Source organism: Agelaius tricolor, unplaced genomic scaffold (assembly GCF_023055355.1).
Source record: "Agelaius tricolor isolate 1412-34295 unplaced genomic scaffold, bAgeTri1.0.p SCAF_17, whole genome shotgun sequence".
Taxonomy (NCBI): domain Eukaryota; kingdom Metazoa; phylum Chordata; class Aves; order Passeriformes; family Icteridae; genus Agelaius; species Agelaius tricolor.
Window position 1 is genome coordinate 18,698,008 of NW_027269277.1, and position 137,095 is coordinate 18,835,102.

Here is a 137,095-nt window from a genome sequence, read left to right on the forward strand (position 1 = left end):
AACGTGGGCTGGAGTGCAGATAGGACAGCCAGGCCCTGTTTGCAGAGCTGGGATGTGAAGGTCAGGGCTGCTGAGGAGGCTCCTGTGCTCTCTGAGATGACCCTGAGGAACCCCAGGATGATCCCTGCCAGCACCACCCCTGGAATTTCCTTCCATTCCCTCTTGTCCCATGGCAGGGGGGTCTGGATGGGCTTTAAGGTCCCTTTCCACCCCCCCATTCTGGGATTCTGTGACACAAAACCCCTGTGGTTTCCACTCCCCTGTGCATCCATCTCTGCTCTCTCATCCCAAGCCTAAAGATCCTCAGCTCTCATTCCCAGTGTCCCTCATTCTGTCCTGCTGTCCCCATTCCTGCCAAGGCCAACCTGGATATCCCAAATTCATCAACACTTCCACGATACAGCAACTTCCTAACAATTTATTCACCAGTGAGTTGAGATAAAAATGGGACAATAAGTTACTCAAAAATGCATTTGCAGTGTGAACCTTGGAAAAACCAGGAATAAATTAACAATGTGTGCTCAGAGCAGAACGTGAGCTGGGAGGAGTAAAGTGGGTTAAACCAAGCAGGGAGGAAATGCTCTTGTTCTGCAATAAAACATTCCAGCAGGGAGGTGCTCAGCTGTTCTGAGCAACCCCTGAGGAGGGAAGGCACCAGAAATGGGCTGCACAAGGAGAGAAAACAGAGATGGAATTGCTGCTCGTTAATTTAGAATTCTCCACCAAGCCAGGCAGGGTCCTGCAGGGAAGAGTCCTCCAGCAGGAGAGGAGGTGACAGGAAGGGCTGCACCTCCCTCCTGGGATGGCTGACCCTGGCAATATCCCAAAATTCACCTGAGCACGTTCAGAGGGGCTCTGTGATCTGAACAGTGAGTGTGAGGTACAGAAATGTTGTTTTGGAGTGGAGCTGGGTGGGTTTTCACACTCCTGCTGTCAGGGAGAGGCAGCTGGTGTGCTAAAACAAGGGATGGACTTTGGAACCTGCAGGGTTAGGGACTGGAGGCAGGCAGTGACACAAATGTCAGCTTTCCTGGCAGCAGTGACACAAATGTCAGCTTTGCTGGCAGCAGTGACACAAATGTCAGCTTTCCTGGCTGCTCACTCCTCCCACTGCTCCCCACGCTGTTTTCTGGAGCAAAGTGTAAACATTTCATGGGAGGTGTTTGGTGGCTCTGCTGGCACTGATTCTGTGGGTTCTCCATCTGATGCTCTCCCTAAATACAAATCTGGGGGCTCCAGTTGCCAGCTCTGAGTTCGGTGTGGGGTGAGGGCCAGACTGGTGGAGCTGGGCAGCAGAACTGAACTGGGTGAACTGGGCTCTGCCCCCCGTGTTTGGGCCAGGGCAGAGCCCAGCTCCCACCCTGAGAGCCCTGTGGGGCTGAATAAAGGCAAAACACCAAATTTGGGTTCATCATTAGAGTGGGCATGTTGGGCTGCAGGGAGCAGGGCTGGTGAATAGGAACTTGTGGGGTTTCATTATTGACTTTGAAACAAAGAGGTTTTAATCCATCTCCTTAGTTAAGGAAATAGTTATCTTGGAGTCCTTCTGCTCTGTTTATCCTGAGTGTAAATGAAAAGTGATTCTTTGCTCTAAATCTCCTAATCTTGACACAAAAGCAAGAGCAAGAGGTTTAACCCCCTAAGGAAGGCAGGAGGTGTAACACTGCAGCAAGGCCTGGAAATCAATGATTAATGCTTCAGGGTTTTAATTAATCTCCCATTTAATAATAGGGGATCAGTGGTCAAGGAGCTTCTCCAGGGCCACTCCTGGCAGTGGGACACAGGCTGAGCAGGAGAGGGAAGGAGGAATGTTCTACCAGAACCCAGCAGGGGTTATGTGCCCAAATCCCAGGCTGGAGCTGGGCCCAAGGCCCCTCAGCCTCCTCCCATCCCCACCTCACGCCCTGGGGAGGGTTTCCCAGGACCAGGGGACATTTCCATCTCCTGTGAGTCAGCAGGTGCTCTAGGAACAGCCAGGGATGCTTTTCTTAGTCACAAGGGGTGGCTTAAGGAGACTGCTCCTGTTCCTTTGTTCCATCCACTCTGTTCTTCCCAAAACACCATTTCCTCTGAGCTGCTCTGAAATTTCAATTGATTTCAATTGATTTCAATTGACCAAGAGCTCCAGGAGTTACAGAGTCAGGGAATGGTTTGTTGGTTTCTTTTTAGGAAGGGACCTTAAAGCTCTTCCAGTTCCACCTCTGTAGTGATAATCTCAGGATTACAAAATTCACAGACTGGTTTGGGCTGGGAAGGACCTCAAAGCCCACCCAGTGCCACCCCTGCCATGGCAGGGACACCTCCCAACCTGGGACATTCCAGGGATTTGGGAAATTCCCACCTCTCTGGGCAGCCCTAAGGAGGCAGAACTGGAAACACAAACCCTGGGTGTTCCTGAGGGACTGATGGGAATCCTGCATTCCTGATCCCCATGGGGAATCTCCATGTCCCTCCTGTTGGGAGGGAGATGCAGGGCTTGCAGCAGGATTTCTGTGGTTTGTGCTCATTCCCAGTTTGCCCTGCACAGCAGTCCCTGTCACCCTCAGAACCACAGCAAGCACGAGGAGTTTCTGTGGGATTTTCAGGGTCCCTCAACAAAGGAAGGAAATGATGAATCTGACTCCATGTTCTTAGAAGGCTAATTTATTATTTTATGTTACTATATTATAGTCAAGAATTTTATGCTTAAGAATAGAGAAAGGATACTTACAAAAGGCTTAACAAGATATTAACAAAAACCCGTGACTCTCTCCAGAACCTCGACACAGCTGGGCTGTGATTGGTCATTAAGTCAAAACAATTCACATGAAACCAATCAAACAACGACCAGTTAGTAAACAATGTCCAAACACATTCCAAAGCAGCAAAACACAGGAGCAGCAATCAGATAATTCTTGTTTTCATTTCTCTCTGAGGCTGCTCAGCTTCCCAGGAGAAGAATCCTGGCAAAGGGATTTTTCAGAAAACGTGATGGTGACAAGTTTCTGCTCCTCTCTGCTTTGTTTTTGCTGAGTTTTGTTCCTCCTGGCAGCTGTTTGGTAACTCTTGTGTTGCTGTGTGGGGATCAAGCTTTAGTGCTGAGGTTTTTTCATTCCCAAGCGCTTGCTGGGAATAAAAATACCCTTTCTATCTGCTGGGTGTGCACGTGCCTTGGGCTGTGCATTCTCAGTTCTGGGGGGGAAATGTCACTTCCCACCCGGTGTCACTTGTTAGGAGTCAGTTGGTGGCTTGTGGCTCTCAGTTGTTCCCTCTCCCAGGGCCCACCCAGTGCTGTCCCCAGCACTCCCAGCCCCTTTCCCAGTTCTCCTGCCCCTCTTCCCCAGCCTGGAGCATTCCCTGGGGTTGTTGTGACCCAGCACCATCTCACTCCAAGGTGGGATTTCAAATTCTTTTTATTTTGCCATCCAAACCTTTATGCAGCTGCCCCTGGGCTGCAAAAATCAGGTTTTTTACTGGTGTAGCTCCTCAGGAGATCTCTGATAACTCTGTTACCCAGGAACAGGGAAAGCTGTGTGCTGGCCAAGCCCCTGTGTCAGCAAATCCCAGGTTTGTGGTGTTTGCTTCCCCCCAGCACAGTTTGATTGGATTTGTGCAAAACAACTTTCCTTCCCTTGGAGCTCTGTGCCAGCAAGGGAGGCTGAAATCCTGCCTCAGCAAACGGGGCAGGGCTGACCTCAGGAGTGTCCCCTCCTGAACAAAACCTGGAAAATGAGTTTTACTTGAGAATTCTGCTGACTTTAATATCACTGAGCTGCACAGCTCTGCCAAAAGTGGGATTGGTGCCAGCAAAAGGAGCCCTTGGACAGCTGGGAACTGGGCTGAGATTGCCACAAAAGGACTGCTGGCACCTCCATGGAATTGTGTGGCTGCTCCTGATCACTGTTAATGTGTAGATATTCCATTATTATTAATTATTAGTTCTACTGATAATAATAATTAAAATACATATTAATATGCTAAGACTGGGATAAATCCTTTCCAAAGGCTTTCTCAGGGTGTACCCAGAGAAGGCAAATCTCCTTTTCCAGAGTATTTTTGGGATGAGAAGCCACACTGAGGAATTTCACCCCAATGCAGATCCAGCACTTTGCAGGGAAATCTGCAAACAAAAGTTAATGATTCAAAAAAATATTCCTGTCAAAATGCCACTTCTCAGAGGCTGTGCCAACCTTCTGCTGGAGTGGGTGGAGATTCATTAGGAGCGAAGGAGAGGGTTAGGATTTATCAGGAGCTGAGGAAGGCTCCATCCTGACAGAGCAGCACATGCACAGTTCATGGCCAGCATCTGCTGAGCAATAAATCAGCTCCAAATTCACCTCCAGGGCCCCAAACCAGCCCTGCTGAGCAGCTCAGGTGCTGCTTGTACTTCCCAGTGCAGGAGGAAGAAGCCTTGGAGCAGTTTAAAGCTCTGCTTCCTCCTGCCCCTCTCCAAATTAACTGCTTGGACACTAATTGGCATCTCCTCAGTGCCTGGAGCTGCTTCCAAACAAATGAACTCTGAAACAAGGCAGGTGCAGCTCAGGGAGAGCTGGCTGCTGGAGACAGAGCTGGGAAAACTGAGGTGCAAACAGCTCCTAATAACTCTGAAAGAGAGAACTGAACTGTGGAGAGAGCAGCCCTGCCATATCCTGGTTATTTAAGGAGAGGGAGGTGCAGCTGTTTGGATTTCACAGAGGAAAAGAGTGGGAAAGCCTGGAAGTGGTGTGGGAAGTTTAAAGAAGTTCCAGCCCAAAGCTGAGACAGACCCAGGTGGATTTGTCCCTCCTGGGGCTCACCAGGACACAGCAAAACTCATTCCTGCTGTTCCCTCCCCAGCAGGTGATGCCTTGGGAGCTCCTGGAGCAGAGGCTGGACAGAGTTAAAGGAATAAAGCAGGGATTTATTAAAAGGCCTTCACAGGATTCACCTTGGGCAGCACAAGAGCCCAGCCAGGGCTACACCCAAGCTGGATGAGGATCACAAGTTCTCACTCTAAGTTTTATCAGTTTTGGTCCATTTCCATGTTGGGGTTAATTGTCCAATTCCAGCTCCAGGTGATGCAGTCCCATCCTCCCAGTCTGCTCTCCTCAATTCTCTGTTGTTTGCACTTTCTGGGCCTGAAGCTGCAGTGGTGTCCTTGGTTCTGGGGCTGGAAAAGGATTGTTCTGTGTGACTGAGCTGTGAGGAGAGCTGCTAACACTTTATACTGAAATAGAGATTTTTGGAGTTCACTTGAGTTAGCCATATGAATTAAGCATTTAAAGTTTAGCCTGTAGAATTATGTGTTGAATTTTAACAACATGAAATTCAGAGTTATACACCAATGGAGGACAGGACCTGGAAAATATGAAAACTAAAACTGAAGGTGTCACAGGGAGCTGGGATTTGGCTGAGCCTGGGCAGAGCTGCTCCCCTGGGCCAAAGGAGATCCCAGGCCGTGCCTCCTGTCCTGCACACCCTGTCACACACGTCCCTTTGTCCCTGTGCTCCCTTCCCCTTGCCCTGGAAGCCATCTCAGCAGCTGCAGCGCTTTCTCCTTCCCCTCCTGGCCCTGCTCCCCGTCTCTGCTCCCTCTAGTGTTCCCAGGCAGCTGCTGCCTCTCCTCATCGCTGCTGAATTTTGCATTTCTCTCCCTGCATTTAACACGAGCTGGGAACACCATCAGCTTTCTGTCCCCCTTGGGAGAGGAACCAGGGCAGGGTCTGCAACCTCCACCTCCCCTCCCTGTGCCAGCACCTGAGCCAGCTCTGAATCCATCTGACTTCCAGTTTTGATGATTTCCAAGTCCTTCACTTATTCTCAGTTCAGTTTGGGGAATTCTTTTCCAACCATTGAAGTTCCTTTCTAATTCAGGGAGCTGGAGGTTTAATGGGATGTGACACCTGGGATTAGAGCCACCAGATTTTGGTGCCATTCTAACAGCATCCATCACACCTGAACGCCCTGCTTGAATTCACTTTAGACTCAATCTAAGTTTAATTAAATCTACAAAAGCTTTTGGAGCTGAGACATGTTGCCTGAAAATCAGAAAATGCAAAAGGGGGCTGGAGATCCACGTTGGAATCATGGAATTGCTGCTGCAGAGGGAAGGTGGAACGAAAAACACCTCACATAGGGATTGTTTCCAGAGTTCTGACTGAAATGTAACTGTTTAAAGAGCTCTGAATTGTGTGTTATTTAAGATAAATATTCCATTTGCATGAGAATATCTGAAAAAGGGCTTTGGGATCATCAAGTCCAGTGATTCACCAGCACCACCAGCCAGGTGTCTCAGGTTGCAAGATGTTATTGGCGTGTGTGTTCAATTCCCATCTGTCAGAGCTGGGGCAGTTCTCTGCTGTTCTTGGGGCAGTTTTTTCTTGATCTCTCCCCCAGCCACTCCTCCCTCCAGGAGATCTCTGCTGTCCATGGCCACTGAGTGTCCCTGCAGGGCTGATCCAATCCCAGCATCCCATGGGGAGATGCTGCATTGCCCAGGGCAGGAGCCAAGCATTCCTACCTGGATCCAATCTGAGCTTTGGGACAGCCCAGCAGCCTTTGCCCAGTGCATTGCCAGAGGAGCAGCTTCTGCTGCCCTGCATGGCCAGAGGGAGCCCAGGCCCATCTGCAGCAGCCCTGGAGCTGCAGAGGAAAACTCCCCCCTTGTGCAGGATCCCTGCTCCAGCAGAGCCACAGCTGGCACTGCAGGAGGGCTGAGCCCCCATGGGATGGGGCTGTGCCACCCCCTGGCACACAGGGGACAGGGCACGGGCTGACTCTGGCAGTGGTTTGTTTTGTACTGTTGCATTTGTATTTTTAATTTCCCTACTAAAGAACTGTTATTCCTGCTCCCATATCTTTGCCTGAGAGCCCCTTTCAAAATTAGAATAATTCAGAGGAGGGGGGTTGCATTTTCCATTTCAAAGGAAGTTCTGCCTTCCTCAGCATCTTTTCAAACCAGGACAATGAACACCACCAACCCCTGTCCTCCAGTGCCACATCCACATTTCTGAACCCTCCTGAGGCTCCAGCCCTGCCTGGGGTTGGTCACCCAGGGACAGGATCCCGGTGCTTTTGCAGGAGGAGGGAAGTGGCAGAGCTTCCCTCGCCCAGGAATGTGTTCCACAGGCTGGGGAGTGGGTGAGTGACAGCTGAAGGCTGAGCTCTGCCGAGCAGCACAGCTAATTAGCACCTAATCTAATTAGCACCTCCTCAGCTCACCCCTCCACCCAGCCCTTCCTGAACGCTGCCTCTTGGGGTTTTTGGCAACCAGCCTTGGGCTGCAGCACAGCTTTGTCCTCCCCAGGACCCGACAGGATGGAAAAGGAGGATCCTGTGGGGTTTGGGTCTCCAGCACATCCCTGCTGCCCTGCCCTGCCCTCACCTGGTGTCCCCAGGCACAGGGAAATGGAGCAGCTCATGGCATCCCCAGCTAATCCTCACGAATTCTCTCCAGGAACGCTGGGATTGCTGCTCCCAGCTCGTTCCTTGGTGGCAGAAACTTCGTCCCACGCAGGGAAAAGGTGGAAACCCAAGGCTTTTCCTAAATCCCAGAATATTCCCCCAGCTGGCAGCCAGGAGCTGAGGACACGGCCCTTCCCCTCCTGGCTCCTGGGCAGCTCTGAGGTGCAGCTTGGGGATTTTTAGTGCCTGGGGCTCCTGCAGGAACCCAGGAAAGGGTTTGTGCTCTGTTATCCATGCAGGAAAAAGCAGAAATTCCATGAAGCCCTTGGAGACTGCACTGCAGGAGCATCCTGGGGATCCACGGGGGGATTGTTTCCAATTCATTCTGTCAGAAACACTGCAGCCCACCTGCCAGGGACCCACCCAAACCTTCCACAAACAAACCTGGAGACAGCCCAAGGCCTCCCTGTGCCCTGGTGTGTCACTCCCTGCGTGTGCCCCTCTCTGCTTCCCCTCCTGTGGGCCAGAATTGGTTCCAGAATGATGAACCTGCAGGGAAATGCTCCCACCTGGCAAAGCCAGGCTGTTCCCACACCATCCTTCTCTTTATTCCAGGAGGAATCTCAACATTTTGGTTTTCTGCTCCAGTCAGGGCCAGAGGAAAGTTTGGGCAGAAAATAAAAAAATCTGAAGTTGAATCAGATCTTAAGCCTGGATTTAAAACAGATGACATGAAAAGAACCAAAAAAAATCCAGTAAAGAATAAAAAATCCCTAATTCTCTTCCTGATCTCCCTCTGCTGCCTCCCTGTCCTCCCATCCACTCTTCCCATCACCTTCCCTTGCTCTGCTCCAATTATAGATCCCTCCAGGCAGGGACCTGCCAGTGTTTCTGTCAGGGAAGTGCCAAGTCCATCCTCGATGCTTTACAAATAATCACAGGCAACACATTTTTTGTGAAATATTGAAGCTCTTCCTGTTAAAAAAAATGAAATCTCTCTGCCATATCAGACAGGATGAAATGTCAGTGTGCCATCCTTCCTAAATTAACATCCTTCCCTCTGTCACTCCTGCTGTGGCACATGGGAGCCCAGGATCCATCTCTTCCTTCCCACAGAGAAGAATTTGGTTTTAGCTCTGAGACACAAACTTGTATAAAATGGAATGTCTGAGGTGGGTAAGGAAAATCATCTCAAATCTTCTTTAGCTGCCTTTGTTTGCTGCCCTTTAACCCTTCATTCCCTGAAATCCCTTAAAACACCTGGAGGATGAGGCACCCTGTTAAAGGCTGCAGAATTCTCCCTGCTCTCCCCCACCTTTTCCAGGACCTGAGCATGTCAGGAGCCCTGCAGCCCATTCCAGTGCTTGACAGCCCTTTCCATAAAGGAATTATTCCCAACATCCAGCCTGAGCCTCCCCTGGCACAGCGTGAGGACCAGAGAAATCCACTGATGGGCAGGGTGCCATGGGATTGGGAACTGGGCAAGTTTCAGTGCCCAGGAGGGTTCTGCCCCCTGGGATGGGGTGGGATTGGCAATATCTGGGGGCAGAGATTGGCAGGGGCTCCTGAGGTGCCCCAGCTTTCAGGTCTCACTCCAAGAACACTCTGAGTTTATTTCCAGGCTGGAAATTGTGCCAGGATTTGCGTGGCCAACGTGGATCTCGAGGATTTGAGGTGACAGCTGGGAAAGAAATCTGCTGCTGAAACTGCACTGGAGCTCTTTCCCTGTCTCTGTCATCTCTCTCAGTTCATTAAGGGCCCAGCCTTCTCCTGGGCTGGAATTGAATGATTTGCTTTCACCTCCAATCTGCCTGAGGTGGAGTGAGCTCCACTGGAGCTGGCAAACACAAACAAATCCCATCTCCACAGGGCTTAAGGGTTAATTGTGTTTCTCTCAACCTCTTCTGAGCAGAAAGTTGGGATTTGCCCCCTCTGCCTGATCCCTCTTGCTCCTTTCTTGAATTGTTTTGGGGAGCAGAAGGTTCAGGGCTGTGCCCCCAAAGCAGCTCAGGCTGTGTGAACACAGCAACTTTCTGCAAGTGAAATCTGCTTCTATTTCTGTGTTTGAAAAGGAGCTGAAATGCCAGTGGTGATGTAATGTTCATTTACATTTAGAGCCTGTTTCTATTTATTTTTGCTCCTATTAACTGCATCTTGATTCCAACCGTTGGGTTTTGGTTTTTTTAATCCACTGAGGCTCTCTTTGCCATGAACAGCTCATTTTTTACCTAAAGCCTGCCAGGTTTGGTGCCTTATTCAGCCCATAAATGAAGAAGAATGACAGGTAGAAGGGGAAATGGATGTTTCCTCCCCAAGGGAAGGCTCCTAAATTTGATAGGAGCTATCTCTCCAGGAATTGCTGCCTCTGATTGCCACTGGAATGGCTCTGGAAGGAGCTTGGAGGGGATCATTCACCTCAGCTCTGTCCTGGATATGCAGGGCTGGGAGATGCTCTGGGGCTGAGAGATTTCCTGTGCCACCTTCCATAAACACAAAGAGATGGATTCAAAATGCTGCAGAGCTCTCATGTGCAGCCTGTGGCTCCAGTCAAGGGGTTCCTCAGCCCCAGAGCAGGAGAAAAAGGCAGAAAATCCTGGAATCACAGGATTCTTAATGCTGGAAAAGGCATTAGGCTATATCAGACAGGATGAAATGTCAGTGTGCCATCCTTCCTAAATTAGCAGGAGAAAAAGGCAGAAAATCCTGGAATCACAGGGTGTGACTGTGGTCACAAGGGTTTTCAGGATGAAGAAGAGATGAGAATGTTGACTCCATGATCAGAAGCCTTGATTTATTATTTTATGATATATGTTACATTAAGACTATACTAAAAAGCAATAGAAAGGAAAAGGTTTCTTCAGAAGCTAGCTAAGGTAAGAATAGAAAAGAATGAATAACAAAGATCTGTGTCTCAGACAGAGAGCAAGAGCCAGCTCTGCCATGAGTGGTCAGGAAATCCCAATATCCACAGGAGACCAATCACAGGTCTACCTGTTGCATTCCACAGCAGCAGATAACCATTGGTTACTTTTGGTTGCTGAAACTGCAGCTTCTCACAAGGAAAAATCCTAAGAAAGGATTTTTCATGAAAGATGTCTGCGACAACAGGGTTCTTAATGCTGGAAAAGGCCTTTAAGATCATCAGCCACCACCATGGTGACACAGTCCATGTCCTCAGGTGCCATGTGTTCATCCCTTCGACTGAGAGCTGGAATATTGCAGGTTTATTTTCCTCCTCTTATTGCTCTCATCTCCTTTAGTTCTTTTTTGGGCTCACTTTTGTTGATTCAACCTTCTGGGGTGCCTTTAATTTCTGTTGTTCAAAGGTTTCAGGGAGCACTGCCTTCCTTAGTGTTTAATTTGTTTTCTAAAGGGATAAATGCTCCAGGGTGGCTTTTTTAGACTGGGCAGAATTGGAGCTGGCACTGGCAGCAAGAATTAAAGCACAAGAGTTTAGCTCTGCCTTCAGAGTGAGCAGGAACTGAAGGATATTGAAGGATTTCATTGTTTCTATGGCTATAAAATCCTTGGAAAATATAACCCAGCAGCTCTCTGTGCTCTTGCTCAGCAGAACTCCACAGAAATGCCCTCAAACCCTTTATTTACAGGGTTATTGGACAAGGAGAATGCAAAATTAAAGAGAGGCTCAGGATCCATCCTGGAGCTGCTGTGCCCCCAGAAAATCCTGTATTTCACAGCTCACCAGCCTAAAAATGCCCCAGTAAACCCAGCCAGGGGAGAGCTCTGACTCATTTTCCCCTCAGGTGGAAGTTTGAGGTTGTCCAGGTAAGCCCAGCTCATCTGAAGCTGAGAAAATGTGCAGAGAAACGTCCTGAAATCAGTTCTGTCCTCAAGGCTGGGCCTAACTCTGCTGCCAGGGGTAGCTGGGCTTGGTTTTTCCTGAAGGACAGAGCTCAGGTCCTTGACTGAAGATCAGGAGATAGGCCAGGCTTAAATCTGTGTGGGAAGGCAGAGCTGGAGCTGCCAGGTGCTGCTGGCAGGGCTGTTCAGTTCCAGCTGTACTCAGAGTGAAAAATGAGTGGGAAATGCAGATTAACACAGGCAGGGCTGGGAGGAGAAGCTGATTTATCTCCCCCTGGTTGAGAACTGATTTATTTCCCTCTATTTCAGAACTGATTTATTCCCCCCTGAGGTTTGAGTGGATCAGGTGAGCTTGGAACCAGCTCCAGGTAGCAGAGGGAAGTGAGGGAGCAGGAATGGCCCTGAGCAGGTCCAGCTGTGCTGGGCCAGGTCCTCTGTGGGTCCAGGAACCTCTGGCTCTGTTCCTACAGGGTTGGAGCTCCTTTTTCATCCCACCCTGCACTGGCATTCATTTATTCCCTATTTTATAAATGTAACAATCTCTCTTTATCCCCACAGTGGGAGGGAACAGAAGGAATTCAGTGCTGGAACCATCTCAGAATATCTTTACCACATTCTCCTCTTTTGTCAATCGTTCTTTTTCCCCAGTTTCTCATTTTATAGGTTTGAAACTGAAGCTATTTAGAGCCTCCTTTTCCCTGGCTTCTCTCTAAATATATCTTAGAGCTGCCTGAAGGGTTAAGGAGACACACAGACATCCCCTTATGGGGAAAATGGGGAAACACAGCCCAGCCTCCTGCTTTTCTCTCTCCTCACAGCCACAGCCACACACATTTGGATTTTGTCGTTATTGTCTGTCATATATTCTGTCATTGTGGGCAAACAGAATGAAAACAGGCAAAAGAGAGCAAATCAGTATGTTCCAAACCCACTTTTTAAAAATTAGGTTACTTAATATGGCCATGGGAGCTGGCAGTTGTAGGAGAGGAAGGTTTTCATATTATAAATGTGTAAAAAACTGGGAATCTGCTTCCCTTCACACTTCCAGCAGTTCCCTTGGACAATGAAACCTGCAGTTGTATTTATTGCATCCCTCATTTCCTCATTTGTGTCTCATCCAGGCATGAATTTCATCAACAATTGGAGGTTTGCTTTCCTGGCCAACACAGCTAGGGGACTGTAAATAACTATAACTATAACTATAACTATAACTGTAACTATAACTATAACTATAACTATAACTATAACTATAACTATAACTATAACTAACCATGAAATAGAAATAGAAATAATAGAAATAATTGCTCCCAGTCTTTGGGTGTTACACAAGGGACTCTCCACTCTGGGATGCACAAGAACTGCTGGATCTGGGGTTTCTGGGGGGGTTCCAGCAGGGTCATTCAGGTGAGTGAACTCCAGAGCAAAACTGTTCCCACCCCAGTGTTGCCCTCACTCCAGAGCGTGGAAAGGGCAGAACTGAAGGAATCTCTGCTGGATGTTGATTCCCACTGAACCTTCAGAGTTCTCCCCTGTGGGTAAAAAATGACAGAACCGTGGAATTCCAGCCTGGGTGGGGTTGGAAGGAGCTTGAAGCTCTCCCTGTCCCTCCATCAGCATCCCAGGCTGCTCCAAACCCCAGAGTTCCAGGAGAAGGCAGAGGTTTGGTGAATCCATCTGGGAGCAGAGTGAGGGAACAGATTCAGCTTCCAGAGCCTGAAGGGGCTCCAGGAGAGCTGGAGATGGGCTGGATGAGGCATTCACATTCTCTGAACTTGATCCCTTTGCCCAGGGAAGCTGAAAGGCAGCGAGAGGCCTCAGAGAAAAAGGAAAACAATTCCTATCTCATTTGCTTCTCCTGTGTTGTGCTCCTTTGGAATGTGTTTGGAGATTGTTTACCCACAGGGGATTGTTTCATTGGATTCTGCTGGGAGTTGTTTTGACTCTTTGGCCAACCAGGGCCAAGCTGTGTCAGGACCCTGGAAAGAGTCAGGAGTTTTCATTATTATCTTTTTAGCATTGTGTAAGTATCCTTTCTGTATTCTTTAGTATAGTATAGTATTCTTTAATATAATATAGTATAATAAAGTAATAAATTAGCCTTTTGATAAGATGGAGTCAGATGCATCATTCCTGCCTTTGTTGGTGGCCCTGCATTTATTTACAATAGACTGGGGACAAGGGATGGAGGGCCAGGAGCCAGGGAATGGCTCCCACTGCCAGAGGGCAGGGATGGATGGGATATTGGGAATGAGGAATTGTTCCCTGGCAGGGTGGGGAGGGGCTGGGCTGGAATTCCCAGAGCAGCTGGGGCTGCCCCTGGCAGTGCCCAAGGCCAGGCTGGACAGGGCTTGGAGCAGCCTGGGACAGTGGAAGGTGTCCCTGGAAGGTTCTGGAAAGGACACAGGTGGTTTCTCTTGTTCTGGACTTGAGGTGTTTTGTGAACCAGCAAGGTAGCATTGGACAAATCCCATGGAGCTCAGAATTAAGAGAATTAATAAGAGAATTCTCTTAATAAGAGAATTCTGTAAATGGGAATTCTCTGTCCTGTAAAACACAGCGATTGCAGGGCAGTCAGTCCTGCTCAGGAGCCAGAACTGGGCCCAAAGAGCCTGGCAGGAGCTGCTGGAGCCCTTCCCTCAGCAGGGTGGAGCTGTCAGGCTCTGCTCAGGGGGGCTGCACTGAGCCCCACAGAACATTCCCTGCACCCTGTGATTCATTCCTCCAGCAAGACCCACTGAATTCCAGAACAATTCACTAAGAAGGAGCTAAATTGCTTGGCAGGATAATGGGGGCAAGAGAACCTGGCAGGAGGGCGAACCTGGCAGGTTTCTTTGACCAGAAGAGCCCCAAATATAACAAGAGCCCCAAATATAACAAGTGAACCAAAATTCCCTCAAGAACCATGAATAATGAACTGAATCCCTCACTCCAGGCTCATCTGCTCAGGACCTGCTGCTGGTGTGTGTTTGAAAGCCCAGCTCCATCCTCCCAACACCAGAATGGTTTTAGAGCCCCGAGCCACGAGCTGCTGAAGAACACAGAAATAATGTTGTTATTGGAGTAGTGCTGATTCCATCCCTGCTGAATCTGGGGGAAAAAAAGGATTGTTAAAGGATGGGGTTGTTCCTTAGGGGGAGAGTGTTTGTGTGGGTTTATTGCTGCTGGGTTTTAAATGTTACAGATGATGTTGGTAAACTCATAATAAGTGGAAAGTGGTTTTACTTCTGGTTTTACTTCTTCCCCTGCAGCTTTTGCAATTATTAAAATCCAGAGGTTACGATGGAATTTGTTAAAATCTCTTCTGAGGGATGCAGAAGGAATTATTCCAAGTGACTCAGACCTGCTGAGACTGGAGGAGCTTTTCAGAAAGGTTTGGGAGTGTCTGAGCAAATCCAGGAAGGCCCTGCTTAAATAATGAGCTGCTAATTGCAAATTTAGGCATCAGGACCAGGAGTTTTGGCCATTTTCTGCAAACTGCCTCCCCTCATTCATTCCTGTCTCCCATGGGAGGTGGTTTATCCAAAGGATGGATCAACAAACCCTTGGCTGTTGGGAACCTGAAATCAGAGTAACCAATTTGCCAAGCCAAAAGGTGGTGCTGGGCTGAGGAGGTGAAAATCCATGGGTGTGGAAAGGTTGAAGATCAGTGGGAAGGAGCTCTGGAATTTGGGAATAACAGGAGTCTCCTTTAGCATCATCACACATTTCTGGGAAACCCAGCCCTCCCTGTCCACCCCTAAAAACAAACCAGTGCCTTCCAAACAAATGTTCCTTCAGCTGGTTTGGGAGAGGGTTTCAGGATGGTGAGGAAACATTATGGGATGTTATAGTGAAAGCAGGGCAACGGCCACAAAGGCAGGAAATGTCAGGGAGAACTCCGTAATATCAGCAGGCTAATTAATTACTTTATTATACTCTATTACTCTATATTATATTACACTATGTTACATTACACCTAATCTGAATCTGCACAAGCACCCAACTCAACTCAGCTGGCCAGAATCTCCTGACTGTCTGCTGACCCACAGTCTGCACACACTGGGCCCTGACAGGCCAAGGAAACAAAACCCCATCACTGGGGCTAAACAATCTCCATATTGCATTCTACTTTGGCACAACACAGGAGCAGCCAATGAGATAGGAATTGCTTTGATCATTCTTTTCTCTGCTTCTCTCAGGTTCAGGGAATGTGAATCCCACAGAGAGGGGCTTTGGCAGGGGCCTGGTGTGACAGGCCAGCTGTGGATGTGGCTCTAAGGAAACAGCCACATTCTTGTCCTACATTATACTATATTATTCTATACTATATTACCCTACATCTCAACTGAAACTGCACAAGCACTCAACTGCCCAGAATCTCCTGACTGTCTGCTGACCCACACTCTGCACACTGGCCCTGACAGGCCCTGCCAGGCCAAGGAAACAAAACCCTATCACTGGGGGTAAACAATCTCCATATTGCATTCTGCTTTGGTACAACACACAAGCAGCCTATGAGATAGGAATTGTTCTAATCATTCTTTTCTCTGCTTCTCTCAGGTTCAGAGAATGAATCCCACAGGATGTCTCTCTCTAATTCCTGCTCCCTGCAGGCTCTGGATACGTGTGAGCACAAGGACTCCAAAATTCACTTCTCAGCTTCTCTTTGGGCAGCTCCCATGGCCCCTTGGGCCTGGACTGACGTGCAGAGATCAGGGGGAGCACTGGGCCCTCCCCACACCCCCTGTCCCTGCAGGAGCCAGCTCCTGGCCAACCCTTCACCTCCAGGGAATTTGGGGTTTGTAGTGAACCCCCGGTTCATGATTCCATCTCACCCAGGCTGGTTAAGGCACAAATGCCCTAAATGTGATTTTAATCCTGATTTATGCAACTCATCCCATTCAGATTTGGGGGTTTGGGTGGTTTTGAGGGAGGGGAAGCACCAGAGGGGGTTTTACCTTGGCCAAAGCTGTTCTCACACCCTGGGAAGGCAATCTGGACATTCCCAGGGCACAGCTGCTGACCTAACTCAGGGTCAGGGGGTATTTTACAGGATATTTTACAGGAGATTTTACTCCCTGTTCCTGGCAGATTTTCCCATGGGACAGCTCCAGAACGTGGATGAGTGAGAAGCTGCATTTTCCAGTAAAATTTTAGGGATTGGTCTGAGAGTTTTGCTCCTCAGCAAAGAGGGTGGAATTTGAACCCTGGATAATCAATCTGTGGTTTTTAGAGATAAATGCGAATCAAATGAAGAGATTTGACCTAAAGGGTGTTGGGGAACTCCCTATCCAATAATCAAAGCTTAAATGTGGAATTTACTGCTTCCAAAAAATTTTGAATTGTGCATTAAACAGCAAGTGGTGTGCTAAAATATTTTCTTAAGGAAAGAGAAAAATAAATAGAAAAAGGAAAAAGAGACGGGAGAAAGGGAAAGAAAATGGAAAAGAGAAAGGGAAAGAGTTGGAAAAGAGAAAGGGAAAGAGATGGGAAAGAGAAAGGGAAAGAGATGGGAAAGAGAAAGAGAATGAGATAAAAAGAGAAAGGGAAAGAAAGTGGAAAAGAGAAAGGGAAAGAAAGTGGAAAAGAGAAAGGGAAAGAGATGGGAAAGAGAAAGGGAAAGAAAGTGGAAAAGAGAAAGGGAAAGAGATGGGAAAGAGAAAGAGAATGAGATAAAAAGAGAAAGGGAAAGGAAATGGAAAAGAGAAAGGGAAAGAGATGGAAAAGAGAAAGGGAAACAAAAAGGAAAAAAGAAAGGGAAAGCAAATGGAAAGAGAAAGGGAAAGAAAGTGGAAAAGAGAAAGGGAAAGAAAGTGGAAAAGAGAAAGGGAAAGAGATGGGAAAGAGAAAGAGAAAGAAAATGGAAAAGAGAAAGAGAAAGAAAATGGAAAAGAGAAAGGGAAAGAAAGTGGAAAAGAGAAAGGGAAAGAGATGGGAAAGAGAAAGGGAAAGAGATGGGAAAATAAAATGTAAAAATAAAATTAAAAACAAAAAGAAATGTAAAAACAGAAAAAGAATGTGACAAAGAGAAAGCAGAATAAAAACAAAGAAAAGAAAGAAAATAGAGAAAAAAGAAAAGATGAAAAGAAAAGGAAAAAGTAGTTGGTAAAAACTGATGCTTAAATTTTACAGAATCTCACAGATTATGTTTGCTCTAGAGATGGAACCAAGGATAACAAATGGTGCCAGGTGACATGAGGGGAACAGGATTTTCTGAGGGATCCCTGCTAAGTGGATAAAATAATGGAGCAGAAAGGCAGTTTAGGGGACCCAGAACCTCCTCCAGAAGGAGGGAAAATCCTGGCTCAAGTCCAGCCATGAGATGTTGTGGGGTGTTCCTGCCTCAGCTCCATCTCTCTGCTCTGCTCGGGGCGGTGGGATGGGACAGAGCACCTGGGGACTCGCTGAAAAGGGATTTTTTCACTATAAACCACAAAATGCCTCTTGTGGTGAGGTGCTGGGACGCTTCGGAGCCCAGCTGAGGTCAGCAGCACAGGGCAGCTCCTGCACAGCCTCTTCCTTCTGCTGCTGCCTGCGCTCATCCCTGCCCTGGAAATCCCTTCCTGGAGCAGCGACTCCTCCCAGGCCCAACCCCGGTGCTCTCCCGGAGACAGGAACAGAAATTGTCCAGCTTTGGGTTACTGCAGTGACAGAAATGTCCCTGTCACCGGTGGGGCCACACCCAGCAGCACACGGACACCTGGCTGCCACCCAGCCAATTCCTGCTCTGCCAGGAGGGATGGAGGGATGGAGGGATGGATGGAGGGATGGATGAGGGATGGATCCAAATGCTGATCCCTGCACTGAGAGCAGGAGGGCAGGGAGGCTCTGCAGAGGGATCAGGACAGGCTGGATCCATGGGGTGACAGCAGAACTGTGAGGGTCAACAAGGCCCAGTGCCCGGTCCTGCCCCTGGGTCCCCATGGAATGTTCCAGGCTGGGGGAAGTGGGGCTGGAAAACTGAGAAAGTCCATGGGGGTGCTGGGGACAGTGGCTGGACAGGAGCCCAGGTGTGCCCAGGTGGGCAAAGCCAAGGGCACCTTGTGCCAGCCATGGTGTGACAGCAGGAGCAGGGCAGTGCTCATCCCCTGAGCTGGCACTGCTGGGGCACCTCCAGTGCTGGGGACAGTTCTGGGATAACCCTGGCAAAACCTGGAGGGGCTGGAGCATGTCCAGGGAAGGGAACAGAGCTGGGAAGGGGCTGGAGCCCCAGGAGAGGCTGAGGGAGCTGGGAAGGGGCTGAGGCTGGAGAGGAGCTGGGAAGGGGCTGAGGCTGGAGAGGAGCTGGGAAGGGGCTCAGCCTGGAGCAAAGGAGGCTCAGGGGGCCCTTGTGGCTCTGCACAGCTCCTGCCAGGAGGGCACAGCCGGGGGGGTCGGGCTGTGCTCCAGGGAACAGGGACAGGAGGAGAGGGAACGGCCTCAGGCTGGGCTAGGGCAGGTCAGGGTAGAAATCAGCAGAATTTCCCCATGGGAGGGGCGGTCAGGGATTGGAACTGCCCGGTGCGGTTTGAGTCCCCATCGCTGGAGGTGGCCAAGGAACACTGTGCGCTGGTGACCAGGTGGGGACGGGCCACAGGCCGGTTTTGCTAACCCCGGTTTTGCTAACCCCGGTTTTGCTAAGCCCGGATTCGATAACCCCGGAGCGCTTTTCCAGCCCCAGCGATCCTTCAGGGACAGGAGCGCCCCGGAGGCTCCCGGCGCCTGAGGGGCCCCGACCGCGGCCGCCAGGGGGCGCCAGGAGCAGCGCGCCTCACGCACGCGCAGCGCCCGCTCCCGTGTCCGCCGCCCCGGCCGGGCCGCCTCAGACACCGCGCGGGCGGCGGAGGGGCCGCACTGCCCGACCAGGGACACCGGGAGCACCGGGGGCACCGGGAGCACTGAGGGCACCACGGGCACCGGGAGCGGCGGGGGGACGGAGCAACCCGGAAGCGCCGCTTCAGCCGTGCCAGTGCGCAGGCGCGGGAATAGAAGCGACCAATCGCAGCCGGCGGCGCAGCGGTGACGTCACAGGGGCTGTGAGGGGGAGCCCTGCTCCGGGAAGCGGCGGCGAACGAACCGCGAGCGGCTCCGGGGACGGTTCTGGGCTCCGGGGACGGTTCTGGCCTCCGGGGGCGGTCCGGCGGCTCCGGGCTCGGCCCCGGCCCCGGCCCCGGCCCCGGCCTCCGGAGCAGTTCTGGGCTCCGCGAGCATTTTGGCTCCGGAAGCGATTCTGGGCTCCGGGACCTGGACCAGGGCGTCCCAGGGGTCACACGGTGGCTTTAGGAGGGTCAGAGGAAAGAGTCGCCACTTGTGGGTGACAAATCTCGGTTGAGAGACACGCCGTGGAAGAGGCTGGCGCTGTGCTGGTGCTGGTGCTGGGGGAGTTTTCCAGGCTGGGTTTGGTTGAGGCAGCTGCAGTCCTGTTCGTGTCCCAGAGCTGCAGGCAGCAGGAGAAGGGCAGAAACCCGGTCACAAATGCTCTCCAAAGGAAGAATTGGAGGTGGTCAAGGAGCTGCTCCAGGCTGTGGTTAATCCATGATGAGCTTCCCCAAACCCTGTTCTGCTGCTGATGTCTGCTAAAGAAGGCAGGAGCCTCCCCTGAAATGGAAAATGTAACCTCCCCCCCCTCCAAATTGCTATAAATTTTAAATTAAGGGGCTCTCGGGCAAAAAATAAGGGAGCAGGAATAACAGTTCTTTACTAGGGAAGAAAATAAAAAGATAAAATAAATGCAGTAAACTAAACTAAACCAACACTGACAGAGTCAGAACACAACCTGACACCCTGTGGGTCAGGGTGCTGGCAGCAGTGCCATTGGAATTGTGGCTCAGGCCTCCTGCAGTGTCAGGGCTGGTTCTGCTGGAGCAGGGATCCTGGAGAAAGGTGCAGTCTCTTCCTCTGAAGATCCAGGGCAAGAGGCAGCTGCTGTTCCTCTGGGGAATCCAGTGCAGAAGCTGTGCTGGTGTTCCAGAATCTCCAGATTTTATTTGGGTAGGAATGCTTGGCTCCTCCTCTGGGCTCACATCTCCCAGTGGGATGCTGTAGTTCTTATCAGCCATGCAGAGACATTCAATGGCTGTTATCAGCAGGTGTCCCCCAGAGGGAGGAGTGGGTGTGGAAGAGAGAAGGTCTTGGGTCTCTGCTGCTCACAGTGACCCCGAGATGTGTTAAAAAGTCTCTTTTCCCAGCCCAGCACTCAAAGGAGGAGTCAGGGCTCTTCATTTTTCGGTCTCAAGGTTGTTTATTGTTCCTTATCTATAAAATTCTTTCTCCTGTCCTGCCGAGGTCCGCTCAGCAGGACAGTTCCAGGCACTCTGCCCACCCTTGGAGCGGTGTTGTTATCTTTTATACTAAAAATTATGTGTACAATGTTTACAGTTACTTTCCAATACCTATCACCTGTGTTAGACAGTGAGCTTCTACTCTAAACCAATCTGTGAGTGCCAACATCACAGCAGGAGATGGAGGCCAAGAAGAAGAAGGAGAAAGGCTGGACAGGCCCAGATTCCTCCATCTTGCCCCCCGAACCCCATTCTAAAAACCCCAAAAATCTATTTTTTCACCCCATGATAAATTCACTCTCATTCTACCTAAACTTTCGTGGCTTATAATTCTTCATACAAGGTTGGTAATTGTTTTTTCCAAGGGCTAAATCAAAGGCACAGGGGTCTGGGGCTCTGTGCCAAGGTCTCTGAGCCCCCTGGGCAGGGGCTGGAGCCCTCCAGTGCAGCCAGAAGAATTTCCTGGGTTCCAACAATAAGGAAAACTGCCCACTGAACAGAAGACAACTGCCATACAGATGGCAAATAGAATAAAATCTGCTTGGCAATCCAGGACACAAGGCACCCACCTCTGATCATCCCTGCTCCCCTCCTTTCCCCTGCACACTCAGAGTTCCTGCCAGGGCAGACAGGGGCAGCTGGAAGGGGAGCAGCAGAGCAGCTGTGACAGCCACCACCGTGTGCCCAGGGAGTGCCACCCTGGGGCAGTGCGAGCTGTCCCTGCCCATGGCAGGGGCAGAGCTGGATGAGCTTCAAGGTGCTTCCAGCCCAAACCAGTCTGGTAATTAATGACTTTGTGCTAATTACCCACAGCAGCACTGACACAAAGCCTTCACACCCTCAGCCCACCTCACGTCCTTCAGAGGATTTTGCTGATTTTTGGGGCGTTGGAAGGACTGAGTGCTGCACACAGGGCACTGCTGCCCTGCATTTAAATAACATTTATTGATCCCCTGCAGTCAGGGTGGGCCAGGGAGACAAAGGAAGGCCTGGCTGGTGACTTCTCCTGGTTCAGAATTGCCCAGAGCTCTAAAGGTGCCTCATTTCCCTGGGCATGGACAGGTGGGAGCACTTTGTGCCTGTGTGAAACACCTTCCTGCTCATTTTGTGGCTCTCTGTTCCCTAAAAGCGATGGAAATGTTCATTGTGTGAAGAAAACCCTTCAGTGAAGGCAGGGAGAGCCTTGGAACATTTGCTGAGCCCTGAGTACAGCTTTGATCAGAGCAGTGAACCCCAGGCTGCTTTTTGTGCACATTTTACACAAAATGTTTCAGTCTTTGGGTTTTGGCAGCTCACTTTGGGGTTTTTCTCCTTGACAGTAAGGATTCTGTGGGGTCACTGGTTTGTTTCAGAGCACTCCTGAATTAAACAATACCTGCTGGTGAAGCTATTTTTGTCTTGTGGGCTGAATTTATAAATTGGGATATTTTTGGGAGTGAGCACAACTTCCTGCCTGCTTTCCTGAGCTGCTGCTAAAGATGAAGGGCATGCTGGTGCCTTGATCTTTATAGCTCCGTGCCAACAGCCCTAAATCCCAAATCCAGGGCAGTCTGTCAAGGAAGGAGCTGAGCTCCACCTCCTTCAGCTCTTTGTGGTCTGCCACAGTCACAAAAGCAGGAGTTTGAAGCGCTCAGTGCTTGTGCAGGGGGTGCACTTGGTTCCTGGAGTGAGGGGTTATCTCTGCACAGCCCCTGAGCTGCACTTTTTACAGCTTTTGGGTTCTTCAGTGAAAACCTGGCCAATAAAACTTCAAAAATTAACAAGTTGAGTGTAGAGGATCTGTGAGCAGAAGGCTCGTGCTGAACAAGGACAGCTCAGAGCAGCTGCTGGCAGCAAGTGAATGTTGTCATTGTGCAGCTCAGTTAGAAACTGAGTTCCAAAATTGGAGACAAGTTGTTCTCCTGCAAGAACATCAGGGAATTAGACAGATTTTATCTGAATATTCTGACTTTGGACCGTTTTCTTCAAAAATCTGCTTTAAAAATAGAGGAGAGGTCCAGAAGGAAGGGGGGTGGGAGAGAAAAAAACCCATTTTACTCTCTTCCCCCTTCACAGCTAATCAAACTTGGAGTTTTTTTCTGTTTAATTGGGATATCTGAGAGTTCAGCAAGAGGAGCAAAGAGGTAAAATGGCTCCAAATTCTGTGGACCTTGGCACAGTTTTAGGGGACACAAAGTTACCGTCACAGCTTCTCCTGGGATCTGTTTTGCATGAGTATAACACGAACACACCCAGAGTCAGACAAAACAGCAATTTGGGCTTCAGGGCCTGACAAGAATATTTGAAATGTAAATAGAAAACACTTGTTAAAGTCCAGTGCAAGAAGGAAGGGGGATAGGTGTTCTCCTGACATATTTCCTGGTTTTTAAAGGAGAAATCCAAACCCATTTTTACGTCCATGTTTGCTTTGAAAGCTTTAAGGAATGGGGGGAAAAAAGCTTCAAAACCTGGAATCCTGTGGGACCAGCACTGCCTTTCCCACCCATTGAACAGTCCAAGGTTTGCCAGGCTGGAATTTCCTTGGAGCTGCCTGAAGCTGCCAGGTGCCAAGGGAGGGAGAGGGGGACAAGGCTCTGAGGGGGGACACACGAGGAAGTGATGGCTCTGAGGGGATGGCACTGAGGGGACACAGGGTGATGGCACTGAGGGGACACACGGGGTGATGGCACTGAGGGGACACAGGGTGATGGCACTGAGGGGACACACGGGGTGATGGCACTGAGGGGACACAGGGTGATGGCTCTCAGGGGACACACAGGGTGATGGCACTGAGGGGACACACGGGGTGATGGCACTGAGGGGACACAGGGTGATGGCTCTCAGGGGACACACAGGGTGATGGCACTGAGGGGACACACGGGGTGATGGCACTGAGGGGACACAGGGTGATGGCTCTCAGGGGACACACAGGGTGATGGCACTGAGGGGACACACGGGGTGATGGCACTGAGGGGACACAGGGTGATGGCACTGAGGGGACACACGGGGTGATGGCACTGAGGGGACACAGGGTGATGGCACTGAGGGGGATGACAAGGCTCAGAGGGGACACGCAGGGTGATGAGGCTGGAAGGGGATACCCGAGGTGATTGATGGCTCTGGGAGGGGACACTGTGAAAAACACCAATCACTTGTTTATAAAATTTAAAAAGTTTAATAGTAATAAAATGATTATAAAAATAGCAATGTAATTAGAGTAATAATAATTTGGACAATTAGGATTTAGGACAATATGAGACAATAAAAACAAGGAGTTATAGACAGTCCGAGTACCTTCTCTGGGCAAAATAAGCCCGAAAAAGGACCCACTGTTAACAGAGGATTAACCCTTAAAAGCAATAGCCTGTTGCATATTCATACACCTCATACATGATGCATCAATTCCATTCAAACACAGGATTCTGTCTGGGCAGTGTCAGCTTCTTCCTCTGAATCCTGATGGTGTCTCCAGGGCTGAGCAAGGCAGGAAGAAGTTCGTTTCTTCTGATAATGGAGCAATAAATTGTCTTTCTCTGATAGATTTAGGTGTTTTGTGGCTGCTATCTCGGTCCGAGTGCTCTCTTAAAAAAAAGTATCCTACGTACCATAGTTTCTATTTTAACATTATGTTATAACCTAAAACTATATTTAACACACTATTTAGGAAAATTAACACAGCATAACTTTCTAACATAACACATATAATATTATTTTTTATTATTTGCAAAAAGCCAGTCATAAAATACGCATTTTTCACAGACACCCAAGGTGATGGCTCTCAGGGGACACCCGAGGTGACTGATGGCTCTGTGGAGGGGACACCCAAGGTGATGGCCCCGGATCCGTGGCAGCAGCAGCAGCTCCCAGGATCTCTGGAATCCAGGAAACCCCAGCACATCTCTGAGTCCACAGGTCTGGGGGAGCTGCCAGGAGTACCTTCAGCAATAAATGAGCCCCCACATGTATAAATCTGTACATCATATGTGGATTTCTAAATATGTATCTTCAGCACAATCCTATTTGCCTTGAGGAAGTTAGGGTGGTTTAAAACACACCGTGGGACACAAGCAGTAATTTTCTTGCTTGCGAAAAAAAGAGAGGAAAAGCCAATTAACAGCACGTTAATTAGCTGGGGCCTCTGTGCTCCAATGCACTTAAAGGTTTAAATAGGTGTGAGGCTGGGTTTGCAGTGGCAAAGCGCTTCCTACGGCTTCAGGGGGCTCCTAGTGCCGAGAAATTTTACCGCAGAGGTGCAAAAATCAAGTGTCGAAGGAGTTTTGAGGGAGAACGTGCGGAAAAATAGGAAAGGAGAGCGGAGTGTTTCCCGATCTGGCAGGAAAAAAAATCGATGCTTCCCATACCGGGAGTCGAACCCGGGCCGCCTGGGTGAAAACCAGGAATCCTAACCGCTAGACCATATGGGAGGCGCTGAAAAGCAGTTCATCCGAGCACGGCAAAGAGCTACTGCCGCCCCGCTCACCACCAGAGCGGTTCCGCCGGATCCTGTTCTGCCGTTCCATGGGAGACACCGGGAGTCACCGGGAATGGCCGGGACTCATCAGAAGCCCCCAATAAACGCCCCCACCTTGCCAGAGAGACGCTGCCCTCACCCAACATGGCGGCCGGGGCTTCGGTCGCCCCGCGCCCGCGTCACGTGACAACGGGGGCGCGCGCGTGCGCGGGGCGGGAGGGGTGCGCGCTCACGTGACCGGCGGCGGCCGCCGAGCGCTGGGTCCCGTGAGCGGGGGGGGGGGCGGGACGGGGGCGCCGCCACAGCCCCGGGTAACCCCGGGCACCGCACCGGGCACCGCCACAGCGCCGGGCTCCGCACCGGGCACCGGGCACCGCCCCGGGCACCGTCTCCGGCCCGCCGAGCACCGCACCGGGCACCGCACCGGGCGCCGCCACCGCCCCGGGCACCGCCTGCGGCCCGCCGGGCACCGCACCGGGCACCGGCCCGAGCCCCGCACCGCCTCCGGCCCGCACCGCCCGACCTGCTGGGGCTCACACCGGCAGCGTCCCCCGAGCCGCCGCAGGTGCCGGGGGTCCCACCGGCATCGTCCCCCAAGCCGGCCCCGAGCCGCCCATCGCCGCCGGAGGTACCGAGGCGCGGCCCAGTACTGCGGGGAATCCCCGGGGAATCGCGGGGATGGGGCTGCGGGGAATCCCGGGGGAACGGAAGGACGTGCCGGGAGAAGGGGCTGCGGGCATCCTGAGGCAAGGAAGGGGCTGCGGAGGCACTGCCGGCCCGGCCGCAGCCACCCCAGCCGGGCCGGGTGGTTTCGGGAGCGCCGGAGGTTTCCCGGCAGCAGCGGGAGTTCCCCATGGGCCGGAGCAGGGGGAGGGGAGCTGGGACTGTGTCAGCGCTTCCCCAGTACCGGGGGTGGGATCGGCCCTGGGATTGGCATTGGCATTGGTATCAGCATTGGGATCGGCATTGGGATTGGGATCGGCATTGGGATCGGCATTGGGACTGGGATCGGCCCTGGGGTTGGCATCAGCATTGGGATTGGCATTAGGATCGGCCCTGGGATTGGCATCAGCATTGGGATTGGCATTGGCATTGGGATTGGGATTGGTGAGTGGAGCCTGTGCGTGTGGGAAGCAGCGATCCAAAGTGGGCTTCTCTCTGCAGGTGTGTGATGCCAAGCACAGCCATGAAGAAAAAGGTAAGGACGGACAGGGTGTTTCCCTTCCCCATCCCCATCCATGAGTGCCGCTTGTTGGATCCATCCCTCGGCTGGGGCTCTGGTGCCTCTCAGTCAGTGCTGCATCTTCTGCTGGAGGTGCCAGGCATTATTAAACCCGGCTTCAATCCTGGCCTGGATGGGCTGGGTTAAACCCAGCTTCAATCCTGGCCTGGATGGGCTGGGTTAAACCTGGCTTTAATCCTGGCCTGGATGGGCTGGGCTAAACCCGGCTTCAATCCTGGCCTGGATGGGCTGGGTTAAACCTGGCTTTAATCCTGGCCTGGATGGGCTGGGTTCCTGCAGAGCCTTCCCCAGCAATTGCTGTTCCCCGGGCGCTGCTGGGGCTGTTGCAAAACCCTCTGCAAAACCCTGTTCTCAGGGAGGAAGATCTGCTCCTGTCCCTCCCCGGTCCCTGGGCCACCCTCCCGAGGTGTCCCAGGAGCCCCAATGCCCTCAGGGCTCCAGGAGGATGAAATTTAACACGTGGGGAAGGAGCAGCAGCTCTGGGCATGGCAGGGGTGGGTGTATCCCAGCAGGAGCACGTCCAGAGCTCTTAAAGGAATATCTGGCTGCTTCTCCATGGTGAGGTAGGGTTAGGTTCCCTGCCTGGCTCTCCGTGCTGCTGTCTGACCCCTTTGCAAGGCCTCTGCAGCCTAAACTTTGGGAATTGAGGCTGGTTTGGGCCGTGCCTCAGACTGGGATCGAGTTTCTGCCTGGGATTTTGTGCTGGTGCTGTGAAATAAGAGCTTGGCTGTTCTCTGGGATCAGCTCAGGGGACAGGACAGGACAGGGCAGCATCCTGGGGGCCCTCCCCAGCCCTCCTGGGTGTGGAAGAGCCAGGAGCACTCCTTGTTGCCTACCCCTGGAGCCTGTGGGCAGCGTCCCTGTGGCCAGGGTGCTCCCAGCCCAGAGCTGCTGCAGGGATGAGCTGAGCACATGGCCCTGGGGAATTGTGCCTGCCTTTTGTGCCCAGCTCCTGCCCTGCTGCCCAGGGTGGGGGTGGGAGCTGGGCAGCACTCACTGGGCTGCTCTCCTGAAATCCCTCCTGGATGGCAGACTGGCAGGGCTGCTGCCAGGAGCTGCATTTGGCTTTGTGACTGGAACTTGTTTAACAGCTGGGTTTTGTGAGCAGCGCTGTGTTGGCTGCCACTGATGGGTTTGTTTTGTTTAATTTTTATTTTTAGATCACAATGTAAAGCCTTGCCTGGTGTGACTGTCTCCCCTCATCCCCACCCCCAGCAGCATTCCCTGCTTTTTGGCTGCCTCTCCTTTCCCCTGAGCTCTGCAGGGAAGGGACATCATGGAGCCAAGAGTCTCCTCTGGAGGGGCATCACTGGAGCCATAAAGGGTCTCCCCTGCTCTGGGAATGCTGACCTGGGCTGTCTCATCTGCTTTTCCCCTTTTTTTGGTCTTCTGGCACCTGAAACTGGGAATTTCCCTGGTATTTAGGGAAAAGAAAACTAGTCATGTTGTGGGAAGAGCAGTATTAGAAGGTCTTTAAGGTCCCTCCCACCCTCTCTGGTTGGGACAGAGTGTTTGGGGTGGAAAACCAGGAGCTGATTGGTTGTTTTTGGTCTGGAGGGGTCGAGACAAAGCTGTTCCTCATCTTTTAAAGTCCTTTGGTGCCCCCAAAGCCTCAGGTGGGAGGGGCTGGGAATGGGGAGGCAGCTCCTGCTTTTCCCAGGTCCTGTCCATGTTTTTGGAGAAAAGTGTTCAATCTGACCATGGCCTGGGAACCAAGGCCAGCAGGGAGGTGGGATGGCCATGGCTCAGTGACACCCAGGACTGCTTGGGGTGTCTGTCCTGCTCCCCACGTGCTCCTCTCTGCCTCTGTCCTGGTGCATTCCCAGCTGGACTGTGCCAGTGCTGTGTTCAGTGCCTTTGGCACTGAGATGTCAGCTCGAGGGAGCTGGGGGGGGACTCAGTGCTCTGTGGGAGCTCATTTTTCCTTCTTTCCCTGTGTGCAGGTGCTGCTGATGGGTAAAAGTGGGTCTGGCAAGACCAGCATGAGATCCATTATCTTTGCCAACTACATCGCCCGGGACACGCGGCGCCTGGGGGCCACGAGTAAGGACCTGCCCCGTTCCCACAGCCGGGGCTCCAGCCCTCAGCAGAGGGGTGGGGCCGTTCCCTGCAGCCATCCCTGGGTCCCCTGGGTGTGTCCCTGCAGCTGCCACACCCTGCTGGGAGCTTCGGGATCAGCCAGGGACAGGCAGGAAGTGGAGGGAAGGGAAAGGCAGCGCTGGGATCGGCTTTGCTGCTCTGTTGTTCAACTTTTATCCTTAACTCCCTTTTTTGGGGGTCACAAAGCAGCCTTTGCTGCTTTATTATTTAACTTTTATCCTTAACTCTTTATTTTTGGGATCAGGAAGCAGCCTTTGCTGCTTTATTCTTAAACTTTTATCCTTAACTCCCTTTTTTTGGGATCAGGAAGCAGCCTGTGGTGCAGCTACACCTGTCAGAGCCTCCTGTGTGTTGGTGGAATGTTCCTGCTCCTGCAGGGATCTCCAGCACAGGGATCCTGCATTGCCCCCGTGGTTTTGGCAGGATGATGCACTGGGTTTAATGAATGCCTTTCCTTCCCTTTCCAAAGCCTTTGTTGGGAAAGAGCAAGAAGTGATTCCTCTGGGAGAGGTGGATGAGTTGTTGGGATCTGGTGCTTCTCACTGGGAAGGGCCAGTGTGGATTTAAGGTCAGGGATTGGTGTGCATTTCCTCCTTGCCATGGATTTGGCCTCTTCCTGAAGTTTACATTCCCTGTGTTCCTGGTTTATTTTGTCAGGGATGGCTTAGAGCCCTGCAGTCATTCCTACAATATCCCAGGGATCAGGGAGTGTGTGAGTGAAGGGGAACACTTACTGCACTTCTCAGGAGAGCAGTGGGCAGGGAGCCTGAGTTCCTCTGGGAAATGGGGTTTTGGTGGGATTTTACAAACTGGGGCTGCTTTCTGAGGAATGCCCATCCCTGGAAGTGTCCAGAGCCAGGCTGGATGGGGCTTGGAGCAGCCTGGGATAGTGGAAGGTGGCAGGGGCTGGAATGAGGCCTTTAATCCCTTCCAGCCCAAACCATTCCATGATTTGGTGCTGATTTCCATGATTTTTGGCTGCCCAAGCTCTGCCCTGGCTGTGGTGCAGTCAGTGAGCTCCTGCTGTCTCTTTGCAGTTGATGTGGAGCATTCCCACGTCAGATTCCTGGGAAACCTGGTGTTGAACCTGTGGGACTGTGGAGGGTAGGTATTGATTATTCCTGCCCAGCCTTTGGGGGAGGCTCTGGGGAATCAGGGATGGAGCAGGGGGGATTTTTCTCTCCCTGGGATGAGGTGGTGCCAAGGGAATGCTCCTTCTGCTGTCCTGAGGTGCTGGAATTGCTCACTCCAGCTCCATCCAGGTGGGATTTGTGCAGAGAGGCCATGCTGGAGGTTGATCCTGTGGCTCCTGGAAGCAGCTTTTTTCAAGGAATGTGTCCCCTCCTCAGTTCCATGGCCTCTGGACCATCTCAGTCATGTTCAGCCAGAGTTAAAGGAGATTTAAATCCTGGGATTTAAGGCTGAACTGATGCTTTGGGTCACGTTTCACCTATTCCTGCTGCTGTGGGCTTTCACAAACAGCTCCTTAAAGCCAACCTGAGGCCAGAAGCAGCAGCACATGAGGGAAGCTTTGGTTTCCTGTGGGACTGGGGGGGCTGATGCTCTCCAGGAGCATCCAGCTTTCCTTGGGCATGCCCAGGGCACGCAGCCCCAGCCTGGCCTCCCAAGTGGGGGCTGCAGCTCCAAATCCCAGCCCTGCCCTCCTGGCAGGAGGAGCTTCCCACAAACCCAGCGTGCCAGGCAGGAGCTGCCCTAAAGGGAGTGTCCTGCTCTGCCCCTCAGCCAGGACACCTTCATGGAGAACTACTTCACCAGCCAGAGGGACAACATCTTCCGCAACGTGGAGGTGCTGATCTACGTGTTCGACGTGGAGAGCAGGGAGCTGGAGAAGGACATGCACTACTACCAGTCCTGCCTGGAGGCCATCCTGCAGAACTCTCCTGATGCCAAGATCTTCTGCCTGGTGCACAAGATGGACTTGGTGCAGGAGGACCAGCGGGATCTGGTGAGGAGCTGGCATTGCCATGGAAATGCATCCCCTGTGCCCTGTGGGTCACACCTCAAAGGCAGCCCCGAGGGGCTGTTCCTCGAAGGCTTTCTCAGATGTCCTCAGAGCTTTTCCTGCCTTCTTTTAAAGTGTGTCATGCTAGAATCCAGTGGAGAACAGCAGTGCTGGTTTTTAGGGACAAGAAAAGCCTTTCCTGCCTGGTTCCAGAGCTCCCAGCACACCTTGGCTCCTTCCAACCCAAACGATTTTGGGATTCTGCAGCAAGACATCCCTGGCCCTGCTGCTCCCTGGGAGGGTTCCTGGCCACTCTCCCCTGCAGTGTCCCAGAGATCCATGTGAAACTCATCCCATAAATCCATACAGCAGCCACAGCACAGGCAGGAACATTTCACTCAACCCCTCAACTCTCTTTGCTCCCCAGATTTTTAAGGAGCGTGAGGAAGACTTGAAGCGCCTTTCCCGGCCCTTGGAATGTGTTTGTTTCAGAACTTCCATCTGGGATGAGACACTTTACAAGGTTGGTGCAGCTTCCTCTCCACATCTGCCTTCCCACTGGGAGCAGAGCAGGAGGAGGATCCCTGGAGCTGCTGTTGGTGTGTTCAGCTCTGCAGCTGCTGCTTCTGCGGGGTGGCAGTGAAACCCAAATTAATCCTGGGTTTATTAATTAATTTTAAAAAGTCAGGAGCATGTGGTAAATATTGGGAACTTGGCAGACAGGGATCCCAAATATCCCCCTGGCTCTGGGAAGGGTGAGTTTGCCACTGCCCCACACCTGGGTCAGCAGCTGGGCAGGGATGGGAGGCTGAGCTTGGAAAAACCGAGTGTGGATGAGCAAAGATGTTGATCCCAGCATCCCCAGCCCCTCCTGGGCTTGTTCCTGGCCTGTTGGGATAAGGTGGAACTTTGGGTCAGGGATGAGCTGCCAAGTGTCCATCTGTGTGCTGACCTTGCTCAGGATTAAAGATCTCTGTGAATTCGAGTGGGACAAGGAGACAGAAGCATTCCCAGCTTAAAGCAGGGATGATTTAAGTCTGTTCAGCAGCACTGTAGTCTCTCTGCCTGCTGGAGAAGAGCTGGAGCCAGGGAAGGGTCTCCTCAGGTCTGGGCTCCCTCTGGGACCTGGGCATGGAGGGTGGAGAAGCTTCTCAGCCTTGCCCAAGCTGTCAGCACCCAGAAGTGCCCAAAATCCCTCTGGGAGCACATTTCTCATGAGAGGCTGAGGAGAGGAGCTGGTGGGACCTTTGTGTGTCTCCCTGTCCAGGCCTGGTCCAGCATTGTCTATCAGCTGATCCCCAACGTGCAGCAGCTGGAGATGAACCTGAGGAACTTTGCTCAGATCATCGAGGCAGACGAGGTGCTGCTGTTTGAGAGAGCCACGTTCCTGGTGAGTTCCTGGCAAGGGTTCCCTGGGTGGAGCCTCCCTTTCCCTCCCTCTGCTCTGGAGCCAGGCTGGGAGAGCTGGGGGTGCTCACCTGGACAGGAGAAGCTCCAGGGAGAGCTCAGAGCCCCTGCCAGGGCCTGAAGGGGCTCCTGAGAGGGACTGGGGACAAGGGATGGAGGGACAGGACCCAGGGAATGGCTCCCACTGCCAGAGGGCAGGGATGGATGGGATATTGGGAATTGGGAATTGTTCCCTGGCAGGGTGGGCAGGCCCTGGCACAGGTGCCCAGAGCAGCTGGGGCTGCCCCTGGATCCCTGGCAGTGCCCAAGGCCAGGCTGGACATTGGGGCTGGAGCAGCCTGGGACAGTGGGAGGTGTCAGGTTGGAACTGGATGAGCTTTGAGGTCCTTCCAAGCCAAGCCATTGTGGGATTCCATGGAAGCTGGGAGGTGCCAGCCCCAGTGCAGAGTGCCCTGATCCAGGCCTTGGCATTCTGACAGCAGCTGCTGGGATCCTGTGGGACCATCCCAGAATTCCCCCCTGCAGCAGCTGAGCTGAGCTTTGGTTGGGGTTTCCTCTTGCAGGCTCTGGGAGTGTTTCATGTCCCCATTGTGGTGGGACTGCTCTGAGAATCCCCCTCTGCACAGGGCAGGAACCTTTTGTAGCTTCACAACCAAACCTTTTCACTTCCTCCTGCTGGGGCATTTGAGCTGGACCTGATTTCTTTTGGGTTTTGATGTTCTGCAAATCCAGAGCATGGATGGGGGGTCAGCCATGGGATTGTGATGCTTTTCCAGGTCCTTGTGCTCCAATCCCACTGCAAAGCTGCTGGATAAAACCACTCTTGTCCATATTCTGATTGCTGGGCTGGGCTCTTCACACTTTACACCAAACTCTTGCTGAGCTGAAGGAAATACTTGAATTATTTGGAGTGTTTTCCTTGCTGGTGATTTGGAAATGATGGAGGGAATTTGGGAAAGGAGCCATGACTTTTTTTTTCCTCCTTAAACTATCAGAAACAAACACTTGCCATGCCTGGCAAGTTCTGCTTTTTGACCTTTTGGAGATAATGAATAGTTCCACCTTGGGGTGTGTGACAGTGTGATTGTTACAAGGACATTTTAAACTGAAAGAAATTATCTTTGCTTCAAAAATTGTGTGCTTAATTTAAGTGCAATGGTGACTTGTTAAAAAACTCCTTCCTTTTTTTATATACTTAAACGCTCTCAGGACTCTCTTCTCTTGAAGGGAAATCTTCCTGTGAAAATCTCTTTGGGAAATCTTATTCTGAAATTGTGTTTAAATTGTAGTGGAAAAACCTTATCTGGGAAGTTTAGGAAGGAAATTGAACACTGGCAACTGCAAGTCTTGAATGTGGCTAAAACTGTGCTTATGGGAATAATTGGGCAAGTTTAATTGGGTTTAAGGTGGTTAAGGGAAAAAAAGAGGGAAAAAACCCTAAAAAAACCCCTGTTAAATGTGACTCCCTGAATAGAGCAGTTCCAGATCCCTGTGCAAGGGCTCCTGACACGTCCAGTGAGAGCTGATTTTGGGATTGTGAAGAGTTCAAAGCAGCTGGCCTAAGGTTTTGAAGAGATTGCTGTCAGGTTTGCTGTGGGGATGGAGCTGTGTGGGCAGGAAATGCAGCTCTCACTCCATGTGGCTGAGGAATAAAGGCCTGGGGCCACCAGCTCGGAGGGAATGTTTATGGAGATGTTTTCAAGGGCTCCTAAAGCCCTTCAGACCCTCTGGGTGTTGGCACCCAGGCACTGAGGGCTGCTCCCTCTGCTCTGACTGGAGTCAGAGAGGGAATGGAGAAGGGATTCCCAAGGAAGCAGCTGCCTTTGAGCTGCTTTTCTTGGGGAGGAGCAGCTTGATTTGGCTTTGGGATCACTGCCTGTGCAGGATGGGAGGGAAAATCCATCACAGCACTCAGCCCATTCCTGAGGGGATGGACACATTTTTTACTCTGTTTCCACCTGTTCTTGGATCAAGATGTAAATTGCTGCTGAGGTGAAGCCCTCAGGGGACAGTGGTGTCACCTGCAGGTCTGTGCCATCCGTGGTGTGCTGATCCTGTCACTGAGTTTCTCCACAAAAACCCCACAAGAATTTCTGCAGAACTGCCAGGATCAGTCAGCCAGAGGCAAAGGGGATCCTCCCTGCTCCCCAGGCATTCCCAGAGCTGCTGTGGGAGGGCTGGGCTGGGATCCCTGACTGCCTGTGCCCTCTCCAGGTGATCTCCCACTACCAGTGCAAGGAGCAGCGGGACGTGCACAGGTTTGAGAAGATCAGCAACATCATCAAACAGTTCAAGCTGAGCTGCAGGTGAGCTGCTCCCATCAGCACTGGGCACATCAGGGCTATTCCAGCTCTTTGCAGAGAATCCCAGTTTGACTCCTCAGCAGCTGGAATATTGCTGGGACACAAATCATTTAAATGTTCATTTAACATCCTCCTTGGCTCATGGTGGAAGAGCTTTGGAGCTGTTTTGTTCCAGACCTCCTTCTCCTGGATCAAGGCAGGGGAATTCCAGGGCTGAAGTGATCAGAAGTGTTTCTCTTGGAAACTGGGAATGGAGAGCTCTGCTCCAGCCCAGGCCCACAGGCTGCTTGGGGAGGATGGGGCTGCAGGCACTGTTTATCCCTGTTTGCAGTGGAAAAGTGGGAAGCTTGGCTTTGCACAGCCCTCAGGCTCCACTGCCAGGTTAATTCTGAGGGTGTGTGGAGCTGGATAGAATGGAGAAGCTTCTGGGGGGGTTTACAGGTGTTCAGATGTCTCCAGATATTCCCATTTTATGCTTATTTGTGCTGCTCATCCAGAGTGTCCAGCTGGGAATGGCTGAGCACTGGTATCCATGGGGAGCAGGCCTGGTCAGAGGGGTTGTGTCTGGAATTTCCTTCATTCAATGCACAAGCAGCTGATATTGTTCTCATTTGGCCCCAAACTGAGGAATTTGCCTTTAAAACCAAGCCCAGCCAAAGCCCTGCTGTAGCCACACCTTGCCAAGTGGGAATTCCAGCTCCTCCTTGTTCCCAACAGCTCAGATCAGGGATTTTGGCCATGTGGGCACAAAAGCTCTTCATTCACTCTTTTTTCCCCTTTATTTCCCTGTTTTTCAGTAAGCTGGCAGCTTCTTTCCAGAGCATGGAGGTCAGGAACTCCAACTTTGCTGCTTTCATTGACATCTTCACATCCAACACCTACGTGATGGTGGTCATGTCAGATCCCTCCATACGTAAGTCAGAGCCAAGAGAAACCTGCTTGGGGCAAAAAAAAAACAGAAAAAAACCTAAAAAAAGCTGGAATTAGTCCTGCTTAAACCGTGTTTCTCTTGAAAAATGAGTTTTTAATTACAGAATTGATTAAGAGAGAGGGATGAGTGTGAGCAGCACCCTGCAGAGGTGGTGGTGGCACAGCTGAGCTGCTGCTGCTGCTGTCACAGGGAGCCACCAAACCAGACCTGGCTGAGCAGGTCGTGCCTAAAGCCTATTTTGGGCATTGGGAGCTGGCAGCCCTGGTGATTTTTGGGGAGGAAGCAGAGCTGGCTCATGTTTGGGTGTTGCTGGGCTGTCTTGGGTGGACAGGCTCTAATTTTAGCAGCCTCTATTTATCCCAAGGAGGAGCTGCAGCAGTGCCAGCCCACAGCCCCTGGGAGCAGATCCCTGTTTACACAGCTCTTGGAATTCCTGCTGGGAGCTCAGGGGCTCCAGGGACACTGCCCAGCACACCCCAGGCCTGCTGCTGTGCTTTCCCTGCCCTCCTTCCTTGGGGAATTAGGGACACTCTGGGATCCCTGGGCATTGCTGGGCTGGGGAGCAGCTCTGGGATGAGCAGCTCTCCCTGGGAGAAGCTTTTCCTCATGTTCTTCTGGGATCAGCCAACAGCCCTGACCATCCCACATTAAATTTGCCCAGACCATCCCACACTAAACTTTGCCCAGACCTTCCCACATTAAATCTTGCTCAGACCATTCCATGCTGAATTTTGCCCAGACCTTCCCAGGCTTACTTTTTACCCATCCCACATGAAATTTTGCCCAGACCGTCCCATATTAAATTTTGCTCAGATCATTCCATGCTGAATTTTGCCCAGACCTTCCCATGCCTAATTTTTACCCATCCCACATGAAATTTTGCCCAGACCTTCCCATGCTTGATTTTTACCCATCCCACATGAAATTTTGCCCAGATCTTCCCCTATTAAATTTTGCTCAGACCATTCCATGCTGAATTTTGCCCAGACCTTCCCATGCTTACTTTTTACCCATCCCACACAAAATTTTGCCCAGACCTTCCTACATTAAATCTTACCCAGGCCATCCCAGATCAAATTTTGCCCAGATGTTCCCCCATTGAATTCTACCCAGACCATCCCACCTTAAACCTTGCCCACACCATCTCACATTAAATTTTTCCCTGCCCAAAATCCCGCTGTGGATTTTGCCTGGCTTGGGAGCAGCAGGATTCACCAGCGCCTGCAGACAGAGCTGTTGGAGCCAGGCAGCCCTGAGGCCGTGGTGACTCTCACCCTTTTTAACTTCTTTTTATCTCCCCTGTCCCTTTTCCGTCACAGCTTCCGCGGCCACGCTGATCAACATCCGGAACGCCAGGAAACACTTTGAGAAGCTGGAGAGGGTGGATGGACCAAAGCACAGCCTGCTCATGCGCTGATCCCAGGCACCGGGGCTTTGGGGGGAGAAAAAACACACCGGGACTACTTCTTTTTAGGAGAATCTAACACTGTCCATGTCTTTGTTGGGCTTTGAAATGAGTGTGCTGCTTGTTTTTTCTCCTCATCACGTTGGACACTAGAGCTGGAGGCTGCCGGATCCGCCGCGGACCTTCCCGGATTCCCTGGCACGGGAGGGTGGGGAAGGAGGCAGGAGGGTGATGTGCCCGCAGGGGGTGTGGCAGAGCCCTCCTGGAGGCGCTGCTGCCGGCTGATGGGATATTTACTGTTTCCTTGGATGGTTGCTAGAAAAAGTTTATAAATTTCTCCTCATCTTTGGTCATGGAAATAAATTTTTGCTACCAGGGATTTCAGATCTGAGAGTTTTACAAAGTGGGTTTGCTTTCTCCCGAATCCCGAGGCAGCTTTGGGAAGCAGGAGCTGTAGGGGCTGGGTGGCTCCTTTTGTGGTTTTGGGGGGATTTGGCCGAAAGCCAGTCCAGAGTTTCACTGGGAATCGCTTGGCAGCATCTCCCTCCCTTTATTCTCTCTTGCTGCATCAAATTACTGTGTGAAAAAGGGTGTGGTGCCTTCGTGCCTGGCTCTTCCCTGTATCCCTGCCCACACACCCGCTGGGAGGGGACAAACCCACCGGGGCGAGTCCGGGAGGGGGAACGAGGAGATAAAAGGGCCGGAGACCCCGAGGCCAGGAGGGGGAACGAGGAGATAAAAGGGCCGGAGAACCTGAGTCCAGGAGTGGGAATGAGGAGATAAAAGGGCCGGAGAACCTGAGTCCAGGAGGGGGAACGAGGAGATAAAAGGGCCGGAGAACCTGGGGGCTCCGCACAAGAGCTCCCAGCCCCGCTCCATCCTCCTGGAATTCCACAGCCGCGTCTCGCACCGCCCACCCGGCAGCTGCCGTGCTTCGGGCTGGGGGAGTTCCATGGGAATCGTCCCCGTGGGGAGGAGCTGCTCCAAGGGAGCCCCTGCAGAGCTGGGAATGGCCAGACAGTGGCTGAGGTTGTGTTTGCCGGGGTGCAGGTGTGGAATACCTGGAGTGGGAATCGTGGAACAGCGCTGACACAGCCGCTGTTCCCCCTTGGAGCTGCCCCGTGCCTGGGATCAGCCCCTGCTGGGAATGTCACAGCTTCCCACACTCCGTACCCTGGCCCGGAGCAAGAGGATGATGCTGGGTTGGACCTCTGGGATATCTCATCCCACTGGGAAGGGCTTCAGGAGCTTTGGGCACCTGCTGGGAGCGGTGGGAATGCTGCTCATTGCCATGGTGACAGGAGGTGCCGCTGGGTTTCCTTAGGGAATAAACCCCAGCAGCACATGGAAGTGGGATGATGCCAAAGGGGATGTGGAGTGGGGGGCAGGTGACACAGGGACAAATGGCCAGAGCTGTCAGGAGTCAAATCCTGGCCGGGCTGGTGCTCCTGGGACAGTGCCCCAGTGGGGTTGGAGTGAAGTTCTGCTGTTCTCCCATTCCAAATCCCTTTTCCTGAAGTGCACAGATATGGGGGCTCTGTTGGAATCAGCGTGGTCCTTTTGCTGTGGCCAAGGTGCCACTGTGCTCATCGAGTGACAGCCTGTGACAAACACAGGTGGCTGTGTCACAGCACCTGCCCTGCCTGCTCCCATGGCACCGAGGTGTGTCCTTTGTCCCTTCCCAAAGCAGATCCCAGCCTTTTTGGGAGCCTGGGGTTGGTGGCTGCTCTGGCCCCTTCCATTCTGAGCAGGGAGATTTGGGAGATCAGGCTCGTCACCCTCGTCCCACTTTCTCTGGCAGCTCCTGCCCTCAGCAAAAAATATTGATGCCTGCTCCAGATGTTTCTCACACAAACATCCCAAACCTGGATGAGGTGGCTGTGATCCAGCCTTTTCCTTCAGCACTTGACCTTGTAATGAGGAGAAACTTGATGCCAATGTCACTGAGATCCTGAATAAATCCCCCCTTGGCCCAGTTCCTTTCCCTGGGAGCTGCTGTGGGGCCCAGGGTGAGTTCCCTGGGACAGGTTCTGCTCCCTGGGGCTGCCTTGGAGCTACTTCCAGATTTTTTGACCATTTATTTCTTGCCTTGGAGCATGGATGGCTCCAGTGGGGTCTGCCCAGGCTGTTTCCCCCAGGATGAGCTGTGTAGGGTCAACAATTCCTGAGGGTCTTCCTGGGGATGCTTCGACTTGTTTTTCCTCCTTAGTGGCACAGAATTGTCCCCAGGAGGTGCTGGGGGGGAGGACATGGGGCTGTGGTGGCCACACGCTGCTCTCCAGCTGGAACCAGCTCCTCCAACCCATCCAGGGGGTCACAGAGTCTCCAAAGTCACCCTGGACTGTCACTGCTGAGCTGGGCCTTGTGGGCACCTCGTGAGGAGCCTCTGCACCATTCCCTGCCCCTCCTGCCCAAAGCATCCCTGGGGAGCAGGAGAGGGAGCCTTGGGTGGAACCCCTGCACTGCTCCCCCCTTTCTTCTGTGTTTTTGGGAGGTCACCTGTGCCTGCTGCTGGTCCTTCAGCTCAGTGACATCGGGGTGGGGGTGCTTTGGGTGCAGGGTCCCCAAAAGCTCCCCAGGGGAGGTTGGCTGAGGGAGGGTCCCTGCCTGAGCCTGTCCCGGGGCCTCCCTGGTGTTTCCTGAGGAGGGAGAGGGGTTTTTGCCAAAATGAAGTCGGTTTGGTGCTGTTTGTGTATGGTGGGGTGGCTTGGCAGAAGTGGGGGTCACGGGGGTCCCTCCACACCCCTGGATGAGCTCTGTGTGCACCAAGGTCACCGCCTTGGTGGCCATGACCTGCTCCTGGAGTCACCCCTGGCAGGGACATGGTGAGCAGGGGACACCTGGCTGAGTCCCCATCTGCAGGATTTCCCATCCCTGGGGATGATCTGGGTCAGGGCTGGGGGTGGGGGTCCTGCATTTGGGGGGACATGGGGTGATTAACCCAGCCTGGCAAATGCAGAGCAGGCTGGGGACACCCCGAGGCTGGGGACACCCCGAGGCTAGGGACACCCTGTGGTTGGGGACACAGTGCTGAGAGCAGCCAGGTCCCTTGGGATGAGGGCTGGAAAACCGTTGGGGTTCAGGGAGCATGGGGGTGGATTCCCACTGGCACTTCCACCCCAGGGCCCCCAGGAAGGGGCCAGGGGACCCCCAGACCCCTCCGCGGCTGCAGCCCCGGGAGGGGCTCCCCCAGCTCTGGCAGGACCCTGTCACCCTGGGAGACCCCCCCGGGGCGCTGAGGGGGTGCCCCACATACCTGGGGGTTCACCTGTGCGGGACAGGGGCAGTGCAGGCAGCGCCCCCAGGGCACCCCTGGGTGTTCGGGTTTGGGGGTGCTCCAGCGCCTGTGGGTGGAGGTGCAGGAGAACCCCAAACCCCCAATGGGGGGGGGGGGTCCCTGCTCCCCCTCATCAGTGCCACGAGCTCCCCCGGGCTGAGCCCTCCAGCACCGCCCCCCCCGGGTTTTGGGGTGCACTCCGTGTGGGGGGGTGGGAACAAGTTGGGGTCCACCCCCCCTCCCCCAAATCCTGCGCGTTCCCATGGCAACGCCGGATGCGAGGGGAGCCGCCCATTGGCTGCCGATGATGTAATCTCAAGGGCGGGGCACCCCCACCCCAAAAAAAAGAGGGTGGGGGAGGGGAGCTCCGCCCCACGCGGCCCCTCCCCGCCCGTGGGGGCCCCACCCCGCCCCACCCGGCACCGCCCCGGGGGCAGCGGCGGCGGCGGCGGCCGGGGATGCGCTCGGAGGAGGCGCGGGGGACGGTGCGTGGGGCCGGGGGCGCGGGGGGCGCGCGTGGGGCCTGAGGGGGCTGGGGGGGGGGGGAATGGGAGCGCGGGGTCGGGCGGGGGGAACGGGGAGGGAGGGGACGGGAGGGAGGGAGGGAGGGATGGAGGGGGACGGCCCCGCCCCCCGCGCCCCCTCAGGCCTCCCCTCCCCCCTCGCCCCTCACGAGGGGGTCGCGCGTGGGGTGTCCCTTCCCCCCCCCCGTGCGCCGCGCGCGCTTCCGGGCAGGGCGCCCCCCCGCGGCCGGGAGGTCACAGCGGCCCCGCCCTGCCCTCCCCTCCCACGCCCTTTGCTCTTAAAGGGACAGGCCCCGCTTGGGCTCCAGCCCCCCGTGCCCCTCGCCCTCCCCCCCCCCACACGGGGGTCCCCGCTCTGTGTTCCCTCCGTGCCCCCCCCGCCCCCGCCGTGTCCCCAGCGGCCGCCGGCGGAGGGTGGAGCGCGGAGGAAATTCCACGGGGGGGTGTGGCGGCGGCGGCGGGGTGTGACCCCCCCACGCCCACGGGTGGGGGACACGCAGCGGGGGGAGGGGGTGGGGACACGGAGGGGACAAAGCGGTGGGGGGGGGGCCCGTGGAAGGCGTTTTCCCACGCTCACCCCCCCGCCCAAGGTCACCCGAAATGCCTCCTTAAGCTGTTTAGGCATAAAAACGGGGGGCACTAATTATTGCCGGGGTATGAGGGACATAAAGCGTTGGGAGGGGTGCACAGCGCCCCCCGATATGTGGGTTTGAGGGGGGGGGCCCGAGCCCCCACCCCGCACCCCTGGCTGGCTTTGGGGTGCACCGGGCTGAGGACGGAGGAATTCAGCTCACCCATAAAGGGGGGGAGGGTCAGCAGTGCAGGAATTTGGGGTGCAATGAGCCCCCCCCTGCCCACTCAGCTGCCCCATCCTGCACCCCCTACCCCCGCGGTGCTTTGGGGTACAAGGGACTCCCAAATTTGGGTAAGGGAGGGTCCCCCAGGGGAGGACAGGGTCCCTTTTGCAGTCCCCCTCAATGAACCTGTTTGTGGGGACCCTCCTGGTGTGAGGGGCTAGTCCTGGGGGGCTCTGGGGGGACACTGAGGTCCCCAGGTGCGGGGGGCAGTTGTGTGTTTGTCTGGGGGTGTCCCCTGGTGTGTTTTTGGGGGTGTCTGGCTGGAGAGGGTGCTATGGGGACCTGGGGATTTGGAGGGGGTCCCTGACTGAGCATGGGGCGTTTGACGGGTGTCTCTCCTTGTTGGGGGGTGTTTTGGGGGTCCCTGGGTTTGAGGGGGGGGTCTATGGAGGTCCCTCCCTGAGAGTGGAGGTTTTTGGGGGCGCTGGTAGTTTGTGAGCGTGTGAGGAGGATGCTTTGGGGGTCCTTGGCTGCTTATGGGGGTGTTTGGTGGGGGTCCCTGGCTGAGTGTGTTGGGGGGTCCCGCCAATATGTGGGTACTGGGGGGGGTCTGTGTCTCTGTTTGGGGTTGTTTGGGGCTGTTTGGGGGGGGGCTCTGTGTGTTGGGGGTCCCCAGGTGACGAGGCGGGTTCTGGGGACGGGGGGGGTCTCTCTGGCTCTTTTTGGAGTGTGTTTGGGGGGCTCCCGGTTGTACCTGGGGGTGATTCGTGGGGGGCTCTGTTCGGGGGTTCCGTGCCTCTGTGCGTCTCTTGGGGGGGGTCCCTGGCTGGGTGCGGGGGTTCGCGGGGGATCCCTGCCCTGAGCGTGGAGGCGCTTTGGGGGAACCCGGTTCTATGGGCACGGTGAATTCGGGGTTCCGTGTGTGAGCGGGGGCTCCATGCCCGTGCCTTGGACTCGGTGCCGGCGCTGAGGACCCTGTAGCGGTGCCGGTGGGGTTCGGCGCCGGTGCTCGGGCTCGGTGCCGGTATCGGGAGTGTTCGGTGCCGGTGCTCGGGCTCGGTGCCGGTATCGGGAGTGTTCGGTGCTCGGGCTCGGTGCCGGTATCGGGAGTGTTCGGTGCCGGTGCTCGGGCTCGGTGCCGGTGCCGGGGGTGCGCTGTAGCCGCCGCCCCCCCCGGGCGGGGCCGGGCCGTGTGCGCGGGGCGCGGCGCTGGGTGTGGCGGGGCGGGGCCGCCGCGCGAGGCCGGTGCGTGGGGGCTCCGCGGGCGGGGACGGTCCCTGCGTGGGCAGGTACGTGCGGGGGGCCCGGGGCAGCGCCGGGGGGTGCCGGGGCAGCGCGGGGGGTGACGAGGAGCTCGTTCGGCCGGGGGTTCCCCCGTACCGCTTGTCCCCACGCGTGCCCCGGGACCCAGCGCGGGGTGCGGTGGGGCCGGGGGTCCCGCTCGTTCCTCGGTCGTGTCGCGGTCCCGCGGGGGCGCAGCGCCGGCCGTGCCGCGGGTGGGGCCGTGCCCGGTGCCTCCCGCGGGGGCCGGGCCGGGCCCTTTAAGAAGCTCCACCCGCGGCGGAGCCCAGGTGGAGCCGCGGGGCCGTTCGCACCTCGGCCGGCGAGGCCCGGGAGATGGTGCTGCGGGCGGCGGGGGGGAGCTGCGGGCGCGGCGGACACGCGTGGGAGCCCCGCGGGTCAGTGCGTGAGTGACCCCGGGCGGGGGCGCGCGGGCCGGGGGGGCGCGGTCCCTTTAAGGCGCGGGGGGAAGGAGCGGGGCGGGGCCGCCACCGCCCCGCGCGCGGGCCACGCCCCCGCCCCGCCCCGCCCGCGGGGGGCGGGGCCGGCCCGGCACAAAGGCGCGGGCGGGGGGGCGGGGCCTGCGGTTCCCGCCCTCGGCGCGCGCGGCCGCCGCCGTGAGGGGCCGGGCGGGTCCGTGAGGGACGGGCGGGCCCGGCCCCGCCATGCCCGGCGACCCCCGGGTGGCCCCACGCCCCGCCGGAGCCGCCCCGAGGCGCCGCCCCGGTCGGTTGGTTGGTGAGAGCCCGTTAAAAAAAACCCTTCGCCCCCGCCCCGTGCCTCAGTTTCCCCGGCTCCTCACGGGCTGCGGGTCTCTTGCAGGGCCAGGGGAAGGCGACGCCCGCCATGAGCTCGTCGGCGCTGCTGGCTGAGGGCCCCCTCGACCCCCCGGTGCTGCTGGCCGACATCAAGACGGAGCCCCCCGAGGAGCTGCTGGCCAGCGACTGCAGCCAGCCCCAGGCCGAGCCCGTCGATCTCTCCCTCAATAAATCCAAGGTGGCTCCGGCCTCGGCCCCGCCGCCACCGCCCTCCACCTCGGTCCAGTCTTCCCCCATGCTGGTGGCTCCCCCGCTTCCCGCTCCCAGCACCGTGTCCATCCCGCCCTCCGGTCTCAGCTCCACCTCGGCCATCCCGGCTGTCCTCTCACCCGGCTCCATCCTGGCCTCCACGCAGGGCAGCGGCGGGCAGCAGATCCTCCACGTCATCCACACCATCCCCTCTGTCAACCTGCCCAGCAAGATGGGAAACCTGCAGACCATCCCCGTGGTGGTGCAGTCCCTCCCCGTCGTCTACACCACCGTGCCCACGGACGGCGTCACCGCCATTACCGTGCCCCTCATCGGGGGGGACGGCAAGAACGCTGGGTCTGGTAAGGGCACCTGGGGAGAATGCTGGAATCTGGGGGGTGGAGGGTGTCTGTCCTGCCTCGTGGAGGGGCAGCCTCGCGGGGAATCTCATTTTTCACTGTGGAGTGTCCCTGCCACTGCCGTGTGCCACTCTCATACAAAGCCTCTCAGCCCCCAGCCTGTGCCCCCCAGGGGACATGGGGAGGGCAGGGACGCACAGGGCATGGCACTGCCTGTTCTCCACCCATCCTGCCGCTGGCAGCCTGCCCTGCCCTTCCCACTGGCTGCCTGCTGCCAGCAGCTCTGGTTTCAGCTCAGCTGCTCTCTGTGCCCCCCACAATCCCCTTTCCCAGGACATTCCCAGCTTCCCACCTTAACCAGGGTGGGGGACCTGGATCTGCCCTGCTCTGGGCAGGAGCAGGCAGCCAAAAGTGGTGCCCCCAAGTTGTTTCCTCCCTTTGGCGGTTCTCCATCTACCCAGTTGGATTTGATTCTCTGTAGGGACAGGCTGTGCCAGGAGCACTGCAGGAGCAGGGGGAAGGCTGCACCCTGATGTGGGCTGGGTGCTTTGGGGACGTCTCTGTTCTGTCCTCACCCCTTGCCTCTTTGTGCCCTAAAGCTTTTCTTTCCCGGACCCCTCCAGTGAAAATGGACCCTGGCTCCGTGTACCCCATGGACATGAACAGCGACAGCGAGGACAGCGCCTCCGAGAGCGGCCCAGCGCCTTTCCAGGACCTACCGAGAGAGTGAGTGTCCTCCTGCCTGTGCCTCCCCACCCTTGATGGCCCTGAGCCCCCCTGAGCCCCCCGTGGGCCGTGGGGCCATGGCTCCAGCTCTCCCTGCTCCCGGCAGGCCGGCGGCGCGGGGGCCCAGGGCCGATTCCCCGGACCTGAAGAAGCGGCGCATCCACCAGTGCGACTTCGAGGGCTGCAATAAGGTCTACACCAAAAGCTCCCACCTCAAAGCCCACCGGAGGATACACACAGGTAGAGAGAGCTGGGATTGGTGACCCTGGATTCCCCATGGGATGGTGCTGTGGCCCTTTGGGAGTGCTGGGTGGGGGTGCTGAGGGCTTCCCCGTTGGGAATTTCTGTGAGGGCTCTGGGGGCCCGTTGTTGTGGCAGCGCTGACCCCTCGGTGCTCCCCCGCGCAGGCGAGAAGCCCTACAAATGCACGTGGGAAGGCTGCACCTGGAAATTCGCCCGCTCGGACGAGCTCACCCGGCACTTCCGCAAGCACACGGGCATCAAACCCTTCCGCTGCTCGGACTGCGACCGCAGCTTCTCCCGCTCCGACCACCTGGCCCTGCACCGCCGGCGGCACGTCATGATGTGAGCGGTGCCCGCCGCGCTGGGGGCCGGCAGCGCCTCCCTCCCTCCATCCATCCACACCCCGCGGCTCCTGCGGGGCGGGGCGGGGACTGCGGAGCGCCGGGGCCGAGCCGTGCCCGCTGCAGGAGCCCCGCCGGCACGGCATGGGACGGCAAACAATGGATTCTGGACTGCTGCCCCTTCTCTCTTGTCCCCAGCTGTTTTTATTCCTGCGTTTGTCCTCGCCTGGAGGCTCCTTGACTCCTCACCTGGAATTCACCCAGCAGCTGCCTCTGGCTCTTCAGCCTCCTGCCCGTTGTTGTCCCCCGTGTGCTCCCTGCCCCTCCCTGCGCCTGGGAGCCGTGGCAAGGACAGGGGCAAGGGGTGATGGGCCCCGTGGAGGAGCTGATGGCCATTCCTGCTCCATCCCCAGACTGTCCCAGCAGGAGAAGGGACATCACCTCTCTGTGTGTCCCTCAGCACGTGCTGGGCTTCATGGGAAGTGCTGGGTGTGCAGAGAGCCAGGAGGAAAAGAGGAATCAAGAAAGGGGGAAACAACCCAACAGTGACCCACAAACAAGACTATCACCACCACACAAAGGGAAACTTTGTGGAACATGGAACTTTTCTTTTATGGAATTCTACGAGGGGGTGGGAGAGGGTGGGGGGGACGAGGGCCAGCAGCTCTCGGGTTTTTTGGAAGACTCTGGGCCACTTGAAGTGTTTCTAAGTTAAACCAGCGGCTGTGGCCACACGCTTTGCTTTTTAATAATGGTTTTTGAGGAGTGTTTCTTCACCCCCCCCCTCCAGCCAACCCCCCTGGTTGCTGGGAGGGTGTCAGGATTTGGGGTTGGATGCTGAGAGCTGTTGGGTGGTGGGAAGGGTGATGGGGACCATGACACCTCCCATGCTCAGGGCAGTCCCTGTGGGGAGTTCCCAGACTCCCTCTGAGCTGGTGCTTTTGCTCTGGCTGTGTGGGGATGGGGGAACTGGTGTAAGGAAAGGCTGGGGGGGCACTTCAGGGACCTGTGGCCCCTGAAAACAACTCACAGCTGCTTGGGAAAGTGCATTTCCTCAGCTTCCCACCCACCAGCCAGGGTGTGCCATGGGCAGAGCTTGTCCCTGCCCTGAGGTGGTCCCTGACCCCACAGCCTGAGGGAGAGTCTGGCTGGGCACTGGGCAAGTGCTGGGGCTGCCCCTGGCACAGCCACCCCACCCTGCAGGCCTGGGCAGGAAAGCTGCCAGGTGGGGAATGCCTGTTCAAACCTATTAATGGCAAGAGGCACTGTAGGAATAGCATGGATTGGCCTGGTCGGGGTGAGGATGTCACCTCCCACAGGGGACAGGGACAAGGCAGAGCTGTTCAAGGCATTCTGTGTCCAGAGGATGGACCAAGGGAGTCCCAGTGCCCTGAACTGGATGAGCAGGACTGCAGGAATGATCTTGAATGAACTTGTGCAGGATCTCCTGCTCCAGCTGGATCCCTCCAAATCCCTTTGGGACCTGGTGGGATTCATCTGAGAATCCTCCAAGAGTTGCTGATTCCATCACAAGGCCTCTCTTGATGATTTTGAATGGTCTTGGGACTCCAGCAGGTCCCAGCTGGCTGGAAACTGGGACTGTTGTCCTGATTTTCCAGAAGGGCAAGAAGGAGGACCCTGGAACCCACAGGCCTGTCAGTCTCACTTCAGTGCCCAGTAAAATCATGGAAAAGATGATTCTGGGAGGTATGGGAAGACAACAGTCATTGGTCACAGCTCCATAAGGGGAAAGTCCTGCTTGTCCAGCCTGATTTCCTTCCACAACAGGGTATCCCACCTGGCTGGTCAAGGACAGCCAAGAGATGGAATCTTTTTGGACTCCAGCAAAGCTTTTGATCCTGTTTCTCCCAGGGTCCTTCTGGACAAAATGTCAGGGCTGCAGCTGGATGCACACATGGGATGGGCAGCAACTGGCTCCAGGCTTGGGCACCGAGGATGACAGAGTGGGGTGACAGCAGCCTGGCACCTGTCATTACTGCAGTGCCACAGGGCTCCAGCCTCATCCCAGTTCTCTTCATCATCCTGAAATGATGAAAGATTGAAAATCTGGGTTTTCATCATTCATCCTGATGAAAACCCACATATAGGACTCTAAGGAATACTAAGGAAAAAATCTCTAAATTCTTCAATTGAAGCTTTTTGGGGATTTTGCATGAAAAATGTCCCATTCCAGGGAAGAAAATTACAAAGAAATGATAAAAAATACTCCTTACAGAAATGAAAAAATCCTACTTTTAGAGGATTTGGGAATTCTGTCACCTTTTGAAGAGCCTCGTGGCGCCACCTTGGGCTCGGTCGAGGCTGGAGCTTCTTAAAGGGCCCGGCCCGGCCCCACCCACAGCACGGCCAGCGGGACCGGGGGACAACTGGGGGACAAGTGGGACCCCCAACCCCTCCCGGGACACGCGTGGGGCTCCCGGCATGAGGTGCCACGGGGACCCCTGCCCAAACCGGCTCCTCGTCAGCCCCGGGACCCCCGGGTTCCCCTGCACGCACCTGTGGGCACCTCGGGGGTGTCACTGGGGGCGCCCCCAGCCAGAGCCTGGGCGTCCCTTGAGGGCACAGGGTGCTGGCAGTGTGTGTCAGGGCTGGGGGCTTCCTCTGGGGGCACGGGGGGGCTCTCGGGAGGTGCCCTTTGGGGGACAGGGCACTCTTTAGGGGGACAGGGCACTCTTTAGGGGGACAGGTGCCCTTTAGGGGGACAGGTGCCCTTTAGGGGGACAGGGCGCTCTTTGGGGGACAGGGCACTCTTTAGGGGGACAGGGCGCCCTTTGGGGGACAGGGCGCTCTTTAGGGGGACAGGTGCCCTTTAGGGGGACAGGGCGCCCTTTGGGGGACAGGGCGCTCTTTAGGGGGACAGGACGCTCTTTGGGGGTGCTGTCACCCTGTGTTAAGGTGCAGGGTGGCACTTTGGGGCACTTAGGCTCTGTGCTCGCCCTTTTTGGGGTGCTGGTAGGCAAAGCCATGCTCGGAGGACCCTCCTGTCCTTCATTGCCCAGGTTGGTCATGGGGTGCCCCCCCTCCTGAGCATCCCCAGGGCCCCGCAGTCCGTGTGTGGGGCTGGGACCCCGGCAGTGCCTGGGGCTGCTGGGGCGGTCCCGGTGGGCGCTGCTCGCACCCCAAACCCGGCCGGGCGCGTTGCTGGGACCCGGTGGCAGCGCTCGGGCACCCGGTGGCGCCAGCGGCCCGCGCTGAGCCACGGCCGGGGAGGAGCCGAGGGATTCCCGTTCTGTGGGAGCTTCCCCGAGCGCCCGGGGGCCGCCGTGGCACCGCTGATCCCCCGGTGCTCCCCCGGCACGGCTGAGGAGCCCCAAAAATGCCCGTGGGAAGGCTGCACCTCGGAGTTCTGCAAGCATGGGGGCATCAAAGCCTTCCGCTGCTCGGGCTGCAGCTCCTCAGCTCCGAGTGCCTTGGCAGGGACTGCTGGCACAGGGGAATGGGGGGACAGCCCCCCGGTGTTGGGAGGAGCTGCAGAGGTGTGGGGTCACACAGGGTCCTGTGCCAAACGCCCGGGACAGAGAGACAGCAGTGCATGGGCATCACCCTGCGGCTGGAGCAGATGCTGGAGCAGGTCCTGCCACACAGGAGCAGGTGCCACCCCCTCCCCAGGGGCTGGCCCCGCCATCCCGGTGCTCCAGGCTGGGCTTCCCCCCAGCTGCCTCTCCTGGGTGAGGCCCTGGAGGCTTTTAATTGCTCTGAGCAGCCCCACTTGAGATCCTCACCCACATCCCTGGGCCCATTTCAGCTCAGCATGGGGCCTCCAGCTGCTCCCTGTGCTGTCCTGGAGTTGTCTGAGCCCTTCCACAGCCACAAGCACTTTCCCCCCTGGCTCTCACCTTGACCTGTCCCATCCCTGTCACCTGGGCCTGTCCTGCAGTATGTGCCAAGGGCAGGGTGACCCCCAGGGAGGGCTGTGCCACCCCCGTTCTGGGCACAGGTGGTCCCTGAGCCTCAGCAAAGTCCCTCTGGCAGTGGCTTTGCTGTGGCATGAGGGGCACATCCAGCTCCATGTGCCCTGGGAATTCTTCAGTGCTTGGTGGGAGCCCAGAAAACCCTCCCGGTTGTTTTCCAGGCTTGGCAAAGGTCCAAGGCTGGGGTTTGGGGGGGAAAAAGGCAGATATCATCTTCTTTGCACCCTGAATTTTTGTCCTGGAAACCCAGCTCAGCCTCAGGCCCTTCTGCTTCCTCACCTTCCTCCTCCTCTCCCAGGAACACCTGCTCCATCTCACTGCCTCCCAGTGCTCCCCCACTGCCTGGCTGGGGGTACTGGGGTCTCCCCATCTCCTCTGGGCTCTTTCCCCATTCCCTGCCTGCACTTTTCCATGGCTGGCAGAAGAATTTAGCAATCCCCAAGGAGCAGTGACTGGGAGGGGTTCTGCAGCCCTCTGGGGGGTCCTGCGGGCCAGTGTCCCCCCGTGTCCCGGGGGACAATGGGGTGGCGGTGCCCTGGCTCTGGGATCTCCGCGGTCCCTGCGGACGGCTCCTTGTCCCTGTCCCTGTCCCTGTCGGGGGTGCCGGGGCCTCTCCGCCCGCCCGCCCGGCCGGCACTGCTCAGACTGGTTTAGCAAGTGGATGGGACGGGGCGGCCGCTTTTCCTTTGAAGGGCTCCCGGGAAGCATTTGATGGCTGGAAACCTCCCGAGGAGGAGAAAGGAAAAGACAAAAATAGGTGGTTTTGGGTTTCGGTGGGGGAGCGGGGGAGGCGCGGGGCTGCTCGGGCAGCTCTGCAGAGCTTTGTGTGCCGGCCGTGGGGACAGGCGAGCAGGGCCTGGCCACGGGGAGCCCGCGGCGGCCTCGGCCCAGGGAGGCACAGCCAGAGCGGGCTGGGCTTGGCCACCACGGCCCCGAGACAGGTGGGTGCTCCGGGGAGCCCGGGGGGTTCGGGGGACAGCAGGGAGGGAAGAGCTGCTGCAGGAGGGAAAATGGGCCAGGGACCCCCAGGCAGGGCCGGGCCCCTTCCCCTCCTGGCTGGGACCCGAGTGGGGCTCTCGGGGGTCCCTTGGGGAGCCAGCCCAGTGCTGAGGTGTGAGGAGGAGCCTGAGTGGGGCTCTGAGGTGTCCCTTGGGGAGCCAGCCCAGTGCTGAGGTGTGAGGGTGGGACCTGAGTGGGGCTCTCGGGGGTCCCTTGGGGAGCCAGCCCAGTCTGTGGTGTGAGGGTGGGACCTGAGTGGGGCTTTCGGGTGTCCCTTGGGGAGCCAGCCCAGTGCTGAGGTGTGAGGGGGAGCCTGAGTGGGGCTCTCAGGGGTCCCTTGGGGAGCCAGCCCAGTCTGTGGTGTGAGGGTGGGACCTGAGTGGGGCTCTGAGGTGTCCCTTGGGGAGCCAGCCCAGTCTGTGGTGTGAGGGTGGGACCTGAGTGGGGCTCTCGGGGGTCCCTTGGGGAGCCAGCCCAGTGCTGAGGTGTGAGGGTGGGACCTGAGTGGGGCTTTCGGGTGTCCCTTGGGGAGCCAGCCCAGTGCTGAGGTGTGAGGGGGGGACCTGAGTGGGGCTCTCGGGGGTCCCTTGGGGAGCCAGCCCAGTGCTGAGGTGTGAGGGGGGGACCTGAGTGGGGCTCTGGGGGGTCCCTTGGGGAGCCAGCCCAGTGCTGAGGTGTCAGGGTGGCTGTGGGGATGCTGGGGACAGGCTGGGGCTGCCTCTGCCTGTGCCTGGGATCATTTGAAGAGTGGGAGCCGAGGTTTGCTTCCCAGCCTGATCCAGGTTTCCTCAAAATTCAGTGCCTTTCTTGCCTTTTAGCTCAAGTCTCTGTAATCCGGGGCTTCACCTGCCTCCTGCTCCCTTGTGAGAGGGAGGAGGGCCTGGCTGTCCTTCCTCACCATTCCCATGGACCCGGAGTGCCGGGATCCGGGATCCGGGGCTGGCTCCCCAGATCTCCCCAGCAGCCTCAGCCCCTGGGTTGGGACCCCCTCTCAGCTCCATCCCTCCCTGCACAGGATCTCCCTTCCCAAAGCCCCTCCAGCCTCTCGGTGTCGGCTTTTCAGAAGGGAATTCTGTGTGCGATGAGGGAGGGAAACGCGAGGAAGGTCGGGAGGGAGCGCGTTGGTGGCCGGGTCACGGGAGCCGCCCTTATCTCTGCGCCATCGCGGGTGGCACGTGGGGACACAACGGGACCGGCGGCGCCCCCGGGCAAAGGGCCGGGGGCAGAGAGGGACCCAAGGCCGCTCTCCCGGGGCAGATAAGGGCACTGCCTGCCTTTGGCCCATCCCTGCCAGGAGGGGCAGCTCCCTCCACCTTTGGAAATCGTGGATTGCTCCCTGCTGGGCAGGAGCAGCCGGCAGTGAGCCCTGCTCCTGGGATTCACCCGGCTACGCGTGGGATGGAGAGAAAGGGAGCACTTTTGGTTTTATAATGGAATCATGGAATGGTTTAGGCTGACAGGACCTTAAAGCTCATCCCATCCCACCCCTGCCATGGCAGGCACACCTTCCACCGTCCCACTTAAGCTTCTTCGACCAATTTTCAAGCCCATCCTTCCTGGGAATCCCACTAATTCTTATCTCAATAACATTCCCAGCTCTCTTACTACCCTCCCTAGACAATCGATGAATTACCGATTCTCAACCCTCCAGCTATGATTTATCAACCTAGTCACAAAACAACTAATAATACCCTTAGATTAAAAAGGACACAAATGAGCCCTAATTTTAACATCCCCTCATAATCTTCCTGCTCCAAACCTCAATGTCCAGCCAGGCCTTGGGCACTGCCAGGGATCCAGGGGCAGCCCCAGCTGCTCTGGGCACCCTCACCACCCTCACTACAAACTTCCTCCTGTCCCCGTGTGGTCCTGCAGGGCTGGTGACACATCCCCCTGTCCCTGGCATCCCCTGGGAGCCCTGGTGAGAGTGCCAGCAGCAGCACAGCTTCCCTGGAAAACAAAACCCTGCAAGGCCGGAGCTGTTCCTGTGTTTGCTCTCCCAACGGCTCACAAGCTCTGCTCTCCAGGATGCTCAGCCCCCCAGCTGATGGTTTTGGTCCCTGGAGTGGGGTGGCAGCTGTGACACCAAACCTCTGCTGTGGCTCCTGCTCTGAGTGGTCACAGGTCCCATGTGAAGGCCCTGGAGTGGCAGGAATGCCATGAACAGGCACTGCCCTGCCCTGGCAGCACTGCAGCTGCTCTCCCTTTGCCCAGGGGGGTAGAGCAGCCTCGGTCCCCACACTTCCTTCCCCTGCTCCTGGGCTCCCCTGGAGCTGCTGGGATGTCCCCAAGGTGGTGACAGCAGCATCCCTGCCTGTGTGGGATCCTGCCTGGGACACACAGGGAAGTGAGGAATCTGGGGCTGTTTTGGGATGGATGAACACAGAGAGGGGGAGGATGCAGGCTCTTCTTTGGGGAGGGGTTGGGGACACTCGGGGCTGGATTATCTGGAGCAGAATGGCTTTTTTTTTGTTTTTTGCTTTTTTTTTCCCCCAGTTCTTTGCCAGAAAGGTAATTTTTATTCCCTTTATCTCTGGATCTTTACACTCCTTCCTTTCCAGAAGTGAAACCCAAACACAGTTGCCTGGTGTCTCCATAGAACCCTGTGCCCTCCTACCTGTCTGTGTTTTCCAACTGTTGCTTTTCTTTTCCTTCAGGGTTTGTCCCTTTTATTTTTGATCCTTCCTTTTTATTTTTTATTCTTCACTTTTTCTCCCCGGGAATCAGAAGTGTGAGCAAACAGGAATTTCCTCTCAAAAGTAGTTTTGATACAAAATTAACCCGTTCATGCAAAAATGGCATTTTCTTATTGAAAAGTGCCCATGTGTGTAAAAAGCTGGAATATCCCCCTTGTTTCAGTGCAGGGGGGTTAGTCTGGGGACAGTGGCCCAGCTGGGGGATGTTCCAGGCCTCAGGGTTGGGACTGACCCCTCCATCCTGGTGGTGCTGGAGCTGGCCAGGCCCTGTGGCTGATGAGGCTCCTGGAAGGACTCAGGGATTGGGATTGAATCCCAGAGTGCTGGAATTTCCTGGGCTCTGTGTGGGAGCAGGGCTGGTGCCAGAGTTTGGGGTTGGGATTGGGGATTGAATCCTGGGGTATGGGATCATCCTGAGCTCCATGTGGAGCATGGCTGGTGACAGAGCTCCTGGGCACCCACTTGGGGTTGGGATTGGGGTTAAATCCTGGGGTTTCCTGAGCACTCTGTTGGAGCATGGCTGGTGATGCAGCTTGGGTTTGTGTTGTAGTGTGTTTTTTATTTGGCATGTTTACTGCGACAGGTTTGGGATTGGGGATCAAATCCTGGACTGCTGGAACTTCCTGGGCTTTCTGTGGGAGCAGGGCTTGGGGCTGGGATTGGGGATCAAATCCTGGGGTGTGGGATCGTCCTGAGCTCTGTGTGGGAGCATGGCTGGTGACAGAGCTCCTGGCCATCCGCTTGGGGTTGGGATTGAATCCTGGGGTGTGGGATTGTCCTGAGCTCCGTGTGGGAGCACGGCTGGTCACAGAGCTTGAGATTTGAGTCCTGGAGTGCTGGAGCTTCCCAGGCACGTTGTGGTCACAGCTGGTGACCGAGCTCCTGGCTGCCTGCTTGGGGTTGGGGTTGGGATTGAATCCTGGGGTGTGGGATCTTCCTGAGCTCCCTGCCAGAGCATGGCTGGTGACAGAGCTTGGGGTTGAGATTTGAGTCCTGGGGTGCTGGAGTTTCCCAAGCACGTTGTGGGGTCACGGCTGGTGACCGAGCTCCTGGCTGCCTGCTCAGGGTTGGCATTGGGATTGAATCCCGGGCTGTGGGATCTTCCTGAGCTCTCTGCTGGCGGCAGAGCTCGCGGGCTGTGTTTGGGGTGCTGCAGCTGCCCGGGCCCGCTGCCGGGGCTCCTCTCGCCCTTTTATGAGCGCTGTCCCGGCGGGGCCGGCGCCGGGAGCCTGATTGGCTCCGCATCACCGCCCGCTCCCGGGGCCGCTTCCTCCTCCCGCGGCCAGGTAGAGCCTTCCCGCGGCCAGGTACAGCCTTCCCGGCCTCCCACCCGCGCAGCTCGCTCCGCCTCGCCTCAGGGGTTTTTTTCCCTTCCCCTCCCTTGTTTCTCCCCCTTTTTTCCCCCTTTTCCCCGTTTCCCGGGCCCTGTCCCGTGCGGGGCGCGGGGGGATGAGCAGCGGGCTGGTGGACGCGGCGGTGTTGGCACCGCTCAAACCCGTCAGCATGTCCGGGGAGCCCAGCGAGGACACCCCGGTCTTCGAGGACATCAAAGGCCCCTCGCGGCCCCTGGAGAACCCTCCCGAGCTGGCGCAGGTAAGCGCTGGGAGGGAAGGGGCCGCTCCCGCCCGCTCAGGTGCCTCCGGGTTTGGGCTGAATTCTGCTTTGTTTCTCCCGTCGTGGCTGCGACACCTCCGTGGCTCTGTGGGCTCCCGCTTCCCCCTGCGCTGGCTTTTCTCCTGGGCGTGTTGGGTTTTGTTCGGGAATTTTGGTTTGGGTTTTCTGCCTTCCGTCTGCCTTCAAAACTCCTCGGCAAAGTCCGTGTGGGCTTTGCTCCCGCTCCAGGGTTCAGTCCCTGTCCCCTGGGCTTGGCAGGCCAGGGGTGTCCAGGGTCTCTCCCACCGGGAAGGGTTTTGGGATCGGGATTGCTGTGCCTGCGCGTGCCAGACGGGACACGGGACCTTATTTTCCATTTTATTTGATTTTCTGTACTTTTCCACCACCGCCGTGGGGAAGGAATGCTCCTCGAGATTCCCTGGCAGCATTCCCCCCAGATAAAGGCCGGGATAAGGCTTTGGGATGTTCCCGCAGGCCCACCCCTCTCCTGGGCCCTGCTGCCCACCCCATGTGGGGGACCAGGCTCCGTGTGCCACCCCCAGAGCCTCTGGCCGCTCTTCCTGCTGCAGGGAGGGTGAGGCAGGCCGGGCCCCACCCTGGAGCTGAGGTTTCCCCTTTTCCCGCTCCGTGGGGCGCGGGGTGCCCAGGTAATGATTAACCCCAACCCCACAGCCCCAGCGCCATTTTGAGCGGGGCGGGAGCGCTCCAGGCCCGGCTCCAGGGCCACACAGGGACCCCCACCCGGCCTCTGCTCCTCCAGAGACCCCTGGGAGGCCACCCCAGCCTGGGTGGCACCAGCCAGGCTCAGGCCCACGTCCCCAGTGCCCCTGCTCTGGTCCCCACGTCACCGGAGTGCCCAGGGCCATTTTGGGGCTGTGTCCCGCAGAGGGAGGTGAAGGCCGTGGCTCCATCCCTGGATTTCCTGGAGCTCCGGGATCCACAGGGGCTGTCAGTGGTGCTCGTGGCTGTGGGGTCAAACAGGGAGCCATTCCTCCCTCCCCTGTGGGGTTTGGGGATCACCTGGAGCAGAGCTGGGTGGTGGCTCTTGGAAAGCTGGGATTGTCCCCAGGGCCTGTCCCAGGGGGAAAAGCAGTCAGCTCCCTCCAAACCCCCTCAAAAAGGGTTGGGCAAGGTGAGCTTGGCTTCTTGCCTTATTCTGTCTGGGTGGGATGAGGCAGTGGCCATGGCTGGCCACCTCCTGTCCCCCTCATGGGGACACCCATGGTTGGGGACACCTTCACCCCACCCCATCCCTGCTGCCCTTCCAGGGGAAAGGTAGTTTCTCTTCCCAGTTTGGTCCCACTTTCCTCTGGGGCGGTGGCAGCTGAGCTGTGGCCTTGGAGGTGTCACCCTTTGCCACTGACCCTCCTGTGTCCCTCCTGGGCAGTGGGATCCTGGCACAGCAGCTGTGGAGCTGAGCAGGTCCCATGGATCCCATGGCTCCCCAAACCCACGCCGGGAGCAGGGCTGTGCTGGGACACCCCAAGAGCCCCGGGCTGGAGCCCACAGCCCCTGGGCAGGAGTTTCCATGGCCTGGTCCCTTTTTCCCAGCGGGTTCCAGGGGCTGTGGGAGCCCTGCCTGGAGGCTGGAGGAGCTGCAGGGCTGGGGAGCCTTTGCTCCAGAGGGTTTTTATCAGCTTGACAAGGCAGGTGCCAAAGGCTGTGACCTGTCAGGCTCCAGCTCGGGGCAGTTCCCGTGCTCTGGGTGCCTGAGCTTGGGAAGAGGCAGGAGCAAATCATCCCTGTGATTTCACTGCCATATATCCCCTTCAAATTGCTTTTCAGGTGGGAGCTCTTTGCTGTCAAAAATTTTATTGGATTCGGCTCAGGTGGAGACAGATCCTTTGTGGAATTTCCAATCAAATTTTCCCTTTCCTTGGCTTTTCCAACAACAAAAACAAAAAACAAAAAACAAAACAAAACAAAAAAAAAACAAACAAAAAAACCCCAAAAAACAACCCAACCAACCAAACAACAGCAAAAAAACCCAAACAAACAAGAAAAAAAACCCAAAAAAACAAACAAACAAAAAAAAAAAAACAACAGAGAAAGGAGGGAAAAGGGCTTGTGAGAGGAAAGGACTTTTCATTCCTGATTTGAGTCAGATCAGCCAGAAAAAGCATTTTCCTCTTTAAATCTCCAGTGGCTGATGCTGGAGGGAATAATAATAATAGTAAATAATAATAATCAAAAGTAATGCAGTTATTAATAAAAATAATAATAGTAGTAGCAGTAAAGCAAAAGTAATGTCCAGGGAACATTTCAGGAGAGGAGGAGCTGATCCCTTTGTGTGGCTGTCGGGTTCCCTGGATGAGTGAGGGGCCTGAGGGATTTATTCTTGCTCCCACGTGGCTGCCACAGCATTCCTGGGCCCCTGGGGCTGGAGAAGCATCCCAGGATCACCCGGGCCTGGAGGGCAGGGCAGGAATTGGCTCCTCCCGGCTCCCCTGTGGCTGTGGGGAGGTGGCTCTGCCACCCTCTGTCCTCGAGGGTTTGGGAAGGCAATCCCTGTGTCCCTGACTCCAGCTGGGAATTCTGGTGTTGGAGGCTGTTGAGAGAGGCAGGAGCTGCTGGGAAGAGACAGAAGGACAAACCCCCGACCCTGTCCCTTGGTTTAACCCCTTCTTGCCTGTGCCAGGCCCCAGGGCAGTTGTGGTGGGGCTGGTGAGCTCCCGGTGGGGCTGAGGCTGTGGTGGGAAACAAGGAAGATGCTGATGAGTGTGGAAAGGGATTTTCCTTGGCTGCAGGCTGGGGAGCAGCAGCAAAGGGCTCCCTTTGTGTCTCCTGATCCCAGTTCCTGCCCCACAGGCACTTCCCCACCCTGTCCTTGGCTCTCTCTGGGCTAGGGGGGGCTTAGGAGGAACAAAACATCTCCAGCATCTGGGGGGTGCTTGGACACATGAGATGGGATGAGGAAAGTGCTGTTCCCAGAGCTTTTCCTGGCACTTCACCTCCTCAGTGCTGGGAATGGCACTGCCAGACCCTTCCAGCAGCGTGGAAGAGCTGTGGAACAGGGTGCAGGTGCTGTGCTGTTCCTCTGACTTATCTTGGCAGGGATTTTGCTCTTGGATCACAGGAGGAGCTGGATCCAGCATTTTTAGGAATGCTCCAGCTTTCAGGAGCTGTTTCAATCCTGCCCCTGTGCCATGTCCTGCACCTCCTTTGGTGCATCCTTGTCATGAATGTGGCTGTGGTGGCTTGAGAGTGGCTATCCCTTGGAGCAGGGATGGCTTTCCCTCCTTCTTGGTGCTCCAGTGCCTTGGAACCAGGGTGATGGGTCCTGGTCAGGGCCAGGAGAGTCCTGCCTTCCATAAATAAAGCTCCTTTACTTTTTAGGAGAGATGTTGGAGTGCCCAGCACAGCTCCCAGGGCATGATTCATTTCCTTGGAATCTCAGGAGCTGCAGGCAGGGAATAAATTTGGCTTTTCTGCAGGGAAAGGGGAGATGGCTGCTTTGGAATTTTGCTGTGGGCCTGGAATGAGATGCTTGGGGGGAATTCCCTCCCTTGGGGATCCTCCTGGCTTTGGATAAGGGTTCAGAAATTCCATGCAAAATCCATTTCCAAAGGGTGCTGGCTCCAGGGAGTGCAGGAATGGGGTGGGAGAGATGGGAAGTTAAATCTTGCCAAGGAGGAACGGGAACACCTGATCCCTCCGGCACGAGGATGGGTTTGGGAGCTGGTGGAGCCTTGCATGAGGGATCTCCAGAGGGAGGGATCCTTCCCTCTGTTTTGCTTTGGGATCAGCTGATCCCAATGCTTTTGGGACCAGCCCGTGGATTTACAAGTCTGATGGGCTTTGTGCCTGGCAGGTGTCTGCAGGGCCACGGGGAGCTGGGATAGATTCCCAGAAATGATCCATTTATCCCTCTGATTTTGCTGGAAGACCCTCAGGAGAATCCCCAGCCCAGGGGTGTGCCAGGGGTTGGTCCCACAGCAGAGCAGCTCCAGAGCCTGCAGGAAGCTCTGGGTAGAACCAGTGAGGCCAAACCCAGCACATGCCAGGGCTTCATCCACAATATTTGTTATTTGGGTTTTCTGGAGGCCCCAAATGCTGCTGAGCTCCCTGGGTGGGGGCAGGAGGGAGTGAGGAGCAGGATGGAAGGAGCAGGAGGATGGAAGGAGGGGGATGGAAGGAGGGGGAGGATGGAAGGAGGAGGATGGAGGATGGAAGGAGGGGGAGGATGGAAAGAGCAGGATGGAAGGAGCAGGATGGAAGGAGGGGCAGGATGGAAGGAGGAGGATGGAAGGAGGAGGAAGGAGGATGGAAGGAGGAGCAGGATGGAAGGAGGAGGATGGAGGATGGAAGGAGCAGGATGGAAGGAGGGGCAGGATGGAAGGGGCAGGAGGATGGAAGGAGCAGGATGGAAGAAGCAGCAGGATGGAAGGAGGAGGAAGGAGGATGGAAGGAGGAGCAGGATGGAAGGAGCAGGATGGAAGGAGCAGGATGGAAGGAGGGGCAGGATGGAAGGAGGGGCAGGATGGAAGGAGCAGCTCCATGGAGCAGCTCAGCCGAACTCTGAGCCGCGGAGCTGCGGCTCTGTCCCGGTGGGACAAAGGCTGATTGTTCTGCTCGGGAAGGAGGGAGCGAGGGAAGGGGACAAGGATTCCAGGTGTGCCATGCTCGTCCTCCTCCCTGGGACCTGCCATCCGCTTGGATTAGCTGGGAAAGCGCCTGGGAGTTGGTGTTCTTTTCCTTTTTGGAACGCTGGGAAAGGAGGGAACGAGCGGGGCGCTCCGGATTTCCCTCTACGGCTCCTCCTGAGCGCTGTGCGGGAGGCAAATCCCGTCACCTGAACTCGCTGCCCGGCTTTGGGGAATGCATTTCTGGCCCGTGCATCACCGCCCGGGAGTTTTCCCCCTCTCAAACCTGTTCGGTCACCTCCCGGCGCTGTTTTGTTCTCCTTCCCTGCTCCAGTGAGTTCTTTTATCCAACCCATCCACTGCAAATAATCGCACTTACGAGCGTCTTGTGAGCTCGATTACAGTGTTTGCTTTCCTCGTGCTCCATTGGCGAATTCCCGCAGTCACAGGGGCCGGCCGGGCTCCGGGGATTGGAGAACTCGTGTTTACAATTCAGATGTTCTCAGAACTTGAGCTAGCATGAAAACCCTCCAAAAAAACCCCCATGGGCTGTTTACCACATCAAAGAGCTTCAGCCCCGTTCAAGCTCGGCTTGAAACTCAAACAAAGAATCTTTCATTGAGTTCAGAAATGCTGCGAGAATTCTTGGAAAATTATTGTTTTTTCAGCGTGATGGGGAGGGACCTTAAGTTCCCACCCAGAGCAGGATTTGTGAGTATTAAAACATTTCAGGACCTCGCTCCTTGTAGGATTTTCAGTGCAAGCAGGAGAAGGGAATGACAAGGAATTCATTGCAGTGTAGCTGCTCTGAAAACACAGGTTTATCCCAAAAAGCAGGGCATTATCCATCCCTTATCAGATCCCTCACACCTGAGGTGATTTATCTCATGGATCTGAACCCATCGTGGAGAGGCCAGAGGATGTGGATGTTCTCCAGCCCATCCAACCATGGGGTCTTTTGTTGTGTATTTATTTACCCCAAATATTTTAATGTTGTCTCTACAAAATTGTAATTTTGCTGCTCCTCAGGGACATTTCAGGGAGCTCAGCCCAGGAATGGCTGAATATATTAAAATTCATATATAAATATTAATATATTCCTCACAATGAACAGGTTTGATGTTCTCTTAGCTGTGGAAAAGCCCCAAATTTGTTGGGAAAATCAGGGCATCTCCCCAGGTGCTCATCCAAAACATTTCTGCATGTTTTGTTCTGGGCAGCTTCCAATATTTGGGGGTTTTGTGGTTCTGTGGTGTGGGAGGAGCTCAACTCCATTAATTTGGGGTTTGCCATCCCCTTGGGGATGCCAGGAGTGTCCCAGTCCTTGTGTTTCCCAGGGCTGGCAGTGCCCAGGCTCCCAAATGCTCCCACTGGGGTTTCTCCAGGGCTCAGAGCTTCCCCTGGGAGCTGTTGCTGGCCTGTGCCATAATCAGCTTCCCTTAATTAACAGCAACTGGGGATTCCTTTATACAGGGAAAGTGTGGAAAGGGAGGGTTTGGGTGGAGGGCCCTGGGTCTGGAGGAAACCCCAGATTTCTGCTCCCAGCACCACACCAGAAGCACAGAGCAGGGGGTGGAATGAGGTGATGGTTGAGGTCCCTTCCAACCAAAACCATTCCATGATTCCATGAAATACTCAGCACAGGGCACGTGGCAGGAGTGGGCCTGCTCCAGTGTCCCCCTCAGTCCCAGTTTTGGCAGATCTCCTTGGCCTGGGGATGTTCAGGCTTGGAACAAGGATTGGCCTAACCCAAGGCAGCCTCAGGCTCTGTTTTGTTTTCCCAACTGCTCTGGGAGGAAGCTGGGGCTGCAGGGATGGGGGGATTTGCTGTCTGCACGTGAAACCTGACCTTGCCCAGGGTCTGCCCGGTGGTTTGCCTGGAAAGAAGGGGATTTGTGGCCTCTTTGATGGGATCTGGGTGCCAGGAGGGCTCCACAAGCCCCGGCAAGCAGCCAGTGACTCATTCCATTGTCAGCCCCTGGGAGCTGCCTTGGACAGGAGAGTGAGCTGCCACAGGGGCTGGGGGAGGCAGAGTCAATCCCACCAGCTGGGGATGAGCCCTGGGAGCTCCAAACCTCTCCCACAACACCTTCAGGACCTGGGGCAGGGATGTGGAACTGGGGGAACTGGAAGGTCAAAGATAACCCCTGTGTCCTGTTGGCAGGAACAGATGGATAAATCTGTCCAGGTAATCCTGGGGATTGTGGCCTCCAGGAGTCAGGGAGAGGCAGTTTTGGGCTGGAGCTGAGTCCAGAAGGAGCAGTGGAGCTGCAGGGGGCCCCTGCTCCTGGCTAATTCCAAATCCAGAGCTGATTTGTGCCCGTGTAACCCAGGGTTCCTTGAGTGTTTTGGCTGAGGCTGGAGCAGCTCCAAGCCTCTCGATCTTCCAGGAGTTGAAATAACATGAAAACATTTTTCCCAAAAAACCCTCCAAGGGGCTGTAGCAGCTCACACCAGGGATCAGCCCAGAGTGACCTCCAGGAGCTTTGATGGAAAACCTCCATTGCCTTCAGGGGCTTCACCTCAGCCTTTGCTGAGCAGGAGCAGCTCAGAAATCATGGAATTGGAATATCCTGAAAGCTGGGGAGGTGCAGCTCCCTTAAACCCTCATGTCCTCCCTTCCCACACTTTGAGAGTTGTCCTCACACCATGTACGGAGAGGGGAGAGGCCATCCCTGATTGCCACCTCCCTTCCAGCTCCATCCAGGGCTGAGGTGGCTCTTGGTGGTCCTGCAGAAGTGGGATCTACCCCAAAAATGTGGATCACCAAAATCACCATGGGAGCCCCCCACCCTCACATCTGGAGATGCTCCTGTGTCATTCCCTTCCCGCTCTGTCTCCAAGGGTTTGGTATTTTTCACTCCATTTATGGCTCTGTTTTTGGGAAGGTTTCTGCTTGCTGCTGGAGCCTGGCTGTTCCCAGCTGCTCCTCTGGCAGCCCCTTGACCTTGGAGTTGGATGAGGCTGGTTTCCCTGACTCCCTTGGCCTTTGGGATTGTGGCATGATCCCGCTGATAAATTCCTGAGCTGGATTGCCTTTGAGGGAGCCTTTATCAGCTGCTGGAGGGAAGGAACTGCAAACACAGCCAGCAGGTCTGGGAGTGGGACTGCCTGGATGGAGATTCCCAGCTCCCCTGGTTCCTGGGAACTCATCATCTGCTCAGGGAGTTCCAACACAAGGGCAGGAAAGAGCACCGGGATAACCCTCCCCATCTCCTGGGCCAGCCATGGGCACAAACCCGGAGAATGAATGAAATTCCATGAATGATTTGGGAGCAGCACCTCATCCTGGAGTGCTGTGAACACCCAGCTTGGGGCAGGATGGGGTCTGACATCCTTTGTCTGGCAGGGAACTGGGGCAGGAAAAGGGGAAATGCCTGGGGTGGATGATGTCAACCTTGGTCACCTTGGAGGTGTTTTCCAAGCCAAATAATCCACGAATGCCTCGAGGGCAACCCCTCACCCTGGAGTGCTCAGAGCCCATCCAGGGCCTCCCTGGGCCCAGCACATTCCCACGGATTCCATCTGGGACAGGCTTTGTTGTTTACAGCAGCAAACGTTGGGCACTTGAAAGGAAGAGTCCCGGGGCTTTCTTTGCTAATCCCGTTTTACAGAGAGTTCCAGGAGACGTGAGGAACAAACAGAAAATAACGTCGATGCAGGTCGGTATCAAACCCAAATGATCAGAGGATCAAATATTTACCCAGGTCAATATTTAACCAGGAGACAATAAATGCTGATATTGAACCAAATCTGGATATAAATACAGGCTATTTATAAAGTGAGCCTGCAAAGGGGCACTGCCAGGGCCGTGCCAGGGGGGTTGATTGATGATTATCCTGCCCATTGTTTGCTGATTCCCTTGGAGGCTGGAGTTTCGTGCAGGTGCACGGAGGGAAGGAGCCAGGGCTGGGTGGTGGCACGGCCGTTGTGCCACACCTGTGCCCAGGTCCCTCATCCTGGGACAGCCCCCCCTTCCTGCTGGAGCCACCTCCTGCTGCTGCCCCATTCCTTGAACCCCCAGGTCAGAGAATCATCCAGACAGGGACTGGTTTGTGCTGGGGGGACATTGGAGATCACCCAGCCTGACACCTTCCATTGTCCCAATGCTCCAAGTCCCAGTGTCCAGCCTGGCCTTGGGCACTGCCAGGGATCCAGGGGCAGCCCCAGCTGCTCTGGGCACCTCTGCCAGGGCCTGCCCACCCTCACAGGGAACAGTTTTTTCCCCAGTACCTAATGTAAACCTACTCCCTTTCAGTTTAAAGCCAAGTTTGGGTAGGAAGGGATTTTAAGATTCCTTGGGCAGGGACACCTCCCACCATCCCAAGCTGCTCCAAGCTCCAACCAACCTTGGGCACTGCCAGGGATCCAGGGGCAGCCACAGCTGCTCTGGGCACCCTGTGCCAGGGCCTGCCCACCCTGCCAGGGAACAATTCCCAATTCCCAATATCCCATCCATCCCTGCCCTTTGGCACTGGGAGCCATTCCCTGTGTCCTGTCCCTCCATCCCTTGTCCCCAGTCCCTCTGCAGCTCTCCTGGAGCCCCTTCAGGCCCTGGCAGGGGCTCTGAGCTCTCCCTGGAGCTTCCCCTGTCCAGGTGAGCACCCCCAGCTCTCCCAGCCTGGCTCCAGCCCTGGAGCAGCTCCGTGGCCTCCTCTGGATTTCATCCAGCAGTTCCACATCCCTCTGATGCTGGGCCTCAGGGCTGGATGCTCTTGCCTGCCCAGCATGGACACAGGTGACATTTTTCTTACCCCCTGTCCCCAGAGCTCTTTGCAGCCCCCCACGCTGGGGTGTTGGCTGTGAGCAGGAGCCTGGATCCAGCTGAGAGGGAATCTCCCACCTGGGAGAAGGGCTGGGAGCTCTGCCCAGGCAGGAATGGGCACAGGGCTGGTGAAACACCCCCAGGTCCCCCCCGTGCCACCCTCAGAGCTCTGGTGCCTGTTTAGCAAACACTGATTTCCCTCCTGGTCCCCTGGCGCTCCCGGGAGGTGACAACACCTGATGTTCCTCTGGGGCCGTTTGTCATTTATCACCTGCAGATTAGGAGGTGTTTAATCAGGGGACAGCCAGTCCCACCCCAGCCCCAGCCCAGCTCTCCGTGCTCGTGGTTAATCCGGGTTTATCTGGGGCCTGCCAAGAAATGTTTGTGTTGGACTCTGCTTGAATCGATCTCTGTGCTGATAACAGCTCCCCCAGGCTGGGACATCTGATCCAGGCATAAATCCCAGGCTCCTGCAGGATTTATGGGAACTGCCAGGGCTGGAGGGGCTCATGTCCACCCCTATGAACCACTGGAAAATCCTGCTCCTCCAAAATCCCCTCTGGAGAGGTGGGATGCCATTGCTCTCTTCAGTGAGCCACTGGTTTTACTGGGCCTGGGGGATTCACACCCTCCAGCTCTCCCAGGGGCTGCTCCTGAGGTTATCCCATCCTCCCCAGGGAATTTTGGTCACCAGGTTTGGGTGTGCTGTCCAGAGACACAAACTGGTGTCCTGTGGCCTTTCTGGAGTGGACAAAGTGCTGCTTTGTGCCTTCTCCTTGTTTTTAATTTGGTTTTCTTTCTCTGCCAAGTTGAGGAGATGATTCTCCAGGGTTAAACTTGGGTGACTTTTGGGGGAAAATCCCCCCAGAATTCAGTGCTTTGGCCATGAGAGGAGTTTCTTGTTGGCTTTCCCTTCCTGGACAGCTGCAAATCAAAGAGGGTGGGTTTGGGTGGGATTTTGGGAAGGAATTCCTGGCTGGGAGGGTGGGCAGGCCCTGGCACAGGCTCCCAGATCCCTGGCAGTGTCCAAGGCCAGGCTGGACAGGGCTTGGAGCAGCCAGGGACAGAGGAATGGGATGAGCTTTGAGGTCCCTCCCAGCTCAAGCCATGGTGGCACTCTGAAGGATCCCAGTCCCTCTGGCCTCCCAGCAGGTCTGTTGGTGTTTCCCCTTTCCCTGAGCTGCTGATCCCTGACTCGTGGTGGCTGCTGGAGCTGTGGCCATGCAGTCAGGGTTGTCTGGTGCCTCCTGCCCCCATCCTGGTCCCCAGGGATGGCCTGGCCATGACTGTGAGGGAAACTGGACCCGTGACCCCACTGAAAACCTGCTGGCTCTTCATCTGCAAGGCTCTGAGGCCTTTCCCCATGAGTCCACATCACTGTTGGGATGAGCTGAGCACCCTGTGTGTGGGATAAATTCAGTCCTGCCCAAAAAGAGCCAGGAAATGGCTCCTTCCTGCAGGGGGGCTGGGCTGAGCATCCCAGGTCACTGCTGTCCCATGGGAGGGGACAGGCAGGGGGGTCCAGCTCTGAGATCTGAAACTCTCCTGGCAGTGAGCAGGAGAATGGTGTGAGAGGGAGGCAACAGGAGCCTGGCAAATACTGGTTTGGGATCTGGAGGAATCCCAGATCTCTTCCCCTCTTCTTGGTGCTGGAGGGCTGTGGCCTGTTTGGGACACTGACCTTGGAGAAAGGATCTGGGTCTGAGGGATCTGGGAAGAGCCCTCAGCCCTCTGTGGGAATCTGGGAGAGGCAGAGGCAGGAGGAGGGAGAGGTGCAGGACATTTGTGAGCTCACTGTCATCTGTGTGGGGGTGATAAAGGGATTTAAGGTTCCGTGCCTCAGTCTCCTTGGGGAGCTCAGTACTTCCCATTTGTCTCTTCTTCCCAAAGAGGTTTCCCTGTTCCTCCTTGGACAGGCTCCAACCATGGTGGGCAACCACCAGCTGCTTCCATGGTGTGGGGTGGGAGGAGGCACCCCTGGCATGGGGGACACCTGGAGACCTGGGGGGCTCTGGGGGTGCTGCTTTCCTTGGCCAGGGGAATTTGGGGGGTCTTTGGGGTGGCCAAGGCAAGGAGGACACCCCACTAACCCAGCCCTGCCTCCCACAGCTGCACCCCATGAGGATGGACCAGCGGATGCCACCGCTCATCCTGGAGGTGAGCACCTTCCCTCATTCCTTCCCCTGCATCCTCCTGCTCCTGCTGGGAAGAGGAAACACAGGAGCCCCCAAGAGACTGAGCTGGGACATTCCCTACTCCCCATTCCCACTCCCTCCTTCCATCCCCACTTCCAGCTGGGGCACATCCCTTCCTCTCTGCCAGTCCCCTGTGTGTGTCACTGTCACCTTCATGGCCTGTGTGTCCCCATGGGCTGTGGGACCCAGGAGTGACAACCAGGAGCACCTGAGTGCTTGAGTGGCAGTTGGTCACCTCAGTTGTGCTGGTCTGAGCTGAGGACTTTGTAGGATCATGGAATTGTTTAATTTGGAGAAGCCCTCTCAGACCATCGGGTCCAACCATTCCCCAGCACTGACCCGTGTCCCCAAGTGTCACATCCACATGGCTGTTAAATCCCTCCAGCAATGGGGACTCCAGACAGGGCTGGACAACCCTTTTTGGGGAAGATTTTCCCAATATCCCCTGACCTCCCCTGGCCCAGCCTGAGGCCGTTCCCTCTGCTCCTGTCCCTGTTCCCTGGAGCACAGCCCGACCCCCCCGGCTGTGCCCTGCTGGCAGGAGCTGTGCAGAGCCACAAGGGCCCCCTGAGCCTCCTTTGCTCCAGGCTCAGCCCCATCCCAGCTCCTCTCCAGACTCAGCCCCTTCCCAGCTCCTCTCCAGGCTGAGCCCCTTCCCAGCTCCTCTCCAGCCTCAGCCCCTGCCCAGCTCCCTCAGCCTCTCCTGGGGCTCCAGCCCCTTCCCAGCTCCTCTCCAGCCTCAGCCCCTTCCCAGCTCCTCTCCAGCCTCAGCCCCTTCCCAGCTCCTCTCCAGACTCAGCCCCTTCCCAGCTCTTCTCCAGGCTCAGCCCCTTCCCAGCTCCCTCAGCCCCTGCCCTGGGCTGGGCCCTGCCTGGGAAGTGCTTTGGGGTGGGAGGTGCCAGCACCCGGCCGGGCAGAGTTTTCCAGGTGATTCCACAAACAAAAGGTTCCCGTGTGTCCCTGTGGGAGGGACGCTGGTGCTGGGGGTTCCTGCAGAGCTGTGGCACGGTGGGGCATTCCATGGGGTGGGATTGTTGTTGTCCAGGTCCTGCACACTCACAGAGAGCAGTGGGACAGGGATGGTGTCCCCCTGCCTGGTGACAGCCACTGCTGTCCCTTACCACCCCTTTCTCCAGGAGCCTGGAGGGGAATTGCTGCAGTTTTTTAAATGGAAAGATCAGGAAATGACAGTGCTCTGCAGGGAGGGGTGGTTCTGGAGGAAGGGAGGTTGGGTGACACCAAACAAGAGCCCTCCATGGAAATTTGAGCCCTTGATGCCTTGTGCAGACTCACCTAGAGCAGAGGCTGGACAGAGTTACAGAATAAAGCAGAGATTTATTAAAAGACCTCAATGGATCCACCTTGGGCAGCACAAGAGCCCAGCCAGGACCACACCCAAAATGGTCACAAAATGGTCATGGGCTCTCTCACTTTGATGAGTTCTGCTCCATTTGCATCTTGCAGTTCATTGTCCCATTCCAGCTTTAGCCCCTGCAGTCCCATCCTTGTTTTTCTCTCTCCAGCCCACGGTGTTTGTGCTCTTGGGCTGAGATTTGGATCATTTGTCCTTGGTCCCCAGCTGGAGCAGGATTGGTTTGTCTCCCTGTTCTGTGCACAGAGCTCAGCATCCCCTCATATGAAGTCCAGACCCACACACTAAAGCAGCACAGAATCTGAAAAATAGAAAAGCAAAAACCTGAGGCATCACCCTCCATGGAAATTCGGGTCCTCCATGGAATCCTTTAGTTTGGAAAGACCTTTTGAGCTCCACACTTTTCCCCATTTCTCTCCCGCCTGGTCCCCTGCGGCAGAAGGACCTTCCCTTGGGAACTGGAGGTGAGAAAGTGAAATGCCAGAGATAAGGGAAGTGTGAAGGAAATGGCAGCCAGCACTCACCCCGCCCTGCTCCTGCCAAGTGGGGCCGTTCATGGCTCAGGAATGTGTGGCATCCCGAGCTGCCCGGGGCGAGCTGATTCCCAAGGGAACATGGCCCGTGCCAGCCCGGGTGCCAGGAGTGCCCAGGGCTGGGCTCCAAGGCTGTGCCGTGGTTCTCCCGTGGTTCTCCCGAGGGAGGAACCAGCCCAGCCCCAGCAGGGAGGGGTTGGGGCTCTCCATGGGGATGGAGTGGAGCTGCAGCTCTCCCAGCCCCTTCCCTGCTGATGCCTCGGGGTAAAGAGGGAGGGCAGGCACCAGGGTCAGGGTCCAGGGAATGGCTAGAGCTGTGCCAGGTGGATATCAGGGAAAGGTTCCTTATCCAGAGGGTGCTGGACACTGACCAGGCTGCCCAGGGAATGGAGCTCCGGGAATGTTTAGTCAATCAGGTTGTTGGGGTGCCCTGTGCAGGACCAGGGGCTGGACTGGATGATCCTTGTGGATCCCTTCAATCCTTGGCATATCCCATGAGTCCACAAGCAGCTTTAGGCTTTGCCTGAGCCAGGGTTTCTTCTCCAGAGGGGCTTTGGAACTTCCTTTAACCAGGACAGGAGTTTGCAGCACCTCCATGTTTGACAAGGACAGCCATGTCATGGTTGACGCCCTTAGAGGTGTTTTCCACACGTGACAATTCCCTGGTTCTGCAGGATTCCCAGCAGGCTGTGTACACACAGCACCCTGGCCCTGCCCTGCCCGGCCTCCCCGAGCTCCTTCCCGAGTGCCCAGGGTGGATTGGTGGCTGTCCCCTGCCTGGGTGACAGCCAGCTCAGCCATGTGTTGCCAGCAGGGCTCCCAGAGGTGCAAAGGCTCTGAGTGAGCTGCAAGCTCTGTGATCCTTTCCCTGGAAAGGGCCAGGAAATCTCTTGGCTCCCACCCAGCTTTGTTAAGAGCCCTGAGGTGGCAGCAGGGCTGACTTTGGCCCATGGCACCATGGTGACACAGTTCAGGGCTGGAAGTGGCTCAGGGCGTGGGCTGAGCTCAGCTCCTGCTCCTGGAGTGCGCTCTGGGCTCTGCCAGGGAAACCTGGTCCTTTTCCAGCTGCTCTCCATGGGAATGAAGGCTGTGACACTTGGGGAACCACGCAGTGAAGGGCTGGAGCTCTGCACGAGAGCTTTAGTGCTGGGATCTGCAGCCACAGCGAACAGAACCTGAGTCACCCAGTGCCAGAGGATGGATTTCCTCGAGGATTGCTCCATCAGGGTGCTGGATGGTTGGGCCTGGATCCAGTGGGATGCCCCAGCAGGCAGGAACCACGAGGGGAAGGAGCCCAGAGGTTCTGGTAGCTTGGAGGAGCCAGGCTTGTAAAAACAGCTCTGTAAAACCAGAACTAACCCAAAGGTTAGGCCGGGGCTGAGTCACTGCCTAGGTGAGGCACGAAGGCAGGAACTGTTCCCTTTTCAGGCTCAGAACACGCTGAATTAGTGGCAACATCACAAAGAATTCTAGGCCCTAATTATTCCCAATTAATTAAAGATATTGTCCTAGAGTTCCTCAGTTCATTAAAGAGACTGCCCCAAAATAAAGCACTCCTCAGGCTGCTGAGTTTAAAGGAGACCAGAGCCAGCATGTCCTGGGCAGGCTGCAGATCCAATGTGCCTGAGGTGTGATCCTGGCTGGATTCATCCCATTCCTAGCGCTCACTCCTGCTGCTTGCGTGGCCAAAGCTTTGTACCCAAAGCTTGCTTCCCTTTATCAGGTTTGATTTCTGTCCTACCTGCATCCTCTCCTGGCTGCCCGGTGTTATCAGGGCGATAGGGAGGGGGGAAGTGGGGCAGAGGACGCTGATTCAGCCCTGGGGAGTCTGGCTGAGTCAGACCCGGAGCTAAATCACCTCAGCTCAGGTTCCTGGGCCGTCACCGCTGCTCCCTCCATTTCCTGCTGGAGGGACGTTGGTCTCCCCCCGCTGGCAGTCAGGGTCAGCGTTCCCAGCCTGTGTCCGTGTTTTTGCCGCAGGCACGCTCGGAGATGGACAAGTACCTGTCCAGCGAGGTGCCGCCCGTGCCCATGCTCCCGGACAAGAAGTACCGCCGGGAGAGCGCCTCGGTGGTGGACGAGTTCTTCTCCACAGAGAAACCCAGCTCGGCACCCTACAGTGTGAACATCAACGTCATCCTGCCCGACACCACCCACCTGCGCACGGGGCTCTACCGGCCCCCCAAGCCCGTGGCCCCCTTCCCGCAGATCAAATCCGAGCCCGGCACCGCCTTCTCCCAGCCCTGCTCGTCCTCCTCCGGCCCCACGCAGACCCTGCCCGACTTCACCAGCGTGTTCAGCATGCCCCAGTCGGTGGCGGTCAACAACATCTTCATCAAGCAGGAGATGCCCGCGGAGATCCCGCTGTCCGCCCACCCGCAGCAATCCCAGCTCTTCCAGCTGCCCCTGGGCGCCGCCAGCGCTGACGTTCCCACCCTGGCATCCTCCTCCAGCAGCACCACGGCCATCAGCTGCCTCAGCGGGGTCACCATGTCCACGGGCTCGGTGGCCAGCGTGGCACACAGGCCCGTGCAGCCGGCGGGGCCTCTCAAGCAGTACCCACACGTGGCCCAGGGACAGGGCAGCTTTGGGAACATCTCTGGGCAGTTCTACCCCGCCCCGGGGGTGACTCTGCCCCCCTCGCCCCCCAACTCACAGCCCGGCAGCCCCGAGAACCAGCCCGAGCTCATCAACACCATCTCTCCCCCGCCCTCCTATGAGGCCACCTTTGGACTGAAGCTGGTGCAGTCGGCCCCGATGCCCCCAGGGCCCAACGGCATCGGGGGCCTCTCCCAGGGCCACGTGGTGATGCAGCCCCCCAAGTACAACCGGCGCAACAACCCTGAGCTGGAGAAGAGGAGGATCCACCACTGTGACTACCCAGGTGTGCTCACGGGGCCTCTGGGGGCTCTTGGCACCCCAAGGGTGGGTGGGAGCCTCCAGGGAGGATAACCTGAGATCTTTTTGGGGTGAAGCTGTGGATGCAGCCCCAGGGAAGTGGGAGGGAGTAGAAGAGGTAGATCCCACCAGCACAGTGTGCTTCCTGTTGTGTCCCATTCCCTCTCCCTATACACTCAGGCAAATGCGACTCAGCAAAGCTCCTAAGGCAGGGATGCTCCTGGGAATCTGCTCCTGGGAATCTGCAGTTGGGAATCTGCAGTTGGGAATCTGTTCCTGGGAATCTGTACGTGGGAATCTGTACGTGGGAATCTGCTCCTGGGAATCTGTACTTGGGAATCTGTACTTGGGAATCTGTACTTGGGAATCTGCTCCTGGGAATCTGCTCCTGGGAATCTGCACTTGGGAATCTGTTCCTGGGAATCTGCTCCTGGGAATCTGCTCCTGAGCTGTTGCTTCGCTCTGGTCCTTCCCAACCCCAAGCAGCCACTGAAGCCACTCTGCCATTCCCATTCCCCCTTCCTTTCCCTCTCTCTCACATTGGGTGGGAAACCAGCAAGGAATTCCCACCAGGAGCCCTGCTGGACTCTCTGAGAGTTCTGATCTTCTAAAGAGGCAATGAACTGAACATCCCTGTGCCATCCTTCCATGGCTCCACGTGCTGCAGCAGGAGCTGCGCAAGGGCATTCATGGAGTGCTTTGGGTTGGAAGGGATGTTTAAAGGCCATGTCATCCCACCTCCTGCCATGGACAGGGACACCTTCCTGTCCCAGCTTGCTCCAAGCTCTCAATCTGGGATCAGCCCAGAGCAGCTGTGGCTGTCCCTGGATCCCTGGAAGTTGCCAGGCTGGACAGGGCTTGGAGCAGCCTGGGACAGTGGGAGGTGTCCCTGCCCATGGCAGGGGGTGGAACTTGGATGAGCTTTGCTTCCAATCCAAACCAGTCTGGGATTCCATGGCACACACCAGGGAAGCAAATCCCATTGAGAGATGGCAGTGAGAGCCACTCCGGGGCCAGGACACACCTCCCACTTCCTGGGCTGATCCCCAGGGCTGAGCAGCTGTGGATTAGCAAACAGCTTTCCCGTGGGGGTGTGTGAATGAGCAAAGTCACTTCCTAACTGCCTCAGGGAGATTTACTGACCCTTTTCCTGGCATGGGAGTGGCTGAGGCCATCCCAGAGGCTCTGCCTGCTCCAGATCCCATCTCCAGCCATGATGCCAGGAGCTGCCTAAGAACAGGAGAGGTTGAGAGAGATCTTTCTGTGCTTACACCTTCCCACTCCCTGGCACCCTGTGGATCAGGGGCTTTCTGAGCCACAGGCTGCCAGTGGTTGATGGTTTGTGCTGAATTTTTTATCTTCTGCTGGTATCAGACACACTCCTCGTGTCTGACTGCTCAGAGGCTCATCCTGCAGGATTTGCACCAAGGCAAAGCTGCTTTTAGCAGGATTTTGGTCTGTGGCGCAAAAAAAAAAAACCAACCCAAAAAAAACCACCCCAATCTATGCTGAATAAATCCTGGGTCTGTACATGCAGAGATGGAGCAGGGGTCCATGTGATCCCTCCCTTGAAGGTTCAGATGGAAGTGACTCCAGTCAGGAATAATGGTGAGGGATTCTCACCAACCTGGCCTCTGTGAGGAAGTGAGGGGGGCTTGGAGACTTCACACCTGGAACCAGATGAACATGGGAGAGCTGTTGGTAAAGCCCCCATCCAGAACCTTCCAGGGCCTGAAGGGGCTCCAGGAGAGCTGCAGAGGGACTGGGGACAAGGCATGGAGGGACAGGACCCAGGGAATGGCTCCCACTGCCAGAGGGCAGGGATGGATGGGATATTGGGAATTGGGAATTGTTCCCTGGCAGGGTGGGCAGGCCCTGGCACAGGTGCCCAGAGCAGCTGGGGCTGCCGCTGGATCCCTGGCAGTGCCCAAGGCCAGGCTGGACATTGGGGCTGGAGCAGCCTGGGACAGTGGGAGGTGTCCCTGCCATGGAATGGGAAGAGCTTTGAGCTCCCTCCCAACCCAAACCATTCCTTCATTCCATGATCTCTCTCCCAAATGTGAGGAGCTGCCAAAGCTTCAGAGCCCCAGAAGCAAAACTGAACAGGGTCACCACCCCTTGTCCCTCCTGCCAAGGAGGAGAAAAGCAGCTCCTGCCCCACCTGAGCAGGACAGGACCAAGGGCTGATCCTGAGCAGGAGGCTCCTCTGGGCTGGCTGGAAACACTGGGATGAAAAATATCCCTGTGCTGCTTGTGCAGGTCATAAAAATGCAAATTCATATTTGAATGTCCTCATCAAAACACAAAGCAGCAGGGCCAGAAAGGGCAGCAGAGGCTTCCTTAAGCTTTATCCAATTTAAACTTCAGAGGAGTCAAACTGACTCCTTTTGAGTTACCTGCTGTTGGAACTGTTCCCCAGTCGTGGTGTTTCTGTTAAACACTGTCTTGATGAAACCTGTTCATGCTGGTCTTGTGAAAACACTTCCCCCTGGCTCTGCTCTGGGACCTGGAAGCCAAGTTGTGACTGTCCCTGGCTGTTTCTTTCCTGGAACATTGGTACCACGTCTGCTGGGCCAGGACTGTTACGAAACCCGGCCTTGCAAAGTCCTGTCAGCTCTGAGAGGAGCCCAGAGAGACAGGGCAGCACAGAGCCAGGAGCGTGGGGGAATCAGGGCTTTTCATCCTGGTGCTGGAAGGGGGGCTTGAACCTCTGTGCTTGACTGTGCCCCCCTAATTCCCAGCACAATTCCCATGGGTGGCAGGAGGAGGTGGTAAAGCCTCTCTGCCTAAGAGCAAACGCTCCTTAGTGCTGAGCCCAAGCCAGGCTTATTTGCATGGCCCAGCTCTATCCCTCCCCTCAAATATCAGAGTTTGTTTGAGTAAGGGCCCCTTTCTCACAGGGAAATTGTGCTTTTTTCTGTCCTTGCAGGTTGCTCAAAGGTTTACACCAAGAGCTCCCACCTGAAGGCACATCAGAGGACTCACACAGGTAAGAGCAGCTCCAGGAATGATGCCAGCCTCAGGTACCAAAACCCCCAAAAAGGGAAAGGTTAGAGTGGACATCAGGAAGGAATTCCTGGCTGGAAGGGTGGTGAGCCCTGGCACAGGGTGCCCAGAGCAGCTGGGGCTGCCCCTGGATCCCTGGCAGTGCCCAAGGCCAGGCTGGACATTGGGGCTTGGAGCAGCCTGGGACAGTGGAAGTTACCATGGTACAAGATGGGCTTTAAGGTCCCTCCCAACCTGATCTGTTCCTTGAATCCTTGATTTTTTGTCACTCTGAGCTCTTCCCTTGATTCCCAAATCCTGCCTGGGGCTGATCCTGCTGATCCTACAGGAAGGCTGCATAAGGCCTGTGCTGCACATTTAGGATCTCTGAGGAGACCAGGGCATCTCTTCTGTGTCAAACCCCCACCCCAGGGCTCCCAGGGAGAGGGAGGAACCCCTCGTGTCTCCCTGAGTTCCACTGCCTCTGAACCCACCCAGGGAAGGGCTCCCAGTCCGTGAGGGGATGGGCTGAGGGTGCCACAGGGAGCCCAGCTGGGAGCAGCTCCCAGCACAGCTCCCCTGGGCTGATCCAGCTCCGTGACACTCTGCATTCAAGCCCTGGCGCCCTCATTAAGGCATTTATTATACCTGAAACATTATCAGATCCCCAGGTAGTCCAGGAACCATCAGTGCCCTCATAAATCTCTTTTATAGGAGGGCTGATCTTTACTGAGAGCAATTAAGCCAGGCCCAGAGTTCACTTCTGTTTTTTATGAACAACGACCAAAGCCCGTTCTGTGGCTGGGAATTGCTCCTTGCTCTTGGCTCTGTTCCTTCCCCCCCTTATCAGCCCTTCAAACAAAGAATTTCATCTTGTGCCTGAGCCACGGTGGTTCTTTGGCAGGGGCTGGGCACGAGGGGCTGAAAACAGCACGGAAGGGCTGGAAAAAAAGGAACAGGAAGGATGTTGTCCCAGAGCTGGGTGCTGATAGGGGTTTATCACAGTCTGGAATCAGGCCTTTAAAATGAAATGCAATGAAATTAAATTAAATATCTCTTGTCCCTTCTGTTGGGAGCTCTGTGCCCAGGACAGGATCCATGAGTTGGGTGCCTCCTTACCTATCACATATAAAGATGTACCCAGAAAAACCTGGGTGGGTTTGAAATCCAGGAAAACTCAGTGGTTTTCCAGGTTTCCCAGTAATCAGGCAGGAAATCCAAGTGGCTTTGCCTTCTTTCCTTCCCCTGCTGTTAGAGGGAAGGGTGGAGAGGTGAGGGAGGGTGTGAGCTGAGGAGTCAGGACCACTGACCACTGGTGGCGTGGGATGAGCAAAAAGCAGGGAATCCAATCCAGAACCATCCTACAGTCCTGGCCCAGCATCTCTGCATCCAATGTTTTTAAGCCTTGTGTTTTGCTTTGGAGGCCTTATCCTTGCTGAGGTCCTCACCAGAGCTGCAAGAGCAAGGCTCACCCCAAATCCTGCCTCAGCTCCACCACCCAAAGGGTTAAAAATGTCCCTTCTCCCATTCCCTGCCTGACAAGTGCCTGCTCTGGGACCTCTTTCCTTGTGGTTTCGTTGCCATGGCCAGGCTGTTTTCCTCTGCTGGAGCTACCATTCATTTCCTGGGTGCCATTGTGAGGTTAAACATAAACCCCCGGGGCGGGAATGCCACCTCGGATCCTTTGTTTGAGCCCGCCCTGCCGTGCTGTCCCGGGAGAGGCAGCCAGCTCCAGGGACAATGGGATACCCGGGACAATGGGAAACCTTGGGATTCCGTCCTGGACATCCACCTGGCATTGTTTGAAAGCAAAGGGCTTGACCCAGCCCGGCGACCTGCAGGGGACAAGGTCTGGGCTGCAAGGGGCAAATCCTGCCTTTGGGAAAATTCTGCTTTGGGGAAAATCCTGCCTTTGGGAAAATTCTGCTATTTTGGGGCAAATCCTGCCTTTGGAAAATCCTGCTTTGGGGAAAATCCCACTTTTGGGGAAGATCCTGCCTTGGGGAAAATCCTGCCTTTGGGAAAATTTGCTATTTTGGGGAAAATCCTGCCTTTGGGAAAATCCTGCTTTGGGGCAAATCCTAACTTTGGGAAAATCTTGCCTTTGGGGAAATCCTACTTTTGGGAAAATCCTACTTTGGGGAAAATCCTGCTTTTGGGTAAATCTTACCTTGAGGCAAATTCTGCCTTTGGGGAAATCGTACCTTTGGAAAAATCCTGCATTGGAGCAAATCCTAACTTTGGAGAAATCCTGCCTTTGGGAAAATCCTGCTTTGGGGAAAATCCTACCTTTGGGCAAATCCAAACTTTGGGAAAATCCTGCCTTTGGGAAAATCCTCTCTTGGGGCAAATCCTGCTTTTGGGCAAATCCTGCCTTTGGGAAAATCTTACCTTTGTCTTGGCATGTCCTGAGTCCCATAAAACCCCCACCAACTCCTTGTAAATCCTCTGCAAGTGCTGTGTTCACATGAGCCATAAAAATCCCTCTCCCTTTCCCATGGAGCAGCATCCAGGGGTTTTTGGAGGAGCAAGATGTGTTCATGCTGCTCTACCTCCTCCAGGTCCATGTATCCATGGTTTTGTGTTTTATCCACTGCAGGCAAGGCATTGGAGACCTTGCTGTAGTTGATTTCACTTCCCTGGCCAAACGTGGCATTCCCAGCCCTGGAATTGTTCAAGGCCAGGTTGGATAGGACTTGGATCTAGTGGAAGGTGGAATGTGGTCTAGTAGAACCTGGTCTGGGGAAGATGGGCTTTAAGGTCCCTTCCAAGAAAAGGCATTCCAGGATTCCCTGGCTCTGTGGGAAGAAGGGCTTCCTGGGAGCATGGAGAGGAAGGAATCCCTAGAAGTCACTGTAGGAATCCCTGGAAGTTGGTGGAACCTGGTCTGGGCAGGGTGGAACATGAAGGGCTTTACGTCCTCTCCAAGCTGAGCTGTTCCAGGATTCCCTGGTTCCATGGAGCAGGCTGTGGGAGGAAGGGCTCCCTGGAAGGCTGGGGAGGAAGGAATCCCTGGAAGCACGGCAGGGCAGGGCACACATGCCCGTGCACGCGTGCTGCGTGCGGACGTGCGCTCCCGCCGCCGCTGCGCCCAGCACTTGGCCCCGGGAAGGGTAAATATTTGAGGTCGGGAATGTCAGCACATTCCCTGAACTCTGCCTGCCTGTTCAGGCTGTTAAGAGCAGCACTAATATTTGAGAGCACCACGCCCTGCGTGGGGACATGGCTGCAGCCAGGGCTCAGCCCCGTGGCCCGGCTGGAAGCGGCCGCGGCTTTTCCGGCGCAGTTCCCAGCTGGCTGGGAAGGTTCGTGCTTGAGTAGATTTCGGTTGGGAATGGGTGTGTTTGGGAGGGAGGAGGAGAGGGCACGGGGATGACATCACCTGAATGTGCTGAGGGAAACACAATGGGTTGTGTACAGAGCTGCTGGCAGAAGAATTAGGAGGTGTGGAGCATTAGGTAATGGAATCCTGGAATGGTTCGGCTTTGGGAAGGGTCTTTAAAGGCTGTCTGATCCTTTAGGGACATTTTCTACTAAACCAGGTTCCTCCAAACCCCATCCAACCTGGCCTTGAGCACTTCCAGGGATTGGGCAGCCATCAACATTGGATGGCGGTTTCAAAAAAATTTAGATTTTTCAGATTGAAATTTAGATTTAGAGCCCTGTCTTCCTCCTGGTGCCTCCCACCACTCACAGCTCCCTTAGGAATTTCTGGCTTTTTATTTAAAAAAAACCAACCTAATTCACAAGTTGTCTTTTTTGCCAGAAATGCTCCAAAATCCAGCAGGAACTTGAAGAGCACCAGAAGGCAAAGTGGGAGGGGGTGCAGAGGGGCAGGACCTGGCTGGTGCAGCTCAGTCCCTCGGTGGCGCTGGGCTGCGTGCAGCCCTGGCAGTGCCAAGGAAATTGGGTGTCTCCCAGAGGCTTGGGGGCGTTTTTGGGAGGCTGGGCAGGGGGTGGAGAGGGACAAGCCCTGTGTGGTGCAGCTCAACCCGTGCTCCCTCAGCAGCCCTGGGCTGTGCACGCTGGGGAGCCCTGGCAGTGCCACTGACAGGGGGATCTCCAGAGGCCAGGGCGGGTTTTGGGGGGCTGGGCACATGTGTGACCTGTGGCTGTCCCCGGGCAGGTGAGAAGCCCTACAAGTGCACGTGGGAGGGCTGTGACTGGCGCTTCGCCCGCTCGGACGAGCTCACCCGGCACTACCGCAAGCACACGGGGGCCAAGCCCTTCAAGTGCCTGGCGTGCGGCCGCTGCTTCTCCCGCTCCGACCACCTGGCCCTGCACATGAAGAGGCACCAGAATTAGGAGCTGCCTCCCTTCCCACTTCTCTGAGAGCAGCTCAAACTCTTCCCTTCTCCCAGGGAAGGACGTGTACATAGGAACGGCCCCGCGCCGCCATCGCCCAGGCGGCAGGAGAGCCCTGCCAGCCTGGCCCCGATGCTGTCTGGTCTTACCAGAGACTGGAACCCCTCAGCTCACCTCAAACCCGCCCTGACTGCAGACTGAGCTCCTGATGAGGCTCCTGGTGGCACTGGGGTGCAGGAGCATGGATGCCCAAGGGCGTTCTTCTGGCAATCCTGCTATCTATTCATCACTCAGGAGTGATTTCTTGTCTCAAGACCCTTTGGGATGGGTTTTACCCCTTTGGTGAGGCCCAGGAGGATGTGACAGCTTGGCTGTGACAGCTCTCACTTGGACTCTCTAGGACAGCCCCATGGCATAGCCATGGATGTGACACTGTGTGACCATGGACGAGGCACCTTGTCCCATGGTGTGACCATGGGTGTGGCCCTGTCCCCCATGGTGTGACCATGGATATGACACTGTCCCATGGCCTGGCTGTGGATGTGACCCTGTCCCCCATGGTGTGACCATGGATGTGGCACCAGTGCCATGCCAGAACAGGAGCCGTGCCCAGGACTGTTGGCTGTGACAATCCCAGTCTCTGTGGGAGCACAGAAGAACAGACCTGTGACAAACTCACCCTTCAAACAAGGGGCAGCACAAAAGCAGGTGACAAAGTGTCACCTATGTCCCACTGAGCCCATTCCTGGCAGCCAGCTTGGGACTGTGAGCACCTGCCCTGCCTGGCCAGGATTTTATGGCTGTGTCCTTAGCATTTCTGCTTCCAAGAGGAATTTAAACTTCGGGTGTCTCTGGGAGGACCAGCGTAGGTTTGAAGCCACCCGGGGGACAGCAGAAGAGCCACTGTTGAGGTCTGGTGTCCCAGAATCCACCAGTGCTGCCCTTCTCCAAAATTTCACAAGGACTTGGTGGCTGCTGGTCCCACCAGGCCTGTGCTGTTGCCATTCCAGCAGATGGGAAAAAAAACCAGGGAAAAAAGCATCTTGGAAACAAATTCCAATAAATCCTGCTGTTCAGAGTGGAATCACATGACTACCTCACAGGTTCACCTCCTCTGGCTCCCTAAGCTCCTTCTCCCATCCCATGGGATGAACATCCCTGTTCTCCAAAGCCTTCTAGGGGTTAAATTTGGGCACAACAAGAGCCAGTTCCAAGACCAGCTGTGAGCTTTGTAAATGAACCAAATAATGGGTTTGCTGTGTCCAGCAGAACATTGATTTGTTCCCCACCCTCCTCCTCCTCTCTTGTTTCTCCATGGATAAATTCGGATGACTCATGGATTGATGTGTGGGATGAGGGGCCAGGCTGGACCATGGCATGGTCAGCTGGAATTTGGAGGCCACTCCTCTCTGCTGCTGCCAGAGCCACTGCTGGGTTCCTGCTTGGCCTTTTCCTTGGATAAACAGGAGCAATCCCATGGGTCTGTTTGACAGCAGAGGAGGGCAGGAAGGATTTGGGGTCTGTGGTGTGTGTTGGCTTTGGGATGGATGCTGCTCCAGCTCTGTGGTGACTCCTCCCTGTGGCTCCTCAGCCAGGGAGGGTGGGAATGCAGGGGGGAAAGGCCATGGAATTGCTGCATGGCTTTCCCAACAGTGGGAACAGTTTTCCAGCCCTCAGCAGCAACCTCCACGCTCCAAGATGGCTTTTTGGGGCATCTCTTGTGGTTGGACCTCCCCAGTGCAGGAGCCAAACCCCAGGGCACAGGGTCCCCACGTGTGTCACCATCAGCCCCACCCGTGGCCCTCTCAGAGGGGTCTCTTCACCCCCTCTGCCTTTGGCCAAGGAAATCTCCTCTTCCCATCCCTAAGTCCCCTCCTTCCCCACCCTGTGATGCTGATGGAGCCCAAAACCAGTTTGCTAAAACCCAGTACAAAGCCAAACCCACCAACAGGCAGCTTGAAATCCGAGGGGAGTTGGACATAATTTTCCTGCTAATCTTGGGAATCTTTTCCCCTACAGCCTGTGCTTGTCCTCCCCTGGACTCTGTGTGTGTAAATATATAAATATATAAATATTATTTTTTTTCTATCTGATAAGGGGCAGAAGTGTTTTTGCACCCAGGCACTGCTCTGTATGCAAACTCCTCACATGCAAATCCTTCTCTATGCAACAATTTTTTGTTTTTAAAAATGAGAACCATGACAAATCCTCAGCTCTTGTTCCTTTATTTTTCTATGGACAGAGTGGACAGCTCTGGGTTTGTATTAATGCCAAGGGCAGCTGTTTTTGAGGAGAAAGCTGGGGAAAGGGAGTGGTGGAGCCACGTGGCTGGGGCCACGTGACACTCGTGACAAATGAAGGTCCCTCCATCCCCAGTCCCATGGGACATTTTGGAAATGTCCACCACTTTGCAAGGAGTGGAGCAAATGCTGGAATGTGGGTGCCTCATCTCTGTTTGATAACGGGGAGAAAATTGCTGTAAATAGGCCAAAAATGCTGTGTGACTTCATGGGTTCTCCCAGGTGATCCTTTATTATCCAAGATGAACACAATGGGGAAGAAATTGGGACCTGGAAAATGTGGGGGGGAAGATTTCTTTTCCTGGGATGCTGTGTTGGTTACAGAACCCCTCTTCCCCACCAAACTCCTCCAGGAATGTTGATCCATCTCCTATTTTGTAATAAAATTGTATCACCTGCAGACCTGGTCTGGCTTCTGGTCCTTCCTGCTCCAGGAGCTTTTCTTGCCTTCATCCCTGGCCTTTCCAGGCATAAGGAAAGGGGGAATAATGTTTTTTTATTGGGGAAATGGGTGTCCAGGCAGGGAAGGGTCCATGGACGGTGTGAGTCTGGAGCTGTACCTGTCCCAGTGCCATGCGAAGGGACAGGGGGGCACAACCCTTGTTTTTGATTCCCTCACCTTTATGTGCTCCCATTCTTTATCCTGAGAAGGGAAATGGGGCATCCACAGATCCTGGAAGGAGCTGGAGCAGAGCCAGGAGGGGGAGAGGGACAAGCCAGGGACAAAAAGCACCTGAACATTCCATGACCCCCTCCTGTCCTTGGGGACACTGCTGTGCCCCGGGCTATTCCTGGAGAAGTCACAGGACAGCGAATATCAGAGATGTCAGGGAGGTTTAGAGGGTGGCTGATTGCTTGAGAGCCTGAAGTGTCCTCCCAAACCCCAGAGAGGGCCCCATGCAGAGGTGTCACACCTGGCTGGGGTCCCTCTGGGCCAGCTCCTCCCTGGAACCTCCTGTTTGAGCAGTGCCAAACCTGGGACAGGGCTCAGATGGAAGTTCAGGCTCACCCCTCAGGGGGTCCCAGCAGAGCAGGATCCCAAAAGCCCTGCTCCCTTTCCCACCCCATGGCTGTCCCTCCCTGCAGCGTCCCCCTGTCACCGTCCCCTTCCCGGCCTTGTTTGTGTGATGGTGAAGCAAGGGCTGTAAAGGCTGGGCTGTGCACAGACTGTTCCTGCCGGGCTGTTAAAGCTCCAGGAATGCCAAGATCCCGCTGGTCAAGGACAGGAAGGGGAGCAGGAGGGAGAGGGAGGGGTAAAATCCTGGGGGAAGCCTGGAGGAGGCCACACGGTGTCACAAGGCACGGCCAGGAGGGGACAGCACCAACGGGAGACTCCTCCCGGCTTTCTTCTTGGAATGCAGAAGGAATCTATGCTGATGGCACCACACCGTGCCCAGGACCTGGAAAACACAAGGAAGGAGGGTGGGGATGGGAAAGCCCCTGGGGGAGGCTCTGCCCTTCCTCTGCTCCCCGGGTGATCCCAGAGGGAGAAGCTGGAAGGTCCCAGGGACAGCCAAGGTCCTGCTCAGTGCCACCCTGTGCCCAAGGTCTGCTGGGACGTGGGGGGACAAAACCCAGCCCAGCGTCCCTGGGGATCTGGAAGGGCCCTGGAGATGCCCCTCCAGCCTGGCAGTGACTTTGAGGGTGGCTTTAATTTTGAACTTTGCTGTCCCGACATCTCCCCCGGCAGATGTGGGCTGTTCTGTTTGATGTGCCTGGGCTGTAAAGTTATTTATTGACTCGGGAAAACACAATTACAGCGGGAAGGAGCGGCCGGGCGGGTTCTCGGCAGAGGATGGTGGCATCGGGACACGCGTGTGGCTGCGGCAAAGCCACCCCGGGCTGCCACCTGCGGGACAAATCCTGGCTCCCAACATCCGCCGGGAAGCCCCGGGAGAGCTCCAGCAGGGTGGATTTTGGGGAAGGTGGCACAGAATGTTCCGTGACAGCGGCCACGAGCGCTGCCCTTCAAACCCTGCCCTTATCTCCCGTATCCCGAGGACCATCAACCCTCGAGCCTCCCGCTGCAGCCGAGCCATTAAAGTTAACGATTACCCAAAGCGAGTGTTTATTTGGGATAATCCAGGCCCGGGGGAAAGTGAGGGACGGGGGCAGGAGGGCTCTCGGCTCTTTTCTGCGAGATAGGGCCCGTCCTGCGGCACTCAAGTGGTGCTTGAACAAGATGAATGCTCAAATAACACACGGCAAACAGCGCGGCCCGGAGAGCTCCGGGACACTCGGCATTCCCATTCCATGGGGACAGTCAGCATTCCCATTCCATGGGAACACCCGGCATTCCTGTTCCTTGGCGACAGTCAGCATTCCCATTCCTTAGGGAGTCAGCATTCCCATTCCATGGGGACACCCAGCATTTCCAGCCCATGGGGACACTCAGCATTCCCATTCCACAGGGACACTTGGCATTCCCATTTTTTGGGGACACTCAGCATTCCCATTCCATGGGGACACCCGGCATTCCCATTCCATGGGGACAGTCAGCATTCCCATTCCATGGGAACACCCGGCATTCCTGTTCCTTGGCGACAGTCGGCATTCCCATTCCTTAGGGAGTCAGCATTCCCATTCCATGGGGACACTTGGCATTCCAATTCCATGGGGACACCCAGCATTTCCAGCCCATGGGGACACTCAGCATTCCCATTCCACGGGGACACTCGGCATTCCTAATTTTTGGGGACACTCAGCATTCCCATTCCATGGGGACATTGAGCATTCCCATTCCTTGGGGACACTAAGCATTCCCATCCCAAGGGCAGACTCCCCCTCTCAATGGGATTTTCGGTGCCCCCAGCCCATGGAGGGCTTTGTCTCCTGCCAATGTTCAAGCTTTCCCTGGTTTTGTTGTTTTTTTTTTTTTTTTTTTTTTTGTCACCTTTGGGGAGAAATCCTCCTTTTCCTGATGATTTTTCCACTCTGTATCTCCAACCCTGCTGTATCCCCACCCTGTCCTGTTCCTGCTCCACCTGCAGAGACAGCAGTGGGAGCCAGCACAGGGAATCTCCACATCCAGCCCCATCCCTGGCTCCTGGAGGGGCCTCACCCACCTGCAGCTCCAGAGCAGAGGGATCCCAAATCCTCCAGACTGTCCCAGAGTAAAACTCCTTTTTCCCACTCCTAGAGTTTCTTTCCTCTCCCTGGAGGTGGGGGAGGGCAGGGACACCCCAAAGCTTTTCAGCACCGGGATCTGACCCCAACTGTGCCCCCAGCACTGGGACAAACCCTTCTCCCTCCCGGTGGTGCCTGGTCCCTTCTGGGCTTGGAGCCTTCCCGGCAGGAATTGTGCCCGGGGCCGTTCCCAGGGCTGTTCCCGGAGCCCCTGGATCGCGTGCCAGGGCTCACCTGAGCCCTCTAATCCCCTAATCCGTCACCAAGGAGACCCAGCCTTACCTGGCCCGTGCGAGCAGAGGGGCCCCGCGGAGGGAGAGCTGAATCCCTCCCGTGCCAAGTCCCTTTTGGCTCATCCCAGGTCCCTTTTTGGATCATCCCAAGTCCCTTTTGGCTCATCCCAGGTCCCTTTTTGGATCATCCCAAGTCCCTTTTGGCTCATCCCAGTGCTCCAGGGCTGCGGGGTGGAGCAGGGAACTCCCTCCTTGCCACATTCCCACCCCAGTCCCCCCAGCTCAGGCATCGGGGACCCCTGGGATTTATCCATCCCTGCCTCCTGGGATTTATCCATCCCTAATTTATCCATCCCAGCCTCCCTGGGATTTATCCATCCCTGCCTCCTGGGATTTATCCATCCCTAATTTATCCATCCCAGCCTCCCTGGGATTTATCCATCCCTGCCTCCCCACCCCCCCAAGGAGGGGGATGTCCCCATGGCCCGTTTGGAGACAATGGGGACCCCAAACTGCTGCTGGGGGGACACCGGGGTGTGGCTGCTCTGCCCCGAGCCCACCATGGATGGGCTGGAGACACACAGGGATGGGCACAAGCAAACTGGGTAAAACTTCCATGAAAAATTCCTTTTCTGGCAGCAGGGAGAGCATGAGGGCTCTAAGGCAGATGGAGAATTGTCCCAGTGAGGCTCCAATCTGTCCCAGCCCCACAAAGATGGGGAAAATCCTGAGCTGGAGGGATCAGGAGGCACAGGACATGGGGTGGGGAATGCTGGCGTTCCTACAAACACCTGGAGGGGCACGTGGAGACCTGGATGGTGGCCGAGGGTCCCTGCGGGGCCAGCAGGGGACAATCCAACCACTCGTGTCACCCTGGTCACCCTCTGAGCACACCGTCAGTGGGAAGGTGAGGAGAGCAAAGGGTTTCTGGGAGAAAGGCTGAATTCCTGCCGGGAGCATCCTTGCTGCTCCCTGGAGGATCTCCTGGAGCAGAGCTCAGGGCTGCGGGGCGCTCCAGCCCTGCCCGAGCACCCTCGGGGGTGTCCATGGAGGCTCCCATCGCCTCCCAGTGCCCTCCAGTTCGGCTGTGACCTCACGGCTCGGGGGGTGAATGGGATTTTTCCAGCGGCGCCGCCGATCCGTGTCCGAGCCGGTCCCTCCCGGAGCCCCCGGGAATCGTCCTGCCCGCCCCGAGCGCGGCTGGGGACACCGGGAATGCGGGGACATCGCGCTCCAGGGACATCCCTGCTGCGGGGACATCCCTGGTCTAGGGACATCCCCGCTCCGGGAACACCCCCGCTTCAGGACAGCCCCCACCCCAGGGACATCCCCGCTCCGTGGGCATCTCTGTCCAGGGACATCCTCGGTCAAGGGACATCCCTGCTCCAGGACCATCCCTGAACCAGGACCATCCCCGCTCCAGGACCATCCCCGATCCAGAACCATCCCTGCTCCAGGACCATCCCTGCTCCAGGACCATCCCTGCTCCAGGACCATCCCCGATCCAGGACCATCCCCGATCCAGAACCATCCCTGCTCCAGGACCATCCCTGCTCCAGGACCATCCCTGCTCCAGGACCATCCCTGCTCCAGGACCATCCCCGATCCAGGACCATCCCTGCTCCAGGACCATCCCTGAACCAGGACCATCCCTGCTCCAGGACCATCCCCGATCCAGAACCATCCCTGCTCCAGGACCATCCCTGCTCCAGGACCATCCCCGATCCAGAACCATCCCTGCTCCAGGACCATCCCTGCTCCAGGACCATCCCCGCTCCAGGACCATCCCCGAACCAGGACCATCCCTGCTCCAGGACCATCCCCGATCCAGAACCATCCCTGCTCCAGGACCATCCCTGCTACAGGATCATCCCCGATCCAGGACCATCCCTGGTCCAGGACCGTCCCTGATCCAGGACCGTCCCCGAACCAGGACCATCCCCGATCCAGGACCATCCCTGATCCAGGACCATCCCCGATCCAGGGCTATGATCTCCGGGAGCACGCCTTGTTCCTGGGGGATGTCACCTCCTTCACCCAGGACAGAGGCTCTGAGCAGCCCAGTCTAGTGGGAGGTGTCCTTCCCCATGGCCTTTTTGAGGTGGCTTCCAACCCCCCAAAATCTGGAATTCTACAAACTATTTCCTCCTAAAAGCGATTCCGTGACTCTCTGACGGCTCAGGAGGAGCCAAAGCATCCGAGGGGGGACAATTCCTCCTTCCCAAAGCTCCACCCAGGGCAGGGGTGAGCCAGACCCTCCCCCGGATCCTTTGCTGTCCTAGAACTCCTCTGGCTCCATCCCATCCCTCCCAGCTCCATCCTGTGACCGTGTTCACAGGGGTCTGAGGATGAGGGAAGAGACGAGGATCTGACTCCATGTTTCAGAAGGCTGATTTATTATTTTATGATCTATTTTATATTAAAACTATACTAAAAGAATAGAAGAAAGGATTTCATCAGAAGGCTAGCTAAGAATAGAATAGGGAAGAATTATAACAAAGGCTTGTGACTAAGTGAGACAGTCTGGACAGCTGACTGTGATTGGCCATTAATTAGAAACAACCACATGAGCCCAATCCCAGATGCCCCTGTTGCATTCCACAGCAGCAGATAACCATTGGTTACATTTTGTTCCTGAGGCCTCTCAGCTTCTCAGGAGAAAAAATCCTAAGGAAAGGATTTTTCAGAAAAGATGTCTGTGACACCATCCCGTGTCTCTCCCAGCCCCGCCCCATCCCATCCCATCCCATCCCATCCCATCCCATCCCATCCCGCCTCTCCCGTGCATCTCTTGGGGCAGCAGAGCCCACGCTCGGCCGGAGCCCCGTCCTGCCCAGGCTGAGCTTTACCCGCCCAGGCTCAGCTGGATGCTGGCCTCTCCACGCCGTTATCAGGTGTTTATCAGCCCCAGAGCCCGGGAGATGTCCCCGTTTCCCCGCAGTGCCGAACATCCCGGGACTGCCGTGCCAGGACCGCGTGTGGCCGCTGTGGCTCCTTCTGGTGCTCGTGGCTCCGGGATTTTTGGGCGAGAAGGATTTGTGTCCTCGCTCGGCGCTGGGAGGAGCCTTGCCCTGGGCTGGCCCTGCTGTGATTGCCCCGATCCATCCGGAGCAGGGACGGGATTCCTCGGGAATGCTGCCCTCGGCTGCAGCATTCACCGGCACCGACCCCGGGCATGATCCATAATCCGAGCTGGGGCAGCTCTCAGACCTTTCACCGCTCGCTGGAAGGGGAATGGAGCCCGATTTTCCTTGGAGAAGAGCTCCGGGGTGGGAAGGGGGGGTTTGTCACCCCTCTGTGCCAGCACCACCATCCCACAACCCCAAATTCAGAGCAGGGGTGTGGAATGGGATGATCCTTAATCCCTCCCATCCCAGACCAATCTCTGACCTTCCCAGTTTTTAAGGAAGGAGGAAATTCTGGAGACAGGTTCACAGGTGCCCCGTTGTTCCCACCCCAAGGACACAAACTCTGCTCCCACCAACCCATTTTTTAATCCTTGGATGAATAATAAAAAACCCCAATCCCTGGAGTGCAGGGGATGAGCTCCAACAAATTCCCAGTGGCAGGAACTCTCCCCTGCTGGTTTTCACTAACACTGAAATATTAAAGCAATCTGGTTTTTATTTGGGAATTTTTATTGGATTTGTCAGGCTCGAGAAGCCACAGCGACAAACAAACCTGACAGAATCCTATTAGCCCCATTAATCACCATTAAGTGCTAATATCTGTGTTCTCCCTCCTTGCTGCTATTAATTAGCACAACCAGAGAGGGGCAGAGCTCCAGCCCCGGCCCTGGAGGAGCTCTCAGCATTCCTGGGAAGGGGCTGGGACTGCTCCAAGCTCCTCCTGACTGTCAGAAAATCTTCCACCAGCACCAACCTAAAACATTCTCCACTCTGGATATCCCTCCCCAGATTCCAGAGGCAGCACCCCCTGGTGCCTCCCCTTTCCTGCTCCAGGGGCAGCTCCAGCAGCTGGAATAGAGGCTGCCTCTTCCCAGGATTTGCTCTGCTGCCTGCAAACCCTCTGCAGCCCCCCAGGGTGTTTTGGGGCTGGGTTTTTTTGGGGTGTAGGACTGCAATTCCCAGCCTCCCCAGCCCAGGAAGATTTTCTTACAGTGTAGGGACAGAGCTGTCCTGTTCCCAGGATCCTGGGAACTTTATCAGCATGGATGTGGCACTTGGGGACATGGTGGCCTTGGCAGAGCTGGAGGAGAGGCTGGACTTGATGATCCCAGAGGCCTTTTCCAGCTTCAGTGCTGCCATGGTTTTATGAGGCCCCTTAGAAGCTCTGAGCAGCTCCAGCTTTTCCCTGGAGAGGTTGGCACTGGGGAGAGGAGGCCCTGGAGGCTGCAGGGTGAGAGATCAAAGCCTTCCCAACCCTTCATCCCTGCAGGAGGGGGAGCAGGGAGGGCACAGGGAGCAGCAGCAGCAGCTGTGGTGACCTTTGCATCCCGGGCAGGGAAATGCCAGCCCCAACAGGAGGGATGGCATCCCAGCCTTCCCTGTCCCTACCCCACTGCAGGAATTGCATCCCAGCCTTCCCTGTCCCTACCCCACTGCAGGAATTGCATCCCAACCTTCCTGTGCCAGTCCCAACAGGAGGGATGGCATCCCAACTTTCCCTCTGCCAGCCCCACAGGAGGGTTTCCATCCCCATTTTCCCTGTCCCTACCCCACAGCAGGGTTTCCATCCCAACCTTGCCTGGCTCCTGCTTCTCCCCCAGCCTTGACCTGATCCCACTCTTGGCTTGGTTTTGATTTATCTTTGTATTTGTGCAGAGGGAGAGAGCAATAAATAAATAAATAAATAAATAAACACATCAATCAATCAATAAATCACCTCCCACCTCCAGCATCCCAGCTCCTGCCAGCTCCACAGGGGGATGGAAATCAGCTCCATCCTTCCTGTTCCTCCTGCTTCTCCCTCTCCAGGCCATCCATCACTCCCTGCCCCTGGGAACAGGAGCTGTGGGGGCAGAGCCAGCCCCTCCTTCCTCTTGTCCTGCTGATCCCAGACACCCCTGGGCTGGCTGGGTGGGAGCTCTGCTCCCTGGAGATGGGGAGAGATCGGGATCCACACCCCTGGCAGTGCCCAAGGCTGGCTTGGATGGGGCTTGGAGCAGCCTGGGACAGTGGGAGGTGTCCCTGCCATGGCAGGGGGTGGGACTGGAGGAGCTTTAAGGTCCCTTCAAACCTAAACCAGTCTGGAATAAAGCATAAAAATTTTATGGAGCTGCTGGAATAAATCCAGGTGAGGACACAGAGCTGCTCCAGGGCTGGAGCTGGGCTGGGAGGGCTCACCTGGACAGGAGAAGCTCCAGGGAGAGCTCAGAGCCCCTGCCAGTGCCAGAGGGCAGGGATGGATGGGATATTGGGAATTGGGAATTGTTCCCTGGCAGGGTGGGCAGGCCCTGGCACAGGTGCCCAGAGCAGCTGGGGCTGCCCCTGGATCCCTGGCAGTGCCCAAGGCCAGGTTGGACACTGGGGCTGGAGCAGCCTGGGACAGTGGGAGGTGTCCCTGCCATGGCAGGGCTGGAATGGGATGAATTTCCTTCCCTTCCCACCCAAACCATTCCAGGATCCGGCCCCAGAGGCTCCTGGCACCGCCCCAGCCCTGGTGCAGCTCCCCAGAGCAGCTGGAACCTCCCCTCTCCCGACAGCGAGTCCCAGCCCTGCCACTCCCCGGGATTCATCACCCAGAGCCTGCAGAGTGCGCAGGAAACGCGGGGGAAAGCGGAAAATCCCGTCCGTGCTGGCTGGAGGGAAGGGAGGGAGCAGGGAGGGAGCAGGGAAGGAGCAGGGAGGGAGCAGAGGCTCCGCAGCCCGCGGGGGTCTCTGTGCCCCTCTGCGCTGCAGCTCCGCGCGCATCCCGCCAGACACCGCCCCGAGCAGCCCAATTAACCAGCGCTAATTAACTGCCAGGAGGAGGCAGCACTCGGCCCCAGCGGGGGAAGGTTTCTGTGTGACCAGAGCAGGGTTTGGGTCCGGGACGGAGCTGCCTGAGGCTGTTTGTGCGGTCCGGGATGCTGCTGGTGGCGTTAATTAACAAATGATTGGATTGAGCGGCAGGCAGGGCTCATGCTCAGGGGGGATGGGCACGGCAGCATTCCAGGGGCTGGGAGGGGACAGGGCTGGCACCCACTGGGGTGGCTCTGCCATCCCCTGCCCTGTCCCCGTGTCCGGGACATCGGATGGGGCCGGGGAGCGGGGAGGAGCCAGCCGGGGATGATGGGGATGGAGCCGGTGGGAGAGGTGACAGCGCCCTGCAAGGGGTGGGGACCATGTCAGTGCCTTCCCAAACCGGTGGGAGCAGTGACAATGCCATCCCAAACGGGTGGGGGGTGACAGTGCCATTCCAAATCTAGTAGGAGTGGTGACAGTGCCTTCCCAAACCGGTGGGAATGATGGCAGTGCCATCCCAAACCGGTGGGAATGATGGTAGTGCCATCCAAACCGGTGGGAATGATGGCAGTGCCATCCCAGAATCACAGAATGATGAGGTCGGCAGAGACCTCTGAGATCATCGAGTCCAACCTGTGCCCTAAGCCCTCACCCAGACTGCAGCACCCAGTGCCATGTCCAGTCTTTTTCTAAACACACCCAGAGATGGTGATTCTGCCACCTCCCTGGGAAGAGCATTCCAGTGCTTTATTATTCTTTCAGTGAAATTTTTTTCCTAATATCCAACCTATCCCTTCCCTGAGGTAGCTGGAGACTGTGTGCTCTGGTTCTGTCAGTGCTGCCCGGTGGGAGAGACCAACCCCAGCTGTCTGCAGCCTCCCTTCAGGAAGGTGTAGAGAGCAATGAGGGCACCTCTGAGCCTCCTCTTCTCCAGGCTAAACAGCCCCAGTTCCTTCAAACATTCCTCACAGGGTTTGTGTTCCCAGCCCCTCTCCAGCCTTGCTGCCTCCTCTGGACGTACTCAAGCATCTCCACATCCTTCCCAAACTGAGGGGCCGGAACTGGACACAGCACTCAAGATGCTGTGTGATCCCAAGCCAGTGGGACAGGGGACAGTGCCTTCCCAAGGGGTGGCAGAGGTGCCAGTGCCTTCCCAAGCCGGTGTGATGGTGCCAGTGCCATCCCAAGGTGGGGGCTGCCCTGGCAGCGCCTCCCAGCTGTGCTGAGGGAGCAGAGGGAGCTGCCTGAGGAGGGGCAGCCCCATCCATCCATAGAGCAGCCCCATCATCCATAGGGCAGCCTCATCCATAGGATAGCTCCATCCATCCATAGGGCAGCCCCTCCATCCATAGGGCAGCCCCATCCATCCATAGGATAGCTCCATCCATCCATAGAGCAGCCCCATCCATAGGGCAGCCTCTCCATCCATAGGGCAGCCCCTCCATCCATAGGGCAGCCCCTCCATCCATAGGGCAGCCCCATCCATAGGGCAGCCCCATCCATCCATAGGGCAGCCCCATCCATAGGGCAGCCCCATCCATAGGGCAGCCCCATCCATCCATAGGATAGCTCCATCCATCCATAGAGCAGCCCCATCCATAGGGCAGCCCCATCCATAGGGCAGCCCATCCATCCATAGAGCAGCCCCATCCATCCATAGGGCAGCCCCATCCATCCATAGGGCAGCCCCATCCATAGAGCAGCCCCATCCATCCATAGAGCAGCCCCATCCATAGAGCAGCCCCATCCATGCATCAGGGACTGTGGATCCCTCCCAGCTCCAGCCCTGCTCTGCCCCTGCCCCTCTGCCCCCCCCGCTCTGGCCCCTCCCAGCCCTGCTGATCCCAGTCCCGATCCCGACGCTGCCGTTCTCCTTTGGGAAGTGCCCCTCTGTCACTGTGATATTTTATGAAAATCCTTTCGCTAGGATTTTTCTCCTGAGGAGCTGAATGCCTCAGAAAAGAAATGTAAACAATAATTATGTGATGGCTGTGGGATGTGGTCTGGAGGTTGCTCACCAACAGGTGCCTCTTTGATTGGTTCCATGTGAATTATTTTACTTGATGACCAATCATGGTCCAGCTGTGTTGAGGCTGTGAGCAGTTGCAAGATTTTATTATTTGTTCCTTTCTTTGCTAGCCTTCTGATGTCTCCTTTCTATTTCTTTAGTGTAGTTTTAGTATATAATTTTCAATATAATATAATGTAAATATTATATGATATATGATATATGATATGATATATGATATGATATGATATATATCAGCCTTCTGAAATATGGAATCAAGATTCTCATCTCTCACCTCATCCTGGAGACCCTCAAACAGCACCACACCCTGGCTGTGCCTTCACCCCGTGGATGGCTCCCGAGGGGAATCTGGGAATTCCCAACCAGCTCTGCTGGGAGCAGCACTGATTTGAGCAGGGTATGGGAGATAGGATGATGAATTAGAGGAATATTGGCTGTGGGAAAGGTGATCCCAGGATAAATGAGGCAATATTTGCTGAGGGAAAGGCTTGGAATGTGCCCAAAGCTGTCAGAAATCCAGGAGAGCTGTGGGCACAGCCTGGGGTTAATTGGTGTTTCCTGGAGCTGTTAAATCCACAAAAATCCCTGTTGGGTGCTGGGCTGTGATTGGAGCTGCCCATTTTTAGGGGCCAGGGATGTGTCAGGTGTTTGGGGACTGATAAATCCCAGAGTTTTCCCTCTGGTTTAAAGGAACCGTGCCCAGATTCCCCCCAGGCTGGAGCCATCCACGACTGTGGGTGTGGAAGGGAAGGTCCCTGCCCATGGGGGCTTTAGGGGCTCTCCCAGCCCTCATTTTCTGGGATCCTGGGATCACCAAGGACTGGGGCTGTCCCAGGCTGAAGGGACAGGGCAGCCTGAGCCATTTCCTGCAGAAGCTCAGCCTCATCCTTCAACAAACCCACCCCAGTTTTCCATCCTCCAAGAAGATCCTCAGAGCCAGACAGAGGGAAAAAAGTCTGCCAACGTTTCCACAGCAGATATTGGGATTTTGGGACTTTTTGCACCTCCAGAACAGGGAGGTTTTACTGTTTTGTGGGATGTCTGGGCACAGTGATTGCTCCCCACACACAAATCCATCATTTTGGGGCTCCCTTGGAGCACAGTCCCCTCCCAGGGAAAGAGAGGAGCAGCAGACAGGAGAACATTGGGAAGGGTAAAATGAAGCTCTGGCAGTCAGGGACGCTCCTGATCCAGCTGCAGATGCATTTTGGATGAGCTGCTGGTTTATGGATGGGCTGGGGGGTGCTGGAGTCCTGGAGTGTGAGGAGGAGCAGCTCCAGGATGGATTTGAACGTGGATCCCACAGTGTCCAATGGAGCAAATGATTGAATCCATCCCATCAATCTTTCAGTGCCACCAGAGGAGCATTCCTGCCTGGAAAATCAGAGTCTGCTCCCTCCCAGAGCAGCAGGGAACACATCATCCTGTGGAATCCAGAGATGGCTCCTGCCTGGAGACAGCCAGAGCACGAGGAGCCTCTTTGCTGCCCAGCTGTGGGAGTTTCTCCTGGAATTTGGGATGTGCAGGAGGCCACACCTCCCAAAAATTGGGCTCCACCCCGCAGGAGCAGCCGAGCTCGTTCCATGCTCACTCCCAGGCTGTGCAGGGAGCTGGGTCTGGGAAAATGGAGACAAATCCCAGTCTGGAAGGAGATGGAGAAGAGCAGAATGTCCCTGATCCCACCTGGAATCAGCAGGGCTGGCTCTGAGCAGGGAGATGGAAATCCCTGCCCTTGAACTCCTTTGTTCACTGACACTCGTCACGGCCCCAGAAAGAAATGTTCCTGTTCTATGATCCCAAAGAAGGTCAGGAATTGTTCCCAGCCCGGGATAATGCATTCCCTGGGCAGGCAGAGGCATCCATCAAGGCAGGAGTGTTATCCAGGCTTTGCTCTCCTTGGGAAGCTCCTCTCCACCCAGAACTGCTCCTTCTGCAAAACCTTCCCAGGAGTGATGGCTCAACACCCAAAAAAGGGAGGGAAAATGATTGATCAGGATCTGTTAATTTGGGAACAGCAATCACAGGGGCTGGACAAGAGTAGCAGGATTCCATGGGAACACACTCTGTCCTCCTGAGGAACATGGAGCTGCTCTCAGCCAGTTCCAGAGGCACTGGGAAATCCCTCCCTGCCCACACACAAACGATTCCGGGTGCCTGACCCCTTCTTCCACCAGGATAAAGTGTAAGAGGTGCTGGGAAGGCCCAGGGACCTTGGAGCATCTTCTGGGGTGGATGGAACTGAGCAGAGTCCACAGGGATCCCGAGGTCTGAGCTGGACACATCCCCCAGGGAACCCCTCCAGGGAGCCCTGTCCTGCTGCCAGCACTCTCTGGGCCCTCACAGAATTCACAGAACCACCAGGTTGGAAGAGACCTTCAAGATCATGGAGTCCAGCCCAGCCCCAAGAGCTCAGCCAAACCCTGGCACCCAGTGCCACATCCAGGCTTTGTTAAACACACCCAGGCATGGGCACTCCAGCACCTCCCTGGGCAGCCATTCCAGAACTTTCTCACCCTTTCTGTAAAAAACTTTTTCCTGACATCCAACCTGTATTTCCCTTGGTGCAGCTTGAGGCTGTGTGCTCTGGGTGTGTCAGTGCTGCTGGAGAAAGAGCCCAGCCCCAGCTGAGCACAGGCACCTTTCAGGAGCTGTGAGAGTGATGGGGGCAGCCCTGAGTATTGGAATAGATCCCAGTATTTCCGGATGGAACGTGCCTGGGCTCATCCGGCCCTTGCTGCTTGACCAAAGGTGGCAGCTGTGGTGTTTCACCTCAGAGACACCTTTGGCTGGCTGGATGCTGAAGCTGGCACCTGGAACAGGTCCAGGCATGCAGGAACTCAGTTTTACCTCTGGTGGAAAGGCTTTAGGTGAGGAGAAGGAAAAGGAGACGGATTCTACCAGAGGGTTTAATCCAGAGCTTTATTCCAGGGTCACAGATCTCTGACTCCTGTAACAGTTACAAGAATCCCGACCGCATGGTCCTGTGTCTTTTCAAGCCTGGGGAGAGGGGAAGGGGCAGGTGTGCCACCAACCAGGTGGGAGGGGAAAGGCTCAGGGGACAATGACACCTGGACTGGCCAATGACCCCAGGGCTGAGGGGCATCTCTTGAACTTCACCAACCAGACGAGGGCCTTGCTGGAATGTTGAGATCGAAGGACAGCACTTAGCAAGGGGGCAAGGGGGAGGGGAAGGGAGAGGCTGGCACACCTGAGGGACTGGGAAAGGTGAAACAGGATATTGCTTCACACCACAACACCTGAGTCTCCTTTTCTCCAGGCTGAGCACCCCCAGCTCCCTCAGGGGTTCCCTGAGGGAGCAGGGGATGGAAAGGGAGGGTTTGGGCAGCCTGGGGACAGCTGAGTTATTCCTGAGCACAGCCAGAGCCTCCTCCTGTGGCTGGAACGGGAATTCTGCCTCTGGCACAGCTGTTGGTGATGGGAAGCAGGGACAGGGTCTCTGGGATGTGGGATTGTGCCAACACTTCATCCCTAACTCGTGTTTATTAGGGAAAGGCAGAGATTCCAGGCTGCTCCCACACTTTCCCCATTCCCCTGCTCAGGGGGGCAGAGGTGTCACCCACGGATCTTCTCCCACATCTCCCCATGCTTCAGCACTTGGGTCTCTCTGAGATGGGCAGAGGGTGAGGGACATCCGTGTGCCACCCGTGCTGCCCTCCTCAGCCAGCCCAGAGCCGGGAATGCTGCTCAGGAGCTCGGGCATGTGCAGCTCCTGTCCCCAGCTGCTGCCAGGAGCTGTTTGTCTGCAGCTCTGGGAAGCGTGAAATCTGAGATGGCAGCTGGACACAGAGCAGCAGGAGGGAACCTCTCCCTCTCCCTCTCCCTCTCCCTCTCCCTCTCCCTCTCCCTCTCCCTCTCCCTCTCCCTCTCCCTCTCCCTCTCCCTCTCCCTCTCCCTCTCCCTCTCTCCTTTTTTTCCCTTCCCTTCTCCATCCAGGCTGTCTGTCTGTCCCAAAGAGGTGCCCTGGGCTGTCCCTGTCCCACCCCCATGTCCCCTCTCCTGCAGTGCCCCCTCCCCAGGCTGCTGCTGTCCCCAGGCCCTGCTGGCACTGCCACCAATCCCTTTTGTCCCCAGGGATGGATTTTTCCAGGAAAAGCCATTGGATTTCACACATCTCTGGCACAGGGCAGGCTGTGCTCCCTGGCAGGAGCTGATCCTGTGGAGCTCTGGGGAGGGCCAGGAAAGGTCCTGGACTTTCTTCCCGAGCCTCTGGAGCAGGGGGAGGGTTCCCAGAGCAGAGCAGAGGTTTGGGAAGCAGCAGCCAAAGGGCTCAGGGTGGTTTTGTGCTGCCTGTGGGATCAGCTCCTGTTCCTGTGGGATGGGAGGAACACTCTGCTCCTGTTTGTACCTTCAGGAGCACCTGGACTAAAGCCATGGAAGAAATGTCCCTGGAAAGCCTCTCCCTGTGGATTTGCAGGGACCCTCGTGGCAGGAAGGAAGGAATGATGAGTCTGACTCCATGTTCTCAGAAGGCTGATTTATTATTTTATGATACTATGTTACATTAAAGAATGCTATACAAAACTATACTAAAGAATAGAGAAAGGATACAGACAGAATGCTAAAAAGATAATAATGAAAACTCCTGACTCCCTCCAGAGTCCTGACACAGCTTGGCCCTGACTGGCCAATGAGTCAAAGCAATTCACATCAGAAACAACAATTCACAATGAAACAATCACCTGTGGGTAAACAATCTCCAAACACATTCCACATGAGCACAACACAGGAGAAGCAAATGAGATGAGAATTGATTTCCTTTTTCTCTGAGGCGTCTCAGCTTCCCAGGAGAAAACTCCTGGGTGAAGGGATTTTTCCAGAGAATGTGAATGTGACATCTCCCCTGTTCAAGCACTCCTTAGGAACAAGGATGCAGAGCAGCAGCCACAGGAGGTTTGGCCCTGGCTGTTGTGGGTTTTTCCTGGGGTACAGAGCCTGGGCAGAGGGAGATCCATGGATCCTCCTCCAGGCTGAACAATCTCAGCACTCTCGTCCTGTCCCCACAGGGCACCCCAAAGCCCTGCCAGGGCCTGAAGGGGCTCCAGGAGAGCTGCAGAGGGACTGGGGACAAGGATGGAGGGACAGCACACAGGGAATGGCTCCCAGTGCCACAGGGCAGGGATGGATGGGATACTGGGAATTGGGAATTGTTCCCTGGCAGGGTGGGCAGGCCCTGGCACAGGTGCCCAGAGCAGCTGGGGCTGCCCCTGGATCCCTGGCAGTGCCCAAGGCCAGGCTGGACACTGGGACACCCTGGGACAGTGGGAAGTGTCCCTGCCATGGCAGGGGTGGCTCTGGGATGAGCTCTAAAGCCCCTCCCAGCCCAAACTATTCCATGACCCCATGACATCCCACCTCCCTCCCATGGAGAGATTGATCCCATCTCTTGGAGCCCAAATATTCCCAGTGCCCCCTGCAGATCCTTCCACTGTCCCCAGTGTGACAAACCAGGGCAGCTCCCAAGGCACAGCAGAGCTCTGGAATACTTGCAGGAAATGCTTTCCATGGATGATGAATGTCCCTGAGGTTTTTGTCTGCTCTGAAGGGCACCTATGGAGGTGATAAAGGATTTAATAGAGAAATTTTATCTCTCCTGATAAAGTTCCCAGCTGGGCTCAACGTTCTGGCAATTCCTTGTGTCCTTCCCACCCTGTGACTTTCCCAAAGACCTTTTGGTAGTGACACTTTTGGCACTTTCATCCCAAATACTTGTGCCCTGTCCCAGTGCCCTGGATGGTGGCATGGCCCACATGGCCCCATTGCTGCCCCACATCTCCAGACACCCCAATCCCAAATCCACCCTCCCAGCTATCCCAGCTGTGCTGCCCAGGGGCTGGGACTCTGTGGTTCCATCTGCCAGGTTCATCCCAATCTCTGGAATATCAGCTTTGTCCCCACCCCATCAGTTTTGTCTCTGTCTGGGTCACTCCTGAAATAAACCCCGGCCTTTTTTTTCTCCTGAAAATCCCCTCTGTGCCTTTTCCCTCCTGCCCAGAGGATTCTCTGCAGGGCTCCTCTCCTGTTCCTGCTCCCACCATCTGCTCCGTGCCCTTGCCAGGGCAGCTTCCTGCTGGATCCTGGCTCTGGATCCTTCCCTGGCACACTCAGGGCTCCTCATTCAGCACCCCAGCTCAGACATTCCCTGTTCCTACATTTTCCTTCAGTGTTTGTTTTGCAAAATGTTGGGATATTTCCTCTTTTATCTTAAAAAAAAAAACAACAAAACCCCCACAAAAACCCAAAAAACACAAAAACCAAACCAAAACAAAAAACCCAATTAAATTATTTTAATTTCCCAGGAGACTGAAATTCCCTCTTTTCTTCACCTTTGAGTCCTGCAGTTTCAGGGATAATCCAGAGCTTGATGGGATTTTTTTGGGAGCTGCTCCAGACTCCTGATCCCAGTTTTCCTGCCAAACAGAGAGTTCTTTATCACTTTTGCCTGGATTTTGATTTCTTTGGCTCGTGGGATGTTTCCTCCTTGGGAGCTTTCCCCTGAGCTGATTTCTGGTGCTGAAAACTTCCTGGCAAGTTTTCCATGGCTGCTCCAGAAATGCTTCCTCATCTTCTGAGCAAGTGTTATTTAATTACTCTGCAGTGGGGCTGTTCCTGCATTTTAATGGCAGCCAGATCCCTCTGCACCTCCTCATCCTGATTTTCCTGGTTTTCTCCTGTGGGAGAGGTGGAATTGCTGCAGAATTACACAGCAACAAGCAGGAAAACAATCAGGTCTAACCAGGATCCGGGGGCTCTGTCCCTCCTCAGTGCCTCTTTCCTCTGCAGGGATTTTTCCAGCAAGGAAACCCCTGAGGAGCAGCCATGGGAAGCTTTGGGATGTGGCTCCAAGGCTGGTGCCCCAGTGAGGCCTCTTCCACAGGGAAATGGGGACAGCAGGGAGCAGGAATAAGGGCAGAGCAGGAAAGCCTCTGGAGGGGCAGAGCAGGAAAGCCTCTGGAGAAGCAGAGGGAAGCTTTGGCCTTGGCCTGGCGAGGCAAATCCCAGGAAAACAGGGCTGCTGAGCACTAATGAAAAACCTTGGAAAAGCTACCAAAACAGTTTCATTTCCCTGCAGATTTCAGCAGGGAGCTGATGGGGGCTCATTATAACCCATCATAAGTTTTCCTTACGTAGGCAAAGCCCCAGTGGATTTCCCGGGTGTTAATAAAGCAGGAATGAAGTGATCCAGTCCCTTCCATGCAGACAACAAATCCCTCTCCCCCCTCTCCTGATGAGCTCCATCCATCATCCCCAGGGCTGCTGGAGCCACAGGGACCCTGCTCCTGCTGGGCTTCCCCTCCTGCTGCAGGTGCTGCTGAGAACTTGGGAATATTTTGGAAATTTCTCTTCCCTGTCCATTTCCATGGCCCAGTTTGGGCTCACTGGGTTCTCCTTCCCCACCTCAGAGCCTTTTCCTGCCCATCTGGATCACACCCAGGTTTTTTCCTTTACCACAAAGTTCTGCCCTGATTTAGAGTTCCCAGAAAAATCCATTGACCCTGATGTTCATCTCCCAGTAATTGGAAAAGAGACATAAATCAAACTAATTGCAGAAGAGTTAAAAATGGCTTTGTTTGCTGTAGCTCAGGCTGCAGCCTCCCTCTGGGAGAGCGTTGGGATCAATGAAATCCCCGGATGTGTTAAAGCAGAGCAGGGATCCTTTCCTCCTCCTGGCTGATCCCATTCTCTCTCTGGACATGAGAATAAACAGTTCCAAGGTGCTGGAACATTCCAGGGATTCCCTCCTAAGCCATTCCTGCTCTGGCTGTGGCTCAGGTGGCACCGTGGAGAGGGATCCTGGAATGCTTTGGGTGGAAAGGGATCTTAAAGTTCATCCAATCCCACCCCTGCCATGGCAGGGACATCTCCCACTGTCCCAGTGTCCAGCCTGGCCTTGGGCACTGCCAGGGATCCAGGGGCAGCCACAGCTGCTCTGGGCACCTGTGCCAGGGCCTGCCCACCCTGCCAACAATTCCCAATTCCCAAAGTCCCATCCATCCCTGCCCTCTGGCAGTGGGAGCCATTCCCTGGGTCCTGTCCCTCCATCCCTTGTCCCCAGTCCCTCTGCAGCTCTCCTGGAGCCCCTTCAGGCCCTGCCAGGGGCTCTGAGCTCTCCCTGGATCCTTCTCCTGTCCAGGTGAGCACCCCCAGCTCTCCCAGCCTGGCTCCAGAGCAGAGAAGGACCCAAACAACCCCAATTGTTCCTCTGTCACCTCCATCCCCTTCCCACCCTGCTGCCTTGGGCTGATTCCAGGAGCCAGGGAGAAACATCCCTGGGGAAGAATCTGAGGATAAAATGCCCTGAACCCAGAATTGCTCCCCCCGAGCCCCAGCCCCAGCTTTTACTTTCGAGGGATGATGGCTTTTCCTGCTGGCAGCTGGAGATTCCTGCAGCCTGGAGAAGGGACAGGAATCCACAGGCAGCCCTAAAACAGAGATAAGAGATAAGAGGCAGGCTGAGGTTTGGCTCTGATGGAGCTGTTTGGAAACAGAGATATTTATCCAGGGGGATCCTTCGGCAAGATCAGAATTCCTTTTCCTATTCCACGTGCCCGTGTCTCCCCTCCCTGGAGCTGCTCCAGCCTTTCCTGCCGGTTTAAAATAAAATCTAATCCATTTCCAATCCCCGCTGCCGGCCATTAGGGCTCCCTGAGCACGGTTATCATCGCGCTTGGCTGGCAGAGCGTCCCGAGGGATTTAACCCCTGCCGGGCTGGGCGGGAGCATCCCTGGAACAGCTGCGGCCGAGAGCTGCGAGCCCCAGGGACAATCCTGCCCCTCTCCCAGAGCTGCCATGAGCAGAGAGGCTGCAAATGTGCTGCTTGCAGGGAGGTTTTGTCCCGAAATGCCCAAAAAAGAAGGAAAAATTGGGTTTTATTCCAGTTGGAAAAGAAGAGCTCCTAAAGGGAACAGAGGATCCAGCCCCTGGGGGTTTGGGGGGATTGCTCCTAATGCAGCAGATTGGGAAGCTCAAATCTGCTCCTGAAATTCATTCAGATCAGGAAGAAACAAAAAAATTTCCATTTTCCTGCATGAAAATTCCTCCAAATCCAAATGCTTCACAGCCAAGTGAGGCAACCACTTCTCTCCCCATGGAATATCCCAATTCCTTTGTGCAAACCTGTGCCAGGAGCTCTGAGCTGCTGGGACATCACAGCTTGGAATCCACGGGTGGTGCCAGAGGGCAGCAGCTGAGGCCATGCCCGGAGAGCAAAACCCCTCCAGCTTTCCTGCAGGGATTTGGTTGGAAGGGTTTTTTTTCCCCCACAAATCCCAAGAGAAATAAAATCCTTCTTGTTTCCTTTGCTGGACAATTCCTGCTCATTATTATTTGGGCCGTGTTTAAATTATTCTGTCTGCAGCAGCCGATGGCATTTGCTGCATGCCATGCAATGTTCCAGGTAATTAATTGGTGTTTAATTAATTAAGGAATAATGACATTCAATTAAGGGAACACTGTCACTGGGTAATTAATGGCTTCCTGCTGCTTCAGGAAAGCCGAGGTGTTTGTGGGAAATCAATCCAGGGGGAAGTGAGGGGTTCACTCCCCTGGGGAGGAGCTGTGGCCTGGGGATCTCCCATTCCTGCCCCTCCCAGGACCAAATTCATGGAAGGAAGCTCTGCATGGACCTGTCAGGAGCTGTTCCCAACCCTTCAGCAGGGGGAAGCACAAGGGGAAATCTCTGGGAAGGAGGAAAAGACACCCAGTGTTGCCAGCAGCACACACAGCAGGAATTCCCATTGCCAATCCCCTGCCCAGGGCTGTGCTCAGGGCAGTCAGGCTCTGCCTAAACTCGGGATTCCTCTCCTGATGTCCAGGATCAAAGCCTGGGATCAAATGGGGCTCTGTGTCCTCTTGGCTTTGGAAGGGAGCACTGGAAAAAAGAGAAATTTCCTGGGATGTGAAGATAAATGAGAATAAATTCCCCAAATCAGAGGGAACTGAGCCCTGTTCTGAGCTAAGAGGACAAATATTGAAGGATGAACAGGAAGGATAAACAGGAACAGTTCCCAACTGCTCCTGCCTGTGGATGAGCCCTGGATGAGGTGGGTGAGACCATTCCAGGCACCTCTGGCAGCACCTGCAGGGGTTGAATGGCACAGGGCCCTGAGGAGGGGCAGCCTGAGGGATCCTGCTGCTCCTGGAGAGCAGAGGATCATCCAAGAAAGATTCCAAACTATTCCACAGCTCCTCTCCAAGTGCCAGTTGTGGTGGCTGGTGCCCAGTTAAGAATTTGTTAATTTAATTTTAATTTTCGTTGCATTTTTGAGAGCGTGTAGCTCTCAGATGGTAAAATGCTTTTGAGTGCAGCATTTGTCACCCTCAGGCACCATGGGCACCATCCAGGAAGGAATCAGAAGGAATTCCAAGGCCTTCTGCCAGGAGCATCCTCCTCCTCCATCCCCAAATCCAGCCTGCCCTGCAGAGCTGCCCCTTGCGGCTGGAGGCTGATGCAGGCAGGGAGAGCCTGGAGCGTGTCCTTGGGTGGGGGAAGCTGTAATTCCCAAATCCTGAGGAGAACAGGGCTGCCTGCAGGTGCCAGATCCAGCTGGGAATGTTTGCCAGCTCCTTCTGGCACCAGCAGTGTCTCTGCAGCTCCTTCTGCTGAGGAGCTCCAGAGAGCCATGGACAGATTCCAGCTCCGACTGCAGCTCTGGCTCAGCCCCTGCCCTGCTCCCTGAGCTCCTGTCTGCCTGTCTCCCGGGAACTGGGGATCCTGTGCAGGGAATGATGTGGGAGTAGAGCCTTTTCCTGGCTGCCAGCTCTGCCCAGGGTCACCTCACACTGCAGGGCTCTCCATGTCCCTGTGAACACTTCCCCGAACACTTCCCTAAACATTTCCCTAAAAGCTTCCCCAAACATTTCCCCAAACGTTTCCCCAAACACTTCCCTAAAAGCTTCGCCAAACACATTCTTGAACACTTCCCCAAACACTTTACTGACCTGGCTCCACATAAAAGGCATAAAAATGTGGATCTGGTCCCCCTCTCCACAGCCCCCAAACCCAAGCAATTCAGGGGACTCCATCTCCCAGCCACTTGTAGGGTTCTGAAAAGCCCAATTCCCACCTCTGCCCCGAAGCCATGAGGAGACTGGAGCTCATTTCGGACACCAACTCGATTTTATTGCTTGAAATGCCAGGGAAACTCAGTCTCAGAAATGTGGGAATTTCTGCTGGTGCTGAACACCACCCTGGACATCCTTCCTTGTCCTACCCCCTCCAGCTGTGCCTGTGCCCCCTGAGGCCGTGGAGCATCCCCTCCATGGCCGAGGTGGGGACAGGCTTGTGACCCTTTCAACATTGGGATGGGCTCCACGAGCCACCTCTGCTCCTCACTTTGGGAGCGTGGAGGAGCCACTGCTGGGACAGCCACCCTCCAGCCTGGAGAGATCATTCCTGGATGGGAGCCGGGTCTGCTCTCAGAGCTGGTACTTCCTCAGCAGCTCGCTCTGCCACTGCCGCTTCTTGTTGGGAAAGGCGGCCGGGATCCTGATCCTGCGGAACTCCTCGATGCACCTGCCCAGCTCGGACTGCAGGGCCTGGCGCTCCTCGCTGCTGCCCGTGGTGGTGACTGTGGTGGTGGCCGTGGAGGTGGCCCTGGTGGTGGCTGTGCTGGCCGTGCTGCTGGCCGTGCTGCTGGCCATGGTGGTGGTTGTGGAGGTGGCTGTGCTGCTGGCTGTGCTGCTGGCTGTGGTGGTGGCAGTGGTGGTGGCAGTGGCAGTGCCCACGGTGGTGGCAGTGGTGGTGGCAGTGGCCTTGCCCACGGTGGTGGCAGTGGCTGTGCCCACGGTGGCCTCCAGGCCGTTGTCCCTGAGCGCGGCCCGGTCGCTGTCCCGCCGCTGCTTCAGCTCCTGCAGCCTCCTGAGGGAGCTGCCCAAGTCCAGGGTGCTGGGCCGGGCTGGGCTTTCCTCGGGGGCTTCAGGCCACGGCGGGGACCCGCTGGGGCCGGGCTCGTTCCTCCCGGGCTGGGCGGCCCTGCCGGGGCCGGGCTCGTTCCCCCCGGCCTGGGCGGCCCTGCCGGGGCCGGGCTCGTTCCCCCCGGGCTGAGCGGCCCTGCCGGGGCCGGGCTCGTTCCCCCCGGGCTGAGCGGCCCTGCCGGGGCCGGGATCGTTCCCCTCGGGCTGGGCGGCCCTGCCGGGGCCGGGCTCCCCGGATCCCGCGGCATTCCCGGCCTCAGGCGGCTCCTGCCTCCTCCCGGGGCTCTCCCTCGGCTCCGCAGCATCCTCGAGGGCTGGGAGGGAAAGCAGAGAGGAGTGTGAGGAGCAGGACATGAGGGAGGTGAGAGACCTGCTGGGAATTCTTCTAAAAATACACCTGGTGGCAGAGATACAAAACAAGCAATGAACTATTCCTATTTAAAATCCCCACCCTCCATTTTGCCTCCTGCACAGAAGCATAAAATGTCAAGGGGGACCTTCTTTTTCCTTGAAGACTTTTGTAAGGACAGAGTTGGAATTTTTCCCCCTTTTTCCTTCCTCTTTTTTTTTTTTTTTTCCTCCCTATTTTGACATTTGCTGAGCAGCTCCAGCTCTGTAGTTGCTGGAGGTGGAAGCAGGAATGTCATCCATCAGCAAGCAGAACCCTCGAAGGATGGATTTTCTTTGGCAAATCTCTCTGGGAAGTTACAGGAATGAATCTTTGCCCCAAATTCTTTGCGTGATGGGATGAAGCCTCAAAGCTGCTTTAATCATCTTATCTGTGAACCTGGGAGCTGCTTTTGGGAAACGTGGAGCTGAGGCTGGGGAATTTAAGCACCCAAATTCCCAGGAGGAGCCTCCAGCTGAGCTGAGGAATGAATTCAAATCCATCAGTTCCTCTCCAGCATCTCAGCTCCCAGAGCATCCCATGACTGTGGCTGCTTCAGGATAACATTTATTTTCCAAAGTTTTCCATTTTACATTCCATTATTCCTGTCTGAGGCACTGTTCAGGTCACCAGGCTGAGAGCAAATCCAGGTTTCCAGGGAATGGCTCCTGAATATTCCTCCTATCCCACCCGCCTGATGTCCTTTGGGTGGTCTGGCAGGGCTGATGCCAGGCTACAAACTCACATCCCTACAGTTTCCGTGCTTCTAATCTCAGAATCCTGGAATGCTTTGGGGTGAAAAGGACCTCAAAGCCCCTCCAGTGCCACCCCTGCCATGGGCAGGGACACCTCCCACTGTCCCAGGAGCGCCCAGCCCCAATGTCCAGCCTGGCCTTGGGCACTGCCAGGGATCCAGGGGCAGCCCCAGCTGCTCTGGGCACCTGTGCCAGGGCCTGCCCACCCTGCCAGGGAACAATTCCCAATTCCCAATATCCCATCCATCCCTGCCCTGTGGCACTGGGAGCCATTCCCTGTGTCCTGTCCCTCCATCCCTTGTCCCCAGTCCCTCTGCAGCTCTCCTGGAGCCCCTTCAGGCCCTGGCAGGGGCTCCGAGCTTCCCTGGAGCTTCTCCTGTCCAGGTGAGCACCCCCAGCTCTCCCAGCCTGGCTCCAGCCCTGGAGCAGCTCTGTGGTCTCCTCTTTCCTGTAGCTTTGGACATCTCATTTTCCTCCTCAGTTTATCTTTCCTGACATTTGAGCCCCTCTGGCATTAAGGGGGGGTGACCCCTGGATGATCCAAGGACACCCCACAACCCTGAGTGTCCCTCCAGCTGCTGCACTGGGGAAAGGAACCAGCCTGGCTGATTTGTCTGATCTTTTCTCCCACAGATTTTCCCTTCCCTGGTGCCTCTTGTGCTTTAGAGCTCCAATTAAATTCAGCAGCGACACTTCCGAGCAGCCCCGCGGAGCCGCTGGGATCCTGCTGGGGGCAATTACCGGCTCCTGCCGCGGGGCTGGGGGGAGCACACACCACTGTGCCACCCCGGGGGGAGCACACAGTGTCCCCACACTGTCCCCACACTGTCCCCACCCCGGGGGGAGCACACAGTGTCCCCACACTGTCCCCACCCGGGGGGAGCTCACAGTGTGCCCACACTGTGCCCACACTGTCCCCACACTGTCCCCACACTGTCCCCACCCCACGGCTCCAGGACAGAGCTGTGTTATTCCCGAGGCTGCAGCAGGGACAGGGATGGGCAGCTGGGTTTGCTGCTCTCCCACGCTGCTTCCATCCCCAGGGATGTTGGATGGGAATTTTATTCCCCTCAGCATGGATGGGGGGGAATAGGACATTCCTGGGTGATCCCAAATGAGGGATCTTAAAATTCCTTCCAGCTTCTTAAACTTGGGTGATGTGGGCCAAAAAAAATGGATAGGAGTTTCCAAATGAGCTGGAAGAGCACGTTGGGTTTGGGAAGTGTGGGAAGGGGGTACCAGGGTGCATCCACAGCATCCCCAGTGTGTATCCTCAACATCCCAGTGCCCAATCCAAACCAGCTGCTCCCGTGCCAGCTACTGGATCCTGTCAATCTCAGGGCCTGACTCTGCACAAATTGTTCTGCTTTATGGGATTAATCCAGCTGGGAACAGCACTGGGAGCTGCCCCTGCAGCTGGGCCAATGTGCTGTGGTACCCAGGCCCTGGCAGAGGGCCCTGGTAGTGCCAGTGGTGCCAGCTGGATCCCCAGGGAATCCTGATCCCTTGGCAGGAGGCACCAAGCTCAGGTGCAGAGGTGTTGGAGCCCCAAACTCATGACACAGGTGGCAGAAAATCCAGTTTGACTCTCCCTGGATTCTCCTTTTGTAATTCATTCCTGCTGGTGGAAAAGCTCAGCAAGAAGCTGGGGGGAAAAAAAAAAATTCCAAACAGCAAAAGGCACCTTCTGAAAGACCCTGGAGCCCTGGGAAGGAAGGGCCTTCCTGGGAATGGTGGGGTCAGGGATTTCAGGGATTTTTCTGAGGGCTGGGGTTCCTTGGAGGGGAGCTGCAGCTCCCTGGGCTGGAGCAGAGCTGGACACTGGTACCTGCAGGTGTTGGCTCCGTGTGTTCCAGGGATTGTCCACTCCCTGCAGTGTCCCGTGGTGGGCAGGAGCTCTGCTGCCCTGCTCCTCCCAGGTTCTCTGTGAGAAAAAGATTGGGAATTGCATAAATTATGGAGATGTGCTCACAAACATCACCCTGTGGGTATGGAGCTCACAATTCCATCTTTTGTAGGAATCTTGGAGGCCTGGAATGATTTGGGACCTAAAAGCTCATCCAATTCCACCCCTGCCATGGCAGGGACACCTTCCACTGTCCTGGGGTGCTCCAAGCCCCAGTGTCCAACCTGGCCTTGGGCACTGCCAGGGATCCAGGGGCAGCCCCAGCTGCTCTGGTAATGTGTGCCAGTTTTATAGGGATGTTCGACTTTGCAGGATCTTGGTCCATGTAGGGGTAATGTGATTGCAGGAAATGCCCTGGAGATCCTTCATCTAAATTAAATCAGTGTTTGCTGAGTGCTTGTGGATATCCACAGGCTGCAGGAATGGCTGGAATGTGGGAATGCCTCCAGCCTGGAATCGAGGCTGCATTGCCTCATCCCTGGCAGTGTCCCAGGCCAGGCTGGACGGGGCCTGGAGCAGCCTGGGACAGTGGAAGGGGTCCCTGGGCATGGCAGGGGGGATTGGGTCACCTTTAGAGTCCCTTCCAACCCAAGCCAGTCTGGGATTCTGTTCCATGACTCCGGAGCATGGGATGCTGCACAATTCCGACCTTTTTAGCCTTTAAATCCGCGTGTCTGTCGGACTGACAGATGGAGATCTAACTCCAGCCACCTTTTGTTATCCAGGACTTCAATCCCTTGGAGCTGGAACAAACCCGTCCAAGGGTTTCAAGGGTTTTGTGCCTTTAATTCCCGGCCAGCTCCCGCCGGGATCTAAATCAGCCCTGGCCACTCCGCCCCCTGAGCGAGCCGATATCCATCAGCACCTAATTACTGTTCCCGTTCATCCCAGGGCGCCTTTCATCTCCAATTCCTCCCGATTCTCCCGATTTCCTCCCTCCCTGGAGCTGGCAGGGCCCACGCCCAAGAGCTGAGTGAGTGGAGCAGTGTTTGGGGCTGGAATTTTGGCTGCCTTCATCACAGTTGATTCCTGCAATTCAATCCATCCCCTGTGCAGCTGTTCTTGTTACCAAAACATTCCCTTTTTTGTTTTTTTGGGAGCTCTGCTGTAGGTTTTAGGCGGTTTCCTGTGGATCTGTGCAGTCCAAGTATTTTTTTCACGCTTATTTTTATCCATATATATAAAATAGACACATTTAGTAGTGGATATTCCCTGTCACTGATTAATTTAACACCTGTTCTAGTCTGCTCCAGTTCTGGCATTCCCAGGAAAACAGAGAAAAAGGACAACAAATCCCGTCTCCAAAGGTCTCCCAAATTCCCTCTCTGAGGGAATATGACCACACTGGCTACAAGCAATTTTTAGGGGTGTATCTATAAAATATACCTCCTTTTCAAAGTCCTAAATGTAGTCATGTCTAGAGGTGAACATTCTGAATTGGGCACTCTGTTGCAGAAGCTCTGGCTGCCCCAGCCCTGGAAGTGTCCAAGGCCAGGTTGGATGGGGCTTGGAGCAACCTGGGACAGCATAAAGGTGGAACAGGATGAGTTTCAAGGTCCCTTCCAACCAAACCATTCTGGGATTCTGCAGATTCTCCCAATCCCCTCTCCAGAGGGCTCCCAGCTCTTGCTGCCTTCTCTCCATGGGCAGAAGTTTTGCTTTTCCCAGAGCTGGGATGCTGCAGCTCCTTGCCCAATGCTTTGGGATAAGATGGATGGGATGAGCAGGAGGAGCTGTGGGGCTGCTCTGGAAGTGCAGCCAGCTGAGGGAGTGAAGGACAGCAGCTGTCCCAGCCAGGGCTTTGTGTGGTTCCCTGACTTTTCCAGAGCAGCCACTCCAGCTTTGTGGCTGGGGTGGGAATTATGAGGGATTCAGACTCCAGAGGTCAAACCCTGGGGACAGGCAGAGGCCTGGGCTGGTGGGAGCCACGGAGCCATCCTGCTCTGCATCAGCAAAACACTGGCTGGGCTGGAGGGCTTGGCACCACGGGCAGCAAAAGCAGCTTTCCCTCCCTGCCAAGCTGTAGCTGCATTTCTCTTCACAGAGAAAAGCAAGGCACAACTTCCCAAGAATAATTCTGAGACTCACATTCTCTGAACCTCAGAGAGAGAAAAACCAATTCTTATCTCATTTACTGCTCCTGTGTTGTTCACAAGTACAATGCATTGTAAAAGATTGCTTACCTAAAAAAATTTAATAATTAAATAACTTAATTAAATTAAATTCTACCTAAAAAATTAATAATTAAATTCTAGTGTGAGTGTTTTGATTCATTAGCCAATTGAATCCATGTGTGTGTGTGTCAGGACTGTCAGCTGACAGTCACGAAATGCTGTGCAGTAAAAGGCAGTTGAGTGCTTAGCAAATTCAGCTTAAATGTAATATAGAATAATATAGTATAATAAAGTAATTAATTAGTCTTCTGATAAGATGGAGTCAGATGCATCATTCTCTCCCCTGCATTTCCAATACCAAGCCAATCCCTTTGGATTCCCCAAAAAGTTTTTCCAGGCCTCACACAGCTGCCCAGGGCAGGGGTGGAGCCCCCATTCCTGGAGGGATTTAAAATCCCTGGGGATGTGGCATTTGGGGACATTGAGTATTGCCACACTTGGGAATGGCTGGGCTATGGTCTTAGGGGTCTTTTCCCACAGAAATAATCCCATTATTCTAAGACCTGCCTATTTATTGGGATTGGTGATGCATAGTGTGGATGGCAAAACTTTGCTAAGAATTCTTCCAAGAGGAGCTGCTGCTGGTGAGCCTGAGCTGCATCTGTTTGGAAGTGTTGGTTCCCACCTGGAACTGCTGATCCCCACCTGGAATTGCTGTTCTCATCTGGAATTGCTGATCCCCACCTGGAAGTGCTGACCCCATCTGGAATTGCTGTTCTCACCTGGAACTGCTGATCCCCACCTGGAATTGCTGTTCTCACCTGGAATTGCTGATCCCCACCTGGAATTGCAGTCCTCATCTGGAATTGCTGATCCCCACCTGGAATTGCTGATTCCCACCTGGAATTGCTGATCCCCACCTGGAACTGATGATCCCCACCTGGAATTGCTGTTCTCACCTGGAATTGCTGTTCTCACCTGGAATTGCTGATCCCCACCTGGAATTGCAGTTCTCACCTGGAAGTGCTGATCCCCACCTGGAATTGCTGTTCTCATCTGGAATTGCTGATTCCCACCTGGAATTGCTGACCCCCACCTGGAATTGCTGATCCCCACCTGGAATTGCTGTTCTCATCTGGAATTGCTGATTCCCACCTGGAATTGCTGACCCCCACCTGGAATTGCTGATCCCCACCTGGAATTGCTGTTCTCATCTGGAATTGCTGATCCCCACCTGGAACTGATGATCCCCACCTGGAATTGCTGATCCCCACCTGGAATTGCTGATTCCCACCTGGAATTGCAGTTCTCACCTGGAATTGCTGATCCCCACCTGGAATTGCTGTTCTCACCTGGAATTGCTGATTCCCACCTGGAATTGCTGATCCCCACCTGGAATTGCTGTTCTCACCTGGAATTGCTGATTCCCACCTGGAATTGCTGATCCCCACCTGGAATTGCTGTTCTCACCTGGAATTGCTGATTCCCACCTGGAATTGCTGATCCTCACCTGGAACTGCTGTTCTCACCTGGAATTGCTGATCCCCACCTGGAAGTGCTGTTCTCACCTGGAATTGCTGTTCTCACCTGGAATTGCTGATCCCCACCTGGAAGTGCTGTTCTCACCTGGAATTGCTGTTCTCACCTGGAATTGCTGATCCCCACCTGGAATTGCTGTTCTCACCTGGAATTGCTGTTCTCACCTGGAATTGCTGATCCCCACCTGGAAGTGCTGTTCTCACCTGGAATTGCTGTTCTCACCTGGAATTGCTGATCCCCACCTGGAATTGCTGTTCTCACCTGGAACTGCTGATCCCCACCTGGAACTGCTGATCCCCACCTGGAATTGCTGATCCCCACCTGGAATTGCTGTTCTCACCTGGAATTGCTGATCCCCACCTGGAAGTGCTGTTCTCACCTGGAATTGCTGTTCTCACCTGGAATTGCTGATCCCCACCTGGAATTGCTGATCCCCACCTGGAATTGCTGTTCTCACCTGGAATTGCTGATCCCCACCTGGAAGTGCTGTTCTCACCTGGAATTGCAGTTCTCACCTGGAATTGCTTCCGCCGTGTCTCCCTTGATGTCCAGGATGGGCTCGGAGGAGGACATGGGTTTTTTGGGGCTCTGCTCTGGTTCTGAAGGCTCGGGAACAGGAAGGCTGAGCCAGGAGCTTCCTGAAAATCAACACCCAAATGAGAAAATCTTAGAAGGGAAATGATGCACAGGGAATGTGGGAAGAGTGGTGGATGGGAATGGAATCCAAAGCACCTCCCAGAGTGCCACACTAAGTTCCCAGGATGAGGAATGATCAGGAAAACTCCCAGTGCCTCCCAAACCCTTCTTGGTGTCATCCTTGAGATCTGGGCAGTGCCTGTAACCACATCCCACATTTTCCACCAGGAATTGCTGTTCCTTATTTGGTCCCACTCTCCTGCCTTTTTCCTAAACCTTTCTATCCCCGCATTTCCATATATTGCCTCATTTCCATGGATTTACAAACAGGGAGGAATACAAAATGTTTATCCTACACTGGGATTAGTGCTTCAGCATTCCATCGTTTCCTTGCCTGACATTTCCACACAGACACTTCCATTTGCCACCCAGCCTGGATGAACCTTTGGATCCAGCTGCAGTTCCTGCCTCATCCAAGGGATTTGCCTCTCCAAGGCTGAGTGTTGGAGTGGGATCATCCCATTGGCATAGAGAGCAGCAAATCCCCTGTGTGCTCCAGTTCCACAGCTCTTCCCACCAGGCAGACAGGGAATCATGGAATCATCACCCAGAAAGGTCACCCAGGACACTCCCACCATCCCAGGCTGCTCCAGCCTGGCCTTGGACACTTCCACAGCTTCCCTGGGCACCCTGTGCCAGGGCCTGCCCACCCTCCCAGTCAGGAATTCCTTCCCAATATCCACCTAACCCTGCTCTTCCAGAGGTGGATGCAGACTTTCACCAAGGCCACCCTGATTTGGGATAAAGGCAATCCTGTTCCACCTGGCCATGGGAGGCAGGGGATGGAACTGGGTGCTCCAGCTCCCCAAACCCCCAGAGCTGAACAGGATTCTGTGTTCAATGGTTGCCAGAATCCAGGATAGCAGGAATTTGCCCAGAGACAGCCTGGCCAGGCTGGACCTCCAGGATCCATTATGATCCAGAAGAAGGTGCAGCCTCCAGGAGATGGCAGCAGGATCCCAGCACCCCCTGTGCCCATGGCCTCCCTCATTAATTGTGGCTCCTGAGACAATTCCTGGCTCTTCCCAGGCTCTAACCAGGGTGTCCTGCTTCTCAGGACAACCAGCATCATCCAGGGGTTCTGTGGTCACCCCAGTGCAGCTGGAATGGTTCCATTCCTAATTCCAATTAATATCCCAGAGCAGCTGGTTTTGCACCCAGTTAAGTCCCAAAGTCCTGGAGGAGGGAATCTGAGCTGAGCTCCATTCCAGTGGGGAATTCCAAAGCCTTTTGGGCAGAACAGCACCTAGACAGGACACGGGGACATGGCTTGGGATGGAATTCCTGGCACACAAGTGCAAGGGGAAAGATTTTCTGTGGAATAAGAGCAATGCTGAATTTCATTCATTTCATTCATTTCATTCATTTCATTTGCACAGCTGGGCTTCTCCAGGTGTTCCCAAACATTCCAGCAGAGCTCCAGGGCTCTGGATTCCCTCTCCCACGTGCTGACCTGCAGCCTGTGCTTATTAAAGATTTAAAAGCCAAGCTGTCAGTGCTGCTCTGGGGATGGACTTTTCCTCTTATAGCTCTATCCCTCTAATTCTAATAGGATTGGGGAGAGGAGGCGGGGGCTGGAGCAGTGCCAGGAGCCGAGGGACGGTTTGCTCCTTCCAGAGGCTTTGCACACCTTGGTGGAGATTTCCAGAAGTTTGTTCCTCTTCCAGCTCCTCCCGTCAACTCTCTGGGATTTTGGGTTAATCCCTGGGACAGTGGGAGCAGAGGAGCTGCTCTGTCCTGGTTTTCCCTCATCCCAGGGATAACAAAACCCCCTCCCTGTGCTGGCTGTCTGTGCTCTGCTCCGCTGGAAAAGCTGCATTAATCCCATTTTATTTCAGATTTCAGATGGGCACTTGCTGCTTCCCAGGGTTTGGGAAGATTTCAAAGCCACCACTGGAAAGTGTTGGCTCAACTCCACTTCCAGCCTCAAATCCATCTTGTCCTACAAACACTATGGCTTTGGGGACATTCCATGGATGTGGTGAAGGGGTGGAAGCACCGAGGAGCCACCAAGCTCTGGGACCCTTGGGAATCACAGCCACTGCTGAAACTCAAATGCTTGAGATTCTTCCTTCCCCCAGTGCCAGGTTTCTTCCAGGACATCCTTTTCCATGGATTTACCTGGAAGGCTGCAGTGCCTGGAGAGCTGCCTGGAGAGTTGGCCTCGCACAACAGGACCTGGGAACAAAGGAGAAGGTTTGGAACTGGATCTGTTCTCTGAGATCATGGAATTCTGGTGACCTCCCTCCACACCTACACACCCACGTGTGGGTATGGATCCTTCTCCAAAGTCATGGAATTCTGCTCTTCCACATCCACACCCCCACTGGAGAGGGATGCAAGGAAAATGAGTGCTGTGGTTCTGTCCCCTGAAAAATCATTCCCTGGGATTTTCCCCTTGGATGTGCCATGAGGCCAGTCAGGTTTTATTTTCCAAAATATTTGGGCTCCTCCCACATTTCCTGCCTTTTGGAAGTTGAGAAACCCCTTAATCCATGGGAAAGTTCTCCAGATCAACCCCATCCCAATTTCAGCAAGAGTTGCCCCTGCACCAGCAGAGACCAGGAATGGTTGGAAAGGGAATTTTGATCCCGGATGTCCTGTAGGAGCAGGGCCAAAGCAATGTCCTGGTGCATCCTCTTCCCCAGGATTTGGGATCAGATCAAGCCTGGGCACCAAAACAGCCCAAGGTTTTTCCACTGGAGAAGTGAAGTAGCCAACCTCGTGCTCCTTGGAAGCCTGAGGAGTATTCCCTGCTCTCCATCCTGGAAATCCTCAGCTGTGAAATGGGATCAACAACCTGCTTTCCACTCACAGGGAAGCAGGGGAAGTCTGGAGTCATTCCCAAATGCTTTATTAATTCCATGGCTTTTGTTGGAAGCAAAGGGGGCTGGAATGAGGCAACTCTGCCTGGCTGGAGCCAGTTGCTATTGGAGTTTTTCCTGGAAACCCATTAACATAACATGGGGAGGGAGGTGAAAATTACCTTTAATACTGAAATATTGTTGGAAAGGGGGAAATTGGGATATTCCATGTGGGAGCTGAAGGAATAAACACACTTTTTACCCAAAAAAGGGATTTTCTGCACTGTTTCCAGCCCTTCCTGAAAAATTTGCACATGGTTCTAATTAACCCTAAAGCTTCATTAATGATCAGTTTGGCACCAGTCATAATTAATCCCAAATGGGCATTTTTCCATGGAATAAAAGGTTTACCTGAGCACATTTGCAAATTCCATTTAGAAATTGTGGCTGTGTATTAATTAAACTGAAATAATAATTAAAACCCTTCTAACCCTTCTAAACATGGGGGGAAAAATCCTTTGCTTTTATGCTCGGTCCACAAATTTGTGCCTAATGGAGAGCAGTTATTCCATTTTCCTGAGGGCTCTTGGATAAAGGCCATCCAAGAAGCTTTTAAGGAAAATTTGGAGCCAAGGGGGGATTGTTGAACTTCCAGCATGGATTAAGAGCTTATTAAGGGAGAGAAAAGGAGGGATGGAATCAAGAGTTTGCTCCCAACATATAAATAATGGAATAATGGGATATTCCCAAGAGGCCAGCTCGGGATGAAGGGCGTTTATTACCCAGGAAAGGGGCAAAGAGGAAAATGGAGGAAATGGAATAATGGGGTGGTGGAGGTTGGTGGGAAAGGACCTTGGCATCAGCTCTGATGGAGAATCTTCCAGTGGCATGGATAGAATGACAAACAGGACACAGGAATGTGCCTTGGGAATGTCCCCTGGATGTTTCATAAACGTTGGTAGCATTTAAGTCAACTTCAGAGACTCGGGAGAGAGCTGGGAATGTTCACCTGGGGAAGGGAAGGATCCAGGGAGAGCGGGGTAAGGCCAGGAGGGGTTTTATCTTTGTTTGTTTTTGTGGAAGAATTAATCAGGAAATTGCAGCACTCTGGGCTTTAAGGTTGGAGTTAAATCCCTTTAAATCAGTGGCTCCAAGCTCCTCCTATTATTTAAATAATGGCTGGGGATTTTTGTTTGATTTGATTTTGGTCTTCAGAATAAAAAGAGAAAAAAGAAAGCCCACAAACAAAATAAACCAAGCAAAAGAAACTTCCCTGGATCAGCACAGAAGAGCTGCTCTGAGCACACCCGAGGTGCTCCAGCTGTTCCCAGCCCCCTCCAACGCTTTCATCCAAGATCCAATTAATTATCTGCAGTACACGGAGCTGCTGAGCTCATCCTCCAGCACGGGAGGTCACAGTGACCATTCCGAGCCCCAGACATTGGATACTGGGAAGGAATTCCTGGCTGGGAGGGTGGGGAGGGGCTGGGGTAGAATTCCCAGAGCAGCTGTGGCTGCCCCTCGATCCCTGGCAGTGCCCAAGGCCAGGTTTGAGGGGCTTTGGAGAGCCCTGGGATAGTGGGAGGTGTCCCTCCCATGGCAGGGGTGGCACGGGATGGGATGGGATGGGATGGGGTGGGGTGGGGTGGGATGGGATGGGATGGGATGGGATGGGATGGGATGGGATGGGGTGGGGTGGAATGGCCTTCAAGGTCTCTCCCAGTCCAAAGCATTCCATAATTCCAGGCTGCTGTTGCTGCAGGATCCAGTGGGAACACGAGCAGGGCAGGTGGGACCAGCCCCAGCTGGAAGGGGCAGATTCTGGGCTGGGAAGGAGGGGATGAAGGAAGGTTCCTGCCCCAGGGGGAACCAGCCCCTCCCAGCAAATCTGGGAACAGAGCTGGGAACAAACACAGGAACAGAGCTGGGAACAGAGCTAGGAACAAACTTGGGAATAGAGCTGGGAACAGAGCTAGGAACAAACTTGGGAATAGAGCTGGGAACAAACCTGGGAACAGAGCTGGGAACAGAGCTGGGAACAAACCTGGGAACAAACCCAGGAGCAGATCTGGGAGCAAATCTGGGAACAGACCCAGGAACAAACCTGGGAACAAACCTGGTAACAAACCTGGGAATAGAGCTGGGAACAGAGCTGGGAACAGACCTGGGAGCAAACCTGGGAATAGAGCTGGGAACAAACCTGGGAACAGGGGAACAGAGCTGGGAACAAACCCAGGAGCAAACCTGGGAGCAAACCTGGGAACAAACCTGGGAACAAACCTGGGAACAGACCTGGGAACAAACTCAGGAGCAAACCTGGGAACAAACCTGGGAGCAAACCCAGGAGCAAACCTGGGAACAAACCTGGGAACAAACCTGGGAACAGAGCTGGGAGCACGGGGAGGGTTCCTGGCCCTGCCAAGGCTCGGTGACAGCAGCCAGGAGTTTGTCCTTCATTTCCATGAAATGACAGGGCTGGATGACCTCAGCTCCGGAGGGAGAGGAACCGCTCACAGCAGAGATCCCTGGTGCCAAAACCTCATTCCTCATCCAAATACAAATGAATCCCATTGGAAGGAAGCAGCTGCGCTTTCCAGGGGCAGCGGTTTGCAGGGGCGGGGGGGGATTAAAACCACTCCGAAATGTCAGGAATTGGGAGGAGTATTTAGCATCAGCACCTTATGGCAGCCCCTCAGTGCCTGCTCAGCTTTCCAGCCGGCTGGAAATGCTTTCCTGGCCCCTTTTGCTGACTTCGGGAAGACCGGGAATCCTTCCAAACCAGGACCTGGGGATTTCAGTTCCCCTGGAGCCAAATTCCCGTTAAAGGCAGCGGCTCGGAGTTAATGTTTTTTTTTTGTGTGTTCCCCTGGGGGTTGTGTTAAATCCCCTCCAGGCACGCAAAGGACAATAATAATTTGGGAATAAAATGGGAAACGTTGGCTGCGCCCTCGCTTCCCTCGGGTTTGGAGCTGCTCCACCGAGGCGGCTGAAGTGACAGTGACAGGGATGAGGGGCTGGGAAAGCAGCTGGGCGTTTAAAAGGTGCAAGAATTGCAGGAAAAATCGGGAATCCCAAACGTCAGGGAGGCTGAGCCTGCTCCAGAATCCCTGCTGGGATCCCTTGGAGTGATGGAGGCCCGTGGCTGCTCCTGCCTGCGCTGGGTCTAGGGAGCAGCCGGGGTCCCCTCCCTGCACGGGGGATTTTTAGGGTGCCAGGTTTGCTGCTGCACCCCCCTGACCCCAAGGGGATCCCGTGGGAGCAGAGGCATCCCGGGATCCAGGGAAAAACCCCTTTCCTGGGAAGCATTTGGGGTCCGTGGCGGCGGAGAGGAGCAGGGGAAGCTTTGGTGGCGGGAGGTTGCGAAACAATTTCCTGTTTACTTCTCTCTTTTCTCGGTTAAATGCAGACTCTGCTCCTGAAATGTCACTTGTGGCCTGTCCCTGTCGCCTCTCATGCCTTTCCTTCACCCTCAGACCCTGCACCCTCCCGGCTCAGGATCCCTGCAGCTGGAAAAGGCCGCTCCCAATGGGAGCTCCTCAATGGCATTTAATCCTTGGAGTTGATTAAAGCGCTCCATTAACAGCAAATTAGGGACTAATGGGAATAATGGCTGTGCTCAGGGAGTGATTCCCGGGAGAGGGAACGGCACCGAACAGCTCTAATCCCTTGTTCTGCCGGAGAGGGGAAGGATTTGGGTTTATCCTGGGGTTTTTTGGCTGGAAGTCCCAGCCCCAAGGAGCTGATGCCCAGGTGGGGCCAAGCAGTGAAACTCGGCGGGGTTTTTATCCTGCCTGGTTAAAAACAGCTGGAGTGAGCTGGAAAACGTTGGGTGGGGCTTGGAAAAACCTGGGATAGTGGAGGGGTCTCTGCCCATGGAGCTGGATCAGCTCTAAGGTCCTTTCCAGTCCAAACCATTCCATGATTCCAGGACAATATTCCATGGTTCTCTCAGTGTTTGGGGTTCCAGATGTTTTCAGGCTGTGTTTGAGCAGAGCAAGGATTTCCCCACATCCCAGAGGGGAGGGCACTCCTGGAATATCCTTTCCATGGCTCCCAGCAGAGCTCTGCTCTCCAGAGCAGCCCCACAGGGACCTCAAAGGACCCATTTCCTCTCGCTGTGCCTGGGGAAACTGAGGCAGGGCAGGCTGGGCGAGGCACAAGCCCCACTTTGAGGTTGTTTTGTTGTCCCTTGGTGTTCTCCAGGTCCCCAAAGCTTCCTGTGCCCTCCTCATCTGACCCCAATAAACACTCCCTGTCTGGCCAATCCCACAGCACAAGGCTGGAAAACTTGATTTTTCCTTTTTTTTTTTCGCAGTTTCCTTTATTTATTCTTTTCATCTTTGAGCCTTAAATATTTGGGCTTTGTTTGGGTTTGTGGGGCTGGGCCCTCCCTAGTCCCGGAAAGGGCCCCAAACCAAAGCCAAACAAACCTTGATCCCTGCAGGGTCCATTCCTGGAGGGCTGCACTGGATGAGCCCTGGGGGTCCTTTCCAGTTTGGAATATTGCATGGTTCTAACTGGATGGGAACTCAAAAGCTGAATTTTGAGGGAAAAATCTGATTTTTCAGGCCATTTTCCTTGTGAAATGGCCCCAAAATCTGCAGCCCCTCATGCCTGCTCCTGCTGGGAAGGGGCTGTTGTTCCTTGGAGGAACATTCCAGGGATTTCATGTCCAGGGAACAAGGTGCTCCTCCTCCCTGCTTCCCACAGGATCCTTGGGATGATGGCACAGGACCATGACAAGGCTCCATCTCCCTCCAAAATTCCAGATCATGGAATCCCAGACTGGTTTGGGTGGGAAGGAACCTTAAATTCATTCCTGGTAGGAGTTTTTAGGGGTGTGGGGGTGAAGGAAGGATTCATCCTTTAAGGATGCTGGTGGGCTCTGCATGCTGGTGGATTTATCCCACTGGGATTTATCCTGGAGGAGGGAAAGGAGGGACAGCAAACATTGGGATGCAGAGGTTGTGCTTTGGCTCCAAAGTGATTTAGTTGGAATCTGGTTAAGGTTATTTGCAGGAACATCTTTCCCTCAGATCCTGTCCAGCCCTCCTGGAGCAGGGGGAGATAATTCCCAGCCATCCATCACCTGGAATGAAGGCAAACATTTTGGACTGCCAGAGCCTTTGAAGGAAACCACCTGGACATGCCCAAGTCCAGCCTGCTTAAGCTCAGCACAAAGTGTCAGCACAGGTTGAAGGAGATTTATTTGGCAAATTCTCCAGCACTCTCCAGAATCCAACACATCCAACAGCTCCCAAAACCTCCAAGGGACCCAAACACTCGTCTGCCTTCCCCCTCCTGCTCCCCACAGCCCTGGGAAGGAGGCCCAGAGGTCTCTCTGTGGCCAGAACACAGCAGCTGCAGCTGCTAAACCGAGCTCAAAGCCTTGTTTTGTTAAACCCCTCCTGACAAAGCATCCAGGCTGCAGTTTCTGCACCAGGAATTGGAAGATCCCCCACTCTCCAGTGGTTTTTCCCAGTGCTGGATGCTCATGTTGTTAAAGGGAGGTTTGGGGGTTTATTTGTTAATATTAATAAGATTTTGGAGGGAGCTTGGAGCAGCCTGGGGTGGTGGGAGTTCTCCCTGTTTCTGGCAGGGGTGGGACTGGACTGGATGAGCTTTAAGGTCCTTTCCAAGCCAAACCATTCCCTGGTTATCTGAGAGAGGAAGGGGTTGGTTCCACCTTCCAGCTGCTTCTCCCCTCTCCTCCAGCACCAAATCCTTTCCATTGCAACATTCCATCAAATCCCTTGGACTTTTGTGGCAGGATGGGATTTCAGGACTGGGAATGGGATTTTTGTGTCCCCCTCTAACCCCCACAGGAGCCTCCTTGTCCCATGGGATTGAGCTGCTCCACGAGGTGGGGAGAGCTCAGCTTTGGGACTCCTCTGCCTCCAAAGGTGCCCCTGGAGAGGGGCTGGAGCCAGGCCGAGGACACAAAGTGTTTCCAGATGTTCTCCAGGGGTGGCAGAAGTGCCTGATGGAGACAGATGGGATCTGGCTTTTCCTTAAGCTCAGTTTTAGTGAGGAGCAACCAGCAATTTGTGGGCAGGTGGCTGCCTGGGAGGGCAGAGCCAGGCCCAGCTCCTGCTCTGCCTCCCTCCCTCCCACCAGGGGTTTTATTTTGGGATGAGGCTTTTCCAGGAAGCTGGAGATGAGGGGCTGGGTTGTGCTGCCCCTGGGGAAGTGCCCTTGGGAATGTTCTTTGAGGGAACATTCCTGGCTGTGTGCAGGGAGGGCAGGCGCCTTCCCAGGGACCCACAGGGGATCTGCTGCCTGGACACCCCCTGGGACCTCCCTGCCTTAAAACCCATCCCAAAGCCATCCCAAAGCCATCCCAAAGCCATCCCAAAGCCATCCCAGCCTCATTCCCAGCAGGATGAGAGAAGCTGCTGAGTCCTCAGGGCAGGGCAGATTTCAGTAATCCCAGGGATCCCTGCCGGCCCTGGTTTTCCCAGACAAGGTGGATAATCCCCCCTGGAACGTGCCAGCCACCCCTGCTCCAGCTCTGCTCTGCCCCTCGGGGTGCCAGCATTCCCAGGGATGAGCTGGGCCATCCCAAACCTCTGCCAGCCCTGGAAATGCAGTGGGGGAGGAGGATCTCGGGATGGAGCTCCTGGAAAAGTGCAGGATGTGCCCCCAGCAGCACCTGGCTTAATCCAGCAGGAAGCTGAGGAGCAGGGTCCTGTCCTCTCGGTGGGAAGGGAAAACCAGCTCCAAGCACAAACCCAGCAGGGAAGGAGCTGGACAAGGCTGGATTCTCCCTGGGGGTGGGAGGTGCTCGGGGCAGCACAAGGACAGAACAAGCAGAGAGCTCTGGGTGGGCTGGACAAGCCCAAGGGATGGCCCAGCAGGGGCTCAGGGTCTGGGAATCACAGAAATATGGGAATATTCCCAGGAAAACCAGGCAGCATCAGGGAATCTCCACCGTCTCCCTGAGAGCTCCCAGCTCACTCCAGCCATTCCCTGCCTGGTTCTTCCCAGCTTGCCAGGATTGTTCACAGGAGCAGAACAATCCTCCCTGAGATGCTTTTCCATGCCACCACTTCCCTGCAAGTTTGATCTATTTGATCCAAGATCTTTCCTGGGGATCAAATGAGTCAGGTTCTCCTCCCAGCCATGACAAGGACACTTTTCCTATAAATAAATACATGCAAGGAAAAGAAACAACCCCAAAGTGGGTGCATTTTTGTGGAGATGGATCTCAACAAAAGGGTTTTTCATGAAGTCTCAGTTTCCAGGAAAACCATTGGGCTCTAGAAGGATTCAGGCATAACCCCTGCTCTTGTTTCCTGTGGGGGATCAGCCCTGATCCCAGAACTGCCACATCAAAACCCCCGGAATGGTGACTCTGCCATTCTGGTTTCTCCCTCATGCAAAAATTCCTCCTCCCAAGAGATCAATTTTTCAGCCCAGTTCCAGTGGGGAAAAACATCAAAAGAGCCCCATTTCCCACAAGGCAGCAATTTTCTTTCCCAATCCTACTTAGGAAAATCTCGAGTTCAAAAAGATAAAGCGAATATGGAATGCAGGTCCCCTCCCCCTTTATTTAAAGGTTTTCTTTGTGTGCACACAGAGCTCAAGTTCCTTTTTCTTGCCTTTTTAAAAGCCTGTTGTCATTTCCTCTTCCAGAGGTTGTTGGAATGAGGAACAGGACCATGAAAAATGTCAAAATACCATTTTTGCCTTCCCCTTCTTCAGGAGAGAGGGAGAACCTGGTTTGAAACTTCTGCTGGCCCCAGAGCCCTCCCTCCTCTCCAGGAAGGAGCTGCAAACCTTCCTCCCACATGAATCCCAAGCTGGAATGGCCCCTTGGATGCTCTCCAGCCAGGGAGGAGATCCTGCAGCTCCAGGAGCTTCACAGGGGCTGGGGTGGGTGCTGGGAGCAGGGATGGAGGGTGGGAGAGGGGATGGAGGGTGGGAACAGGGATGGGTGGTGGAGGAGCAGGGATGGGTGGTGGGGGAACAGGGATGGGTGGTGGGGGAACAGGGATGGGTGGTGGGAGCAGGGATTGAGTGTAGGAACAGAGATGGATGGTGGGAACAGGGATGGAAGATGCAAGAGCAGGAATGGAGGGTGGAGGAGCAGGAATGGAGGGTGAGTGCCAGGGATGGATGATGGGTGCCTCGGGTGGATGGTGGGTGTCAGGAATGGGTGGTGGATGCCAGGAAGGGGTGGCAGAGAACCAGGGGACAGGCACAGGCAGCAGACAGGGACATCAGGGACATCAGGCTCACCTCCCCTGCAGGCTGAGGCCGTGTGCCAGAGCTGGGGCTGGGCATCCCCCAGGGTGATGAGCTGCCCTGGGATCCTGCCCAGCAGGAACAGGAGGGGCAGAGCAGGGCCCAGAGGCTCCCATAACTTTGTGTTCCTTCCTTCCTTCTCCTATTGGAGCCCCCCACCAAACCTCCCCTGTCCTGTGCCAGCTGGGCACGGGGCACGCGGCCACTCCGGGCTGTCCCTTTATTCCTCATCCCCCACTGGGGCAGAGCAGCAGCAGCTCCAGCCCCAGGAGGGCCTGGAGAACTGGCATTGGAGACACCTCATGGGAGATCACCCAAATGGCCAAAATTCCCTTTGCTGGGTGAAGCTGTGGCCTGACTGCCACCTGAGCATTCCAGCCTCATCCCCGTGATTCCCATTGTTCTCCCAGGAAAAAATGAAGGGACTTTTTGGCTGACAAGGCTCCAAGGAGTTGGAGAGCTGTATAAGCATTTTACACCCCCAAGCACACCAAACCTTCCCCGCTCCCCCCCACCTCCCTCACAGAACATCTGCCCCTCCCACCCTCCCCAAAATCCCCCCAAAATCCCTCCCGAGGCACCCCGGAGCCACGGCGATGTCTGAGCTCAGAGCTGCGAGCACAGGGGGAGCCTCTCCCCTTCCCAAGAGCTGCCAGCCTCAGGCTAAGCTGCTTACAGGGCTCCTGCCAATCCAGCCGTGCTGCCAGGCTGCCACTTCCCAACCCCCACCCCCTCCCTGCCTCTGCTTCCCACCTTTCCCATGTCTTTATCCCAAGGGTTCCTCTCCAAACCCCCGGTGTGTGCAGCAGGATCCCGTGGAGCTGCACGGGACACAGAGCCCAGTCCAGTGTCCAAGCCCATCCAGCTGCAGGAATGCCAGCCCAGAGCAGTGTCCAGTGTGTCCCACCCCTCCCACCCAGCCCATGTCCACAGCAGTGTCCGAGTCCACACATCCAGGGAGGGTTGGGAGCGACTGCAGAGGTCACGGAGAGGGAGGAAGGTTGGTGGTCAGCAGCTGCTACAAGGAAGAGCTGGGCAGGTTCAACGTGGAGCAAGGAGGAGGGAAAAAAACCCAAGAACCAACTGAAAAGGAGGCAAAGGGAGGACGCCGGGATTCGGGGATGGATCTCTACCTTCTAGGCCACAGCCAGCATGTGGGGACGGGAAAGGGACAGTCAGCGGTTGGTTGGCGGAGGGTTGGTTTTGTGTCACTCACGATAGAAAACATATTCGGTGTAAGAGGTCCAGATCCTGTCGTCCGTCTGCTCGTGGGCGAAGGCACAGGTGCCCGTGGAGTTGCAGGCCACCATGTGGAAGCCGGCATCGGCCAGTTTGTCAAAGGCTTGCTCCAGGAAGGTGAATTTGAGGTAGTACCTGGACGTGTACCTCTCCGGGGGCCTGTCCGGGTCCCTGCTCTCGTTCAAGGTGTCCCCAAAGACCTCCTTGGCCAGCGAGGTCTTGCCGCACACCATGATCCGGGCCACCCTGCGGAACTTGGCGTCCGTCTGGCTGTCCCTGCCCAGGGTGTAGGAGCCGCGGTAGCCGATGGTGATGAACCCTGCCCTGCGGCCCTCGGTGCTGGGCGGCGCGGCCGTGGCGGCGGCCGAGCCCAGGCTGCGCGCGGCGTCCGCGCCGGGGGACGGCTCCTCGGGGTCGCTCTGGCAGGGATCGTCCCCCAGGGAGTTCTGCTCGCTGAGCTTGGGCACCAGCAGCTTCACCAGCTCGGGCAGCATGAAGTACTCGGCCTCGCGCTGCAGCCGGCCGCGCTCCGGGAAGTGCTCGGGCAGCACCAGCTGCTGGTCCCGCATGTAATCCAGGATGTAGCGGAACAGGAACCCGTCCCGGTCCACGAAGAAGCGGCCCTTGCTGTCGCGGGCCAGCGAGCGCACGCTCTGCTGTGTGAACATCTGCCAGAGGCGGGAGCCGGGCACGCTGAGCAGCGTGGGCAGCCGGGTGATGTACACCTGCCCCCCCACGTTCAGCTCGATGATGTCGGGGAAGGGGCTGCTGTCCTCGCTGCCTTTGGCACAGCTCGCCGGGTCTGCCAGGGCCATGGTGAGCTCCCGCTGCTCCCTCCTGCAGCACAAACAGGTCACAGCCGTGTTAGACCTGCCAGAAAACACAGCCCACTACCCTGATCCCGGCTGACTGCAGGGCATCCCAAGCCGTTGCCCCGGTCCCAGGTGATTGGGAAAGATCCCAAGCCTGATCACACATGGAATCATAGAATTGTTTAGATTGGAAAAGCTCTCTAAGATCATGGAGTCCAACCCGGCACTGCCAAGCCACCACTAAATGCCTGGTTTGGGTCAGCAGGCGGGCAGGACCAGATCCTTGTCTCTCCAGGAGCCTGGAAGTCATCTCTCTTCCCCAATCCCTGGCTCCTGGAACAAGCAGCATTGTCCACAGCCACCTCCCCTCCCGTGGCTCACTGCCCGTGCCATCTCCACCTGAGCTCTCCAGGCAGCAGAGGGGCTCAGCCTCTCTGCCCAGGAAGGTGCAGGGACGTGGGGCTGCTGTCAACAACAGGAAAGGCAGGGCTGTCACACCCTGGGGACCCGCCAGCCCCGCATCCTGCGGGCAGCAGCTGCCGAGGGAGGAGTTCCCGGTGCAGGGGCCCCGCAGAGCCGGGGCTGGAGGGGTTGTGGTGCCACACAGGGAGCACCCCGGGGGTGCTGGGGAACAGCAGCAGCAGCTCCCTGAAGGACAGAGGGACAGAGGGACAGAGGGACAGAGGGACAGAGCCTTTTGGCACTCCTGCTCTGTCCTTGCTCCTGGAAAGTGCTCAACACGGACTCGCAGCCAAGCTGGGAGATGGCAGAGCCTCTCCAAGGGGCTGGGACCAAGACAAATCCTGGGCTGCTGCTACAGCAATTGCTCCGTGGCAGATGCCACGGATTTGTACATTTTCCAAAGGCAAGCCGGTTCTTGGATGTCTCTTGACACTGCAAATCAGCAGCTTACATAAACCTGGCTCAGCAGCCGGAGCCTGGATCCATGCCGTGCTCTGTGCAGGCATTTGGGAGAGCACGGAGGGAAGGGGTTCCCTGAGCTGACCTCCAGCTCTGCCCCCTCCCTGGGTGATCTCAGTCCTGCCCTGGGTCTGCTCGGAGGTTGGGACCCCCCAGGACTGGTCCCACACCCAAGGAAGAGCCCAAGGGTTCTCCCCGTCCCCATGTCCTGCCACAAAGATTCCCAGGAGCTGCTCCAAAGGATCCCAACACAAATTCTGGAGCAACTAAAGGACAAAGACAGAACTCTGTGGGCACTTTCGGGTACGGAGGCAGAGCTGAGCCAGGGTTCCACTGCTCCTCCCGGCTCACAGGGAGAATCGTCTTTGAACAAGGAGTGACTTGGGCAAGGAAGAGACGGAAGGATGGAAAGAGGATCAGAGCGGTCCCGGCTTCCCGGTCCCCTCCCGCAGTGCCTCTGGCTCCCTTTCCCTGGCGATTCCATGCCCACGGCACAGCCCAGCGGGCAGCAGCGGCCGTGCCCGGAGCTCGCATCCCTTTGTCAGGCTGGGGGCTGCCCGTGGTGGGCTGGGGGCTCGGGGGGCACGGGCAGAGCGGCCCCGCTGTCCCCTCTGCCCGCCCCAGGCGCGGACCCGGCGGTGACAGCGGCGGTGACAGCGGCGGGGACCTGAGCGGGGACAGCGGCGGGGACAGCCCGGCTCAGCCCCGCAGCCGTCCCGGCGCTCCCCGGCCGCGGGACCCCGACCCCGCCGCCCCCGTTACCTCGGCAGGGCGGCCCGGCCGCTCCGCTGCGCTCCCGCCGTGCGCTCCGGCCGCGCCGCTCCCGCCGCTCCTCTCCGCCCGCCCGGCCCTGGCCCCGCCGTTTTATGGCCGGGAAGGCGGCGAGCGCCGTCCCCCGCTGTCCCCGGGACCGCCTTCCCCCGCCTGCCTCCGCCTCCATCCGACCAGCCCCCACCGCTCCCGCATCCCCCGTGAGCCCATCCCGCTCCCGTGTGAGCCCATCCCGCTCCCCTGTGAGCCCATCCCGCTCCCGCTCCCCTGTGATCCCATCCCGCTCCCGTGTGAGCCCATCCCGCTCCCGCTCCCCTGTGATCCCATCCCGCTCCCGTGTGAGCCCATCCCGCTCCCGCATCCCCTGTGATCCCATCCCGCATCCCCTGTGAGCCCATCCCGCTCCCCTCATCCCCTGTGAGCCCATCCCGCTCCCGCATCCCCCATGAGCCCATCCCGCTCCCGTTCCCCTGTGAGCCCATCCCGCTCCTGCATCCCCTGTCAGCCCATCCTGCTCCCTGCATCCCCCCCATCATCCCCTGTCCCCGCATCCTCCCGCTCTGGTACCGGGCGGGACTGACTGGGGAATTGCAGGGGCGCCCTCGCCATCGCCTGGGAATGCAGCCTGGGAATGCAGCGGGGATTGTGAAAAAGGAGGGAGAGGGATGCGGCCAGATGGTGCCAGGACAAGGGGAACAGTTTTAAACTAAAAGAATGGGGATTTAGGTGGGATACTGGAAAGAAATTCCTCCCTGGGAGGGTGGGCAGGCCCTGGCACAGGTGCCCAGAGAAGTTGTAGCTCCCCCTGGATCCCTGGGAATGTCCAAGGCCAGGTTGGACGCTGGGGCTGGGAGCAGCCTGGGATAGTGGAAGGTGTCCCTGCCATGGCAGGGGGTGGAACTGGATGAGCTTTAAGGTTCCTTCCAACCCAAACCATTCAATGATTCTGTAATTCCAAACCCAGCAAGCAAAAACCTTACAGCAGCCAAACTCTTGCTGCTCCTTGGATGATTTTATATTGTTGAGCTGGAGGGACTGAAATCCCCTTTCCCAAGGTAGGAATGACACAGTGGGATCATAAGGAGCTTAGGCTGCTGTGGCAGCCTGTTTGTCCAGGCTGGAAAAACCAAGCAAGGAAAAAGAATCCAGCTCTTTTTAGTTTGCTTGAAAATTCCAGCTTTATGTAAATCCAGGAAAATATGACAACTCCAAACAACATCCCAATATTTACACATTTCCTGGAATGCTTTCCATCGGAAGTCTGATGAGGCTTAAATCCCAACATTATCTGACAGCAGAGCTGGCCTGAGTTCATCCATGAATTTTTGTCCCTGTTAAATTTTGTAAGAGCAGAAGATGTGATTTCTTCTTCTCCTACAAATCAAATCCCTGAGTCTGGGGACTCACATCCAAGGAATTTTTCTGTTTGGGTTTCTCCTTGTTGTTTTCTTGTATCTCAGGGCTGTTGGATTATTTTCCCATAAACTGCAGGAACTGTATCCTGTTGATATTTTGTGGGATGCATTTATAGATGGGGAGAGTTATAAACCAGACCAATTTGCTGGATGGATGATGGATGGATGGATGGATGGATGGATGGATGGATGATGGATGGATGGATGATGGATGGATGGATGATGGATGACAGAGATTTGCTCAAAGAGGTACTTGAAACATCTTTGAAATTGGCCTGGGGGAAAATTTAGCCACCATGGGCCTTTTTGATTTTTGGGATTGGGATGAAATCTTGAAGGGTCTTGTCCCACTTTTCTGGAGGTCTGATCCACTGTAGCTGCAAGTTCATCAAAGAATTCCCAGGGAATTTTCAGCTCTGCTGGCTCACAGCTCCCTGTCTCAGGGAGATGCCGTGACCCCAGCCATGATCCAGGTTACTGGTCCAGCCCAGTGCCTCCATCCTGGGCAGCTCTGCCACGGCTTGGCAATGAAGAAATTTTTCCTAAAATCCAATTTAAACTGATTTATTCTGGAGGCTGTACTGGGAGAGCTGGGATGGGGGCTCAGGACAGGCCCAGTGACAGAAGCATTGATGGCACTTCCCATTCTTTTTTCCCTTTTCCTTTCTCTTTCCCTTTTCCCAGCTGCCTCTGTGCTTTTTCCTCACATGCCTGAGGCTCATGGGGGGTGAAAATTGCATGCAAATTGGTGCAAATATTCCCATGAGCTGATGTGGAAATCATGGACACCATCCAGGCCGCTGCTGATGTGTCCAGAGGCAACTGGGAATGGGATCTCCAGGGAAGGGGAAGATGTTTGGCACCATGGAAATGACCAAGGGGCCTGGAAACTCAGGAGAAGTTGCCAGGAAGTTTCATAAAGCAGCTTTTACAAGTTCTTCCAAGAAAAGTGGAACAGGAATTTGGGTCCCTCTCTGGCTTCTGAAGACTTTTACCAGCCACAAGAGTGGCAGATGATTCATCCCCATCCCAAGAGAAGGCAGGGAAGGGTTTTAATGAGGGTTTGTTTGTGTCCACTCTGGGATTCCACGGAGTGATTGTGAGGAAGGCCCTGGAGTCACTTCCTGGCTGCTATTCCCATGTTTTCCAAGCTTGGACACAAATCCCTTCACCCCACGGTGCCTCATCCTCCTCACCCCCCTCCAGAGAGTCCTGCCCACTCCCCAGCACTGCTAAAACCCCCTTGTGCTGCCCCAAAACTCCTCGAAAGCTCCTGAAATTTGCATTTTTAAGGATTGAGGAGTGTCACCTGGAAGTGAGACACAAATGTTTCCATTGCCTGATTTTCCTTGGCTAAAAAAGCCCAAAATACAATAAATCGATTGTGAGCCATGCTGGGATCAGGATCCTGTGACCCACCACATTGCAAGGATGTTGTACCAGAGCCCTGATGCTGCTGCATCCATTCCTTGTCCAGAGATAACAAAGGGAATTGCCTGTGGAGGCAGGAATATTTACCAGAGGAAAAAACCCACTAATTCATGGGTGTCAGAAGGGTCCACACAGAGGTTCAGATTCCTCGGTGCCATGGCCGTGATTCACGAGCCAGGGCTGGAGACAAGAATCTTTCATCCTTAAACAAAGTGGAGCTAAAAAGTCCTAAAAAGGCAACAGAATCCCTGAGTGTCAGACTCCTGTGGGGCACGGAATTATTTTTAGAACATCTGGGGCACTACATTATTTTTATAGGTTTGGGGCACAATTATTTTAAAGACATTTGGGGCACTGAATTATTTTTAATTCAGGCTCTTCTGGCTTTATATCCATCAGTGGGAAAATCCCCCTTAGCAGCATCCCTGCTCCTCCTGGTGCTCCCAGCTCTGTCTCCCTCTTCCCCATCCTCATTCCCCTTCATTCTCCCCCTGTGCAGGGTTTTCCTCTCTGGGTTAATTAAAACCCCACCGTGGGGTTTGGGGTGAGAAGAGCTCAGGCCTGAGGGAGGAACTCAGCCTTGAATCACCGGCCCCGTGCAGGCTCCCAGATTCCCACAATTCTACAGGAAACTCCCCCCAGCATCTCCAAACCCCATCTTTTTGTCTTTCCCTCCTCCCGGAGCCGCCAGCTCTGCCGGCAGCGCGGAGCTCTGAGTGCGTGAGCCTGAGGAGAAGCGACAGAAGCGACAGAAGCGACAGAGGGGACAGAGGCGACAGAGGTGACCGAGGTGACACAAGCAACACAAGCGACGTTCCCGGTGTGGCTGTGCCCGAGCCACCCCCGCGCCTCCCCGGAGCTCCTGGAAGCTGCAGCCGCTGCCGGCTGCTCTACAAAGGGTTAATCTGCTCCTGCCCGGGGCTCAGGTGGCTCGGCAGCCCCGGGGAGCAGCGGCCACCCCCGCTGGCCCCGGCGTTCAGAGCTCCTTCAATAATTCAATAAATTCAATAATTCACGGGCCCGTCTGGTCCGGCCGCTCTCAGCAGCCGCTGCCACCACGCCCCGCGGTTGTCGCGGCCCTTTGGTGACAGATCGGCTCGGACAAGGCAGGAAAAAGGCTCTGCTCGGCTTTAAGTGGCTCCTCATTAGGGGAGCTCGGCGCAGGGAGGGGAGGGCAGGGCTGGAAACTCCTCCCGGGGGAGTCAGGGCTTGGGGCATCACCACGGGAGGGTTTTGTGCTGTGCTCTGATGGACCAGAATTGTCACCAGGAGGATGATGGAAATGCTGTGCCAGGGACCTGCTTCCATCCTGGATTTGCCAAGAGAAACAAAGGACAGTCCATCCATCCCATCCCATCCCATCCCATCCCATCCCATCCCATCACTGGATGGACACTTTGGAACTGCTCATCCCTAAGGCAGAGAAATCTCACCCAGACCTTTCCTTGTGGCCTCTTCCAAGCTGGGCTATTAAAATCCCAATCAAGGAGCACAGACACCTCTGGATTTCAGGCCAGAGCTGTCAGCTGGAGCAGGGTTGGGAATATTTCAGCCTCAGAGGGAAAAGGGTGAGGAGTGGTGTGGCCAGAGCAGGAGCATCTCCTGAAGAGCAGCACGGAGCCAGAGGAACAAGGGACACCAGGGTCTCCCAGTGTCTCTGCCTTGCACTCTCTGCCAGCATTCTGGAGGACTTTTCCCTCCAAGGGAATTCTCCGGGCTGAATTCTGCTCCCAGAACAGGAGAACCCAGTGGGTCCAGCCTTTTCCTGAGGCAGGTCCTGTGGCCTTTGCCTTCTCACTCCCCTACAGGTGCTTGGGTCCTCTGCAGGGTCCAGGGAAAGCTCCAGCAAACCAAATTTAACGGGTTAAAACAAACTTGTGAAAACCTCACAGGATTTCTGGGATGTGGATCATCCCCACAGCGAGCTGGGAACAACCTGGGCTTCCAAACTCCCCCCAAACATTGGATTTCCACACACAGAGGATTTATTTTGGTGCTGTGCAGTAAGACCCAGCTGAGATGGGATAAGAAGGGAGGAGGTGGCAGGTGGGTGACAGGAGGGACCTGTGGGGGCCTGGGGCAGCCAGTCTGTCCCTCAGGCTCTGCCAAGGCACTGCCCTGGCACGCAGGTGCCAGCTGGCTGCCAGAGCCAGCCTGGAATGCTGCTGGACAGGGAGCAGGGGGATCTGTCTGGGCAGGAAGGAATTCCCCAGAGCCAACCCAGCTGTGCCCTCCCCTCTCTCTCCTGCAGCTGGGAGGGATTCACAGATCCCCAGGTTTCCTGGCTCAGACCAGTTTCAGGAGAGTGCTGAGATCCTTCTCTTCTTCACTCATTTCCTCCCAAGAAGGGCTGCCCAGCACTGGGAAAGTCTTTCCAGGGCAGTGCTGGAGTCCCATCCCTGGAGGGATTTAAAGGCCCTGTGGATGTGGCACTTGGGGACGTGGGTCAGAGCTGGAGGAATGGTTGGATTTGATGGTCCCAGAGGGCTTTTCCAGCCTCAGGGATTCTGTCATCTCCAACCCAAATGGGCTTGTCCTTCCCACTCCTTCCCATGCCACCCTCACCCTTTAGCACAGCGTCCCTGTCCCTTTGTACCCTGGAGGTGCTTTCCCAGTGTCCCAGTGGGTCAGGGACATGTCCAGAGCCACCCCCAGGAGGGGCCAGCCCAGCCAGGAGAACATTCCCCGTGCTGGGAACATCAAAATTCCCCGTGCTGGGAACATCAAAATTCCCTGTGCTGGGAACATCAGCTCCAGCCCAGCCAGGAGAGCATTCCCTGTGCTGGGAACATCAAAATTCCCCGTGCTGGGAACATCAGCTCCAGCCCCGCTTCCAGCCCAGAGCTGCAGCTGGGCAGGGACAGGCCCAGGAGCACCAATGTCCCTGTGCCAGCCAGGGGGGGATTTTGGAAGGCACAGCCCTACCCCAGCACCGTGCCAGGGAAATTGTTGGCCCATTTCCCTGGCTGTGTGCCCCGTGTGCCTGATGGCTCAGGGAGATCCAGCAGTGCCAGTGCTCCAGGGAGCCAGGGCTGGGAAGGGAGCATTCCCTGGGCTTGGAGGGGGGTTTGGAGCACAGCTCCCATGTCCCTGGGTCAGCTCCTCAGATCCCAGCCCAGTTTGGGATAACTCTTCCCCTGAGGGTGGTTTGGAAGGGCAGAGCCCTGCAGGGACTGAGCCTGGCACAGGGACAGAACTCTGGAGCTTCCTGAATGGACAATTTTTGCTTCCAAACTTGAGAGAAGGATCAGAAATCCCCAAATCCTGAATGGAAAGAGACCTTCAAGCCCATCTCATCCCAAACCCTGCCATGGGCAAGGACCCCCTTGGAAGGGTGGGGTGGCAGTGCCTGGGCTGTGCTGCTGTCCCCAAGTGGCTCCAGTGCCAGGAGGGGTCAGGGACCTCAGCCCTGCCCTGAGTGACAAAGGGACATTTCACATGTGCTGGGCAGTCCCTGGGTGTTCTCTGCCAGTTCTTCCTGGCCCTCAGTTCCCTGAGCCTGCCTGGCTCCTGCTTCTCCTGTCAGGAGCGTTTGGAAGTGGGGCAAGGAATCATTTTTGGAGAAATGTCTCCCAGCTTCCCTCCCTCCTGCTTCCCTCTGGCCCAGGAGGAGCCTGGCACAAGAGCAGTGCAGGGATTTGGGACCTTGGTGGCCCTGCTGGATGTGAAACCTTTCCCAGGGCTTTCATTCCAACAGAGCTGGGATTTGGCCCTGGATGAGTTTTCCTGGAGGATCTGCAGCATCTCCCAGGCAGGCTGTGCCCCCTCCATCCTAACAGTGGCAAATGATGTCCATGACAAGGGACAGGATGAGAGCAAACAGCCTCAGGTTGTGCCAGAGGAGCTCCAGGTTGGATATTAGGGAGGATTTCCCCACAGAAAACTCATCCAGCCCCGGAGTCCTCATCCCTCCAGGGATTTCCCAGCCCTGTGGCACTTGGGGACAGGCTTGGGGTGGCCTTGGCAGAGTCAATGGCTGGAGCAGGAGCCATCATTCCAATTTATCCAAAGAGTCAAGGAGCAAAATCCATGGAATTCCAGCTGATCAGCTCCTGTGGGATTCCCAGCTGACAGGAAAACTCAGATGATTCCCACTTTTCCCTGTGTCCAATTCTGTCTCCCCTCCCCCCCATATTTAATTAAAGTCAATTAATCTGATTATCTGTACAGTCTATCAGAAAAAGAAATCTTAATAGCCTGCTCAATGTGATGAATTAATAGATATTAATTAGAATTCATTACATTTATCACCATCTCACTGGGCTGGAACTCTGAAAACATTGGGGGAAAGAGGGAAAATTCTCATTTTTAGTTTTGTGTCTGTCACATTCACATTTTCTGGAAAAATCCCTTTGCCCAGGATTTTTCTCCTGGGAAGCTGAGAAGCCTCAGAGAAAAATCCTGGGCGAAGGGATTTTTCCAGAAAATGTGAATGTCACAAATGTCAGATCAAACCTTTATCTCATCTGGATGTGCGTCACACAAAGTCCCAACCCCTGTGACACCCAGGTGGGGACACACAAACACCCAAAAAAGGTCATAAATGGCTGTGGGGTCACCTGCAGGTGGTCCAGAGGGGGATGAATAATTTTTCAGTTCTGCTGGAGGCTGCTGGGGTGGGAAAGGGATCTCAGTGTGTGCCAGGTCTCACTGGATGCTCAGGGATTCAGGAATATCCCACTCTGTGATCCCCACCCCTCTCAGGGATTCGGGAATATCCCAGTCTGTGATCCCCACCCCTCTCAGGGATTCAGGAATATCCCAGTCTGTGATCCCCACCCCTCTCAGGGATTCAGGAATATCCCAGTCTGTGATCCCCACCCCTCTCAGGGATTTGGGAATGTCCCACTCTGTGATCCCCACCTCTCTCAGGGATTTGGGAATATCCCACTCTGTGATCCCCACTCCTTTCAGGGATTCAGGAATATCCCAGTCTGTGATCCCCACCCCTCTCAGGGATTCGGGAATATCCCAGTCTGTGATCCCCACTCCTTTCAGGGATTCAGGAATGTCCCACTCTGTGATCCCCACCTCTCTCAGGGATTTGGGAATATCCCACTCTGTGATCCCCACTCCTTTCAGGGATTCAGGAATATCCCAGTCTGTGATCCCCACCCCTCTCAGGGATTCGGGAATATCCCAGTCTGTGATCCCCACTCCTTTCAGGGATTCGGGAATATCCCAGTCTGTGATCCCCACCCCTCGCTCGGGCTCACTCCGTTTGTTGGATGCGTTTACTCGAGGGGGAAAATGAAGAAAAGAGGAGGTGGGGCCATAAAGCAAAGGCAGTTTAAAGCTGTGGCAGCTCTGGCTGTGCGGGCCATAAATCAGGAGAGAGGGAAGCAGGGGAGGGAATGCGGCCGCAGGAGCTGCAGGGGTGGCCCGGAGCAGGCAGAGCCTTTCCGTGATTCCCAGCACCCTCTAGTGGGATCTCTGCCTCCGGAGCATCCCAAAAAACCACCGAGCATCCCCGCATCCTGGCACATGCGGGCTGGTGGGGATGTGTAGCCCTGTCACCCTGTCACCAGAGGCTCGGGATCCACTCCAGGGCTGCTCATGCAGAAAGGGGAAGGTCCCTGTGGCATCAGGAGCTTTTCCAGAGGAAGGGATAGCCCTGGAATTGTCCACACTGCAAAAATCAGGGCCCCACGGTGCCTCAGGAGCTGAGTCCCTCCTGTCCCCTCCTGTCCCCTCTGCCTCTGCTCCCTGGCATGGTCGATGGAGCCCGGGGTCAGATCAGAGCACCCCGGAATGCTCTGGGGTGAAAGAGCCCCCCAGCATCTGGGGTGGAGCCAGGGCTGGTTCTCCAGGCAGTACAGGGGATCAGCCCAGGGCTCCAGGGTGGGAGATCCTGAATGCTGCACATTCCCTGCATCCCTGGGTGTGCTTCCTTTCTGCTGCAAAGCAAGAAACCTGGGGGAATGGGAAATCATCCTGTGGGAATTTGCCATTAAAGGATATGAGGCAAAACCCATTCCTGCTCTTCCCTGGAACAAAGCAGCGCCTTCTTGGCCTGATTATTTTAGAATGGAAAATGGAATTCTGGGATGGTTTGGATGGGAAGGGACTTGTCTTAGGTTGGAAATGCCAGATGTTATTGGGGTGTGTGTTCTGTCCCCATCTGTCAGAGCTGGGGCAGTTCTCTGCTGTTCTTGGGGCAGTTTTTTCTTTATCTCTCCCCCAGCCACTCCTCCCTGCAGGAGATCTCTGCTGTCCATGGCCACTGAGTGTCCCTGCAGGGCTGATCCAATTCCATCATCCCATGGGGAGATGCTGCATTGCCCAGGGCAGGAGCCAAGCATTCCTACCTGGATCCAATGTGAGCTTTGGGACAGCACAGCAGCCTTTGCCCAGGGCATTGCCAGAGGAGCAGCTTCTGCTGCCCTGCATGGCCAGAGGGAGCCCAGGCCCATCTGCAGCAGCCCTGGAGCTGCAGAGGAAAACTCCCCCCTTGTGCAGGATCCCTGCTCCAGCAGAGCCACAGCTGGCACTGCAGGAGGGCTGAGCCCCCATGGGATGGGGCTGTGCCACCCCCTGACACACAGGGGACAGGGACTGCTCTGACTCTGGCAGGGGGGTTTTGTGCTATTCCACTTGTATTCTAATTTCCCTAATAAAGAACTGTTATTCCTGCTCCCATACCTTTACCTAAGAGCCCCTTAATTTCAAAATCATAACAATTCAGAGGAGGGAGTTTACATTTCCCATTTCAAGGGAGGCTCCTGCCTTCCTGAGCAGACACCTGGCTGTTCAAACCAGGACAGGACTTTAGAGTTCTGCCATCCCACCCCTGCCATGGCAGGGACACCTTCCACTGTCCCAGGCTGCTCCAAGCCCCAGAGTCCAGCCACTGTCAGGGATCCAGGGGCAGCCCAGCCTGTTTTCCTGACTGGACCTGGATGAGATCTGTCACTGTGATATTTTATGAAAAATCCCTTCACCAGGATTTCTTCTCCTGGGAAGGTGAGAAGACTCAGCTTCTCCATGTTTTGCTGCTCTGGAATGTGGTCTGGAGATTGTTTATCCAAACATGAGAATTGTTTTTAATTAATGACCAATCACCATCAGCTGTGTCAGACTCTGAGGAGTCAGTCACAGGTTTTTATTATTCATTCTTGTGAAGCCTTCTGATGTATCCTTTCTCTTTAGTATAGTTTTAGTATATAATTTCTTTTAATATTATATAATATCATAAAATAATAAATCAGTCTTCTGAGAACATGGAGTCAAATTCTCGTCTCTCACCTCATCCTGGGCACCTCACAACACCACAGAGATCTTCCAGAGCAGAGGCTGCCCTTGCTGGGATCAGCCATTCCAGCCCTCCTGGGTGATCCTTTGGAACACTCCAACCAGCTTTCCTAAACCGTTGGAGCCATTTTTCCATCTGGAATCCTGAGGCTGTGGCTTCCCCAGGGCAATTCCATGTGACCTAAAAAGCTGCTGCTTTGTCTTAAAGCTTTGCCTCTTCATTTGCAGAGTGGCTTTTGTCCCCAAGCACTGGGTGGGGGGACAAACAATGCCTTGGAATTTTATGGGGTATGGAACAGAACAAACGGCTTCTCCTCAAGTATTTTCTATCCTCCATAAATCTTGATTCTGCTGCTCTATCATTTCCTAACATGAAGCAGCTCAAAACCCAGGAAAAAAAAAAAAAGTTGATTGGCGAGGTTTTTATAATCCCAGGTGTGATTCCTGTGTGGCAAAGACGAGAGGGCAAAAATTCACTTTTCAGTGTCTGCACATGCAGATCCCACTCGGCTGCTGCTGCCTCCAGCCATCCTCTCCAGGAGAAGGGACGGGATGGGAGCAAGGCCAGGTCATGCCTCATCCATCTCCTGGCAGGGAGCTGCTTCCTGACCTAATTTCCCATTTCCAGCTGCCTCCAGGCTGTTGCTCCACAGCCTGTGAGGAATCCCCCAGCAGTGGCTTCTCCACAGTCCTGCTCCTCATCCAGGGTCTGGAGGGATGGGCAGGGGAGCTGCAGGGCTTGTAAATCTGGGAATGTCAGGAGGAGTTAATGGGGGGAGCCTCTGCACTACCCCAGCTTGAGCTCTTGGATCTCATAACCATGGAAAGGTCTGGCTTTGGGAAGGAATATCATCTATTTCATCTTTTCCACCCTCCCAGCTTTTCAGAGCTGTCTGCGAGGTGGTTTCACCCAGAAGAGCCTGGAAAAGGCCATTTCTGCATCTTCCCATGGGTTTTACCAATTTCTCTCCCAAAAATGAAGCGGGAACACCTCCAATCCCAAACTCCACTCATTGCCAGCAGGGAAGAGGGGAGAAATCAGCTTTCCTGTGATTCAGCTCCAGCACAGGGCCTGGATTTGTCTCTGTGTGCAAGAAAGCAAATTGAGAGCTGAAGACAAAGAGCTCCCCTTGAATCCAGCGAGGCTCAGAGCACACGAGCAGAGCAAGAGAAATCTTCATGAAAAATGAACGAGGAGCAGGCGGCTGCAGGGAGAGGAAGCGCCCGGAGTTATCTGGGGCATGAAGAAACCCAGCAGGCCAGAAAAATGTGAGCAGAGAGCAGTGGAGGTGAAAAGTGAGGCTTTATGTTTAATTAATCACCCTGTTTGCATTGGAATGGCGGCGTCCTGCTGGGGACAGCGGGGGACAGCGGGGACAGCCAGGCCTGGCCGTGCCACTGGGTCCCTACCAGTGCCACTGCTCCTGATGGAGCCCTGGGTGCTGAGAATTTGAGACTTTCTGTGCTCACAGGCTCTGAGCCCCCAGGAGAGCACTGTATTGACCTGAGGCTGTGGAGAAGCTTCCAAAAGGGAATGACAGAGCTGGGATTGTGGGTGTGGAGTTTGGATAGAAGTGTGTGAGATCACAGGGTGGGAAACTTAGGGTTTAAGGGTTTAGAA

The 137,095-nt window shown here is 55.5% G+C and overlaps 5 protein-coding genes, 2 long non-coding RNA genes and 1 other non-coding gene across 14 annotated transcripts; 3 read left to right on the forward strand and 5 right to left on the reverse strand.

The window, feature by feature from the left end:
• Nucleotides 1-23,554: 23,554 nt before the first annotated feature.
• Nucleotides 23,555-25,038, reverse strand: LOC139597432 (uncharacterized). The gene is made up of 2 exons (XR_011681603.1): nucleotides 24,883-25,038; nucleotides 23,555-24,338 (listed from the first exon to the last, which is right to left on the reverse strand). It is a non-coding gene; the product is annotated as an uncharacterized lncRNA (long non-coding RNA).
• On the reverse strand, nucleotides 24,755-24,826 carry TRNAE-UUC (transfer RNA glutamic acid (anticodon UUC)). Its single transcript has one exon. It is a non-coding gene; the product is annotated as a tRNA-Glu (tRNA).
• Nucleotides 25,039-25,113: 75 nt separating the features above from the next.
• Nucleotides 25,114-36,604, forward strand: LOC139597430 (ras-related GTP-binding protein A). 2 transcript variants are annotated; one of them, XM_071442778.1, is made up of 10 exons: nucleotides 25,114-25,519; nucleotides 26,038-26,071; nucleotides 28,060-28,159; nucleotides 29,254-29,320; nucleotides 29,960-30,182; nucleotides 30,607-30,702; nucleotides 31,447-31,569; nucleotides 33,801-33,892; nucleotides 34,687-34,802; nucleotides 36,140-36,604. In XM_071442778.1, the coding sequence occupies exons 2-10, from the start codon at nucleotides 26,045-26,047 to the stop codon at nucleotides 36,235-36,237; spliced, it is 942 nt and encodes a 313-aa protein (XP_071298879.1). In that variant the 5' UTR covers nucleotides 25,114-25,519; nucleotides 26,038-26,044; the 3' UTR covers nucleotides 36,238-36,604. The 2 variants fall into 2 exon arrangements, with proteins under 2 accessions (XP_071298879.1, XP_071298878.1); XM_071442777.1 differs by having other exon boundaries at nucleotides 25,115-25,501.
• Nucleotides 35,483-35,997, reverse strand: LOC139597431 (uncharacterized). The gene is made up of 2 exons (XR_011681602.1): nucleotides 35,662-35,997; nucleotides 35,483-35,561 (listed from the first exon to the last, which is right to left on the reverse strand). It is a non-coding gene; the product is annotated as an uncharacterized lncRNA (long non-coding RNA).
• A 3,233-nt stretch (nucleotides 36,605-39,837) lies between the features above and the next one.
• Nucleotides 39,838-45,532, forward strand: KLF8 (KLF transcription factor 8). 5 transcript variants are annotated; one of them, XM_071442781.1, is made up of 5 exons: nucleotides 39,838-39,987; nucleotides 42,927-43,473; nucleotides 44,070-44,196; nucleotides 44,303-44,436; nucleotides 44,604-45,532. In XM_071442781.1, exons 1-5 carry the CDS (start codon nucleotides 39,961-39,963, stop codon nucleotides 44,783-44,785), a joined length of 1,017 nt encoding a protein of 338 aa, XP_071298882.1. In that variant the 5' UTR covers nucleotides 39,838-39,960; the 3' UTR covers nucleotides 44,786-45,532. The 5 variants fall into 5 exon arrangements, with proteins under 5 accessions (XP_071298882.1, XP_071298883.1, XP_071298884.1 ...); XM_071442782.1 differs by having other exon boundaries at nucleotides 44,094-44,196; XM_071442783.1 differs by lacking the exon at nucleotides 39,838-39,987 and adding an exon at nucleotides 42,034-42,112.
• On the reverse strand, nucleotides 41,001-42,771 carry LOC139597484 (basic salivary proline-rich protein 3-like). The gene is made up of 3 exons (XM_071442927.1): nucleotides 42,686-42,771; nucleotides 41,410-42,556; nucleotides 41,001-41,009 (listed from the first exon to the last, which is right to left on the reverse strand). The coding sequence occupies exons 1-3, from the start codon at nucleotides 42,769-42,771 to the stop codon at nucleotides 41,001-41,003; spliced, it is 1,242 nt and encodes a 413-aa protein (XP_071299028.1).
• An 8,324-nt stretch (nucleotides 45,533-53,856) lies between the features above and the next one.
• LOC139597433 (Krueppel-like factor 5) lies at nucleotides 53,857-77,657 on the forward strand. The gene is made up of 5 exons (XM_071442780.1): nucleotides 53,857-54,000; nucleotides 65,479-65,526; nucleotides 69,450-70,353; nucleotides 73,297-73,356; nucleotides 77,479-77,657. Exons 1-5 carry the CDS (start codon nucleotides 53,857-53,859, stop codon nucleotides 77,655-77,657), a joined length of 1,335 nt encoding a protein of 444 aa, XP_071298881.1.
• A 24,715-nt stretch (nucleotides 77,658-102,372) lies between these two features.
• On the reverse strand, nucleotides 102,373-125,491 carry LOC139597436 (BTB/POZ domain-containing protein KCTD12-like). Of its 2 annotated transcripts, XM_071442786.1 has the most exons (5): nucleotides 122,388-122,837; nucleotides 112,705-112,761; nucleotides 110,403-110,525; nucleotides 106,157-106,252; nucleotides 102,373-103,499 (listed from the first exon to the last, which is right to left on the reverse strand). In XM_071442786.1, exons 3-5 carry the CDS (start codon nucleotides 110,458-110,460, stop codon nucleotides 102,688-102,690), a joined length of 966 nt encoding a protein of 321 aa, XP_071298887.1. In that variant the 5' UTR covers nucleotides 110,461-110,525; nucleotides 112,705-112,761; nucleotides 122,388-122,837; the 3' UTR covers nucleotides 102,373-102,687. The 2 variants fall into 2 exon arrangements, with proteins under 2 accessions (XP_071298887.1, XP_071298888.1); XM_071442787.1 differs by lacking the exons at nucleotides 102,373-103,499; nucleotides 106,157-106,252; nucleotides 110,403-110,525 and adding an exon at nucleotides 125,369-125,491 and having other exon boundaries at nucleotides 122,388-123,710.
• Nucleotides 125,492-137,095: the final 11,604 nt, after the last annotated feature.

Bases quoted from the DNA above. Each gene is read 5' to 3' on its own strand.
- LOC139597433 (XM_071442780.1), top strand. From the start codon at position 53,857: ATGAGCAGCGGGCTGGTGGACGCGGCGGTGTTGGCACCGCTCAAACCC. The intron at 54,001-65,478 runs GTAAGCGCTGGG...TGCCTCCCACAG, and splicing joins ACCCTCCCGAGCTGGCGCAG to CTGCACCCCATGAGGATGGA. The intron at 65,527-69,449 runs GTGAGCACCTTC...TTTTTGCCGCAG, and splicing joins TGCCACCGCTCATCCTGGAG to GCACGCTCGGAGATGGACAA.
- LOC139597436 (XM_071442786.1), bottom strand. From the start codon at position 110,460: ATGTCCTCCTCCGAGCCCATCCTGGACATCAAGGGAGACACGGCGGAA. The intron at 106,253-110,402 runs GTGAGAACTGCA...TTTTTCTCACAG, and splicing joins CACGGCGGAAGCAATTCCAG to AGAACCTGGGAGGAGCAGGG. The intron at 103,500-106,156 runs GTACCAGTGTCC...TTTCCCTCCCAG, and splicing joins CACGGAGCCAACACCTGCAG to CCCTCGAGGATGCTGCGGAG.
- LOC139597484 (XM_071442927.1), bottom strand. From the start codon at position 42,771: ATGGCGGGGCCGGGCCCGCCCGTCCCTCACGGACCCGCCCGGCCCCTC. The intron at 42,557-42,685 runs GCCCCGCCCCCC...CGCGCCTTAAAG, and splicing joins GCCGAGGGCGGGAACCGCAG to GGACCGCGCCCCCCCGGCCC.
- LOC139597430 (XM_071442778.1), top strand. From the start codon at position 26,045: ATGCCAAGCACAGCCATGAAGAAAAAG. The intron at 28,160-29,253 runs GTAAGGACCTGC...GTCTCTTTGCAG, and splicing joins GCGGCGCCTGGGGGCCACGA to TTGATGTGGAGCATTCCCAC. The intron at 30,183-30,606 runs GTGAGGAGCTGG...TTTGCTCCCCAG, and splicing joins AGGAGGACCAGCGGGATCTG to ATTTTTAAGGAGCGTGAGGA.
- KLF8 (XM_071442781.1), top strand. From the start codon at position 39,961: ATGCGCTCGGAGGAGGCGCGGGGGACG. The intron at 43,474-44,069 runs GTAAGGGCACCT...TGTGCCCTAAAG, and splicing joins CGGCAAGAACGCTGGGTCTG to CTTTTCTTTCCCGGACCCCT. The intron at 44,437-44,603 runs GTAGAGAGAGCT...TCCCCCGCGCAG, and splicing joins CCACCGGAGGATACACACAG to GCGAGAAGCCCTACAAATGC.